Raw genomic sequence first — 144,179 nt, forward strand, 5'->3', positions numbered from 1 at the left:
AAAAAGTTTGGTAACTAGCTATTGCCCTAGCATTCCCAACTCTGGCTGCCCTCATCTCTTCTAGCTGTTGTTCCTTTACTTCTCTGGTCTGGATCTGAGCAGTCCTGGGCTCCAGTTGACAACCCTGCTGGTCCCCTAGAGGGCAATGCCTGGTCTTCTTGGGTTTGCTAGCCTGCTGTCACACAGACAATTGCTGTGAACATGTGGAAATTGCAGCCTCTACAGAGTACCAAAGTGGTTGTTACATAACGTTAAGAACCACTTTTCCTAAATTCCTTTGTTGTTTTCTCTCATTTGGAAGTTTAGGTGAATGTAATTGAGGCATTGGGCTGAAAGGGGACTCCAGAGTCAGGCGTGGTTCAGATCAAGGCTCCGTCTCCACTGTTGTTCCAGTGTCTTCATGGGTAAAATGAAGACGATGATAATAATACCCACCTCATCAGATTGGTGGGAGAGTTGAATGAGATACTCCTTCAATGTCCCAATGTCTAAATAGCCCACATGGAGAACTCTTGATTTTTCTCTCTCAAACCTGCTCTTCTGACAGTTCTTCCCATTTCAGGTCATGGGACCACAAGTCACATTTGCTTAGGCCCCAATCCAAAAGTCATTTTTTATTTTCCCTCAAGAATGAATCTACTACTTGATTCTTTTCTTTCAGGAATATAGGCCCCACTGGATAATGTAGCACATGCCAGTAATCCCAGCTACTCAGGAGACTGAGGCAGGAAAATCCTGGGTTGAAGGCCAGCCTGGGAAATTCAGGGAGACACTGTTTCCAAAAAAAAAAAAAAGGAGGGGGGCTAAGGCTAAGGAGGCACCTCACTGAAAGATCATGCTGGTTTATCCTTACTATCAAATAAACAAATAGAATGTAGTTTCCCAGTATATTCTAAATATATGTTAAATCCAGCCACTTTGTATTAGCTCCATTGCCATCACCCTAGTTTATCAATCTCAGGATTCCTTTACAGTCTTGGAAACCATTGCAGACTTCAGAAACCTTTGTTTATATGGGTTATACTAATATTTACATTAATATTAGAAATTAGAGCAGAGACAAATTTAAAGTACTTGTTTATTCACTAAAGTAATATCTATAGCAGGTTAACATATCATATATCTCTTGAAAAGTGGCCATAGTTTTTGGGGTTTTTTTTTTTTTTTACTATTTGTTTTTTAGTTATAGGTGGACCCAATATCTTTATTTTTTATTTTATGTGGTGCTGAGGATCAAACCCAGTGCCTCACACATGCTAGGCAAGCACTCTACCTCTGAGTCACAACTCCAGTTCAGCCATAGTTTTTAAAAAGTTAAAATAGTGGTATTGAAAAAAAAACAAACAAAATAGCGCTGGGGGTGGTGGCACATGCCTGTAACCCCAGAAGCTCCAGAGACTGAGACAGGAGGATTGCAAGTTTGAGGCCAGCCTTGGCAAATTAATGAGTCCCAAAGCAATTTAGTAGACCCTGACTCAAAATAAAAAACAAAAAGGGTTGAGGGAGGCTGGGTTGTGACTTTGAGGTAGAGCGCTTGCCTAGTGCTTTCGAGGCCCTGGGTTTGATCCTCAGCACCACATAAAAAATAAATAAATAAATAAATAAATAAATAAATAAAGATATAAAAAGAAGCTTAATTTTTTTTTTTTTTAAAAAGAGGGGGGGTTGACAGGTTCAGTGGCTCAACAACTGTGGATTCAATCCCCAGTACCAAAATAAAATAAAATGGTGGCACTGATTTACTATTTTTTTTCCTAATCTCTTTAGTGACAATTTAATTAAAAAGTTGGATTTCATATATCTATTTCTACATTCATAATCTGTCACAACATCACATGTCATGTAGCCACTAGAAAATTCTACTGTATATTAATGAAAGAATAAAAAACGCAAATAATATCTCAGTGTTATTATGAAAACAGTTTTGACCTTGCAGACCCACTTGTGTGTCTCAAGAATCCCCAGAGCACAATTTTAAACATATTTTTTAAACATTTATTTTTTAGTTGTAGGTGTGCACAATAGCTTATTTATTCTTATGTGGTGCTGAGGATTGAACCCAGTGCCTCACACATGCTAGGCAAGCGCTCTACCTCTGAGCCATAACCCCAGCCCCTAAACATATTTTTAATTGAGATATAATTCACGTATTTTAACCTTTCTAAAATATACAGTTTAGTGGGTTTTAGCATATTCATAAAGTTGTGCAACAACCATCATTGTCTAATTCTAGAACGTTTTCATCACTCCATTAGTTACTACCCATTCCCTCTCCCACCATCTACTAATCTACTTTCTATTTCCACACATTTGACTATTCAGGCCAATTTATATAAATTAAATCATACAATATGTGTTCTTTTCTGTCTGGGTTCTTTTACTTAATATTTTCAAAGTTCATCTATGCCATAGCATGTATTTCTTTTTATAGACAAATAATATTCCTTTATATGAGTACAAATATATACCACCTTTCATTTGTGTGTTCATCAATTGCTGGACTTTTAGGTTGTTTTTACTTTGGGGCTGTTATCAGAAATGTTGCTGTGTAGAATGGGATATAAGTTTTGTAAGAACATGTTTTCAGTTCTCTTGGGTACATATCTAGGAGTAGAAATGCTGGGTCATGTGGCAAGTCCACGTTTACATTTTTGAGGAACCACCAAACTGGGGAGACCACGTTTTGAGAACCACTTCCCTGATCTGAACCATTTACTTTCTACCTAGACTATTGCAAGAGTTCCCTAAACAGTTTCCCTGATCCCACCCTGGAACTCCTACTGTTTTTGTTCCAAACAGCCTCTAGAACCATTTTCTGAGAGCTCACATCAGAGTCGATCCCTCCCCTACAATGGTTTCCCAATAAAACCAAAGTCCACCCTGGGACAAGCATGATCTAGTCGCTGCCTGCTCTTTGACCACATCTCCTCACCTCTCTCCTTGCTACTTACTGTGTTCTAGCCCTTGGCCTTCTGCTTTTCAAACATGCCAAGCTCCTCCCACCTCAGGGCCTCTTAATTGGTCCCTTCTGTCTGAAAAGTGCTCCCCTCTGATCTTTACACAGTAGCTTTCTCTATTCATGCATATTCAAAATAACCTCCTTAGACAGGTCCTCCTTGACCTCACCATCTAAAACAGCCATTCCCACCAATTACTCTTTCTCTGGCTATATTGACTCATAGACTCAAATGCTTACTTATTTAATTGTTAATTTCCAGTGCTATGTCCAGTTCCTAGAATTGGCACACAGTAGGATTCAAAAAATACTTGAAATGAATGTATTGGTAGAAAGCAAAGGAACCTGGCATGGTGGTGCATGCCCATAACCCCAGCTTCTCAAGAGACTGAGGTGGGAGAGCCACAAGTTCAAGGCCAACGTGGAAAACTCAGTGAGACCCTCTTTCAAGATGGAAAAAAAAAAAAAAAAAAAAAGATTGGAAATGTAGCTCAGTGGTATAGGGCTTGCCTTGCATGTGCAAGGTTCTGGGTTCATCTCCAGTATTGCAAATAAAATAAAGAATATAATAAAAGGTGAAAATGCCTGGTATTCCAGCTATCTATTGTTATATAATGATCCCAGAACTCAGTGGCTTGAAACAACCATTTATTTTAGTAAATTTTTTTCCCTTTTTTTTTTTTTTTTTTTTGTGTTGCTGGAGATTGAACCTAGGGCCTTATACATGTAAGGGAAGCACTCTACCAACTGAGCTATATCCCCAGCCCTTACTTTAGTGTAGTTTAGCTGGGTGATTTTTCTGTTGGTCTTGCCTGAAATCACTTGTGCAATCACCTGTCAGATTAGCTCAGCTTGGCCTCCTCACCCCCTCTTTTTTTATGTGGGGGGTTCTGGGGATTGAACCCAGTGGTGCTTTACCACTGAGCTATATTCCCCCACCCATTTTATTTTTTATTTTGAGACAAGGTCTCACTAAGTTACTTAGGGCCTAGAACTTGCAGTCTTGGCTGCCTCAGCCTCTCCAGTCGCTGGGATTATAGGTGTGCACCACTGTGCCTAGCCTCTCCATCCTTCACCTGACCTCTGCATGTAGTCTCAACAGCATGGTTTTCAATTTCTCACAGAACAACTCAGGACTCCCTAGAGCGAAAGTTAGGAGTTACCAGCCCTTTCAAGACTTAGGCCTGGAACTGGCTCAACATCACTTTTGCCATATTCTACTGGTTAATGAAATTGCAGGGCCAGCCAAATTTCAAGAGATTTGAATACCAGGAGTGTTTCATGGGGTTAAGGAGATAACCAAGCACACCATGCAGAGGCTTAGTATATTTTTTCCTCTAGTTATTATGACTGCCTGACAGCTGGGAAGGGAAGAAATTCACCCAATGGCTCAGCTGTATTGCAAATTACAGCATCTTTATTTTTTTTTTCTTTTTTTTTTTTTTTTAAGAGAGTGACAGAGAGAGAGAGAGAGAGAGAATTTTTTAATATTTATTTTTCAGTTTTTGGCGGACACAACATCTTTGTTTGTATGTGGTTCTGAGGATCGAACCCAGGCCGCACACATGCCAGGCGAGCGCGCTACCGCTTGAGCCACATTCCCAGCCCCAGCATCTTTCTTAATATGGAGTTATACAAACTGAAGCAAGAGGAAACCTGTGTTATTTCGAATATGGGAGTCTTTGCTACAACTGCATCAAAAAGCATATACCTAGATATAAAACTATTTTATTACATACAGATTCTTGGTAGCTATTTGTCATAGTGAAAATCAATGATCTTAACTAGGCAGCATGGTACCATAGGTGAGAATAAGACTCAAGCCTGACTACCTGGGTTTGGGTCCTGACTGGGATGCTTCCTAGTAGAGGCTCTTGCACAGCTTTCTTAGCCACTTAGTGCTCTTGTCTCCTCATCTATAAAATGAGAGTGAGAAGAATAGAAGCTACACTGTGGGTTATTAAGAATTAAATAGTAAATTCCACAAAGTGTAGAATTATGTCACATAGTGACGACTCGTCAAGCATTTATTAAATAAAATGTCAATTTCAGGTTTAAAAAATACTAAATGTTTGTTCTAAGAATTTTGGCAATTGCTTTTGTCTGTGAGTAGAGACCCCCCTCATCTTAAACTTTCCCAAAGGTATTAAACTAAATTAAAATAAATTATCAATACATAATCTAAACCTTGCCCTTATTCAGGATTTTTCCAATTATTAACTATATAAAAACAATAAGTAGTCATGCCAATGCATTAGATATGCTTTTTTTCTTTTTCCTTCTTTCTTTTTTTTTTTTTTCCTGGAGATTGAGCCCAAGGATGCTTTATCACTGACTTACATCCCTAGCACTCTTTTATTTTTTATTTTGAGACAGAATCTTGCTAAGTTGCTAAGATGGACCTCAAATTTGTGATCCTCCTGCCTTAGCCTCCAGAGCTGCTGGGATTATAGGCATGCACCATCATGCCCAGCTAGATGTACTTTTTAAAATTTGGTTTTGCAATTCTTGTGATTGTTATTATTTATTTATTTATTTTAGAGACAAGGTCGGATTCTGTTGCCCAGGCTGGCCTGGAACTCCTCAGTGTGCAGAGTAGCCGGATCTAAAGGTATGTGTCACTACACCGGAAATTCGCAATTATTTAGTCAAATTTTCTTAAGACTTTGGCTTTCACGTACTTTGACCTTCTGCAATGACTCTTCAAAAGAGCCCTTTAAAAAATGCAATAATGACTGGCAAATTAAGGTAATATTGAAAAGCAATGTCCGTTCAAAGGGTGAGTTTGTGATAAGTTGAAGGTCACCCACAGCTGTGAACGTCAACCCCAGGAAGGCTGGGTGCATTCAGAGTCTCTAGAAATTACACAAGCAGTTTGGTTATGTTTGACTATTCTAAACTCCACAATTCTTCCACCTATAAAACATTGAGTCCCAAGACAAACAGGAGATTGTAAAGAGGGGATCAGAGCTAATCTAGTTCTTGTCTGAGTATTCTAGAATAAATTCCCATGCCAAATTGCCACCGACAAATTTTCAAACTTTGAATTGGTTCTTTACAATAAAGATTAAAATATCACCTTGTGTTGTGCATCACAGTAAGTTTTCAGAGCATTTTTTTAATCTCATATCACAGTCTTAGGAACATAGCAAGACTAATATGGTAATTATTGCTTCCATGACAATCAGCATTCCAAGGATGAGAGGTCAAAACAGCAGATTAATTATAAATAGAAATATCTGGCCGCGCCTGCCTACCCCTCCTTCCCCTCCCAGATCCACAGAGCTGGAGCTGCTGCCATAGTCACAGTTGCAGGCACTATGACATCTGGGGTGATGATGAAGTCATCAAAATTTTTTAAATCTTTTACATGAGAAGAGAGCAAAAAAAAAAGAAAGAAAGAAAAAAGAAAGAAAGAAAGCAGTTCTCTTCTGCTTAAGTGATGACAAAAGACAAATAATTGTAGAAGAAGCAAAGCATATCTTGGTAGGTGACATTGGTGATACTTAGAGGACCCTTACACATCTTTTGTGAAATTGCTACCTCTGAATGAGTGCTGATATGCTTTGTCCTAAGAAAGAAGACCTAGTATTTATATTCTGGGCTCCTGAAAGTGCACCCTTAAAAAGCAAGGTGATTTATGCTAGCTCTAAAGATGTCATTAAAAAGAAATTTACAGGTATTATACTCTAGTGGCAAGTAAATGGCTTGGATGGTATTAAGGACCCGTCAACACTGGGAGAGAAACTGGGAGGCAAAGTAGTGGTTTCACTTGAAGGAAAATCGTTATAAAATGACCATCAAGTGCCGTCTGGATCTTAAGGAGGTTTCATTTCTCCAGCTCAGTCCACCAGAATAGCATTAGGTGTTTTTTGTTTTTGTTTTTTCCCTTTTCACTGGGCCCTTCCAACACAGTGAATAAAGGTGATATCATTCATTTAAGTAGCCTGTAAGTGACTGCCATTAGACTCTTTAATACAGTTACTTTTATGTAGAGCCCAAGGAATGCCTTCCTGTCTTATTTTAGCCAAAACATCTGGTTATATGCCTCCCTTGCAGCAAGCACCACAATGAATGTGATTGTCAATGTGAATAGTCTAGAATACTGCAAAGGGTAAGCATATTGAATGCCTTGAACGTAATACCCATTGGTCAGATGGTGAACTTTTTTCAGTATTATTTATAGTTGCACTTGATTGAAGTTTTGTGAGGCACTGGAGCATTTATGTACCTCACTTGCTATGGTAAGCCTTCTTTTGTGACATGGCAGCACGAATATAACACTATGCATTAAAAGCACTTTTTAAAAATAAGCTTAATCTCCCAAAAGAAATGTCAGTTAAGTTTCATTAACTGTGTTATCAATTTGTCCTATTACCTCAGTGTTAATTCCTATTACCTGCATATCTTTTTTTTAATTATTTTTATTTTTTGTAATTGTAGATGGACAGAATGCCTTTATTTTATTTATTTTTATGTGGTGTTAAGGATCGAATCCAGTGCCTCACATATGCTAGGCAAATGCTCTGCCACTGAGCTACAGCCCCAGCTGCCTGAATATCTTTTTTAAAAGAAATAGCTGTTATTAATGCCTTTTTGTTTTTCATTGACTGTACAGTACTGAATAAGTGTGGGAGTTTTATGTTTACCATGTGAGTCTTGCAACATGAAAGACATTTTTAATAGCAGTCATGATGGCGATTTCTGTATAAAAGAGCCTTAAGTAGAACATTGTTTTGAGATCAAACTCCCCACTCTCACAAAAATGGCCATGTTGCAATAAAAATTGTGGCATGTTTATAAAAGAAAAGAAAAGAAATACCTGTGGATCTTCTGACCTGGAAGTTGGTCTAAATCTGAATGAATTATAGGGAACTGTGGACCTTCTTTGCCTTCCCTGAACTTTATTAGTACATGTATCTGCCAAGTACAGAACACTGACAGTTAAGATTTTAATTCTCTTCTTTTCTTCTAATTTTCATTTTTGTGTGTGTGTGAAGCTATAACAATAAAGAGAGAAAATGTAAGGCATGCACATATTAGCACCTCAATGCAATTATCTTCATTTCTACTTATTTTCTTCCAGACTTTGTCCAGATGCATACATGCTTTTATATAATTATCATCATAGTGCACATGCTTCTTTATTTTACTTTTTCTCTTTTTACAGCAATGTTTCTTCACATTAAATTTTAAAAATTATTATGGCTTCATGTTGCTGTCAGTTAGTAACAGATTTTTTTTTTTTTTTTCTTTTTGGTACTGAGAATTGAACCAAAGGTTTCATATATACTAAGTCAGCAATCTACCACTGTTACATCCCCAGCTCACATTGCTGTTAATTGTTAAGTGATGATTCACTTAGACTTTTATCTATTAGTAGACATGTAGGTAGTTTCTTTCTTTGCTACAAAAGCTGAGATGAATATCTCTGCTCTGATACATTTCTTGGCATTATTTTCATAAGACAAATTTCTTAGAAAATTATATAGGTTGTGGCACATTTGTGTGTTCTAAAGAGGGCCACAACAATATTTCTGGATGCCACTGCTTTTCTGTAATATGACCTTGTCACTCCCCTTTGAACTTGGACGGGCTCCATGACTGATTTTTACCAATAGATTATGGTGACAGTGACATTGTACCTGGTCTGGTATATTCCTCAACTGGCTTGTTAACATCTACTTCCTACTTCAAAAAAGTAAAATTATGCTGTGAGAAGCCTACCATGTGAGTAGGCCCTTGGGGCTGTGATGCTGGGTGGAGAGAAAGAAAAGCCAGGAAACTTGGGACAAAAGACATGTGAGGAAAGATTCCACCTTGAAAGTGTATGTCCCAGACCTTTCTGCCCCACATAAAGCAGGGTGGATGGACTTTCTAGAGGAACCATTCCCAAATTTCTTACCTATACAAACACATTCAAAAAAAAAAAAAAATGGTTGTATTAAGCCATTACGTTTTTTGGTACTTAATTAGTAATAGATCTTCAAAACTTTGGTCAAAAGATAAATTTTCTTTTCCCACACGCTGGCAAAATGTTTATACAGGATTCAACCAGTTTATACAATTTACAGCGTCCTTAAAGAGTTTCTGCTTTTGGAGATTCAAGCCTTAAAAGAATCTATGCTCTGTACAATTTCTGAGTTCATTTGTTTACTTATTTATTTATTGGTACTGGGTATTGAAACCTAGGCCCTTTCCCACTGAGCTACATTCCCAGCCCTTTTTATTTATTTTTTATCTTAAGGCAGGGTCTCACTAAGTTACTTAGGGCCTCACTAATTTGCAGAGGATAGCCTAGAACCTGCAGTCCTCCTGCCTTGGCCTCCTGAGTCACTGGGATTACAGGTGTATGCCACCATGCCCAGCTAAATGTGTTCATCTATAGTGGAGCAATAATAGCATCCAAAATTTTTTGAAGGGATTCTAATTTTGCCTCTTTTCTTAGAGGATAACTCCTTGGTTTGGAAATCCTCCAATGATTTTCTTCTTTTTGCCATCTTTACTGTCATTCCTTCTTGTTCCCTCCACATGAGCTCTACTCATCTTGAACAAAATCATACTTAACATTTATTGATTTCAAGTTTAAACATGTGAAACCTGTAGGATCTCATGTGAAACTGACATTCTGTATTGTAAGCTTCTTTATTTTAAAATTTTCTTTTTTTTCCCCCCACTGGAAAGGAAAGTTGATGCTTGATGTTAAACATTAAAAGTATAAAAGTTGCTTTGCTACAATAATACTACATGTGTACACACAAAAAGTTTAAATTGATGCTCTTTGAATGCACTTGAAGAAAGGAACTGTGAAGGGCTGAAGTGCGTGTGTGTGTATTTAACTGTGTGGTACAATAAAAATTAATGTTTGATTCATTTGTTCATTCAAAAACCCCTTTGAGTACCTCTTATATGTTAAGCATATTGTTTCTCTCAGATAGGACTCTAAGTATGCAATGGTAGAAAAGGAACTCAAATTGGATTAAGGAGAATAGAAATTTATTGCTTCATGGAATTGAGAACTTGTTTTAGGAGAGGCCTGATTCAGGCCTCAAATAATGTGAAAGAGACACAAATTTCTCTGTTTCTTGGTTGACTATGCCATCCTGGGTCTGCTGGTTCCATTCTCAGGTCCTCAGTAGTTGGTTGAAGTAGCAGCTCCAGCCTCCCAGCTTCCTGATGTTCAAGTTCAATGAGAGGGAGAGAGTCTTCCAGGGAGCTGCAACACAAGACTGGGATTCATGGATGGACCATCCTGGATCTAGTGCCCAAATCTAAATCAGTCACAGTGGTCAGAGGAATAAAAATGTATTGATTGACTTTGGCTTGGTCAGATGCCTGCTCTCCTAGACTTAGATGGCTTTAGCTATAGTACATAACTGCAAATGGAGAAGTTGACCCAGAACAAAATAGGAGTTCTCTGTCCAAGGTGTACAGTAACACACCCCGTAACATTTTAGTCAAGGATGGACAGCTTATATGACAAAGGTCCCCTGACAGTGTATTGCTACACTATTGATAGTGTATCTTAGTTTGTGTGAGTACACTCTACAATGATGTTCTCTAAACCATGAAACCAACAGGCACATTTTCTTTTTTTTTCCAGAATGGGTCTCCATTGTTAAGTGACACAGAACTGTAGTTATCAATTCTCTGCAGTTGTTGAGCTGGCAATAACATTTCAGCTATCTTATTCCTACTCCTATTTATGAATTCTCTGCAGATCTTAATGTGTTAAGAGTGATAGTTCAACCAGGCATGGTGTCACACATTTGTAATCCCAGTGACTTGGGAAGCTGAGGCAAGACGAATCAAGTTCCAGGCCAGTCTGGACAACTTAGTGAGAACCTATCTAAAAATAAAACTAAAAGGGCTGGCTGTGGATGTAGCTCAGTAGTAGAGTGCTTGCTTAACATATGGGAGGCCCTGGGTTCAATCCCTAGTCCTGGGGGGGCGGGGGAGGGAGAGTAGCAAGCAGCTCATAATCTTGACTAAAGATTATGCCCATACCCATTCCCCTAATTAATCAATGCCTCCCTTTTAAGAGTCTTATGTTCACAGTTCACATTGCTTCAGTGTTTTTTTAGTGCACTGGATGCAAGAATATTTCTGAGTGTTTTACAGCTTCTTCTTTGGGGTGCCACAGAATACTCTTTTTTATTTGGAGAAACTGCCTCTAGGGGAAGGAGGAAGAACAACAGATGAAAAGTTACCTCTTTTCTTGCACCTCTAGGATAAAAACATAATTAGAACCTTCCAATTTGTAAAGAAAAAGAGCTAGATTTAGATTTCCAAATGTGGAGTCACAAGCATTTCACAGAATGGGGGAGTTGGATTTGAAAACTCACTGAAGTTCCTTCTAATTCTTATAGGATTCCATGATTCACATCCTTCCTTTCAGAACAGCAGTTTTTGTTTTGTTTTTGATAAGGGGAGAGGGCACTGGTTCCTGAAGTCCCAGGGAGGAGGGGGAGAGAGGAGTCTCTTTAGGAAAGAGGAAATGGTAGGAAGAGGAAGGGCAAGTGGGAACTGCCAGACAAATTTCACCCAGTTCCCAGTTTTAGTCGCCAAGCAGCTGTTCCTCATTCCCCACTTGGATTTTGAGCATTTTCATAAATCCTCAGATTTAGTTCAAATCATCAGCTTGTACTTGACAGCTTTATTCCCTTGGCTTTTGCAAGGGGAAGTAAATCAGAACCTGACTGCTCAGAATCTGGCAGGAACATTTACTAAAGATGTTGACAGAGGAATAGGGCAGACTTAAGAACTCCACAGTCAGTGGTCATCTCTCTCTACTCTATGTCCAGGCTAGCTTCCAGGAAATATAGCAAGTTGTAGGAAAGAGGAGGTTGCCCAGATTTATTGCAAAATGAGTTAGCAGCCCTGGATCTCAGTTATTGCAGCACAGAAGGCTATGAAGGGGTTGGGGATGTAGCTAAGCAGTATAGAGCTCACCTAGCATGTGCAAGGCCCTGGGTTTCATCTCCAGCATCAAAATAAATAAATAAATAAATAAAGAGAGAGGGAAGAATGAGAGAGGAGATGCTACGATGCTGCTCTGGGTACAAATTGGTATAGAACGCCTTGCAATTGCAGGGAGGTGTTTGGATTCTGACAAAAGGCAAAGTAAGCAGCACAGGAAAACATTCAGATGTCCATAGGAAGCCAAGAGAATCCTGCAGCAGAAATCTGTTTGTGAGCAGCATTTCAATGCTGAGCTAAAGGCAAGGACTCGCCCGAGCATGGAGAAAGAGCTGAAGGCCCTCAGAGACTGCAGAATCAACATCACATGGGTTGAAATAAAATGCGGTTGCAGCATTTACATAGGTATTGCCTCATTTTATTTCTCATTGATCCACTTGTGTGTCAGAGAGAAATGCCAAGAGCCATGGAACCAAGGAGGCTCATTCCAAATGGATCAGTTTGCCAAGGGAATCATAAAATGAGCTGTTTTCTGGAGCCTCCTCTTCTATACAGCCCTGACCCTCTTCATCCAGGAGTCTCAGGTCATGCTGAAGCCTATACTTTATCCTTTATCTGAAATATAACCATATGAGAAATAGGAAAGATATAATTTGCAACTTGATTATATTGAATTTTACCTGAGCCCTGTGATCCTGAAAAACAGTTTATGAAATCCTCCTACCCTTCCTATCCTGGAAATGGCGCACTGCAAAGATCCATGCTTCTCACATGACTTAGTTAAGACTCACCAAAGCCCCTCTTGTTTACTTCTGGCAAGGATAAGACACAGGTCTTCAACTTATCTTTCTTTGCCTTGTAAATGATTAGCTCAACTGCTTATCCCAGCTGATCAATTGGAACAAAACACTTTTTAGACAAACTTTGGTTAAATTCTTTCCTTCTAACAGGCCCCTGAACTTTGCCCACCCTCAGCCTGAGCCAGCATGTGGCCCCTTGAGAGCAGGCTGGCCTCAGATCTGCTATCCCATCCATTACTCTTTCATCCACTTCCCTTATCAGGGTCATCCTAGACTTGTTTACTCTTCTTTATCACAGAAAAAAAAAAAACCTCTTGCCTAACCCCTACCCCCCAGGATGCATGTAGACAAGCATTCTCTGGTTGCAATGGCTCCTCTCCCCTATTATAACCCTTACTCGCCTTGCAATAATCTTTTTGAATAAAAATCTCTCCTTACTAAGAAGTGGAAAAACAATCATCAATATACCTTTTTCCTTCTTTTCCTTTCCTTTTTCTTCCTTCCTTCTTTCTTTTTTCCCCTTTGTTCAATACCCATGGATTGAATCCAAGGCTTTATGTCTGCTAGGTAAGCACTCTTACCAGTGAGCTGTATCCTCAGTCCTTTTTATTTTGAGTTAGGGTCTTGCTAAGTTGCCCAGGCTGATCTTTTCAATTTTCAGTGGACACAACATCTTTATTTTATTTTATGTGGTGCTGAGGATCGAACCCAGTGCCCTGCGCATGCCATAGGAGCTCGTTACCCTTTGGGCCACATCCTCAGGCTGATCTTGAACTTGTGATCCTCCTGCCTCAGCTCCTGAGAAGCTGGATTGCAGGTGCATATGAACATGCCCGGATCAATCACTCATTTATTTATTTATTTGGCAGTTTTGAGGATTAAACTCAGGGGCACTCTATCAGAGAACTACATCCCCAGAGTTTTTTATTTTTTATTTTGAGACAGGAGGATTGCAAGTTTGAGGCCAGCCTCAGCATTTTAGTGAGACCCTCAGCAATTTAGTAAGACCCTATCTCAAAATGAAAAATAAAAAGGGGTGGGGATGTAGCTCAGTGGGCAAACTGCCCTTGGGTTCAATCCCTTAGTACCAAATAAAAACAAGAAGAAAATTTAAAATTTATAAAAAAGAGTAAATGTTAAAAGTCTGCATATTCTCAAACCCTCCACCCCAAATCTCAACCATTTCCCTATAATAATCACTATTCTCAGTACTGCATGCTTCTTTCCAGATAATTTCTTTGCTTTCATATTTATACATACATACCTACTAAATAAGTAGATAATAATAAGAAACTTCTCTTCCATATTGATGTGTTTTAGATACTTTGATATTTAATCCTCATAATAATCTCTGATGTTGGTGCCATTATTTATCCATTTATGGATCAGGAGCCCGATTTACAGAGGCAGTAACTCAATTGCTCATGCTGTACCACTCATGAACAATGAAGCCAGATATTGTGCTCGGGCTACTTAGTGTCCCACATTCTCAACCACTGCACTGTGCTACTTCCTGATGGCAATTTCAGCATCACCCCGGGTGCTTTTTGGTTTACTTGCCACAGAGCTGGCTGCACCATATGCTTATGCCATGTAGGTATAACCATGGTGGCCCACGGGGCTGAAACCATGGTTACTGGGCAACTTTGTGCAGCGGAACTTGGGCTGCAACAAGGCTTCCCAGTGGTAATAAGGGAAACAGGAACACAGGAAAAATAATGCTAGCGTGAAGCTACAAATACAGTCCCTCTTTGCCTTTCTGTGTTGTTAAAAACGGATGGGTTTCTCAATGGAACGTCAAGATTCATTTAACTGTCTTAGTTTTCCAGTTGGGTGAAATTAAATTCGGGGGTATTTTATCAGCCACGTTCTTACCACATTACCAACCCACACAGGGTTCTTCAAATACCATTCCGGTGTGTCAATAGGATAAGTGTGGATTTGTCCTTGGATCTCGTTTTGCTCCCAGCCTCGGTTTCATCTATGTAATGATGACAAACCTGGCCCTGTTCCTACAGAGAATTGTGAGGCTTATATTAGAGAACATGTTAGCAAAAGCACTTCACGCCCTGGAAAACCCCAAGTCACCTCTCTGACTCATGATCCATGTGCTCCTCTCCTGGCTGTGAAGATGGGTCAATGAAGAAACAATAAAGGAAGGAACAATTTACTGAAAGTGCTCAAACAAGATTTGATCATTTTAAAGGTCATTCGAACAACGTGGGATCTACCTCTATAACCTCTTGTTATGAATCTCTAGCTGAAATATCATAATTATAGAACCCTATTCCTTTTCACTAAAATGAGTGATTCTCTCCCTAGTGAATTTGGAACAACAGAATAAAAACTGGATTAAGTGCCTGGCACATAGTCGTCATTCAATTATCTGTTCAAAGAACAAAAGGGAAGCATCCATCCCTGTCCTCCTCTGTTAAATGTTCAGAATTATTTAAATTTATGACACTTACCACATGCATCAATTTTTCTGGTCTTCAGATGGAAAAAAATAATAACGTCTGCTGACTTTTTGGTCTCTCAGAGTGTCTTGAGATTGAGATAACATACAAAATATTTTTTTTCTCATTTATAGATGTAAGACAATACTTTTACATATGTATTTCCTGAGAAGGCTTACAGAGGTAATGTGCATTATCAACACCTGTGTGTCACCTGGGCATGGATAGCAATGGGACCTGGCTGTCCTCAGGCCTATGAGGTAAGCAGGTAAGCAGGGGCAGGCAAGGCCGACCATCAAATCAGGGAAAAGGTGCAAGAAGAATAAGAAGGGAAACCTAGAGATCCTGACAGGGAAGCAACTTTTGGGAGAGCTTGAAAAATAAATAGGAAGTAGGATAAAAGGTAAAGAACACTTCAAAGGGCAGCCAAGGGTGGAAAGAGTATGGCAGGTAAGAGGGTGGCTATCAAAGCCAGCAAGCCAGCAAGCCAGTGTAGGCCTGCCTTAGTGCGTCCATGCTAGAATTCCTGTCCAGCTTTTTTCTAGAAGGGTTTGCTGTGGAGACTAAAACAGGCATCACACTCCTGGAAACTCACAGGACAGAAGTACCTAGGATAGAAACAGTCCAATCCAATCAGACAATATGGACTACCTTTTACAAATGAGCAGTATATCAGGAAAGAACAAATTCAGGAAGAAAAATATTAAATCAGCAATATTCACATGAAATTCTGTACAATGCTCTAAACCTTACCAGCAGATCTGAATGTCACATTGTATTATTACTACCTATTAATGTGCACTGATGTCTTTCAGCGTTGATATATTCATTATAGGTTAAATTTCTTTATATGTAAATTTAATAGTTTCAAATGTTAAACAAATCTGTTTCAGATATTAATAATGAATAAGATTAGGAAGAATTTGCAGCATTTTTAAGAGCTTACGGTTCTGAAATTCCTAAGAATTTTGGGAATTTCTGAATCACAAAGATTGATATCAGCCAGGTGTGGTGGTTCATGCCCATGACTCCAGCCACTCTGAAGGCTGAGGCAGGAGAATACTGAGTTCCAGGCCAGCCAGCACAACATAGGGAAACCCCTTCTCAAATAACAAAACAAAACAATGATTGGCATCTGCTAAGAATTTGGAAACATTGCCCTAGTGAGATGCTCTTTGTTGTATATGGGAAGATGTTATGGTTTGAATATGAGATGTCCCCCACAAAGCTCCTTGTTAATGCAGGACTATTCAGAGGCAAACCGATTAGATTAGGAGAGCTCTAACCTAATCAGTCCATCCTGGTTTGAATGGACTGATTGAATGGTAACTGTGAACAGGTGAGGTGTGGCTGGAGGATGTGGGTCACTGGAGCATGCCCTAGATGGGTTGTTCTTCTCTATGGCCCCTTCCCATCTTGCTCTCTCGGCTTCTTGAATGTGCTATGAGCTGACAGCTTTCCTGTGCTGGGCCCTTCCCTATGATGTGCTGCCTCACCTTGGGCCCAGGGATATGGAGTCAGCCACCTATGGACTAAGACCTCTGAAACTATGAGCCCCAAATAGACTTTCCTCCTCTGAGTTATTCTTGTCAGGTATTTTGGTCACAGTGACAAAAACTCTGCCTAACATAGAAATTGGTACAGACAAGAGAGGTTGTTTCTGTGACTACCCAGGCCACCTGGTTCAGAAGTCTTTGGAAATGGTCTGCAGAGGAGTTTGAAAAAGTTTAGAGATACAGATTGTCACGAGTGGGCTATGTGTGGATTGTATTGCATATAGTAGCTTCTTGAGGAGATAGGACTGGCTCAGCCAACTCCCTGTCCAGGACTGAACACATGATGCAGCTGTGCCTCTGTCTCTAGCTCTGCCTAAGATCCCATACAGCACCTGAGATGGGTGTGACCCGCCAGGATGTGAATCAGTCTGCTGACCATGAGACAACAAGGCTCCACTCTCGAAACCTTATCCCCCTCTGATGTCTCCGCTATAATATAAAGGAAACATGGGTTCACAGTCTCTTTTTCCAGCGCTCTTTCCATAGCGGAAGCTGACCCTTAAGGTCGCAGAGCCATCCCTCCCTTGATTTGAAAACTACTGTGTCACGTGGTTTTTTGCCACTTTCTTAGCTTAATGTTGTATCCAGCTCTTTTAAACCCAGTTGATCTCGTCTGTGTGGGTCGTTGGTGGGAGCGGATTAGAAAACTTTAGAATGTTTAATGTGTGAGTCTGGTGGGAGTTGAGAAGGCCAGAATGTTGAGAGGAATGTGGACTGTGCTCTTGAGGTTTCAGAAGGAAATGAGGACTCTATTAGGAATTTTACCAGAGGCTACCTGTGTTACATTCTGGCAAGGAATTTGGCTATATTTGTCAATGTCCTGAGATTTTGTGTGAGGATGAATTTAAAGGTGATAGACTAATTAATCTTGTAGAAGAAATTTCAAGGCAGCACAATATTCAGGAGGTTGCATGGATAGCTGGCAGCTTTTAGCCAGGTTTACTGTGAGAGTTAACAACAGAAAGCAGAACTAAAGGATTTCAAAAACTTGCATTTCAACCAGAAAAATGCTTATAAAGCTGGGGCCAAGGAAGTTGTGGTTGTTAAAGAGATTATAACTCCTAAAGAGATGCTAAGTACTTTTCACAGAGATAATAAAAAAGATGCTTTAGGGGCACCTCAGGAATTTATAAGATCACACCCCCTACAGGCTCCAGGGTATAGAAAGGAAAATTCCTTTGGGAAGAGATCATCAGGGCACCCTGCTCACACGTGAGAACTAGGAAGTTGTTTCACCATTCTGAGCCAGGGGACCCAGGTATTGTGTGAACTGATTCCAGACTTTGATATCATCCATATGGTGCTGGTTCTGCAGGAATGCAGGATGCTGGAGTTAGGGTGTCACAAAGGTTTCCACCAAGATTTCAAAGGAAGGCCTGGGAGGCCAGGTAAAGTGTAGCAGGATGAGAGTGCCTGCAGGCTGCCCCTAAGAGGGCCATGCAAGAAGTTGTGAAGGTGAAACTGAATCTGGAATGGAGACCCCTGGAATTAAAAGATGCCAGTAATGTGGACTGTCTGCAGAGAAAAGCTGCTAGTTGCAGAGAGAGCCAAGCTAAAAGACAGCCTATGTGCACTACAACTGTCAAGGCCAAAGGATTGAGGCTTCCCAAGCCCTTTGCAAATAACATATTGCCACCATAGGTCATACATGCTGCACATTGAGTTAAAGGCAGAGTTCTCGGACCTGTTTACCCAGCTGCATTTGGTCTTGTTTTGGTCCCATATCATCATTTTATACACTTATTCCTCCATTTTGGAATGGCACACTTTACTCTGTCCCACTGTATATTGGACAGATGTAACTTGTTTTGATTTTTACAGGGGCTCACAACCAAAAATTTGCCTTGAGTCTCAGATGTAACTTTGGATTTGGACTTTTAGGTAATGGCTAAAACTGTAGACTATGGGATTCTTGGAGATGAAATAAACACATTTTGCATTGTGAGATGGACATGAGCTTTTGGGGGCCAGGGACAGAAATGTATGATTTGGATATGATGTATCCCCCAAAAGCTCCTGTTAATGCAGGAATCTTCAGAGGTAAAATGATTAGATTATCAGAACTGTAACCTAATCAGTCCATCCTACTTTGAATGGACTGACTGAATGGTAACTGCAGGCAGGTGGGGATGTGGCTAGAAGAGGTAGGTCACTGGAGCATGCACTAGAAGGGTTGATCTTCTCTGTCTCCCCTTCCCACCCCCAACCTCCCACTCTCTTTGCTTCCTGACTATGCCATGAACTGAGCAGCTTTCCTCTGCTGGGCCCTTCCCCTATGATGTGCTGCCTCATCTTGAGCCTAGAGCTATGGAGTTGGCTATTCATGGACTAAAACCTCTGAAACCAGGAGCCCCATATAAACTTTTCCTCCTCTCAGTTGTTCTTGTTGGATATTTTGGTCACTATGATGAAAAAGCCGCCTAACTCAGAAGATTAAGTTTTTCTAAAAGTACAGGGAGAGAGAGTAGGGTCAGTGTTTTTCTATCTATGGAGAGTGGTGTATAATTAGAATATTCTTCCAAATCAAGGAACATTCTAGGAAAGCTTATATATATATATATTTTTTTTTTTTGAGAGACAGCGAGAGAGAGAGAGAGAGAGAGAGAGAGAGAGAGAGAGAATTTTTAAATATTTATTGTTTAGTTTTCCGTGGACACAACATCTTTATTGTATTTTTATGTGGTGCTGAGGATCGAACCCAGCACCCCGAGCATGCCAGGCGAGCACGTTACCACTTGAGCCACATCCCCAGCCCAAGCTTATATAGATTAAAATGCTTATGTAGATTAAATATTTTTGATAATGTCACTAGGATATGAAAGTTATATTTTGTCTCTCCCAGTTAGTAGGAAATTTATAGAATCCAAAAACGTGAAATTGAAATGGGAAGGTGAAACTGATATTTACAGAAAGATCCTTTGTTTAGGAAAAAAAATGATTGTGGCAGAAACAATTCTGTGTATTCAGAAAACTTATTTCATTTTCCAGGACAGAGGAAGACTATCATTTCCCAATATTCCCTTTGCATAAAACGTCTCTCACAATCTTTTAGGGTATCTTTCTCCATCTGCATGGTTGGAAGTGAAGGTTCTATGAGGGCTAATCTGCATTGTCAGCTTGATTGGATTAGAGATGCTTGGGAGTCAGAGATTCTCTGGGTGTGTCAATGAGGGTATTTCCAGAGATGATTGGCACGTGGGACAGCAAACTGAGGGGAGACCTAAGCTGAATGTGAATGGCACCACCCAACAGGCTGGATGGAACAAAAGGCAGAAGGAGGAGGAAGTCCAGGTGGATGCATGCTAGATTCTTTTTGAGCAGGTAAATAGAATGCTGCTGCCATAGTCCACGGATATCAGATTGAGTGATTTTTCAGGGAGCTTCCAGGCCTTTAGTCTTGGACTGGTACTGCATCATTGGTCCCTCTTGTTCTGGGGCTCCAGGTTCTTGGACTGAGCAGTTGCTGATTCCTCTGGTTCTCAAGTCTGCCAACAGCCATTGTGGGACCCTCCAGCCTCTGATCATGTAAACCATCCTAATCAATCCCCATTTATAACCATACATGTGAGTATCCTATTGATTCTGTTCCTTTAGAGAACCCTGACTAACACATGTTCCAAGATGGAAGACTCACAGCATGGAAGAAGACTTGATTCCTAAATTTGCTGCTTAGAGAAGAACTGCTCCGTTGAACCCTCTGACATCAACATGAATGAAAACAAGCCTTGCCAGGTGTGGTGGCAATTCCTGTAATTCCAGAGATTCGGGAAGCTGAGGCAGGAGGATCACAAGTTCGAGGCCAGCCTCAACAACCTAGCAAGGCTAAGCATCTTAGACCCAGTCTTTAAATAAAAACAGTTTATTTATTATCCCAGCACAGCCTATCCTATTCTCATACCATGCCAAGTTCCAAGATCTTCCTTAGCCTTCACAGGAGTTGAAAATCATACCAATGGGGGAAAATAACCACGTAGGACATACATAAAGGGGTGGTGACTACAAAACAAGGACTGTTCATACTGTAGCATATAGGGGACCCTAGAGGAAATGTATCTCCTACACCTGGAAGTAATGTGCTCACTGAGAAATCAACCAGTAAAGCCCTCAAATAACCTCAGTGACCCAAGAGCTTTCCATCACACCATTGCCTCCATCATTAGTCCTGTGCCCTATTTGTTCATTGTGATTGAACAAATGGCAGTGTATTATTCTGCACACAATAATTTCTTGGGAGTGTATCAGTGACAGGTATACTGTGACTGACCAAAGCTGGACAAGGACCAGACCCTGGAATGTGAAGTTTTCACCACCTTTCTGGTCCCAGGAAGAATTTTTTTTTTCTTGGTACGAGGGATTGAACTCAGTGGCACTCAACCACTCAGCCAATACTCAGCCCTATTTTGTATTTTATTTAGAGACAGGGTCTCACTGAGTTGCTTAGTCCCTCGCTTTTACTGAGGCTGGCTTGGAACTCGAGATTCTCCTATTTCAGCCTCCCAAGCTGCTGGGATTATAGGCATGTGCCTGGCTTCCCAGGAAGATCTTTAGCAGCAACAGCTAGGTTTCCCAGCCTAAATTTCTTTGTAAACCAAGGTGTCCTTCCAATGGTTTAAAATAATTTAGACCATTAAAAAAAATCATATTGTCAGCAAGAAAACATGTTGAAAAAGAAAAACAAACTGCTCAGGAGCCTTTGTGCAAAAGAGGAGGGCTCTGCAGCCATGATGTGGTAACACACTGTTTTCATGGGCGGTAGAATCCTGGAAACTGAATGGAGCTGGTGAGTCGCCATTTTGACTGAGAATTTGGTCTAGTCTAGAATCTGATCCCCACCTTGACATAAATAGCACTTACACAGAGGAATGAAAGTGCCATGGTTTATCTAATTTAAGACAAAAATCTAAGGTCAGATTCTCACTTAGATTTGATGTTTCAGACTTCAAGTAGATAAAATCATCTACTGTAGCAGATAAAAGCATCTGGGGCCATGTCAGGACTAGAATATTTCTGCAAGCTCTTGAGAGAGTGAAGTTGAGAGTCAATTAACCCCAAGACTACATTTAAAAACATTTACACACGGTATGTTAGGGATGCAGAAAAAAAAAAAATTACATTCCAACTCTCAGCAGTCTTTAGGTTACAAATACTAATTTATAAATGTCCCAGCTGAATGAACACATTAAATAGCAGGTTGTTTTTCCAACTGAAATTGTCCTCCATTCACAGGTCCATAGCCAACTGGTTATGGGCAGACGGTGCCCCCTTGTGGACATCAGGGAAGTCGCCGGGCCCAGGTTGCTTCCTTGCTTTTTAAGAGACATCTCTTTATTCTTGTACATATGTACAGCATTTCTGAAAACCAAAAGTGAAAAATTGAATTCATATACTACATGCAATTAATATTTTATGAGAGTTTCAATTCTTATAAAATGAAATAGTCAAATTTATTTCACAATCTTCAAATATATTCAGTATTTTTAATGGTTGACACGTGTTCTCTGATTTTCCACTATTCCTCTTCAGTTGATGAATGAGGATTAGACTAAGACTTAGGATATATCTCTTTGAGGGTCATCTCTGCCCTAATTGTATTCCTTTTTTTTTTTTTTTTTTTTAAGAGAGAGGGAGAGAGAATTTTTTTTTTAATATTTATTTTTTAGTTTTCGGCAGACACAATATCTTTGTACGTGGTGCTGAGGATCGAACCCAGGCCGCACGCATGACAAGCGAGCGCGCTACCACTTGAGCCACATCCCCAGCCCCCTGACTGTATTCATTTTATGTGGTCTACATATTATCTTTATTTTACAATGTTTTCTTTTATTTAAATAGTTTAATTTGCAGAGCTGGGGATTGATCCCAGGGCCTGAAACATGATAGACAAGTCCTTTACCACTAGGCTACAACTCCAGCCGATTTCACTTTTTAATTAAAATAAATGAAAATAAAAATAAAGTGTTAATTCACAAGCAGTGTCAAACAAAGATAGCATTCTGTATGGTTGACTGGCAGGAACAAGAATTCAACTTCTCCATTTGCTGAGTACCAATGCTTATCACGTGTAGGTTTGAAAGGTGTAATGACTGGAAGTTTGAAAGTTCAGGCATGGTTGGAATATTTCATATTTCCTTTTGAAGACTCCATATTCTGCCCCAGCTCCCCATTTTTTGGGGGGGTGCTGAGTATGGAACCTAGGGTGTCATTCACGCTGGGCATGTGCTCTACCATTGAGCTGCACTCCTAAGTCTCTAGACCCTATATCTTAAAGTTAATGCCATTCCAGACAGATATAAATATATATAACATGTATTATTTAATATTAGATGTAAGATATGTAATATATATTATATGGTATAATATATAAGTATATATTTTTTTAAACTGGGGATTGAAACCAGGAGTGCTCTACCACTGAGCTACATCCCTCGACTTTTTAAAAATTATTATGTTTTATTTTGAGACAAGGTCTTGCTAAATTGCTGAGACTGGTTTTGAACTTGCAATTCTCCTGCCTTTACCTCTCAAGTATCTGAGATCACAGGTTTGTGCCACAATATCTGATAAACACACACACACACACACACACACACACACACACATATCCTATTCTATATATCTCTCTATTTTCCTTTTGTCCTCTTCTGTCTGTCTTTTAATTTCATATACAGATGCAAGATCACTTCTAATAATGACTGAAAGGGTGATAGAAGTCCCTGAATGAAAGAAGATTTTCAAAAAGAACTAGATTATCAACCTCCAAAAGCTTTCAAGGACCTAGATGTTTCTTTTCATCTTCTCATATTTTCACATCCTTCTTCATCCATTTAAAATGCATCCTGTTTTTTTCTTCAAGTGCCAACTTTCAAGATAAATAAGAAGCTACTGGTTATATACTTTTAAAAATCATTGTTACATTATTTTTCTGTTCTTACAATAGAATGGTCTCAAATTTGTTTTTGAAAACTGCAAGCATGCAAGTCTCAGTGATAACGGGATTAAGAGAGCCTTTTGTTCAGTGACTGGGAGATAAGTGTCATTTATGACAATGTTTCTGTGTAACCATGTACTCCAACTCCTGAAGTAACCAACAGAGGAGGACTTCCTGAGCTAAGCTCATGAAAAGTAGCTGATTTGACCCATGCAGGGAGGTAATATTTGTTGATAGTTTGGATAATAATTACTACTGATATTTACTGAATGTTTTCTATATTCCAGATCCTTCTTTTAGAGTTTGATGTGCATTGACTCATTTACTCATCACCACAATCCTATGAAGTAGGGACCTCACTTAATTTTATGGACAAGAGCATGAGCCCTAAGAGATTGTCACCCTGCTAAGTTCACAGAGCTATGAAATAGTAGTACAGTTTGACTTTAGAGCCACTGTGCTCTACGGTTTTACAGAATTTATTTTGTAGCTTAAGACATATTTGGAAACTACTGAGATTCATATTAAAATTCCTTGAAGGTAAGCATTAAGTCTAACTTGTTTTGGGTTTTCCCATGTGTATACCCTAAGAAGATTCTCAAGACAGTTGTTGACAGTTGAGCTATTTGGGGATACTAGTCTTTGATTATTATATATCATAGACAAAGCTAATATGTCAAGCTTTAATATGTCTCTAAGGGAAATGCTTTAGCAAATGTGAAACCTGTCAGAGTCATAAATGTTGATTTAATCAAGAGAAAGAGCAAGTGGCTCAGAGCACTAGCACAGCAGTTGCCCCATTATCTACATACAGGCTGACTGAGAGGGGAAAAGTCCCGGTAGCCTGCAGCAATACCTGGCCAGGTGAAAAGCCCCTCTTAGCCAAGACACTTTCTCCATTGTGGTCCCACTCACTCACCAATAGCTTCTGCATATCTGCTCTGAACTTGCCAATCACTGAAAAATATTATGCCATGCTGTGAACTTGTTGAAAGAGCCTGTCAGGACTCTTCAGAGAAACTGAACCAATTGGATGTATGTATGCATATATGCATATGTATATATATAAAATGTGTGATATATACTTACATGTATTTTGAGATTACATAAACATATACATGTATGTGATATATATATACATATCACATACATACACGTACATGCATATTGAGATTATAAGGAATTAGATCACATGATGATTATAAAATCTAGCAAGTCCCAAGATTTTTAGGGTGTGTCAGCAGGCAGGAGACTCAGTAACACCCAGGGTACATTCCAGCCTGCCTTCAGGTAGAACTAATGTTTTAGTTTGAGACTGAAGGCAGAAAAAAGTTGATGTCTCAAATCAAAGGGTGGTAGGCAGGAGGAATTCTCTGTTACTTTTTTTTTTTAAATTTTAAAAAATTGTTCTAATTAGTTATACATGACAGTAGAATATATTTTGACACATCATACATAAAGGGAGTATAACTTTTCATTCTTCTGGTTGTACATGATGTAGAATCACACCAGTTGTGTAGTCATATATGCACATAGGGTAATAATGTCCTTCCTACTATCATACCCTCTCCCCTTCCTTCACTCCTCTCTGCCTAGTACAAAGTACCTCTATTCTTCCCTATCTGCCTCACTGCCCCCTCGCTCCCCCATTGTGAATTAACATCCACATATCAGAGAAAACATTTGGCCTTTGTATTTTGGGGATTGACTTATTTCACTTAACGTGATATGCTTCAGTTATGGGCAAATACCATAATTTCATTCTTCCTTAAGCCTGAGTAATACTCCATTGTGTATATATACATTTTCTTTATCCATTCATCTGTTGAAAGGCACCTAGCTTGGTTCCATAGTTTAGCTATTGTGAGTTGAGCTGCTATAAACATTGATGTGGCTCCATCACTGTAATATGCTGATTTTAAGTTCTTTGGGTATAAAACAAGGAGTGGAATAGCTGGATCAAATGGTGGAGAATCAGCTTTTTTCTTTTATTCAGGCCTTCAACTGATTGGATGAGGCGTTCCCCCATGAGGGAGTATAATCTGCTTGACTGGGTTTACTGATTCAAATGTTAATCTCATTCAGAAACAACTAGTGTTTGATCAAATATCTGGGAACCCCATGGCCTAGTCAAGTTGACACACAAAATTAACAGTTTTTTTTTTTTTTTTTAATTGGAACAATTGGTACCAAAATAGACCTGTAGACTAATGGTACAGAGTGGAAGACACAGAGACAATTCTACATAAATACAGTTATCTTGAATGGATAAAGAAACTGTAGTATATATACACAATGGAATATTACTCAGCATTAAAAAGAGAATAAAATTATGGCATTTGCAGGTAAATGGATGTAAATAAATATCATGCTAAGTGAAGTAAGCCAATCCTAAAAAACTAAAGGCTTAATATTTTCCCTGATAAGTGGATGCTGATCCATAATGGGAGGAGGGAAGAATGGGAGGAGTGGAGGAACTTTAGATAGGGCAAAGGGGAGGGAGGGGGGCGGGAGGGGACATGGGGGTAGGAAAGATAGTGGAATGAGATAGACATCATTACCCTAGGTATATGTATGAAGATCCAAATGGTGTGATTCTACTTTGTGTACAACCAGAGAAGTGAAAAATTGTGCTCCATTTGCATACTATGAATTGAAATGCATTTATTTATTTGTTCTAACAAATTAGAACAAATAAATAAATTTTAAAAATAAATAAATAGAGTTATCTCATACTAGACAAAGGCTCCAAAAACATACATTGGAGAAAAGATAGCCTCTTCAGCAAATGGTGCTGGGAAAACTGGAAATTCATATGTAGCAAGATGAAATTAAACCTCTCTCACTGTGCACAAAAATCAACTCAAAGTGGATTACAGACTTAGGCACAGACTTTGCACCTAATAGAAGAAAAAGTAGGCCCAAATCTCCACCATGTCGGCTTAGGACCTGACTTCCTTAACCAGACTCCTAAATCATAAGAAGTAAAATCAAGAATCAATAAATGAGATGGATTCAAACTAAAAAGCTTATTCTCAGCAAAGGAAACAATCAATAACATGAAGAGGGAGCCTACAGAATGGGAGAAAATCATTACCACATGCACCTTAGAGTACTAATCTCCAGGTTATATAAATAATTCAAAAAACACCAAAAAAAAAAAAAAAAAAAAAAACCCACCAAAACAGCAACAACAACAACAACAACAACAACAAAAACTCACAAATAACCCAATCAATAAATGAGCTAAGGAACTGAACAGACACTTCACAGAAGAAGAAATATAATCAATCAACAAACATAATGAAAAAATGTTCACCACTTCTAGCAATTATAGAAATGCAAATCAAAACTATTTAAGATTTCATTTCACTCCAGTCAGAATGGCAATTATCAAGAATACAAGCAACAATAAGTGTTAGTGAGGATGTCGGGGGGAAGGTACACTCATACATTGCTGGTAGAACTATAAATTGGTGCAACCACTATGGAAAACAGTATGGAGGTTCCTCAGAAAACTTGGAATGGAACCGCCATTTGAGCCAGCTATCCCACTTCTCAGTTTATAACCAAAGGACTTAAAATCAGCATACTACTGGGATACAGCTACATCAATGTTTACAGCAGCTCAATTCACAATAGCTAAACTATGGAACCAACCTAGATGCCTTTCAACAGATGAATGGTTAAAGAAAATGTAGTATATATACACAATGGAATGTTACTCAGTCTTAAGGAAGAATGAGATTATGGCATTTGCTGGTAACTAGAGAGTATCATGTTAAGTGAAATAAGCCAAACCCCCAAAACCAAAGGCTGAATATTTTCTCTGATAAATGGATGCTGATCCAATAATGGGGAGGGGACCACAATGAAGGGACTTTGGATTGTGCAGAGGGAATGAGAAGAGGAGAGAAGCTGTGGGGATGGGCAGGATGGTGGAATAAAATGGATATTATTACCCTATAAACATGTATGATTACCTAACAGCGTGACTCTGCACCATGTTCAGCCGAGGAAGGGGAAGTTGTGGTCCATTTGTGTACAATGTGTCAAGATGCGTTCTACTGTCATATATATAAATAATTAGAACAAATTTAAAAAACAAAAAAATTTTAAAAAAATGGAACAAAGTGCTTGGGGTTTCTGGAACTCTTTGGAATCATCTGCTGAAGGATAAGGTGGTAGACTCTCCTGGCTACTGTCTTCAATATAGGGGGTTCAGCTTCTTCCCCAGCATTGCTACTTATGTCCAAGTCTTTATTTGTTGAAGCTAAAAATGCCTAAGTGGTTGTTGAAGCACAGCAGTTTTGGTAAAACTTGGAATGGAACCACCATTTGAACCAGCTATCCCAGGGATTGCTGATAAAGAGTGAAAGGGACATAACACAGAAGGAAGTGACCTGGAAGTGAATCCAAGTTCTGCCATTTCCAGGCCCGTGTGAATTTAGGCCAGTTACTTAACCTGTATAGCCTTAGTTCTATCTACTCTATTAAAACTAGGAATAAGAATTTCTGCCTCACAAGGTCATTATGAAAATTAGGGAGAAGTGACAAGAGCCTGCCATAGAGTTGTACCCAGTAAATATTATTTTACTTTCCCCTGAATTCCCTTCCCATACTTTTACCACAGAAAATAATAAGAAAGTAGAAGTAGGTTGGAGTCCTGGAGGGGAAAATAAACTAGGCAAACCCTGTACCACAGAGCTACACCTGTAGCTCCTATGTTTTTTGTTTAATTTTTTTTGTAGTTGTAGATAGAATGCCTTTGTTTATTTATATGTGGTGCTAAGGATTGAACCCAGTGCCTCACACAAGCGCTCTGCCACTGACCTACAGCCCCAGCCCACAGCTCTTATGTTTTTATACAGATAAAATTTTTGCTACTGCAAATATAAGCAACACTTGGTATCATTGCAATAGTAGCAATATTTTCCTCTGATTTTTTTTTTTTTTTTTTTTTTTTTTTAGCTCCTGAAGAACATCATGAGCTGAGTGAATTGGGATAGTCTTTGTGATATGCTCCCCAGTCCCTTCTCTCAGAAACTGACATGACTTAATAGGAAGAAACTAGAGATCATAAGATGTCAGAGAGAAAATTCATGTTTGGTGAGAGTTAGCGTAAATGACACTGAAGGTTCTTCTCTATTAGCTTGTGATTCCAGAGAAAAGTTAAGAGGACATAACATTTCCTCCCACTCTGAACAAGGTTGTGGGCAGATTAAACTAAACTCTTTGTATAAAGGAGACAGCACATGTCCCGGAGGTGATGCAAGGTTGTTGGTATATCATCTCTATTAACAGTGGCTAATTATAGACTTGGACATCTGAGCCTATCTGAAGGAGACATACATTTTCTCTTTTCTTTTGTTGCTTTCTTTTGATACTGGGGATTGAACCCTGGGGAGGATAACTGAGCTATCTTTCCATATTTAATAATATATATAATTATAAAACAGAGTAGTTTGAACTTGGTTATAAGAAAGCTTTTCTTTCACCTTCCCGACACTCCTTACTTTGTGCACTTTATTTTTAGAGGCCATGAATTTGTTGATAGCTACTGAAAGGCTGTTTTCATTTACTTTCTCCTCTGATCACACACCTGCCATGACTCCTGATTAAAATTCCTAATGGAATCCAAGTTTCTAAGCCTGGCATTCAAGGCCATCCACCAGCTGGTCTCACACTGTCTCATTTCATCTCCCACTACCTGGCCCTCATCCATGTCCATCTCTAGCCAAGCTGGGCTCTTTATTTTCTCCACAATGAACTTGTAAATTTTTACCTTTGACTCTGTGCTTGAAACATCTTTCAAAAGAGAAAAATAAGATGGGCAAGACCAGGAATGAATGGTGGTGGGGTTAATTCATACAGCATGATCAGACAGTCTCCCTAAGGTGATGACCTGTGAGCAGATGAGAAGGAAGCAGGAAGAGTTTTTTGAAGAAGAGTCAGAGATATCTGGGGGAGAGCAAGAACCATGCAAAAGCTCCCTTCACTGGTAGGAGGAACAACCAGAAGTCAGGGTGGTTCAATCCTCATAAGAACAGGAGGGTGTTGAGAATGACATCAGAGAAGTGGCTAGGGCCATTACAGGAACTCAAGGCCATCTAACGACTTTGGCTTTTCTGAGAAGAAAATATGTAGAACTGGGCATGCCTGTGACTCCAGTGACTTGGATGGTTCAATCCTCAGCACAGCATATAAAAAAATAAACAAATGGTATAAAAGATCCATTGATAACTTAAAAAAAAAAAAGTTGAAAGAAAAGGGGAAAGTAGTGGGAAGTGAAGGTAAAGAGGCCTTGATGCAGGAAAGGTCTGTGGTTTGCTATTGGAGAGTTTTGAGTGGAGCATTGATTTGACCTGATTTCCTCTGAAAGAAATCACTCTGGCTTTTTTTCTTTTTTGGCATGGGGGACAGAACACTCAGGGGTACTAGACCACTGAGCCACATCCTCAGCCCTATTTTGTATTTTATTTAGAGACAGGGTCTCACTGAGTTGCTTAGTGTCTTATAGTTGCTGAGGCTGGCTTTGAACTTGCAATCCTCCTGTCTCAACCTCTCAAGATGCTAGGATTACAGGCATGCACTACTGCGTCCGGCCACTCTGGCTTTTTTGTTGAGAGTAGATTACAGGGGGCAAAGTGGAGCTGGGAGGCTATTAGGAGACTATTGCAGTAATTCAGGCCAGAGAGGCGGTGGCTTGAACTAGAGAGAAATGGTCTGATTCTGGAAATGTATTGAAAATGAAGTCCAAGGAATTTACTTGTGAAATGTGTGTGTGTGTGTGTGTGTGTGTGTGTGTGTGTGTGTAAGAGAGAATGAAAATGAGAGGGAGATAATGTTTTATGGATGATATGGAATTGTTCCTACACTTTAGGATTTATCTATTTATTATTAGGGATAAGTAGTTCTGCTATGTCTTACGACTAAACAAATGTGTCAGTATGCAGTGACATTTTTGGTGAAAATCTTTGTTCTTTAGACATAACTAAGTATGATTCCCAGTTTCTTTTCCTTATTTTTTTAAAACTTTTTAGCTCAGATACACTTGGCTGACCTGAAACCAGGTCGTCACTAGGTGGCACCAGAGCCTTAGTTCAAGATTTGCAGGCTTTGCAGGTTATTTCTTTTCTTTCTTTCTTTCTTTCTTTCTTTCTTTTTTTTTTTTTTTTAAGAGAGAGTGAGAGACAGAGAGAGAGAGAGAGAATTTTTTAATATTTATTTTTTAGTTTTCGGCGGGCACAATATCTTTGTTTGTATGTGGTGCTGAGGATCAAACCCGGGACAGAACAGAGATGATGCCGGTGGGAGGGAGCGTGTTTTGCCCCTTTATAGATCTCTGATTTCTTTTCCTCCTCCCCATCTCCTCTCCCTAACTTGTGGAGGTGCCCAAAAGGCAGGAAAAGAGCTGCCCAGGGGGGACTCATTAGGAATTCCCTGTGTTGGGAGGAGCAACTGCCCCAGAGGTGTTAGCAACAGGATGGGGGTGGGGGGTGCTCTGGAGGTGTTACTGAAGCCAGAATTTGATAGGCAGTCAGTGTAGATAGGTAAATCAAGTCAGGTCTGATTCACGGAGGCCAATTTTGAGTGAGTCTGGGAATTTGGAGACTGTCTCCTGAGGGATTGAAATATTAATTCCTTCAGAGCCCTTCCTCCACCCTTATCAAGAACCTGCCCCTGCTCCAACCAGTTGCCAAGATAACCTGTCCCAGGAATTTCCCCTCCCTACAGGGAGCTATAAGATTGTTATGTGTCCTTGTCTGCTCCATCCTGCCCTTCCTTCTTCAGCCCACCTGTTTCCACCTTTTGGCCATCCCAGCATTCCTGGGTCTAGTCACGTATGCAGGAAGGAGAAAGATAAGGGGAAAAGGCAGGAGAACAAAGGAAGTCTAGGACTTATAAAAAGGGCAGAACGTATCCCTTCTAGGGATATCAGGATACCAGCTATGGCCCCTTTCTCCTCACGAGGGAGAAGGGGGCCATAGCTGGTATGTTACCCCTTTTTAAATAAACCCTGCTTTATATGCTTGCCTTGGAGTGCTTCTCTGATGTTCAAACTTCAACATGTGGGGAAGCAGGATAACCCGTGGTACCATTAGCATCCCATTTTCTTTTCTTTGATAATTATCCCCCATCTTTCCTACCAGATCATTCATTATCTACTGCTGACTACCTATACTTTACCCTTATCTCACAGGGAGTGTGAGGAAGTGAAAAGTTATTATGGCTGAGAAAACAAAGGTTTAACATCAAAAGGTCCCCAAACCCCACTTTCTTTTGTGGTACTGAGGCTTGTGGTACCAAGGAGCATTCTGCCTCTAAGCTGTGTGTCCAGCCTTTTTAATTTTAATTTTTTTAAAATAATTTTTTAGTCATCGATGGACCTTTATTTGTAATGCCAGATTCGTGGGAACCCAATAGACTTTCAGAAGCTGAATCTGTTGCAATTGTTACTGCTGTTGATGGGTGACGAGTCCTTGCTTCCCCAATGTTGAAGAATAACACCAAAGAAGCACGGCGAGGCAAGGCGAGGCAAGGTTAGAGTAGAAATTAGAAGTTTATTAAAGGACAGCAGAAAAGACTTCTCTCGGAGGAAGAAGGGGACCCAAGAGGTGGAATCCGTGGAAGGGCTGTTGTCTCCCCTTTTTATAGTTCTTTCAGTGATGGAATGTAGGTGGGAAGGCCCTAGGGGTGGGACACAGGTGGGCCAAAGAAGTAGTCTGTAGGAAGGACTTCATTAACACTTTTTTGGGATGGACTTTGGCCTAGGGCCTTTTCAGGACTTCATTAACATTCTATGAGTTGTCCTGTGTTTCCTGGAATCATTCTCAGCATGGCCTCCATTTTAGATTTCACTCCGTATTAGACCCGATTTACCTAACTACAATGACTACCTAACTTTAAATCTGGCTTCACAATCACACAAGAGTCTTTATTGCAAGCGCGAGCCTGGACTCACAATTGATGCAGCGGTCTCAGGGAGTGAGTACCAGTCCTTTGTTCAGTGAGATTTTACAGGTTTTTGGGGATACTCTATGTGTCACAACATCACACAGCAAATCATTTTGCACCACGGGAAAATCAAACAACAACTCTTAACATTGATTAGCACATTCACTGGTGGGAACAAGTTGGGTAAGGGTGATTGGTTAGTACAAGAGGGGATTTGTTTGAACTGATTGGTTTAATCCTTGAGAGGTGAACGTGCTAAACTACATGGTTCCCTAACATGTTATCAACCACTGAGACTACTGGGGGGTTCATTTGGCATCCCTGTCTCATGCTGATTGATGGTTGCTAGGGGGTTGCTATGGGTCCTCACCTAGCCTAACTGAGTCAGGGACACTGGCACTGCAGATCTCTCCTGTTATTTACAGACAAACAACTCAGCAGGGTGGCTATTTGCCTAGGAGTGCTCTGAGGGTTTTTTTCCAAGGACAAGGGTCAAGCCCTCAACCTCTGGACAGGCCTTGAGGTAGAAGTTGGGTTTTCAAAAATGTAGTCAACATCAGTTTCTCATATTTACTTATTTGTATGTAGTGCTGAGAATGGAACCCAGGACCTCACATGTACCAGGCAAGTGCTCTGCCACTGAGCCACAACCCCAGCCCCATTGAGGTTGATGTTTTCTTTTGTGTGGTGCTAGGACTTGAATCCAGGGCCCTGTGAATTTGAGGCAAGCACTCTACCAATTGAGCTATATCCCCAGCCCTTAATTTTCACTTTGAGATAGGGTCTCAGTGAGTTGTTGAAGCTGACCTTGACCAGTGATCTTCTTGCCTCAGCAATCTCCTTCCCCCCAATAGCTGGGATCACAGGCATGTGCCAACTGCCTAGCTATTAGTAGCTTATTTTTAAAAAAGCACTGATAAGTTCATTAGTGCATGTCATAAAAACATCATATGGGCTATCATAGAGAAAATCTAAGAATACTCTGGAGTGCCCAGTGACTGCCTATAGGAGGAATAAATAGGCCACTCACCTAAGAGAAAATGATAAGGAAGCATCTGGGGCTGTTAATTGGAATGATAATGTGTCATTCTCCTGTAGATTTCTAGAGATTCTAGTTAACATAGAAAGCTGGAAACCCATTAAACTGAGGGCCTCAGCAGAATACCCAAGCGACAAATTGATTTTAAATGGGAACTGCAGACTAAGATGCAGAAATATGGTTTGCCTCCTTCTTGGTTTTAGACAATTATGCACCCCCACCTTGCTGTTTCCTCACCCCCCACGCTCCCCACAAAAGAGCAAGTTTTAATTTTTGTGAGATAGTTAATTTTGGAGTACTGAGTTTGATGGAGGTTTATCTGAGTCTAGTTGGAAGGTACACAGATTCAGAACTTGAGCGATGCAGACTACAACTGATTTAGATTGACCATTTATGAAAAATTATTACAACAGGGAGGACATAAATTGTGATTTAATCGCAGTTGAATGTTAAGTATCGTAATGTTATGGGGAGACCGCTCAGAAAACACACTAAGTCAGAATTTGAAACAAATCAAAGAATTTTATTTTGCCAATTTTACCTGGCCAGGTGAAGCCAGATTTAAAGATAGGTAGTTAGTGTAGTTAGGTAAATTGGGTCTAATATCGAGTTAGATAAAAGAAAATGGAGACCATTATGGAGAATGGAGTCCCAGAAACCAGAACAGCACTTGGGGAAATTGAAATGTTAATGTCCCCAAGGCCAGGAGCCCATCCTAAGGAAATGTTAATGAAGCAGCTCCCAGCAAACAGAGAGGTGCTAATCAAAAACCACCCCAGGCCCTTCCTGCCCAGATTACCCCTCCAGCCCACCTATCTCCCACCTTTTGGCCTTACAACCAGCATTGGATCACTGCAAGATAAAAGGAAACAAAGGGCAGAAATGTGGGAAGACTAAAAGAAGACCTTAGCTATAAAAAAGGGAAGACCTCGCCCTTCCACAGATTCCGCCTTTCAGGTCCCCTTCTTCCTCGGGCAGAAGTCTTTTCTGCTGTCCTTTAATAAAGCTTCTACTTTCCACTCTAGCTTGCCTTGGTGTGCTTCAGCATTTGTGGAAGCACGACTCCTCACCGAAAAACAGCGGTAACACAAGGACTGTGTCTGTCAGAGTAGAGGTTCTCTGAAAGAACAGCCCCAGAGTTGTTTCTTTATTTAGGAAAGAAAATAGGGAAGAAAACTATACCCTGGGGACTTTCCTATGGAATTTTGTAAGATTTTGCAAATTGCAAGCAAGCAGAATACAGGGGCTGGAAGTGCAGTTAGCAAAGCAAAAACAGAAAACCATATCCTTATTTATGGGGTTTACACGCTCATTTATATGGGTCTTACACAAAAACACTTTGAAAATAACATCTTGAGAACAGCCTATGTATCAAGTTTCACCGGGAACCTAGAAGATGGAGTCACTATGGCTACACTTACTATGTTTGTTTATAGTTATTTCTTATACTTAACTACTGTTCTAGTAACCTATATCCATCTCTACTTATCTGTAGCTATATTAGACCTATGAGATTACACTTACCACCTCACATTATCTTTATCTTAGCAATTTAAATCCTATATCTTAGAGTGATTATATTGTTACTTTTTTTTTTTAAACTTGTAACTGGCATATTGGAGTACCTTATCATTACTAATTTTATACAATTATCTTATAATCCTTTTATTCTTACTAATTAATATTTCATTAACCCATTATTTCTAATCTATAATTTATAACCTATAACCTGTATTGATTAAATTCAGACTATAACAAGGGGCTTGCAAGTGTCTGTTTTAATCACTACTGTATGTCCAGTGCCTAGAAGTGTGACTTGCACATAGGAGGAGCTGCGTACATTGTTTCAGAACGAATTTTTTAAAAATCAGATTTTGAGGGCTGGGGATGTGGCTCAAGCGGTAGCGGCTCACATGGCATGCGTGAAGCCCAGGTTGGATCCTCAGCACCACATACAAATAAAGATGTTGTGTCCGCCGAAAACTAAAAAATATTAAACTTATTAAAAAATTATTTTAAAAAATCAGATTTTGACAAACATTGCACACAGTCCATTTCCTAAGTGAGGGAAAGGAAGGTCGCCCTCTGGTTTCTCACTTGCTGCCCCTTTAAGACTTAAAGTGGAGGAAAAACGAAAGCGCTGCTGGGAAGGAGGGCGGGGCCGCGTGGTCCCGCCGCCTCCCGGAAGCTCCGCGACCCGGTCGTCTGCCGCTCTCGCGGGCGCGCCTCAGCGTGGGACCTCGGCCCGGCCCGCGGTTGTACTGAGCGTGAAGAGTCGCGGGGACAGATGATAATCGTGCGGTGTGCTTTCCTTCCGACCGGGGCGTTAGCAAAGCCAGAGGAGGAGACCAGGAGGACCGCGCCTGCTCCTTTAAGATCGACTCCTGGCCTCCCCTGGGGGACAATATTGTGGTCACAAAGCACCTGTTCTAGTCCCGTCATCTTTCCTAACATTTAACGTATGTATCTGGAGGTCACCAAACAAGCGCTTCATAACCGAGTCTTCATTGGTGCCAGGGTGGGAGGGGGAAGCGTTGGTCTTGATGACATGGAGTCCAAATAAAAAAATAACCTCATGTTTGCCCTTTTTATTTTAAAACCTTATAAGTGTAAGGTTGAAGGGATAACCCTGTACTGCTAAGCATAAGTAGTCTATTGGAGGTCAGGACATTAGGGATCCCTTGGATCCCCAGGCATAAATGTGGGATAACTAACACCATCCGAAGTCTTTGGCCTGCCCTGTTTTTTTGATATTTGAATGAATTGCCAGTTTTTTAGTGGGAGTTTATGCATAAATATCTGGATTATTTTGAGAAATTGGAAGATGTAGCAACTTGTTCCTGGCAGCAGTCTCTAGTTTGCCGCAGCCCTTCTGATATCCTACAAACATCGTTCATCAGTCACTTATCATGTCTAGACACTTGGAGGCATTCGAGGTTTTTGACACCCTAGTCTAAATATTGGGTGGACACAAGACTTTGTAAAACATTTATGCCCTCCGCAGTCCTGTAGTCCCAGTGAGTTGAGAGACTGAGGCAGGAGGATCACAAATTCAAGGCCAGCCTAGGAAACTTAGTAACACCCTGCCTCAAAATAAGTTTAAACTAGAAAGGGCTGGAGATGTAGTTCAGTGGTAGAGTTCCCATGGGTTCAATCTCCGCTACCAAAGGGAGGGAAAAAAAGTATGTGTGTGTGTGGCAGGGGATGTAGCTCAGAGGTAGTACCACAATCCCCTGCACAAACAAAATACCAGATTCTAAACAACTTCGGTGTCTGATTTCTGTTTAAGATGATATTCCTCATTCCTACTTATCAAGGTATTTTTCTGTAGGAAAAAATCTGCAGTCAAGCTTAGTAACATCAAATCTTCAGAGATTTACAGAACAAGATTTGTGAGTTGATGTCTCTTTAGTAAAATTTAATTTATAAGGTGTTTTTTTCCCAAGGGGGAAAATCTGAATCTTGATTGCATTATTTTATAATATGACAACTGTTTTTTTTTTTTTTTTTTGGTACTGGGGATGGAACTCGGGGGCACTTGACCACTGAACCACATCCTTAGCCCCGTTTTGTATTTTATGTAGAGACAGGGTCTTACTGACTTGCCTAGTACCTCACTTTTGCTGAGGTTGGCTTTGAACTTGAAATCCTCCTGCCTCAGCTTCCCCAAGTCACTGGGATTACAGTCATGTGCCATGATGCCTGGCAGACAACTGTTTTTTTGTTTTGTTTTTGAGCTAGGGTCTAATTATGTTATCCAAGGTGGCCTTGAACTTCTGGGCTGAAGGAATCTTCCTGTCTCAGACTCTCCAGTAGCTGGGTCTACAGGTTTGTGTCCTTACACTTGCTGGTATGATAATCTTTAAGTCCAAAGTTTCCAATTTTTCAATTGTTTCAGTAGTTCAATTAAATTTATACAGGCCTATTAAAATAGGTTAGAAATCATAATCTAGAGTTTATATATGTTCATATTATAATTGTATTATATAATTAAATAATAATATTATGTATTACATACTATAAGTTTTTATACCTGTGAAATTTTATAATTATATAATTAATAATAATATTACATATTACATACTATAAATTTTTATACCTGGGTCACAGGTTAATGAAATGATATAGTCAATATAATTTGTGCACCTCTGCACATAGTATAATTTGTTTACCCCCACAACTCTTGGCTAGACTTCAAAAGGGCAAAACCTATGTTTGTCTTGTTAATTGCTCTGTCCCACCAGTAGAATTATAAGCTTCCTGAAGACAGGGGGCTTTGTCTGTTTTGGACTGATTTTGTTCAGTTGCCAAGCATGCCTGCTTAAAGATAAGTGTGTTGTTAAGTGTATGAAAGAACTTTAAAGATCTACCTTATTTTATGTAACAGGCATTTTTTTTTTTTTTTTTGGAGCATTCTTCCCAAATGAAATGCTTGTGTATTTATTGTTCTAAATTATTAAAACATTTCATAGTGAAAAGGCAACAGAGAATTGGATTTTTCTAAGTTGATGCACCAAAGCTTTCCTCTGACATGAACTTACTTACACTTGTGAATTGTCAGATAAAGAACTTACACTGAAATATTTTATTTTGTAATAGGATCTGGAAATGTTGGCTAGCATTAGAATTTTCAGTATTATTTTTGCTTTTAGAGATGCAGAGATTCCAGTTGTGATCAAGTTGGGAGACAGCCTCTTGTTCTTTTCCCATGAGGAACAGCCTTTATGAACAGCAACACTGAAAGAACTGTTTTGGAAAACGACTCATGGCTTGGAGCCTAGGTTGGAAAGTTCCCAGGTACCACTGGGGTCTCCTTCTGAAGACTATAAGAGGCAGTGGTTTTCTCCTGTTACCCTGGGGTTACTGTCCCTGGAGAAGAACAGGAAGCTTTTGGGACCATGGAATGAAAGCTTTCCTGGAGGAGAACACTGAAATCACCAGCAGTGGCAGCCTCACCCCTGAAATCCAGTTGCGGCTTTTGACCCCTAGATGCAAGTTCTGGTGGGAAAGAGCTGACCTGTGGCCCCACAGTGATCCTTACTGGGCAATCTACTGGCCAGGAGGCCAAGCCTTGTCTAGGTATTGCCCTGTGGAAATGGGCTTTTTTTTTTTTAATATTGGGGATTGAACTCAGGGGCCCTCTACCACTGAGCTATATTCCAAGCTCTTTTTATTTTGAGACACAGTATTGCTAAATTGCTGAGGCTGGCCTTGAACTTGCTATCTTCCTGCTTCAGTCTCCGGAAATAGATGGAGTTACCTTGCCTGAGTAGTGGGCCACCCTGCCTGGCTGTGCCCAGCTTTGAAAAGGGTTTCTTTAAGTCTGTCACAGTTCCTTTCTTCTTTCAGTTCCCTCTAACTCTTCATTTTTTTTTTTTTTTAATCCTCTCGCAAAAAGATGAAAACCCAAAAGACAGGCCTGCTTAAGTCCCAAGCTGTCCATGATTTGGGGTGCTATTACCCTGCCTCTTGTAGTAGTTGCCTATTCTCCCATAGAACAAGAGGTGTGACTGGCTGCTCAAGGATTCCTTCTTTTTTATTGGCTCATTGACATCTCAGGGGAACTTTAGAATTGAATATGCATTTTTAAGTCCCACCTTCCAACTCTTTGTACTACAAAGGTCTCAGGGCATTGTTGCCCATAGCCACACTATGCTTTTTTTTTTTTTTTTTTTTAATTAAAAAGTAGCTGCTGGAACAAAGGCAAGAGCTTAGTTGGCATGTCAATCTAATCTTGTTCTAGCATTGGTAATGATTTCATCTGGTTATGCCTTGAGGTGAGAGAAATATGAAACAAAAGGATAAGGACTTTGTTTTACAGGAATGGTATTGGCCTATATAATCCACGTTATACATAGTTGTATTTTTTTGCTTTTTTGGGGTGTTATGGATTGAACCAGGAGCACTTAACCACTGAGCCACATCCCCAACCCTTTTTACTTTTTATTTTGAGACAGTGTCTCACTAAATTTCTTAGGGCCTTGCTAAATTGCTGAGACTGGCTTTGAATTTATGATCCTCCTGCCTCAGCCTCCTGAGTCACTGGGATTACAGGCATGTGCCACCATGCATAGCTGTAATAGTTTTAAATGCAAACTATACAAATGAAAACAGAAGTTTTAGGAGAGGGTATTATGGGTGCTCTAACACTGAAATACATTTTCCCCTTTTTATTTTATTTTTAAATTTTGAGACAGGGTTTTGTTAAGGCTGGCATTGGACTTCTGAAAGTCCTGTCTTAGATTAGCTTCCTGTCTAGAGTAGCTGGGATTATGGAAGTGTACCACCACACCCAGCTAAACATAGAAGTTGGTGGGGGGTGGTGTCCAAGGACTAGAAAGCTTTTTTGGTGGTGCAAAACAATTCCAACTTTCTGATTGTTATATTGCCCAAACTTCAAGCTTTATTTAGTTACATCATTTTGTTTATTTATTTATGGTACTGGGTATTGAACCCATTAGTGCTTTACCACTGAGCTTCACCCCCAGTCCTTTTTATTTTGAGACAGGGTCTCGCTAAGTTGCTTAGGGCCTTGCTAAATTGCTGAGTCTAGCCTCAAACTTTCAGTCTTCCTGCTTTACCCTCCTGAGTCAATGGGATTACAGTCATGCACCACCACACCCAGCTAGCTACATCATATTTTTTAAATGCTTTTTTTTTTTTTCCCCAGGGTATTGGGGATTGAGCCTAGGAGTGCTTTACCCACTGAATTACATCCCCAACCCTTTTTATTTTGAGACAGTCTCACTAAATCCTGAGGTTGGCCTCAAACTTGCAATCTTCCTGCTTCAGTCTCCTGAATCACTACAATTAAACATGTGCCTGACTGAACTTGTAAACTTTATTTATTTATTTATTTTGGTGCTGGGGACTGAACTCAGGGGCACTTGAACACTGAGCCACATCCCCAGCCCTATTTTGTATTTTATTTAGAGACAGGATCTCACTGAGTTGTTTAGTGCCCCACTGTTGCTGAGGCTGGCCCTGAACTTGCAATTCTCTTTGTCTCAATCTCTTGAGCCCCTGGGATTATAGGTGTATGCCACTGAAGTCCAGCTGAATTTGTAAACTTAAAAAATAAAAAATAGTTACTAACACTAAAAATACGGGAGGTTTATATAAAGTTTTACTTTGTTTTGAAAAATAGGAATACCTATCACACTAGGACTCAGTGCAGCAACAATTAGCTGGTAGCGCCTTTCTCGTTAGGCATGAACACCTCTCCTTTGCAACAAGTCCCCACTGTTTCTTGTTATTCCAATCCTTGTATCATCTGTGGGTTGACATTATTTCAGTGTTTCCTCATACATCTTTACTTCTGGTAACTACTTATCCCAGCCCAAATTCCTTGGTTGAACTGGACTTTGTGCCTTACCAAAGAGGTCACAGAACAGTTCAAATAGCACATAAAATCTCTCTATGGTGCCCAACAAAAGTAGACAGTGAATATTGGATCTAATTAGTTCTGACGATAGCAGTATTTTGTCAGTCTTAATTTCTGGTGCTTGGTAGTTCCTGGATCATAGTAAGACAACCTAATGTTTTTTTGTTTTTAAATTGACTTGAAGAGCATGGTTAGTTTGTTGTGTGGAACTACTCTTCACCTGAATAGAACTACTCTTCACCTTGCCACCTCTGCCCAGTTCTATAGATCAACTGTTTGTCTCAGTCTAGTCAATCAACTTGCAAGTTTGTACCAAGTTCTCCTAAGTTCTGCTGTTTCTTTGCCCAGACAAACCCAAAGACATTTTTATATTATGATCTCTCCTAACATTTTCCCATTTCTTTAAGACATATGTTCTTCTTTTTATTTAAGGTATCTTTTGGATAATCCTGATGTTGTCAGAGGAAAATCTGTATTAGATATTGGAAGTGGATGTGGAGCTACAGCTATTGCTGCTAAGAAGAGTGGAGCATCTAGAATCTTGGCCAATGACATAGACCCAAGTAAGGATTTCATACTTAAACATATCTCAAGCTCATCTTTTTTATTTTCTTCCAGAATAAATATGTACAGATGCTTCAACATATCTTACTGTCATTTGTATTTTATAATCTGATATTGTGAGCTTATGGTTGGTGGGACATTGGGAGTCCTCTGAGGCCAGAATTGGCAATACGTTTTTTCCTAAGAGTATTTGTATTTGTGTCATCAGATATTCCCAAGGGAAACCAACTGGGAATGCTTATGCTGGTTTCTGGGCTAGGAATTTCCTAAATATCTAAGTAGTGTTATTTGGTCAAAACCCAAGTGAGGATAAGCATGTTTCTTTGGAGGAGATTTTTATTCCATTAGGGCCCAAGTTGAAACAGGTAAATTTTAATTTTATCTGATTTTCTTCTTGTCTACACTTATAACTTGCTGCCTTTACTCAAGTCTAGGGCTTTTTTCCCTGTCTACAGTAAAACTAAAAACAACCAAAAAAAAAAAAAAAAAAAAAAAAAAAAAAAAAAAAAAAGATAGCCTAGTTATTAAAATCAGCAAATGTTCCTCAAATACAAATATTTCCAGGTGTTCTGTATTGTTTGTTTTGCTTTCAGGATATCTAGTTATATATTTGGAAATTGCAGCAGATAACTTATATTGGCATAAATTTTAGGCTTCTTTACCTAAAAAAAACCAACTTTCCATGAAAAGGAAAAAATACTGTTAGAATATTTTAAAAGTTATTGAATCAATAGGAAACTAAGATAGCCTATTGGCATATGCTAACATACCAGTTCATTATGTGCTTTTGTAAAGTTGCAGGACTGGCTATTACACTAAATTGTGAATTGAACCAACTGGATCCTATTCCCATTTTAACCAAAAACATTTTGAATTTGGAACAAGATAAGTGGGAACTTGTTGTACTTGGAGATATGTTTTATGATGAAGATCTTGCAGATAGTCTTCATCAGTGGTTGAAGAACTGCTTTTGGACCTACGGAACTCGAGTACTGATTGGTGACCCTGGGCGGCCCCAGTTCAGTGGACACAGCATTCAGCATCAATTGCACAAAATAGTAGAATATTCACTTCCAGAGGCTACCAGGAAGGAAAACAATGGACTAACAACAAGCACAGTGTGGGATTTTCGGCCTTGAGTTATCAAAGTGCTTTCAAATATGAATGTTGTTCTGTTTGGATTTAATCCTGAACGTTTTTGTCTACAGAAGATAATTCTCTATTTTAAAGAATGTAGTTCCCATTAAATGGAAAATTTTGTTTATAAAACATGAAGGTTTAAAATGTTGTCAGTCTTTAATTCTTCATTTCTATGCATGCCAATTACAGAAATCTCTATCTGCAATTTTTCATCTAGTTTTTTGGAATATGATTATAGAAAGCAATACCCATTAGTGGTGGTGTGCAGTCCAAATGGTGGAGAAGAATTAGCTACTGTAGCAGAACCTGTTTCTATAGATGAGTAAGAATATTTATTTAATTGGTACTGGGGATTGAATCCAGGGGTGCTTTACCACTGATATATATGTCTCCACGCCACCCACCCACCCACCTGCTGCCCTTTTTTTGTTGAAACAGGGTTTCACTGAGTTGCTAAGGATGAATACAAACATGTAATCCTATGATTTTCTGAATCACTGGGGTGCACCAAGCAAGAATACTGTATTTAAAGTCCAGCATAGTTGCCTATGCTGTAACCCCAGTGACTGGGAGGCTGAGGCAAGAGGATGGTAAGTTTCAGGTCAGCCTATGAAACATGTGAGACTTTGTCTCAAAAATATAAAATAAAAAGAGCTGGGGGATATAGCTCAGTGCTAAGAGTGTGGCTGGGTTCAATCTCCAGTACTGGGGGGAAAATGGTACATTAAAAAAAAATTATCCAGCTGTGAATGTTGGCACATTCCTGTAATCTCAGTGACTTCTGAGTCTGGGGCAAGTGAATCACAAGTTCTAGACCAGCCTGGGCAACCTAATGAGACCCAGTCTCAAATAAAAAGGACTGGGAATGTAGCTCAATGGTAAAATACCCCTGGGTTCAGTCTTCAGTACCCACCACCAAAATTATAAACCTCCAACTTAAAATAATTTTTAAATTAGTAAATTCTATTAATACATAACAGTGGGAATCATTTTGACATATTCATAAATACATATAACATAGTTTGTCCCATTTAACCCCCTTTTGATTCAGCTTTGGTTAATTAGAAATTACAAACTACAGTGACATTGGATATTTGGCAAGAATTAATTTTACTGTTGTATTCTTTGAAAATTAAAGATGCTAACCTGGTTATTGTCCTTTTCAGCAAAATGAGAAAATTATACTTTAGAGCACTGCTGGAATTCAATTTGATTAAGCAAAGAGTAGAATTAAGTTTAAACATCTACAAACCCTTTATCGATTATCCTCTCAATGATTTATGAGGGGGCCACAAGATTTTTGAGGTATTTAAATGTTACTTAAAATATTTTTTAGTGTCCCAAGTACATATCAGTGAGCCCTGAAATGACTTAATAGTTTAAGAAACAGATTTTTCTTAAGACTATTCACATTTAAAGTGATTATTGATATATACAGATTAATATCTACCAAATTTGTAAATAAATATTTCCTATTTCTTTTTTTTTCTTTGTCTTCCATTATTTTTCTTCTGCCTTCTCTGGTTTTAATTGAGCATTTTTATAATTCTATTTTTTTCTCTTCCTTTAGGATATTAATTATACTCATGAATTTTTTTTTTTTTAGTGGTTGCCCCAGAGTTTGAAGTTTACATTTACAACTAATCCAAATCCACTTACAAGTAAACTGTACTATTATTTCATGGGTAGCACAATTACTTAAACAGAGTATTCCCAGTCCCTCTCTCCTGTCCCTTATACCATTGCTGTCATTCATTTGTCCATAAGCTATAGTTTTATTATTATTATTATTACCTGTTACTATTTTAAACTATGCTCTCTTAGAGCAGCTAAGAAGAAAAAAATATTCTGATTTCATTCACTTCTCTAATGCTCTTCCTTTCTTTATGTAGAGCTACATTTCTGGCCTATATCATTTTCTTTCTTTCTGAAGAACATACTTTCACATTTCTTGCAAGGCAGGGAACAAATTACCCCAATTTTTCTTTGCCTAAGACAGTCTTTATTTCTCCGTCACTTTTGAAGGATAATTTCCTTGCATATAGAATTTTAAGTTGATGTGTTTTTCTTTCCACATTTCAGGTACAGATGTTCCTTAAAATGGTGCTATGTACTGATAAGATCATCATAAATTGAAAATACTGCAAGTCAAAACTGCATTTAGGGGCTGGGACCATAGCTCACTGGCAGAGCTCTCATATATGCGAGGCACTGGGTTTGATCCTCAGCACCACATAAAAATAAAAATCAAAAATAAAAATAAAGGCATCCTGTCCATCTACAACTACAAAAAAACCACCACATTTTTAAAAAAATGTATTTGGGCTGGGCGCGGCCTAAAATCCCAGCAGCTCAGGAGGCTGAGACAAGAGGATCACAAGTTCAAAACCAACCTCAGAAAAAAGCAAAGTGCTAAGCAACTCAGTGAGACCCTATCTCTAAATAAAATACAAAATATGGCTGGGGATGGGGCTTAGTGATTGAGTATTACCCCCCCCCCCCCCAGTTCAATCCCTGGTACTCAATTAAAAAAAAAAAATGCATTTAGGGGCTGGGATTGTGGCTCAGAGGTAGAGCACCTGCTTACTATGTGTGACACTGGGTTAACTTCTCAGCACTGCATTTAAATAAGATAAAGGTCTATTAACAACTAAATATAGACATGTGTTATTTATATATATATTTATATATGTGTTTACATATAAATAGTACACACACACACACATTTATTTTTTTAAATGCATTTAATACACCTAATCTGTTACAGTCTGGATGTCGATGTCTCTCTCTCTTTCTCTCTCTCTCTCTTTCAGAATTGAACCCAGGGGTGTTTTACCAATGAGCTACTTCCCCAGTCCTTTTTTATTTTGTAAGAGGATTTCACTAAGTTGCTGAGGCTGGCCTTGAATTTGTAATCCTTCTGCCTCAGCCTCCCAAATTGCTGGAAATACAGATATGCACAACAATACCAGGCAAATCCCTCTTTCTTTAAGTTGATTTTCTCAGGTAATTTGTTAACAATAGAAAGCCGAGTTAACATATCTACTGACCATCATAGGCTAGCAACACAAGATGCTTTAGATTATCAGTTGTTTACCCTTGTGTTTAGGTGACTGATGGGAAGCTATGGCTTGGTGCCATTCCAGCATCTTGAGAGAGTATTATACTGTCCATCACTAGCCTGGGAAAATAAAAATTCAAATTTGCAGTATGTTTCTACTGAATACATATCAACTTTGTACCGACATAAATTTGAAAAAAGTTAAGTCAGAGATTGTCTGTATTTTACTCAGTTCTCTCCTTTGCATGATTTCTGAAGAGAAGTCTAATAATATGATTTTTTTTTTCCCTCCAGTACTGGGAACTGAGCCCAGGGGAACATTACCACTGAGCTATTATTTTTTCTGGTGTTCTCATATTTGTATTACATCTTTTGTAATTGTCCATGGTTCTTGGATGCTGTTTTTGTTTCATTTGCTTTTCTCTCTGCTTTTTAGTTAGGGAAGGGTTTTTTTTGGCATATCTTCAAGTTCTGTGAGGTTGGTGTTGGCCATATCTATTCTACTGGATTCTTCAATTCTGTTTGTATAGGGTTTTTTATTTCTAACCTTTCCTTTTTGTCTTTACTAGAGTTCCTATCTCTGCTTACATCACTCATCTGTTCTTACATGTTGTCTTTTTTTTCTTTTTTCTTGGTAGTACTGGGGATTGAACCCAGAGCCTCCTGCATGCTAGGCAAACACTTTACCCCTGAGCTACATCCCCAGCCCTTGTCTTTTTTTTCCATCAGAGCCCCTAACATATTCATGGTTATTTAAAATTTTGAGTCTGATAATTCCAAAATCTCTGTCATGTCTGTATCTGGTTCTGATGGCTTGCTTTGTCTCTGTAGACTCCAGTTTTTCTTTTCTCATGCCTTGTAATTTTTTGTTACCAGCTGAACAAGTTGTGTTGGGTAAAAGAAACAGGTAAACTAAGGCAGTATGAGGTTTTATGATTATCTGGTAGTCAAACTAGCATTTAAAATGAAATTAGATTCTCCTCTTCTGTTGGTGGGTGGGATCTGCTTAAGCTGGAGGCTGCTGTAGCTGAGAAAGGCCATTTAGTGTTATCAGCTAATCACAACAGGGGATGCCTGCTGGCATCAGTTCTGAGGGTACAGCTGACAAAGCTGGATTCTTCTCCACTACAACTGAGTGGTGTGTTGCAGCTCTTAATGGCAGGCTATGCCCACCAGTGTCACAGCAGACCCCAGAAGTTCACCACCAATTTATTCTTTCCGGATTCTTGTCTCACAAATTCAAAGAAAGAAACCCATAGAGGGAAAACTGAATGTAAAGGAGCAGGATTTATTCAAGTGGAAAGAAAAGAGACAGAGCTCTTGCAGGGTAAGATAGGGGTTGCTGCTTGAGTGTGCTGTCTAGGGGTTTACGTAGCTCATGGGTCAACACTATTGGTTCAAATTTATGCTAATCAGGTCTTGATCATCAGAGATATTGTTCAGTCCTTAAGTAACTTTCCGAAATTTCTATTTGGGTCTGCCACCATTTCCATTTCCCATCCCCATGGGGACTGGCAAGGCCCCCACACAGGGTGATAGTTTGCAGGTCCTGGCTTGCTGTGCCTCAGGCCTACACTGGCATGGTGGGCTCCATGCTTGCCACCCATGTTCCAGTCTGCCAGAGCCTTTGCTTTTCCCTGAAGAAAGGCTTGGATTCTGTAGTTACTATGTGTTAAGAGGCTAAAATTCTCTCTAGTGTCCTTGTTTTTGTCTACTTTGGGGTTTCCCTAGGGATTCCTCCCCGCCCCCCCCCCATGCTGGGGACTGAACCCAGGCCTCACACATCAGGCAAACACTCTACCACGAAGCCACATGCCCAACCTCAAGATTCCTTCTTGGGATCCGAGGCTTGCAATAAGGTGTGATATAAGGAGGTGGGTAATACCTTACACCTCTCCTACTGATAAGGTTGGTGATAAGGTGTGGAAGAAAGGGATGTGTTCTGTAGTTCTGTGTTTAGGTCTCAGTCTTTGAGTCACCCTGTGTACCTATGACCTTCTCAGCTTTTCTTTTTCCCCCATTCTCTTGGTGAGAAGTTTAGATGGACTAAGTTGGGTATTTCCCTTCTCTCATGTGGAAGGGTTGAGGGGGCTGGATTGGGCACTTGATTTTCTCCAGGTCAGTTGGACTGGTAAAAATTCCCTTGAGTTCTGGCTTTGGTAAAGGAGAATAGAATAGTTGGGCATTTTTCTTTTTCTTTTCCTTTTTTTTTTTTTTTCCATACTGGGGATTGAACCAGGGGCACTCTACCCTGAGCTGCATCCTCAGCCCTTATTAAAAATTTTAAATTTTGAGACAAGGTCTTGCTAAGTTGCCAAGGTTGGTCTTAAAAGTGCAATTCTCAGGCTGGGGATGTGGCTCAAGCTGTAGCGCACTCACCTGACATGCGTGCGGCCCGGGTTCGATCCTCAGCACCACATACAAACAAAGATGTTGTGTCCGTCGAAAACTAAAAAATAAATATTAAAATTCTCTCTCTCTCTCTAAAAAAAAAAAAAAGTGCAATTCTCCTGCTATAGCCTCCTGAGTCACTGGGATTATAAGCGTGCAATATTGCACCCAGCTTAAGTTTTAAAATTCTAAAACAATATTAATGTTAAATATATGAAATATATTCTACACAGCAGAGTCCATAATATAACCCCTAGAAAATTTTGTTATATTCAATGTGATCCTTATTACGTTTTGCTTTTTTTGTTTTCAAAAGGAATTGAATTTGAACAGTAAAATACATGTTAAACATTGTAGAATATTCTCTAGAATCATTTCTAAAACAATTATGTAAAACCTTTATAAAATTATTTCTTCTATATGTTTCCAACTTTAATTAATTATTGAAAACTCAAATACCACCAGCCAGGTGCAATGGCACATGCCTGTAATCCTGGTGGCTTGGAGGCTGAGTCAAGAGGATCATGAGTTCAAAGCTAGACTCAGAAACTTAGCAAGACCCTGTTTCTAAATAAAATATAAAAGGGCTGGGATGTGGCTCAGTGGTTAAGCGCCCCTGGGTTCAATCCTCAGTATCAAAAGAAAAAAAAATGCTATCAAACACAGAAAACTCTAGACAATTAAACTATGACATTTCATCGGCTATAAGATGCATTATAGTGTAAGCTCTGATGGAATAAGATGTGAAGAAATGAATCCATGTAATAACTACAATTTACCTCTGTTTAAAAAAAAAAAAGAAATACGTAAGTTCTGTGAAAAATTACTAAATCTAATCTTCAGCTTTGCTTTTGGCAAATGATCATTTAAATACTTGAGGAAAGTAAGAGTCAGAGCTAAGAAAGTAATTTTAGAAATATCTTTATTTAGAATTCTCCTAAAGTTTATATCAGTAAATTTCTCTTATAACAGCTCAAATACCTACTAGGAGAAGGAAGTCTTGAGGTAAAACAGACCACTTACACTTTGTTATTAAAGAAACAAAACCCAGCCCCCCCACCCATACAGAGTTCATGCTAGAATACCATTTCATAAACAATGACTCATCCAATGAATAGCAATATTAGAATGTTTAAGTCCAGTTAACTTCAAAGCACAAACATGTATACTTAGATTTAGCTGATTCTTAGAGTTATAGCTTAAATAAGACGACGGCAACAATAAATTGTTAAATTAAGTGGAAAGCAAATATCTACAGACCATTTCCTGGGAAAGTAGTTTTGATGAGCTTTCATAGCTTACATAAGCTTCAATAAGCATCAATACACAGTCCACATTACTTGCTTTAGTTTGTTTGGGCCTACTAATTGATCCAAGACTTCTCGTGAAAGATCTATAAAAGAAAATAATAATAGTGTATTAATTCACATAGTCAAAGATATTTAATGTTTCCTCGTGTATAAATTGAGGATGATGATAATTATTGTACCTCTTAGGATTAGTTAAAAGATTTATTTAAATAAGATGATATATGAAGCATAGTATACAACTGAATTAATGGTAGCCCTATTATTAGGACTGGGGATGTGGCTCAGTGTTTAAGTGCTTCTGGGTTTAATCCTTGTACCAAAAAAAAAAAAAAAAAAAGACAAAAACAAAAAATGATGTAAACCTTTGTTCTCCCAATGATAATAACTTCCGATTTCTATACACTCTCTGGTTCTTTTCTTTTTTGGTGGTGATATTAGGGATAGAATCTACCACTAAGCCACAACCCCAATCACCACCACCACCACCCTTTTTTTTTTTTCCATTTTGAGATGTGGTCTCACTAAATTGCCAAGGCTAGCCTCAAACTTGCAATCCTCCTGCCTTAGCTTCCCCAATAGCTGGGATTATATGCATGTGCCACTACACCTGGACACTCTAGTTCTCTTGCTTGCAATAAACTTTTTTTTTTTTTTTTTGCTTAATTTTGTTTTCTTAAAATATGTGTTGGGCCCACTTTTTAAATTTCTATTGGCCTATAAAATTTACAAGTCTAGGAGCCCCTAAATTAGACAATTTTATAACTGAGTTAAAAATATGTTGTATTTACAATATAGATTGTATTTACAGATTAAGTTTGCTATAACTTTTTAAATAATAAAATGTTATCACTCGTTTTTAAGTCAGATTTTTAAAAATCTAAAACTGACTGCAAAAAGAGATAGATGCCAGGGGCTGGGGATATAGCTCAGTTGGTAGAGTGCTTGCCTTGCCTGCACAAGGCCCTGGGTTCAATCCCCAGCACCAAAAAAAAAAAAAAAAAAAAAGAGAGAAACCATATCAAAATCACCGCTTCGTGAAATCCATCTAAATGTCTAGTGATATCAATTGGTTAAAATAATAATAATGCATTCATGTAATAGTTGTCCACTAAAAACCATGCTTTGTAATGGCATTATACAGATATGGAAAATGTTCATCTATAGGTCAACTTTTCACATTCTGGTAAATGTTCCCTCCTCTAACCTTTGGGCATGTTTTAGCTTCCAAGGTGACTTAACATACCTGCTGGCTTTCTTTAATCCTGTTCACTTCTTTGTAAATACTCCCTTCATTAAACCCTGTTCAGTCACACTACTTTAATGCTTTATCTATTTCATGCTAAGACTTTGAAGAAGCTTAAATACAGATTAATGGTATGATTACCCTTTTATACTCTTGTTAATAAAACTAAGATAAAATTACAGAGAAAACAACAAATGCCTGTGTCTTAAAAGTATTACAGTGATATGTACACTTCATCTAATAATAGGGCTACCATTAATTATTGACTTATTCAATTGTATACTATGCTTCATATATCATCTTATTTAATCTTTTAACTAATCCTAAGAGATATAATAATTATCATCATCCTCAATTTAGACATGAGGAAACATTACTATGTGAATTTAAGCTATAACTCATGATCCCATGGCAGAATACATGACAGAAATTCAGACTCTGGATGGTAAAAGTGAAATGATTCCTTATTATGCTACTGATGTTTAATGTCACCTATTTTTTTCCCTTTCCTAGTAACAAGATGCTTCACACCAAAGGCTCAGGAAATTTCTTTTGAAGAAAGAATTATAAATTGAAGATCAGGTGACTTAGGTTTTACTTCTAGTTCTATCAGCTTTTTCTTTTTTTCCTTTGGTTTTAGAGATTGAGCTTAGGGGCATTTTACCACAGAGTTAACATTCCTGTTCCCAGGCCTTTTTTATTTTGAGACAGGGTCTGGCTAAATTGCTGAGGGTCTTGCTAAGTTGTCAGTCTGAGAAATTAGTGAGACTGTGTTTCAAAAAATAAAAAGGAATGGAGGTGTAGCTCAGTGGTGGAACACTTGCTAGGCCCTAGATTCAATCCAGGTAATTAGGGTGGGGGACTATCCTTTAAGCAAGGTAATTGGGGTAGGGGATTGTCCTTTAAAAGAAACTGAAGCAAAGTGCAATGGTAGGTAATCCCAATAATTTGGGAGGCTGAGGCAGGAAGATGGCAATTTCTAGGCCAGCCTTAGCAACTTAGGGAGACTTTTAACAACAGAGCAAAATCCTGATTCAAAAAAAAAAAAAAAAAACATGCTGGACATGGTAGTGAATGCCTGTAATCCCAGACACTCAGGAGGCTGAGTCAGGAAGATCACAAGTTCAAAGCCAGCTTAAGCAATTTAGCAAGACCCTGTCTCAAAATAAAATTTTTTTTAAAGGGCTGGGGATGTGGCTCAATGGTTAAGTGCCCCTGGGTTTAATCCCCAGTATCAAAGATAGATAGATAGATAGGATAGATAGATATAAATAACTGAGGATGTAGCTCAGAGGTAGAGTGACCCTGAATTCAACCCTAGTGCCCCCTCCCCCCAAAAAGGAAACTGAAGCAAGCCATTTCTGTCTTAAAATACTTTTTGGCATTTTGGGCTAAATCTTGATGTATGAATTATCCAGTAATCTTAAGAACTTGACTGTAATCAGGCTAAAACAAATCCTCAACTATGAGCAGAGCACATCCCAGTGACTCAGGAGGCTGAGGCAGGAAGATTGTAAGTGAAAGCCAGCTTCAGCAATTTAGTGAGGCCTTAAGCAACTCAGTGAAACTCTGTCTTAAAAAAAAAAAAAAAAAAAAAAAAAATTTAAAGGGCTGGGTTGAAACCCCCAAGACCACAAAGGAAATTCAAAAATATTAAAAAATAAGTTGAATATATAATTTATTTTCCCTCAGTGATGGCAACAAAAATATATAATGCTAGCAGATTCAGGAATACTGACAGCAAAGAGGGAAAGGGTAATTTAGAAACATTCACTTTTTTTTTTAGTTTTTGGTGGACACAACATCTTTGTATGTGGTGCTGAGGATCGAACCCGGGCCGCATGCACGCCAGGTGAGCACGCTACCGCCTGAGCCACATCCGCAGCCCTCAATTTTCTTTTTTAAAAAATTTGTTTCATTAAAGAACCTTTATTAAGCTGGTCACAGTGGTGCACGCCTGTAATCCCAGTGGCTCAGAAGGCTGACAGGTGAACTGTAAATTCAAGATCAGCCTTAGAAACTTAGCAAAGGCCCTAAGCAACTTAGACCCTGACTCAAAATAAAATATAAAAAGAGTTGAAGATGTAGTTCAGTGGTGCCTCTGAGTTCAGTCCCCAGTACCCGCCCCCCCAAGCAAACAAACAAAATTAATAAAAGCCATTGTATATGAACTTTTGCATTACTATCAGATCTCCCAATTTTATGATTAAACATCTCCAGAAGCCAAGTGATTTATTCTAAGTTTTGGACAGATGGCAGAAGACTGGGGATCACTACTCATTTCACTTATATTATTAAAAACTTTGTCACACTGGGAAAGTAACATTCTAATACCTTACTTTCCTATTCTGTGATATTAAGGATCAAAAAACTAAGATATAATAATATATAATGAAGGAGTTGGCTAGGTCAATCAAAAAAGTGCTAAAAACTGGGAAATGCTGGAGTAAACAAGGTTAAACAAGTTTTTTAACTATAGTTTTTCTTGGAGACTTTGATAAATTAAGATTCATTAAACTTTGCAATTTTTTTGGATACATAACCTTTTTTTTTTTTTTTTGTCATATGCTACACCTGTGAATATCTTGTAAGAATGCCATATCATGCATGTAACTATAGTGAATCTGAGGAATATCAAAGCACTTTAAGGAAAAAATATGACCACAAGGTGGCAGAAGGACACTATGATCTTTATTTGGGCAACACTTTGACAGGTTTGCATTCAGAAAGTCCCTTTTGGGTAAAATTCCATTGTGTATAAATGCCACATTTTTTAATCCATTCATCTACTGAAGGTCATCTAGGTTGGTTCCACAGTTTAGCTATTGTGAATTGTGCTGCTATAAACATTGACGTGGCTGTGTCCCTATAGTATGCTGTTTTTAAGTCCTTTGGGTATAGACTGAGTCAAATGGTGGTTCCATTCCCAGTTTTCCAAGGAATCTTCACTGCTTTCCATATTGGCTGCACCAATTTGCAGTCCCACCAGCAATGAATGAGTGTGCCTTTTTCCCCACATCCTTGCCAACACTTACTGTTATTTGAATTCACAACAGCTGCCATTCTGATAGGAGTGGGATGAAATCTTAGAGTAGTTTTGATTTGTATTTCTCTAACTGCTGGAGATGATGAAAATTTTTTCATATATTTATTGACTGACTGTATATTCTCTGAGGCTGATTCATAGTGGGGCAGGCAGGGGGAGCATGGGAGGAATAGATAAACGGATAGGGGAGAGGAGTGGGAGCGGGCAGTGAGTTAGAAATGATGGTGGAATGTGATGGATATCATTATCCAAAGTACATGAATGAAGACACAAATTGGTCTGAATATACTTTGTATACAACTAGAGATATGAAAAATTGTGTTCTATAGGTATAATATTAATTGTAATGCATTCTGCATTATATATATATATTTATATGTATATATATAATATATACACACACATGCACATACACACACACACACACACACACACATATCTCCCTTTTGGGAATTCACTACTCAGAAAGAATAAGGTAAGGGAATTCCTGAAGGATTGGAGAGAGGATTTATATGGTATGTTGTTCATCAACAGGGAGTGTCTAGTTTAGATCATTAAAAACAGGAGCAGTGGCTTGGGGTCTTTTGTAACCCCGGGTTTTATCTTTCCTGTGTATTGTAGATATTAGGTGTACTTTGCAGGGTCTGCAAAGCAGGCAGATTGTAAATGTCTAAATATATGTTTATTTAGCTATTTTTAAAACAACTGGATATGTTAAAAAATCAAAAAGTTATATATTGGTGCCTTTTTTGTTTGTTTTTAATTTTGTGATTCTGGCAATTTATCCAAGGACCTTATATGTGAGAGGCAAGTGCTCTACCACTGAGCTACATCTCCAGCCCTTTTTATTTTCATTTTGAGACAGGATCTCACTAAGTTGCCCATGCTGGCCTTGAACTTGAGATTCTATTGCCTCAGTCTTCCTAGATGCTGGGATTAGAGGTATGTAACATCACATGCAGCTTTCTATGAGGTTTTTTGATAATGATTTTAAACAGTCTACCTAAGAATAAGTTTCTGGTTGATTGTATACATTTTTTCTGACTTGACATCTATTAAAAGTAGAAGGAAAAATACCAGTTATTTTCAAATAGTAACCAGAAAGATTATCAAGGTAAAATTAGGAATGATTAATTTTACAACATGTATAGCCAAGCTATACAAGACAAATATAAAAAAAGATTAAAACAGAACTATTTCACCAAATGTTACCGGACTAAAGGTACCACGTATTCTTTCATTACACAATGAAATACATGTATACAACCTACACATGATTTCCAAATGTATGGCTGAAAATAGATTTTTGAATCCATGGTGCCTCATCCATTTAAAAATAGTGTTTGCCCAGTACAGTGGTGCACACCTGTAATCCCAGTGGCTAGGGAGGCTAAGGCAGAAGGATCACAAGTTCAAAGCACTCTAAGCAATTTAGCAAGGCCCTAAGTAACTTAGTAAAAATAAAATAAAAAAGGCTGGGGTTGTGGCTCAGTGATTAAGCACCCCTGGGTTCAATCCCTGATATAGAACAACAGCAACAAAAACCCAAACCAAAACAAAAACCCCAGAGTGTTAAAGTGAGAGCTGGGTGCAGTGATGCACGCTTGTAATTCCAATTACTTGGGAGGCTGAAGCAAGAGAATTGCAAGTTCAAGGCTAGCTTGGGCAACTTAATAAGATCCTGTCTCAAATTTTTAAAAGGGCTGAGGAACATAGCTCAGTAGTAGAGTACCCCTAGATTCAATCTCAATCCCCACCCCCACCACACACAGACACACACACACACACACACACACACACGTATTAAAGTGGAAGGGATGAAGAGTTCTAAACTGAGGAAACGTTTCTTTGAAGACAGATGTGAATGGAGTATTAGTATTGAGGGTGCTTTCTCTTCCCTGCAAGCCTAGTGAATAGAATTCTAAGGAGATCAGTTGGAGAGTGTGATTTGTCCTTGAAGCTGGAGAGACATATTAGACTAATATCAGAGCCATAAAAAGAAAAAAAAAAAGGGCAGAAAGTTAAGGTGATAGTCCAGGTAGCTAAACAGGACTGAGGTTGGAAAATATCTGCATTCCTTTTGTCTAAAGCATGTGTTTCCTACAGACAGATATGGGCAGGCAAGGAGTTGCCTTATATTTTGCCTTTGAAAACAACTTAGATGGCTAGGCAACCTCAAAAGAAAGATACTGAAGGTATATTGCCAGGTGCTTGGAGGCAGAAGAAAACACTAGCTCCTGGTCAGAACAGACACATTTGCTTAAATCAAGAGAACTACAAATAGGAGATACCTATAATAATGAGGGGAGTGGTAGAAAGTAGGATCTGATGAACTTCAAAAGTGCCTATAGATCAGGTTCAATTCTCCCACACAGCCTGGGGTGCTGACCTGAGATCATAGCAGTAATAGAAGACTTTGATTACTTTACCTCCCCGCTCCTGCCCATCCCAGTCCCATCTTGACTGACATTGATGGGGCCAGAACTATGGCTGGGGTAAGGCAGAGGAGGAAAGGGAGAATTATGAGATGGAAAAATCAAGAAACTAATGATGTCCCCTTTCCTCCTATAGCCTTTATACCTACAGCAAACCTGAGCTGGGAAGCAAGAAGGTATAACTTGAAATTATTTGGAATTCAATACATTAGTATTAAAACCTAAGACTTTTAAATTATTGAAAAAGAAGGTTTTAGTGATATAAAATGACAAGGTATTAACTATAAAACATGAGGCTGGGATATAGCTCAGTTGATAGAGTGCTTATTGAACCCACAAGGCCCTGGGTTCAATCCCCAACACACACACACACACACACACACACACACACACACACCAAAAAAAACTATAAAAAAACCTATAAAACAGTGATAAGAAAACACAGTGGTGGGGGGTACTGGGGTTGTGACTCAGTGGTAGAGAGCTTGCCTAGCATGTGTGAGGTACTGGGTTTGATTCTCAGCACCATATAAAACAAACAAACAAACAAATAAAGGTATTGAGTCCATCTAAAACTAAAAAATTATTAAAAAGAAAACACAATGACAGGCTAGGGCTATAACTCAGTTAATATAGTGCCTTCCTTGCATGCACAAGGCCCTGGGTTTGATCCCCAGCACCACCAAAAAAAAAAAAAACAAAAAAACAAAACAACAACAACAAAAAACAACTCACTGGCACTGGTTTGTGATTTCATCTGGCAATAAGGAAAAACTGGCCCCTTAAGAGCAAGTGTGTGATTAAAATAACACAAGAAAAGTAAGAGTCAATTTAGAAGTACTCCTTGCTTGTTTAGTGTATTGGTTAAGGATATACATAGCTCAATGGGTAGAATTGTAAATTTATAGTTGGTGTGCTACAAGAATCCATTGTTAAAACTGACATTTCACATACTGTGGTCTCATCTATTAAAAAATAGCCTACCTGGAGGTGGGGGGGCATGGGAGGATTATATGAACTTTAGATATGGCAAAGGGGTGGAAGGGGAAGGGAAGGGACATGGGGGTTGGAAAGACGGGGTAATGAAATGGACACCATTACCCTAAGTACATGTATGAAGACATGAATGGTGTGACTCTACTTTGTATACAACCAGAGATATGAAAAATTGTGCTCTATATATGTAATATGAATTATAATGCATTCCTGCTGTCTTATATACCAAATTAAAATTTTAAAAAATAGTCTACCTATTAGAATACAATTTTCTGGCGTTTTTAATGACCAGAGACCCTGTTTGCCTTCTCAAAATCCCTACGACAGTGTAACGTACCCAGCCTCAGTTCTAGGAGTTTTTCTGGTTGTAATCATTTCCTTAAAGTAATTCTGAATTTTTAATAAGTTGAAATACTCCACATAACACAAAATTCAAAAGGTAAAAAGGGTATACCTATTTCTTACCTATTGAGGACTTCTTCCTATTCTTTCCTACCTATTACTCTCCTCTAGAGATAATCATTATTATTATCATCATCATCATCATTAGCAGCTACCAGGGATTGAAGCCGGGGAGGGCAGGGCTTAACCCCTGAGCCACATCCCCAGCCCTGTTTTATATTTTATTCTAGAGATAGGTCTCACTGAGTTGCTTAAGGCCTTGCAAAGTTGCTCAGGCTAACTTTTAACTCTCATCCTCCTGCCTTAGCCTCCTGAGCCACTGGGATTACAGGTGTGCGCCACCAAGCTCAGCAAGATAACTATTACTACCAGTTTCTTACAGTTCCTTTTGGCTCTTGAAAAATGAGGCTATAGTCTTCATTAAGACAGGCTGTTCAGGGCTGGGGTTGTGGCTCAGCGATAGAGCACTTGCCTAGCAGGTGCGGGGCCCTGGGTTTGATCCTCAGCACCACAAATAAATAAATAAATAAAGATATTGTGTCCAACTACAACTAAAAAACAAAACAAAACAAAACAAAACAACAACAAAAAAAACTGGCTATTCAGCCGGGCTCTGCAGCTTGGAAGGCTGAGGCACAAAAATTACAAGTTTGAGGCCAGCCTTAGCAACTTAATGAGACTCTGTTTCAAAGTAAAAACGATAAATAAAATGGGCTGGGGATGTTCCTCAGTGGTAAAGCACCCCTGGATTAAAAATACATAAATAAAAGACTAGCTGTCCAAACACTAGAAAACATGATCAAAGTTATCAAAGAAATTTCCAGGATAGTAACTTGACCTAGGGGAAAAACTATTTCCACTATAATTAGAGAAATGAGCTGGAAGGACTAGATATAATTACTAATTCACATGGAGATCCAGGTTATGTTAAGGTATGAGACCCACTAGGGGGGAAAATGTGAAAGGGTTGAGGTACCATAAATTCTGCGGTAGGGTGAAATTGAGTCTCATGGCTCCTATGTAGGTCAAATGAGCTATGGCTGCTTTATTCTTCAGTGAGGAGCCACATTAGCTTGAGTCAAAATTATACTGAATATCAGTGTCTACAACCTGATGAAATAACACTTAACAGGTCATTCAGCATATGTCACAAATGTAATAATTTAAAATTGAAATTTTTATTGTCTCCATAAAGCATCATGTTTAGTATCATGACCACAACAATTGTTGCTGTCATCATCCTTATATAGTTAATGTTTACTGAATACTTACCAAACCATCACTACCACCACCACCACCACCATTATAATTATGACTAACATTTATTGAGTTCTTTCAATGTGTGAGGTATCACATAAAGAGTTATCAGGTAGAGCCAGGCATGGTGGTCTATACCTGTAATCCCAGCTACTCAGGAAGCTTAGATGGGAGAATTGCAAGTTTGAAGCCAGCCTTGGCAACTCTGTCTCAAAATTAAAAAAAAAAAAAAAAAAAAAAAAAAAATTAAAGGGATAGGGATGTAGGTCAGTGGTAGAGTGCCCCTGGCCTCAATTCCTAATACTGGGGGGAAAAAAAATTGGTTTTAGTAAGTAACCCTCTGAAGAAGATACTGTTATCTGCCCATTTAATAGATAAGAAAAACTGTATTAAGATGAGAAAAATGGATTAAGTAATTTCCTCAACGTCACACAGTTAATAAAAGACAAATCCAGGATTTAAACATAAGCAGTCTATCAGACTAACCTGTTATTAGGGGGCATCCATGGAAGAGTAATATTTGTATCTGAGGACAGTAAGTAAGGACAGCTTTTACAGCTTCATCAGTCAGATTTACACAACCTGCCATATGAATCTCCTATTTAAAAAAAGAAAAGAAAGTCAAAAGAAAAAGTAGATCCATAATATAATACACACACACACACACACACACACACACACACAAATAACAATATAAGAAAAGTCTGGGAAATACTCTTATGCAAAAAGAAACAAATATCTACTTGAAAAAAAAACTATATAGAAAGGACCATATAAGTCTTAAATAGTTTGGAAAGTAAAGCAGCATTAAAAGTTAAATGCTCCACCATTTTATAAAGCAATTTGGCAATATCGATTACAACTGAAGATGTGTATACTCCTCAGAACACAGCAATTCCAATTATAAATGTCCAATACAGAGAAACTGTTCTACATGTGCACAAGGAAATAATTAAACATGCCCACTACAAAAAAAATATTTACAATAGTAAAGACGTGGAGAATTGGTTTAAAATATACTTTATTAATAAAATAGAATATGATAAAATATTTTAAATTAAGAAGATGCAGTGGTGCACAGTTGTAATCACAGCTACTAGGGAGGCTTAGGCAGGAGGATTGTAAGTTTGAGAACATAGTGAGCAACTTAGTGGAACCCTGTCTCAAAAAGGGGATGTGGCTCAGCAGTACAGTGCTTGCCTAGGATGCATGAAGCCCTGGGTTCAATCCCCAGCACTGAAAAACAAAAAACAAAAAAGAGTGAAGGAGGGGATGAAAAAAGGTCTATGAAATACCTAATTAAAAAGGCTTGATCTTCTGCTTAGAAAATAATTTCTGAGCAGGGCATGGTAGTAAACACCTGTAATACCAGTGACTTTTGAGGCTGAAATAGGAGGATTGCAAGTTTGAGGCAAGCCTCCACAACTTAGCAAGACCCCTATCTTAAGATAAGAAATAAAAGGGGTTGGGGATGTACCTCAGTGGTAGAGTAACCCTAGGTTCAATCCCTAGTGCTACAAAAAAATAAAAACAAAAATTAATAAAATATGGGGATAATGTAAAATTCAGTTGCCATCATCTCTAGAGATATTTAAAAATTACCTCTAATTTCTTGGCACATAATCCACTCACAAGTGCAACCACACCATTGTCAGATACCTAAGCAAAGGGAAAAAGACACAGCCCATAAATGGTGTGAAGGAAGTAAAATTTTCTAAAATTTATTAATCATTTAGAGAGTTTATTTTCCATTTAGCAAATATGTCTTTTAGACATACATCTCTCACCTTTGTTGCTTAAAATAATTAAGAGTACACCAATTTACAATTCTTCAACCAACAAAAGCACAAAGTGGTCAATAATTTCAATAATAACCAAAAGAATTATGTTCTTCTGATTAGTTATGGAAATACATTGGGCCTGAGTAGCCCTCAAAAAGACCCTTATCATAATCAAACTTCTCCAGCCACCTCCCACCATAATTAAGTTTTTGTCAGCAAGATTTTTAGAGTGTCAACAGAATTTCACAGAATTTCTTCAGGGACCTTAATGGGATTTAAAGCTTCCTATTTCTTGTAAATGCTAGGTTTGTAGAAAAAAAGTGTGTGATAGACTCTGTCTCAAGAGAGCTCACTGTATAAAAGTTACTATTTCTGTTTTCTGTGGTAAAAACTTGTGAAACTCTGTCTAGCCTAAGAATATGGGACAAACAGTAACTGTTATGTACCTGCCCACTGTCATGTAATCACTCCACTGAGTATAAATCTAAAAGAATTTTCACACCCAGGGTCCAGAGATTTTTAGGCATTAACCCCTCTGGACCACTGCAGCTTAAATAAACCTGCTTCCTAAAAACTTCTCGGGTGTCTAGCCTCATCTGTCCTACATTAGGCCAACACAGAGTCTATATGTTTCAAGTCCATATTTCACTTACCTGAGTAGCTGAAAAGTCAATACTTTGCAAAAATGGGCAGTTTTTTCCTAATGCGTGTAAGGACACATCAGTAATACTTAAGCATCCACCTAGATCGATAATCTTGAGCAGGCGGCAATTGAGTGCAAGAGCAAGGACTCCTTCATCAGTGAGATTGCAGCACCTTTTTAAAATAGCTTCATGGAGATATGAACAAGATGAAGCCACAGCTTTTATCCCTGGGGGACAACATAATATCAATGAACTATATATGTGTGTATGTATTGTGAAATTAAACATTCCCAAAGAAACAACTGTGATAGAATTTCTTCAGGCAAGCAGCAGATGGACAAATTCTTCCCACTAGGAGATATCAACACAGGCAGGCTTATGGGCGCCTATATAAGGTAAGACACCAAAGGCTTATTTTATAAGGGTTATTTTTGTCCTTTAGAAAGCAAGCCATTACTCCTGACTTTTGCATCTGACTTACCATTCTCATGTTTAGGTATATCTTCCAGAATGTATAGACTTAACTGACCATCTATAGCTTGACAAAGTAGACTGACCTTGACTTCCTCAATCTCCTAAGATGTGGTAAGACCATCTCATACCAGTGGTCAAAATTTCCCTGCTTTTTACTTTAACATGCCTACGTAATGTCCCCACCAATGTATTTGCTGAGTGTTGTGATTTATAGTTACCTTTGTTCTCTGTATAAAAGTTGTTATAGCTCCTTTAATTTGGAACACTTTTTCAGGGCAATTTGAATCAGTACTCCTGGCCTAGGTCACTTACATTTGTCTTAGAATAAACAATTTTCTTATTTCCTTCAAAGATGAATCATTATTTTGCATCAATAATATATATGTGCATGTGTATGTGTTGTATATGTATATGAATGTTTGGTTAAATACTAATTAGTGCCTAAAAAGCCTGCAGTGAGGACTTCAAAAAGATGTGATAATGAAGGAAATGTAGAGGGGAAGCTGGCCACTTCCCTTATCTCCAATCATTAGGTGAGAATCTAAGCAAAGTGACCTTGTTGTAATGGAAAGGAATGTACTCATAAAACATCTAAGGACTTCACCTGACATGCAACCTAACCTATATATATATTCCTCCTGCTTGTAAGTGTAGGGTGACCCTCATTGTATCTTGGCCCACTGCTGCCTAGGAGGGTGTAATAAAATGTCCAAAATCTTGCTGTTGAGTTCTCCAACTTTTTTTCTTTGGGGACCGTAAACAGTATGCTGGGGCTTCTGCAGTCCTAGAGCTGAACAATGAAAAATGTGACTGATTTTCATTTTAGCCACCACCAATTGTATGTTAGCCATTTTCAAAGTAGTTCACCTGTTACTGGATTTAAAAGTGCTGGCTGCCTGTCCTATCATAGGTCAGTTAAGTTGAGAGACACGGTATTGAGGCAAGAGGGTGACTTAATTAAAAAATAGGAAAAGCTGGCTCAAGGAGAAAGGTGACTTGTCACAAACAAAGCCCTTTTTAGGGTGGATGGGAAGGAGACAGGTGTGCTCAAGGACACAAAGGGCTTTTATAGGAAGGGAGAAGGAGGAGCAGAGTAGGAAGACTATGAACTGGTGAGGTTTTTGACAACCACAGTGTATGTCTCCTTTCTTTTCCTGATCGGAACATCTCACAGGACTTTGACCTCCTATAGTTCCTGTAATTTTTTTTCTTTTCTCTCTCTTTCTTTCTTTCTTTTTTTTTTTTTAAGAGACTTCTGTAAGTTAAACCTCAAAGCTATTTACAGATATAAAAATTAAGGAAGAGCATGGGGCATTACAATGGGCCATCAGATGTTCTGAGTTTTGTGAATCTAAAGAAAGACTTAAGCCAATGCAGTGGTAGTTTACGTCTGTGATCCCAGCTATTGGGAAGCTGAGGCAGGAGGATGGCAAGTTTGAGGCCAGCCTGGTCAATTTAGTGAGACTCTAATCCCCAGTACCACCAAAATTAGAAAAAATTTGAAAAATAAAAACAAACAAAAAACAATGAAACACTTAGCAGCTAAAGATTTTTGTTTTAAGAAAAGGATTATGGAAGATGGAAGGGCAAAAGAGAGGGGGAACAAAGGACATATTTATTTTTCCAGTGATGTTATCTATCATTATTCAAAGCCCTTTTGAGATGTTTCAGGAATTCTCTAGGCTATAGTATATTATTCAGAATATATCTGCAATTAATGACAAGGCTTTTTTGTTCAGAAGTAGATTTACTTTTAGGAAGTAGCCAATAATCACTCAGAACCAAATTTGATGGTTAAATAGTAAATCATTGGGCTGGGGATGTGGCTCAAGCGGTAGCGCGCTCGACTGGCATGCGTGCGGCCCGGGTTCGATCCTCAGCACCACATACAAACAAAGATGTTGTGTCCGCCGAGAACTAAAAAATAAATATTAAAAAAAAAATAGTAAATTATTTCTCTTTTGGTTAAAGCAAAAATTTCAAAATAGTAAAGTTAAATAAAAATTTAAATTTTCCCAAAGTTTTAAGTAATTGTTTTCTTGCTTATCCTTAGGAAATATAGCTATGTTACTGAAGGCAGGGTCCTTGTCCCCAGTGCCAATCCAGTAATGAGGACATGGTTTTGAGAAAAAACAAAGTTTTATTGCTTTGCTAGAAAAGGAGAAATGTTTCTTAAAGCTTGGTCCTTGTCCCTGATGCCAATCCAATAACAAGGACCTGGTTTTGAGAAAAAGGAAAAAGAAAGTTTATTGCTTTGCTAGCAAAGGAGAAACAGGGGACTCCTGTCCCAGAGGCTATGATTCTTCCATCAGCAGGAATAGGGAGCTTTTAAAGAGGTAATTCAAACATTATATTCCATGTGTTATCTGTCTTTTTGGGAACGGTTATTTCTGAGATCTTCTGATATTGTCCCCAAGTCTGGATTATTTCATTCCTCAAGGACAGATAAATATGCCTAAAATGGGGAAGAAAGGTAAACTTATTTCCCCTGAAATTAGGGAAGGGGAGAGATTAGAGAGGGACAGGGCAAAAGGAGGAGAAGAAACAAGTCCATTTAAAAAATAAGTTGCAGGAGCAGAGCATCAAGCATAAAGTAGATCACTGTTACAGCTAGACCTATATATTCTCTCTTGCCTCACCTTAACTTGGATTACTTTCTTTCTTTCTTTTTTCTTTTTGTAGTACAGGGGAATTGAACTTAGGGCACTCTACCACTGAGTTACATTTCCAGTTCTTATTTTTTGAAACAGGTTCTCAGAAAGTTGCTGAGTCTGGCCTTTCAACTCTCCTGCCTCAGCCTCGTGAGTTGCTGGGATTACAGGGTGTGTACCACCATGCTTAGCTAAATTTGGATTTCTGTTCTATCACTATGCTCCTTCTTTGTCAGCTGGGACCAATCTTATGTTTCACTGAAGGTCAAAAAAAGAGAATTCCTTAAATCAATTAAATAGATGTAAATGTATGCTGGATACTCATACATAATGCTATACCACATAAATAAAAGGAATATTCTTCAGATCCTGGGACCTTCAGTCACCACAAACACTGTAGAACTGTGACTAGATACCTTTATGGGCAACACACACACACACAAAAGGGAAGATGGTAAATTCATGAATATGTAATTTTTATTGTTTTCATATTTTTTTTTTTAGTACTGGGGACCTAAACCAGGGGTGCTTTACCACTGAGCTACATCCTCCATTCCTTTTTTATTTTGAGATTGGCTCTCATTAAATTGCTGAGGGTCTTGCTAAATTGCTGAGGCTGGCCTCCAACTTTTAATCCTCCTGTCTCAGCCTTTTAAATTGCTGGGATTACAAGCCTGCTACATCATACCAGGCTTGTTTTCCATATCTTAAGAAAGAATGATTATTTATTTATCTGCTTCCAGAAGGGAAGTTGTGGTATAAGAAGAAATATAATTGGTCTTTGTCTCTAGTTCCCACACAGAGTCCCTAAAACCCTTGAAATTTCTTGAGTGTCTGTTGTTATTCATAATGAGATATTTTGATTATATTTGGTTTAATGCTAATGTGGTAACAATGTGGGGCCTCTAGATAGTCTCAGGATGGGGACTGCCTCCAGAAAGACCAAGTGATTAAAACAAGAGCTTGCCAATCCAACCACTGACCTTTGGGAAAGGGGGTGGGGCAGGTAAACTCTATAACAACTCTTAACCACTTGGGAAGCTGAGGCAGGAGGATTTTGAATTCAAAGTCAGCCTCAGCAACTTAGTGAGGCCCTAGGCAACTCAGTGAGACCCTGTCTATAAGTAAAATATAAAAAAGGGCTGGGGATGTGGCTTGGTGGTTAAGCATCCCTGGGTTCAAACCCCAGTACAAGAAAAAAAAGATGCTTAGGGCCTTGCTAAATTGCTGAGGCTGGCCTCCATCACATTAGGCATCACATAAGCTTCATAAAAGATACAGATGAGCACCACATGCAGAGAAGGATGGGGGAAGGGTCATAGTGCTCCCACCCGTCCCAGGGGTGCCACCCTCCAGGGACTGTTGTAAGTTTGGATATCCAGGAGTTCCCTGGGTTTAGTCTACCCGTTTATTCAGTGATAATAAGCATACCTTCTGATGTTATAGAAACTCTTTCTCCTTCTGAGGAATTTATATTTAATTTTTTCAGTTTTTTGCATTTACACAAGTGTAGGAGGGCAGCATCTGAGATATCACAGCTCCGTAGATCTAGAGCTTGGACATCAGGATGTAAAATCTGCAACAAATACATGATGTTGAGAAATGAACTTTTCTATAAATATAAACATTTATTCCATAGTCAGGGTTTTGATGATCTTAGCAGACAAGTGGTTAATGGAAAATACAGCAAAGAATGAAGAAATATATCCATGTGGAGACAGATATGTAAAGCAGGAAAAAAAAACAGGTCAGCTTCCAGTTAGAGGTACAGACTCAATGCCTCCAAAGTCCTAATCAGGATGCAAGCACTGTTGAGATTGTCACAGGAGAGTGGGAGCTGAAGCTTTAAATATTCGTTTTTGTGTTCTCACAAAAGAAAATCCAAAGACACTGAAAGTCAAGCAAGAGAACTTTATTATAAGTGAAAATAAAGTAGATGAGAAGTGAGAGTAGGGTGAAAATAGAGTAAGGCTCAGGCAGAGAGCACACTCATGGAGAGAGAGGGCTGGCTTTGAGCAAAGGATCACAAAGGAAACAGTGCTGTTTTCAAATTTATTACTGTTAGATGTTTGCTTTGAAAACTGGGGACTGCCTTTTGTATTCTTTGCCAGTCAGGTGTTCAAATTCTCCTTCACATCAGGTGGGTGGTGAAGTTTTTGACCCTAGTTGGTCCTCTCCAAAACAGTTAATAGTGGCCATCCTACTCAGAGGGGCTTCATCTACAAGCACATCCTATGTTAATGTGGGCATTGAGGTCAATGGTTGGTCAGAATTTGCCTTAGTGCACCTGCACTATTTGCACTATTAAAGAAACCTCTCGGGGCTGGGGATGTGGCTCAAGTGGTAGCACGCTCACCTGGCATGCGTGTGGCCCGGGGTTCGATCATAAAAAAAAAAAACAAACAACACTCTCTCTCTCTCTCTCTTAAAATAAATAAAGAAAGAAACCTCTCTTCTGAGATATGGTGGTGGAGTTTTTGACCCTAATCGGTCCTCTATGGAACTATCATGGCCATTCTAATCAGGGGGGCTTCATCTATAATTCAATCCTATGTTAATAGGGCCAGTGATGGGGTCAAAGGCTACCTTACTGAGCCTGCACTACTAAAGAAATCTTCCTTACCATACACGGACACCTATAGCCTTAACTCCTGATTTCACACCAACCTCAGTGGACCCTGTCAAGAGTCCATTAATCCTTTTCTTTTGATGTATTTCTTCAATTAGCTCCTTTTGCTTACATTTATTTTCTACAAATCACCTGACACCATTTGCTTTCTCATTCACTTTGAAAGTAGTTTAAAGACTCTAAAAGTAATATGAAGAAACACTTCTGACCTTGCCATGCATTTCACTGCTCATTACTAGCTACTACCCAACAGAGATGACTGGTACATTGTAAAGACCCCTGGATCTGGAGAGGCAAAACCACTGTTACTGAGTGATTCTTTCTTCTGGAAGCTCCCAACAGTCATTAATAACTCTCCCTATGTTGAGTCTTTGCTAGCGTGTATATCTTGAGAGAATAAAAAATGAGTTACTGGACTGGGGACATAGCTCAGTTGGTAGAGTGCTTGCCTTATGCATGGGGGTGGGTGGGACCCATGTCCTTAGTCCTGTACAAGAAGGACTGTTAATGACTTCGAAATTTTACAGAAAGAGGAATGAAGGCAATGGTGGTGGTGATGGTAGTGGTGTTTCCATATAGTTGGAAGAACTGCACACCTGCTAAAGCAGGTGATCTTGACTGGTTATGGTCTATCCACAATTATCTCAGGATTGGTCAGGTGGGGACTTTCCCCTAAGAAAGCTGCTACTGCCTGGAGGATAGCTTCCACTCATTACATAATGTTTATCAGATCTGATTTCACATTTGCCCAAAGCCTGTGATCAGAAGGAAGTAAACTCTGATGATGGTATTCTACCAGACAACTAGTGCTGTGACTATATTGTTCCTGGAATTTAAGGTGCCTGAGTGAAAGAGACAGATGAAAAATGGAAGCATGCCTTTAATCTTGCCTTTAGCCACCCATTGGACATTTGCAGACAAAAATGAATACGATTACAGAAACATTTAGGAAATATTCCAAAAAGATTAAAACAAAGATGTGTGTAACTTTGCAACAGATGTCATAGCTCACTTTTGGAATAATTCTACAATAGAACACTTGTAAGCATGAGAATTAGAGAAAGAACACCAACAACAATCAATGTTTGCTTTTCTCACTCATCCCCTTTGCTCCTTTATGTTTAGATACATTTAGGTTTAAATAAATGTTAAAGATTGTCATAAAATAAAAATTTATGTCTCTGAAGTGTAATATGAAGAAATAGAAATGAAGATAGTGAAGAAGTGAAGAAAACAATTCATTTTCTATAGTATCATAATAGTCACATGTAACATTTTATCCATCAACAGAATCATCAACAATAGGAAAGTGGGAATATTATTCTTCCTCCATAGAGCCAACCGGACTGCCACTGTTCATTTTCAAATGCAGGCTAATAAAAAGAAAACAAAGGTACCTCAGGTTAATGTAGAAGAAACAGTGACACACTGAAGCACAATGACAATATAGTCACAGCACTAGTCATGTGGTGGAATACCATCATCAAAGTTTACTTCCTTCTGATCATAGGCTTTGGGCAAATATGAAATCAGAGCAATTAGCAGTTCTCTGTAGACAGTGGTAATGGTGATGGTGATGGTGGTGATGGCTGCAAACCAAATCTTTAAAAGTAAGAAGTATAGAAACTATTAACTAGTATTTTCAGTTTTTGAAACACAAAGAACAAAAATGCAAAAGATAACACAGGAGTAATATCAAGGGGAATAATTTACTATGCTAACAAGCTTAAAAAATGAGGTGCTAAAGGTGAAGTCCTAATTTAGAAGCTATATTGCAGTGTATGGTGCCCGGGGCTCTCTGACTTAGTGCTCATCACTCCAATCCCTCTCCAGGTCTCCTTCATTAGCTCAACAGGGCTGATACAGCCTGAGAGCTCCTTTACTCTTGTCACTGTCAGGGGTTAAGTGCTCATAAGTCAAAATAAAACATTTGGAGAACACTATATTTCAAAAGAAAAACCATACCAATTTCTGATTCCTAGTTCAGTAACAAAGGAATTAGAGTAGATATTAATACTCATAATAATATTCTAAAAGAAACAAAGGAAAGAATATTGTAAGATAAAACAAGAACAAGAAATCATAAAATGTAAACTACAAATAGTAGGTATGAAAAATAAAATGGTTAGAAAAAAGAACAGCTTAGATGAGATAAACAGACAAGCTGAGGAACAAATCAGCAAGTTAGAAGGAAGTGCCAAGGATGAATAGAAAACATAAAAGTTAAAGAGACCTGGGAGATTATAGAAATGCTAACATATGGATACTAACAGTCTCAGAAAAGTAAAATTAGAAATGAAGAGGTGAAAACACTTGAAGAAATAATAGAAAAAATTCTTGGCATAAAGACAGAAGATATATTGATTTTTCTTTTGGAAAAATACAAAATTTTTTATTTCTTTTCTTACATGAGGATGTGTTGTGTGTATGTGTGTGCATTTTGCTCTTTTTAGAAGGAAATTTTTATATTTTTAGCTTTTGTACACCATTTTTACTTTAATGGATCTTATTGGCATATCATAATTTTTGAATATCAACATCATGCCCAATCAAAAAAAAGAAAAAAAAAAAAAAAACAAACCAAACTTATTTTTCCTTTTTTCCCCTTTAACTTTCTCATACTGGAGATAGAACCCAAGGCCTTCAACATGCTAGGGAAGCATTCCACCACCAAGCTATATTTCCAGCCCACCCTCATTTTTAAATTTTAAGATAGGTCATTCTCTAAATTGCTGAGCCTGGCCTTGAATTTGTGATTCTCCTACCTCAGCCTCCAGAGTAGCTGGGATTATAGGCATATATCACCAAGGTCAGCCATTATTTTTTTTAATATCAAGAAATGTGTTAATTTCCTATGCCATCTATTCCTGTTTTTGCTATTTTAACACATATAAGTTAGCTCATATATTGAAAAGGTGAGTTGGGTCGTTTGTGATCAAGTGTTGAAAATACATTCTTTATTCTAAACAGTTGTTAAGAACAATCATAGAGCCAGGTACAGTGTAGTACACCTGTAATCCCAGTTACTCAGGAGGCTAAAGCAGGAGGATCAAAGTTCCAAGCCAGCAACTTAGTGAGGCCCTAAACAACTTAGCAAGAACTTGTCTCAAAATTTAAAAAAATAAAAAGGGTGGGAATGTCACCCTGGGTCAATCCCTAGTACCAGTAAATAAATAAATAAATAAATAAAAAATCACATATATAACTTGAAAAGTCTTATTTTTTATTTTTATTTAATTTTTTTGTAGTTATAGATGGATAGCATGTTTTGTTTTTATTTTTATGTGGTGCTAAGGATCAAACCCAGTGCCTCACACATGCTAGGCAAGTGCTCTGCCACAGAACTACAGCCTCAGACTAAAAGTTTTATTTTATTTAGTACTGGGGATTGAACTCAGAAGTACTTTATTACTGAACTATATTCCTTGTTCTTTTTATTTTTTGAGACAGGTTCTCATTAAATTTCTGAGGGCCTCATTAATTTGCTGAGGTTGGCCTTGAACTTGGAATCCTCCTTGCCTGAGCCTCCCAAGTCACTGGGAATATAGGTGTGCACCACTGCTCCTGGCTTCCACCACCTTTAATAGCACTGTCTGAGAAGCTCACCTAGGTTTATTTGCTAGGGATGTCAAAACAAATTACCACTCAGTGGGTGGCTTAAAACAAAAGAACTTTATTTTCTTGTAGTAGTGGATGCTAGACATCTGAAAACAAGGTATCAGCATAGTAGAGCTGAGAACTCTGAGGGAGAGGCTGTTCATGCCTCTCTCATAGCTTCTGGTAAGGCCCAGCAATCCTTGCCACTCTTGACTTTCAGGTGCAACACTCCAATTCTGTCTCCATCTTCTTATGGTGTTCACACAGTGACTCTGTAGTCATCTTCTTATAAGGATGCTAGTCATATTGGATTTGGGGCCCACTTGTACTTCAGTATAATCTCATCATAACTAATTACATCTGCAAAGAACCTATTTCAAAATAAGTTCATGTTCTGATATATTGGATGTTACTTCAACTTTTGTATGTGTGTGTGTGTGGGGTGTGTGTGTGTGTGTGTGTGTGTGTGTGTGTGTGTGTCTGAGTGTAGGGTGCTATTCAACCCATAATACCACCCAACAGTCATCTGAATATCCAGGAAAATGTAGCATTATTCCATCTCCCATTTACTATTAATTGAAGCAAAGATTCTAATTATTTTATAAATCTGTAAAGTAAGATGATAACTTTTAGAAAATTTATAAATACAAATATTTTTCTTAGAGAAATAGAGAAAGCTCACTAAGATTTCTGTTCAGTTGGGTGTGATGGCACATGCCTCTAATCCCAGCAACAAGTAAGGCACAGGCAGGTGGATCACAATTTGAGGCCAGCCTCAGAAATTTAGGGAGACCTTGTCTCAAGATAAAAAGGACTGGGTAAGGTTCCTGGGTTAAATCCCCAGTTCCAAAAAGGAAAGGAAAAAAAATATTTCTGTTCAGGCAGGTATGGTGGTGCAGGCCTCTAATCCCAGGCAAAAGGCATAGATAGGAGGATCACAAGTTAAAGGCCAGCCTCAGAAATTTAGGGAGACCTTGTCTTAAAATAAGAGAAAAAAAGAACTGGGGTAAAGTGAACCTATGTTCAATAACCAGTACCACCATCAAAAAAAAAAAAAAAAAAGTTTCTGTTCAGTAGAAAAGACAGCCTTAGTGGTTAATTTTATTTTTCTATAAGACATTTTCCTTTCTTTCAATGTTTTTAATTTTTAATATTGTTTTTAAAGTGTGCTGGAGATCAAACCTGGGTCTTGCACATGCTAGTCAAGTACTCCATCATTGAGCTATACCCAGCGCCAACTCCTTCTAATTTTATATCTAATATAGTAATTGACTTCAGCTTCTTTGAGTCTTGTTTGTTTATGCATAGAGAAGTGGATACGTTTCTTGAATACTCTTGAATTAAGTTTGCATTTCTACTAGTTCTTTTACTTATGAGGTATTTAAAATGTTGTTGGCACATGTTTACTATTTGTGTAACAATCATATTTTTAACTTTTTTTTTTTTTTTTGGCACCAGAGATTGAACCCAGAGGTGCTTTACCACTGAGCCACATCCCCAGCCCTTTTTCTTTTTTATTTTGAGACAGGATCTTGCTAAATTGCTTAGGGCCTTGTTAAATTGCTGAGGCAAGCTTTAAACTTTTGATCCTCCTGCCTCAGCCTCCTGAGCTGCTGGAATTACATACAGATCTGTTTCACCTCACCCAGCTATTTTAAATATTTTTGAATTATATTTAACACATGGAAAAGAACAGAGCAAAAGGATAATTTTATATAATCTTTCAGAAAGTTAATTATTTATTGAATGTAAAAAAATATGAACCTTCTTTTTCAACAAAAGAAAACAACCAACCTTTACCACTTCTACTGACCTAGTGGTGCTCTCAGTTTTAAGTTCATATGATTCTCCACCCAACACATTTTCAACTCTGAAATGCTGTAATCCTCATAAAACCACTACAAGTGGTTACTTTTACCTTCCATTTTACAGTTCAGAGAACCAAGGGTCCATATAAGAAAAAGTGGCAAAGCTGGAATATTAATTCAGGTTGGAGGTCCTTGCTATACTCACTTATAAAAAAGTCAATGAAAAAGGCACATATGTCCAGAAGATAAGCTGGGTTTTAGGGTAAAGGAGCCAATAGAAATTAGCAGGAAAAAGTGAGGTATCCAGAAAAATGGGACTAGTTCAGGAAAGTGATTTTTTTTCTTTTTTTGGTGATACTAGGGATTGAATCTAAAGCTTCATACATGGTAGGTGAGAACACTATCGCTGAGCCAAATCCTCAGCCCTAGAAAAGTGATTTTTAATTGCTGATAATTATCTATGAGTAGATTACAAAATCAATTTAGTAGGTTGTGATAAATATTTTTAAAAATGAAACAAGATAAAGATAGAATAAAATAAAACAGAAAATACCAAAGCATACTACTCACCATCTTGTTTACATAAGTGTGATTTGTGAACTGGAGTTATGATGAAACATGTATTTCTTATTCCAAGTCTTGATTACAAGTTTTAAACTTTTTAAAATCATAGATATACAGAGTAATAGCACCATGAAGATAAGGGAAGTAACTGAAAGAATAGTGAAGAACATATGGGCATTTTTATTATCTGGAGGGAAAAAAAATCCCAATGCTTTATTATTATTATTCATTTATAGTGGGGATGTAAATCTAGGGATGCTTTACCACTGAGCTGAATCCCCAGCCTTTTTATTTTTTTGGTACTGAGGTTTGAACCTAGAGATGCTTTACTGCTGAGTTAAATCTCTAATCCTTTTTACTTTTTTGAGACAGAGTCCTGCTAAATTGTCCATGCTGGCCTTGAACTTGCAATTTTCCTGCTTTAGCCTCCCAAGTAGCTGGGATTGCAGGTGTGTGTGCCATGTGCCCAGTACTCCCCAATACTGGAAATATTTATTATATTGTAAAATTTTTACTAATCCTACTATATACCATTCTATTCATACTATATACTAATCCTACTATATATCATTGCTCCAAGACTCTAAAACCATATTTTAACAGTAAAATAGAATTGCTTTACAGTTGTGAATACTCTTACCTCACTTATATTTGAATCTGTTATCTGCCCCTGCAAGCTCATTATGTTAATCAGTCTATCTTTTATGCTGGGAGGCAAAGGCTTAAGGTCTGTGATATATCTGGAAATATTCTCGATGAAGCACCAAAGGCATCTGAAATACAAATACAAAATAATAAATTACACTATGCCTGTACTGGTTCCCACATTTGTCAGTATTTCTGTTAGTACTTAGCTCTTTCATAAAACAGTGTATACTTCTGGCAGGGAGGGAAGGTATTGGGGATTGAATCCAGGCGCACTTTACCACTGAGCTACACCCCAGTCTTTTTTTTCCCTTTGTTGAGACAGGGTCTTGCTAAATTGCTGAAGCTGGTCTTAAACTTGAGATCCTTCTACCTCAGCGTCCTGAGCAGCTGGATAACAGGTGTGCACTGCCATGCTTGGCTAGTTATTCTCTTCCTAATGAACATTACTATTGTTTCTAGGATATGTTATCATATATCGTTAGAGTGTTTTCCAAAAAGTCTATAAAATTTCTTTCTTTTCCCCAGTACTAGGGAGGAACCCAGGGAAAGTGTGCTACTATTGACCACAAGCTACATCTCTAACCTTTTTAATTTTGAGATAGGGTCTTGCTAAATTGCCCAGGCTTGCCTCTAACTTGTGATCCTCCTGCCTCAGCCTCTTGAGTAGATGGGATCACAAGCATATGTCACTGTACCAAGCTCTCTAGTGAGTTTTATTTCAGTTATTATACTGTGTGTGTATGTTGCTGGGGATTGAACCCAGGGCCTTGTGCATGCAAGCCAAGCACTCTACCAATTCAGCTATATATATATTAATACTGGGGATTGAACTCAGGGGCACTCAACCACTGAGCCACATCCCCAGCCCTATTTTGTATTTTTTTTAGAGACAGAGTTTCATTGAGTTGCTTAGCACCTTGTGGTTGCTGAGGCTGATTTTGAACTCCTGTTCTTCCTGTTTCAGCCTTCTTGAGCCACTGGGATTGCAGGCATGCACCACTGTGCCCAGCCAGAATGTACAGTTGGTTCTTAAAAAAATTTCTCTTTATTGATTTGATCTATTTGATAAGACTTTGTTATCATACCTTGTTTTGCTTCTTTCTTTTCTTTCTAAAGCCTGAAGTAAAAGTCACATAATACTCAATTATTGTAAACCATAATATTCAGTGGCATCTATTCATTCATAATGTTGTCCAACTACCATCTCTATCTAGTTCCAAAACATTTTTATCAACCTAAAAGAAAACTCTTACCTAGTAAAGATGCAACCACATTTCTCTGTTTTCCAAGTACCTGACAACCACCTATTTGATTTTTGTCAAAAGCTTCTAGTTAGCCTAACAGGAATTTTTTTTTTTTTTTAGTGTAATGTTTTTGAGATTCATCCATATTATAATCCATATTATATCCATCCATTATATCAATATTCCACTTTTTTCATGACTGAATAATATCCCATTTTATGAATATACCACATATTGTTTATTGATTCATTATTTTCTACCTTTTGGCTATGTAATATGTTATGAATATTCACAAAAAAGTATCTGAATACCCAAATTCTGCTGGGAATACCTAAGAGTATAATTGTGGTAATTCTATATTTACCTTTTGGAGACACTACTAAGTTGTTTCCCCCTTTACTTCCTTTATCATGATTCTTTTGTTGTTGGGACTGGGGATTAATCCCAGGTGCACTTTACAACTAAACTATATCCCCAGTCCTTTTCATGTTTATTTTGAGACAGGGCTTTGCTAAATTGCTAAGGTTCCCACAGAGTTGCTGAGGCTAGTCTTTTTTTTTTTTTTTTTAAAGAGAGAGTGAGAGAGGAAGAGAGAGAGAGAGAAAGAATTTTTTTAATATTTATTTTTTAGTTATCGGCGGACACAACATCTTTGTTTGTACGTGGTGCTGAGAATCGAACCAGGGCCGCACGCATGCCAGGCGAGCGCGCTACCACTTGAGCCACATCCCCAGCCCAGCTGAGGCTAGTCTTGAACTTGCCATCCTCCTACCTCAGCCTCCTGAGTTGCTGGGATTACAGGCTTGTACCACCATACCCAACTATATATGTATATTTTTTAATTTCCTATGGTACTGAGGGTGGAACTCAGGGGCACTCTAGAGCTATATCACCAACCCTTTTTACTTTTTGAGTTGGGGTCTTGCTAAGTTGCCCAGGATGGCCTCAAACTTATGCTCCTCCTGCCTCAGCCTCCTGAGTCTCTGGTATAACAGGTATGTGCTACCACATCCAGCTGGATCCTTTTGTTCTTTGAGCATATTTATAAAACCTTCTTTGAAGTAGCAAACAATTCTGAGAAATGAGATATTGTTTTCCCCCAAGAGAAAAGGCAAGTTTACTCACTGCTTGTTATAAAATAGGGTATTCACCAACCAAGTTCAGTTTTTCTCTCCTGTAATGCGCCTCCAACATGTGCAGACACCCATCTGAGCCCTTGGTGTCATCACCCATGCAAGATTTGATGTAAAAGGATGACTAAAACAAACATGCTAATACTCCTGGTGCTTGCTGTTCTTGAGTAAAAATTTTTGTTGTCTAACCTAGGAATCTTATTTCTTCTGCTAGCCTCCACGAAACAAAGTTACACCCTAATCTATTTATTGTGTAATATAAAATCAAATCCCAGATCTGACAGTCTGGCAGTGAAAAAATGGATGCTGATAGAATCATGACTTTATTGAAGAGGAAAGGCAAGGATCTTGTGGGACAGCTTGGGGATTTGAGAAAATGCCTTGGATCTGGTGTCAAATGCTGTCACTTAGAGTTAGGTAAAGGCAGAAGGAGAAAGGGTGCTCTATTGTTTTACTTGTTAATAAAACAAGCTGCCTTAATGTTGTGTTGGCTATTGTTCACTCTCCTCCATACAGAAGGAAAAAGGGATGCTGTTAGAATTGGGTAGCAAACCATGTGGCTCCAGTTTAAAGGTAATATGAGCATGGGTTTTAAAGAAATTAAATTCTAATGCTGAAATAAATGATGTCATAAGTGACGACCTAGTATTTGAACCAAAAACATTAGCAATTCATGTGACTGAGCCACAGGTGGAAGTGTCTCAAAACAAAAAGTGAAAGCAAAGCTTCACCTAATAGTGCAAAGCCAGCTGCTTAAGTACCTGGCTTTTGCCACAGCTCTATGTGACTGGTGAGGAACGCCAGGATGCTGGGTGTAGGGTGGTCAAAATTACTAAGATTGTGGGGTAAAATGCAGCAGTGTTTGCTAGGGCAGTGAGAAAAGGACATCTGGGCCCTTATGCTTGCTGAGAGTTATCCTGAGGAGGAAGCAATGTTCTTACTCAGGCAACAACCCTGTGGTAGGGACTAGGGAAAGAAAAGTATCCTTATTACCCTCGCCATCCTCTGCAAGCTAGCCTTTCCCACCACTGCATTTCCCACACTCCCAGTTGGGTAAGGGTAGTCTTCTCTTGGCTTTAATTTATTACTTGTGTACACATTAATCTTCTTGGTTTCTGATCCCTTAGCAGAAAATGGCACCCAAATTCAACTGATAGTGTCTGGGTAATGTTCTCAGTGGGGAAAAGAAGCTAAAGTGGCTTTGTGGGTAGCATTTTTTGGCCCTATCAGTGTATTACCAAAAGCTCATCCTTGTCCTGCATGCCATCACTGAAGTCTGAATTACATTGTTTTTGTTCCTATGGTGGGTGTGTGCTCAAGGACAGCTACCTCTGCCTAGGATGGGGAAGAAAAATAGTCTTGTTTTCCCTGAGGCTGGGAGGAGGAGAAAGAAAAGAGAAAAAAACATGTCCATTCAAATAAGCCTCAGTGGCAGAGCAGCAAGGCCTATATTCAAAGCATGAAGTGGTCCACTGTTACAAATATCCTATTATGGTTTTCACTGATGCCCGTGTAACTGGTGTTCATATGTTTTACTTTCCTGGTCCATCAATGTCAGAGTGGCTTCTCCTGTTCCAGGACTGCCACCTGTAAAGAAATTAAGTACCAGATAGTTTACCCTCCAAGTTATCTTCCAGTCTTCTCCTAAGAAATTCAGGAAAAAGGGGAAATCACAGCTTTAATGACTTAAGCAGTAGAAGCATTCAGACAGGCCCTTTTCAAATATAAGATTACTACCTGTACTAGGGATTGAAACCAGGGGCACTCTATCTTTGAGCCACATCCCCCACCCTTTTATATTCCATTTTGAGAGACTCACTCAGTTTCCCAGGTTGGCCTTGAACTTGTGATCCTCCTGTTTCAGCATCCTGAGTTACTGGAATTACAGGTATGTGCCACCATGCTGAGATATACTCACCATGCTGAGATAGACTTTTTACTTATTTTTTAAATCAATATATTTTTCGATGTGGATGGACTTTTATTTTTTCATTTATTTATATGTGGTGCTGAGAATTGAACCCATTGCCTCACACATGGTAGGCGAGCGATCTACCACTGAGCTACAACCCCAGCCCCATACTCTTTATTTTTTAAGATGGTTATTAACCAGCTTATAAGCTTCTGTTGTAACTGAATGCCTGTACATGAAAGCTATGGCTATTTAGTCTGATATCAGTATCTTGGGTAGATCAACTAGGACTCTGCACATAATAAGGGGAGAACCAAACAGGTATTAAATGGCATATTCAAGAAAGCAATTGACCTGACCTTTGTGGAATCCTATTTTAATATAAAACAGTGACAACTTTGGGGCTGCTCTGATACTCTTATCACCTGAAGCAAAGTTACTAGCTCACTGGGGCTCTTGACTCAAAGAGTTTCCTATGTATGTCTGGACCTAGTATACTGGTGGTCTGGCTCCATTGAAAGTGGAAGGTATTTACTAGGTATCAATCAGTAGCTGTCCAGCCTGAATGACGGCTTTGGAACAGACTGTAGTATGGGCTAGTTGAGGTATATAGTAAACTGTTACTCTTGTCTTAGACCAGGGTAATGACCTCTAGACCAAATCTGGCCCATTCCCTGCTTTCATAAACGAAATTTTCTTGGGACACAGTCATGACCATTCATTTATACAGTGACAAGCTATTTTCACACTATAATGGCAAAGCTGAGTGGCCTCCATAACTGAAAATATTTACTATTCTATTTGGGCCTTTACAAACAAAGTTTGCCAATATCTGCCTTAGATAAAGACAATATTCCCAAAGTCAACAGATTATATTTTTTTCTGATTCTTGAACTGTTGCCAGTAATCTAATCACCTTGTCTGTCACTTAGAAGAAGAGACTGTCAGATTAAAGATAACTCTCTTTAGGACTGTGAATTATGGAAACAAATAGCAGCAGACAGACAGGTATACATAACTGATGTAGCCACCAAGTACCCTCCTTCCCCGCAAGAGCTTCTTGTCAGCAAGATTTTACAAAAAGTGTCAACAGGATTTCATAGGGTTTCTGCAGAGAGCTCACTGTGGTTTGAAGCCTCCTCTTTGTTGTAAAATCAGGTTTCTCTTTTTTGTAAAAGCTAGTTTACAATCAAGTTTGTTGCTGTGCTAGATGCTGTCTCTGTTTTTTTGGTTAAAAACTTGTGAAACCTATGTCTAGTGTAAAATATGGGACAAAGAGTAACAGTTATGTGCCCACCCACTGTCATGTAACCATAAATTTGAAAGAATTTCCAGACCCTGGATCTACAGATTTTTAGGCATTAGTCCCTCTGGGCCACTGTAGCTTAAATAAGCCTGCTTCCTGAAAATTCCTTCAGTGTATAGTCTCATCTGTCCTACATCATAATAATTCATACTTTAATGGAAGGACTAGAATTGAACTGCTAATTAAACATACATCATTTCTACCACTGTTCCAGGATCCATCCTCATACTGAACAAAGCATATATCTACTACCATGGCCTGGGAATGAAGTAAAGATTACATGTATCTGGTACCAGTGCTACCACTGCATGCCAGTCTTGTGCCTCCCTTCAAAAGTCAGTGTGTTTGTCTCATAGTGAAACAGGCCAGGTTGCATAAGGTATCAGTCCCTCATGCTCCTGACAATCTAACTATATCAAGCTTTTAATACCCCCTCCATACACTTTGAGGCTATCACTGATGCTTTACTATTGTTGGCATTTTTTCAGGTTATGGCTTCACTGTTCAGTTTTATCAGTCAACTCCATCTACCCTGGCCACAACATAAAATGAATTATGTTTTTGGTTTTCCAGACCACTTGCAGTTTGACAGTGGTATGCCTTTTATTGCAAAGGTCTAATGGACTAATAGTCAAGGTAGTCAATGGATATGTCACACTTTTATCATCCCCAAGGTTGCTGGCTCTTACAAGAGGTAAAAGGGACTTTAAAATATATATATTTTTAAAGTTGTAGATGGACACAACACCTTTATTTATCTTTATGTGGTGCTGAGGATTGAACCCATGCTAGGTGAGCGCTCTACCACTGAGCCACAACCCCAGTCCCATAAAATGGAATTTAAAGTAATGTTATGGTCTGAGTCTAATTAATATAGATTATAGGTATAAAATATTGATAAATAGAGTAAGAACTATAATATGAATAATGTTAAACTGTAAGCATAATAGCAGGATAATCATGTAACTGTAAGACATAGAATTTAAGTTGTTAGAAATAAGAACAGTGTAAGGTAAAAAGTATAAGCCTATAAGTTAATATAAGTTACAGATAAGTATAGGTTAATGGAATTATAGTTAAATACAAGGTATAGCTATAGGCAAGTATAAGTAAATATAGCCATAATGACTGCATTTTTATGACTCCCGTGTGAAACTGTCATAAGTTGTTTTTAAGATGTTTAAAAATTGTTTTTCTGTACTTAAACCCAGGATGTGGTTGTCTGTTTCTGTTCTGCTAACTGCTTTCTCAGCCCCTGTATCCTGCATGCTTGCAACTTGCTGATTCCATAGGATGTGGTTTTCTTCCTTAAATACTCTGGCCACAGACAGTTTGGAGCTGTTTCCCCATAGGGTCACTTGGATCAGTCTCTGGCCAATATAAAGACTCTCAAATTTGCTTTAAATTCAGACTTACAGTGTTTTCTGAGAGGTCGTCCCATAACAGTAAGCCAGCTAAGCATTCTTCACAGAACTAGCAAAAACAATCCTAAAAATTCATATGGAAGAACAAAATACCCTGAATAGTCAAAGTAATCCTGGGCCAAAAGAGCAATACTGGAGGTATCACAATGCCCAAATTAAAATTATACAACAGAGCCATAGTAACAAAAACAGCATGGTACTGGCATAAAAACAGACCAATGAAACAGAATAAAAGACACAGAGACAACCCCACACAAATACAACCATCTGATTCTTGACAAGAATATCAAAACATACATTGGACAATGGTGTTGGAGAAAACTTGATATCTACTGAAGAATGAAACCAGATTCCTAGCTCTCACTCTGCCCAAAAGTCAACTCAAAATAGATCAAAGACCTAGGTATAAGACCAGAAACTCTGCAAATGCTAGAAGAAAATATATCAAAAATCCTCCAACATAGAGGTGCTACAAAAATTGTGGCAGTGGAAAGAGATAACCAACACTGGAGATGTAGAACAGCAAGGTTTATTCAGCACTGGGCTAAGCAAAGTTTTCTCCAAAGGCTGAGCACAGTTCTTCATTCTCAGTATCTTTTATTCAGCACAGACAAGACTTCAGGGTTTTAAGACTTTCCTGTTCAAGCAGCCCAGATTCCTTCTCCCTTTCTCAGGTGACTCAGATTCCTACTACAGCTGCTGACTGTTCCTACTACAGCAAGATTACATAAGTAGAAATCAGCAAGCTGCCACTGTTAATAGAGATAAAAAGGAAAAGGAGCCGGGCACAGTGATGCATGCCTGTAACCCCAGCAGCTCAGGAGGATGAGGCAAGAGGACAATGAGTTCAAAGCCAGCCTCAGCAACTTAGTGAGGCCCTAAACACTCAGTGAAACCCTGTCTCTAAATAAACTACAAAAACAGGAGGGGATGTGGCTCAGTGGTTAAGTGCCCCCTGAATTCAATCCATAGTACCTTCTGCCCCAATATACAAATAACAATAAATGCTGGTGAGGATGCATGGGGAAAAGGAATCCTTATATATTGTTGGGGAGGATATAAATTAGCACAGCAACTATGGAACTCAGTATGGAGGTTCCTCAAAAAAACCAAGAATTGAACTACCAAATGATTTATCTATACCACTCCTTGTTATTTATCCAAAAGAATTAAAGTCAGCATATTACAGTAATAAATGTCTACCCATGTTTATAGCAGCACAATTCACAATAGCTGAACTGTGAACCAGCCTAGGGATCTGTCAATGAATGGATAAAAAAAATATGATATATATACATAATGGAGTTGTATTTAGCCATAAAGAAGAAATGAAATTGTGTCATTTACAGGAAAATGGATGAAACTTGAGAGCCTATGTTAAACAAAATAAGCCAAACTCAGAAAGAGTCATAAGTTTTCTCTCATGTGGAAGCTAGAGAGGAAAAAGGAAAAGAAAGGTGGATGTAGGAGATCTCATGAAAATCAAAGGGAAGCCGGGTGTGGTGGCTCATGCCTGTGATCCCAGTGGCTCAGGAGGCTGAGGCAGGAGGATTGAGACTTCAAAGTCAGCCTCAGCAACTTAATGAGACCCTAAGTAACTTAGTAGGACCCTGTCTCTAAATAAAATATAAAAAAGGGCTGGGGGGCGTGGCTCAGTGGTTAAGTGCTCCAGGGTTCAATCCTTGGTACCTGTCCCCACCCCCCAAAAAAGAGAAAAGAAGGGATATCTAGGGAAGAGAGGAAGGGAGATAAAAGAGAAATGATGAGGAACAATGTTGACTAAATTATGTTGCTATATCATATGCATGTATGAAAATGTAATAACAAATCCCATCATTATGTATAATTATAATGCACCAATAAAAATAAACTAAAGGTGGCAAATGCCTGTAATCCCAGTGGCTTGGGAGGCTGTAGCAGGAGGATAGTGAGTTCAAAGCCAGACTCAGCAACTCATTGAGGCCCCAAACAATCAGTGAACCTTGTTTCTAAATAAAATATAAAAAAGTGCTGGGGATGTAACTTGGTGGTTAAGTGCCCCTGCGTTCAATTCCTGGTACCAAAAACAAAACAATAACAACAACAAGAACCCCAAAACCAAAAATCCCAAAGGGTTCTCCAAGGCAGCACTAGTCAAAGTGCTAGTCAACGAGGGCTGGGGATATAGCTCAGTGGTTGAGTTCTTGTCAAGCACATGTAATGCATGCAGTCCAATTCCCAGTACCATGCCCCCCCACCCCCCCAAAAAAAGTGCTAGTCAGTGAGGAGACCAGGAGCATATGCAAAGATATAAACCAAACAAATCAAACATTGTTTCCTTTATGGAGATAGTGCTATCAATTGCATTAAATAGTGTGCTTAGTGAGAGAGTCTACCGCTTTGTCAAGATCCTTACTTTGTCACAAACCAGACACAGATTGCAGACCAGCTGCCAGTCTCAGTCTATAGTTTGTCTTGAAAAGGTTACAAATTATGGCTCTAGGGGCAAATATGATTCCTTACATGGAGGATAATATCCTAGTATGACAATGAAGGTCATGTGGTCATCTTTCTGATTTACTTCCAAGTTTTAGATAATTATTCTTGACTTCTGTTATTTTATTTTCTCTTTTCACTAAGTACTATGCTTTTAAATTCCATCCACATGAATATGCACATCTACTCTACTTTTTTATGGCTGCATAATTCTCCATGGTGCTCTCCTAGTTATAGACATTTCAGCTCTAAACCACCAGAAATAATTATGCAAAGAATTACTTTGTACATGTCTCCAAGTATGGGCTCTCCTTATCTTTTCCCAAGACTTAACAAGTTTCCTAAGTGTCTCCATATTCTCAATTCTACCCAATAAATCTCTAAGTGCAGTTCCCAAACCTTTGATAGTCCCCCATAGCTACAGAATTAAATGCTCTTATTTAATCCTGGGATTCTACTCCTAATTATCTTGCTTTGTTTCACACTCTGCTATTCATAATCTGTACTCTGGTCAAACTGGAATACCTCTTTCTGGTCTTCTCACATCTGATTATTCCATTCTCCCTTGGATGCATTTCTTTGAATTTGCAACTGTCAGATGCTTGCCAATCTTCAAATATAATCCCCTTTATACAAAGCTTTCTCCAAATCTTTTTCTTTTTATTATTAGTTGTTCAAAACATTACAAAGCTCTTGACATATCATATTTTATACATTTGATTCAAGCATATTATGAACTCCCATTTTTTCCCGGTATACATATTGCAGATTCACATCGGTTACACATCCACTTTTTTACATACTGCCATACTAGGCTTTCTCCAAATCTTATATTTTATTTTCCTGATCAGAAATTTCAAAACATTTTGTTAATACGTCTTTTTTGGTATTGTTCTACCTTTATTATAGTTATTTATATGCCTGTGTCAAAATATTAGACCTCCTCTATTTGGGTTATTTTCCACAATCTTCAGCACAGTGCTTCATTTGCCACACATGCTGTTTAAATACACACTTAACTGAATTCTGGGCAACTCCCAAAATTAAGGAATTGTGGATACAAGGAAACAAAAAACAGTGATTGTAGTTGCTGGAGTTCAGAGGCTCATTTGTATAGAACCCTTAGAAATGCATAGGAAATAGGAATTAAGCTGAACTTTAGAAGAAAGGTCAGGATTTAGTAACATATCCCTGATTACACAGCTTTCTATAGTAGGCAGGAAATAATAACTAACATAAATGAACATTTAACTATGTGCCAAGCACTGTTGTATAGGCTTTACCTATATTGGCTTTTAATCTTCATATCAGTTCAAAAGAATATAATAACAATGAGTGTTATCCATTTACAGATGAGAAAACTGAAATCCAGACAGGTTATATATCATTTGTTCATGATTATAAAACAAGTAAATGTTAGATGTATGAATAAAACTGAGGTAGTCTGTCTTCAAAGCTTGTACTTTTTGTGTGTGTGGGGTGAGGTGGGGGACTAAACCCAGGGGTGCTCTACCACTAAGTTACACCCCTATCCTTTTAAACAATTTTTTTCATGGCTGTCCAGGATGGCCTTGCAGTTGGAATCCTCCTGCCTTTGATTAGGAAGTCCCTGGGATTACAGGAAAAGCTTACTCTCTTTTCTTTTTTGCACTACTGGGGCTTGAACTCAGGGGCTCTCTGCCACTAAGCTACATACCTAGTCCTTTTTTCTTTATTTTTATTTTGAGATACTGGCTTACTAATTTGCTGAGGCTGGCCTGGAACTTTGGATTCTCCTGCCTCAGCCTCCCAGAGTGCTAGGTTTACAGGCCTGTACTTCCATCCTGGTTCAAAGTTTGCACTCTACATTACCCTAAGCTGACTTTGTTGATGGAAATTAAACCCCAATTTTATTAGACTCTCTACAAGTGTAAGGCTAGACAAGGGAAAACCATCTAATTTCTCTTTCATGAAAAGTGGCATGATTGAGGGCCAAGAGTTTCTGGAATATAATGTAAAATGTCAAATCCTATAGTTTTTACACCACCAGTGAACTGCCACATCATTTACAACTATGTGAATGGGATCCTGCTGGGCATGGGGGCACTCAACTGTAATCCCAGCAACTCAGGAGGCCGAGACTGGAGGATCCAAAGTTCCAGGCCAGCCTCAGCAATTTAGCAAGAACCTAAGCAATTTAAGGAGACCCTATCTCAAAATAAAAACTAAAAAAGGCTGGGAATGTGGCTCAATGGTTGAGTGCACCTTGGTTAAGTCTCCAGTACCTTCCCCCCCAAAAATTCTAATTAGAATAATTTATACCCCTTGTGTGTAAAATATCAAAATACACTCTACTGTTATGTATATCTAAAAAGAAGAAAGTTAAAAATGCAAAAGAAAAACACCCATTGTTTTAGAAGGCCTTCAGTACATTAAAGAGACTGTCCTCCTTGGCATTTAGCTAATTTTTACATGGCCATAATAATGGAGTAAAAGCTCATGGAGACACAATTGCCATGGTAACTGCAACTTCCAGCACAATTTCCGGTGTAAAATAATAACAATGACTAACAATGGTGTTTACTATTTGCAAGGCATCCTTCCAAAGGCTTTACATGCGCTAATTTTATTCCTCAGCAGGACTTCTTAAGGTAGGTACTATTATTAGTACTAATTTTGTACATTAAGAGCTCGGACACAGGAAAAGGTTCAGAATTGGCACACGGCAGGTGAGGGGCAGGGCCGGGAGCTGAACCTAGAAATCCCTATCAAGGACCCCTCTTTTAAGTTGCTTTCTACCTACTGCCTGCAGGAGTCAACTGCAGTCTGTTCCGGTAACCGGTGGGGCTGTGCAGAGAGAGGGCTCGTCAGTGTTTTGTTCTATCGAGGCTTCCGTTCGGGTTGGAGGCCGGCCTCTGCCAGGAACCACCAGGGCGCGGAGCGGTCCCGTAAAGGGGAGCCGGGACCCTCATCCGGGAGCGCCCAGGCAGAGGACCGAATGGCAAGCCCGCCCAGCAGGCCACTCTGCTCAACTGTCCTCAGGACACAAACCAGCCACCCGGGAACAGAAACGAGCGGGGCCTCCTCGGAGGTCCGGATAGGGAAAGGGGCGGGAGGGAGAGCGGCGTAGGGCCCGGCCGGTTGGAGGAGGTGCCCGCGCGGCGCGAAGGGGAGGCGGGACGGGGCGGACTCACAGATCCAGGAGCTGACTGACCGACCCCATGTGAGGCATCGCAGCGGTCCTCAGAAGCCTCTTCCGCGGCCCCTGGACCTCTAGAACCCGGCCGGGGGCGGTCCGACAACTCCTCCGCCCCGCGGCGCGTAGGCCCTGGTGACGTCACACGGTTCCGGTGTTCGGGGCGTGGCCACGCCCGGAACTTCGAGGGCAAGAATAGAGCGCGCTCGGAGCCGAGCTCGCATAGGGGTCGGAGAGCTAGCAGGTGGAGAATCCCTAAGCTTGGAGCACCGCGACGGGAGGCGTAGTTCTTCCACCCGTGGGGGGCGAGGTGGATCGCTCAGCCCCGTTTGTCTGGAGGTCCAGACTTACGGCTTCCGGACTTTCAGCCTTCTGCTCAACCCAGCCGCGAGGTCGCGAGTCAAGAAGTCTCCCCTGACAAAGCGAGTGCTAAAGGATGCGTTGGATGCTGGGCCCTGCCGGTGGTGATGCACTGGGGGACATCCCCACTCCCTTGGATACTGACTCCACTGCCTTCAAACGGAGCATTTTAGAAGATCCGAGAGTGACTTTACTGAGCAAGTCACATGAAACACGCACCGAGCTATGTGCCTTCCGTGCTTTTGTTTCAACAAGCCATACTCATTATTAATTCCTGGGAGATCTGAATTGTTTAGTTCTATTTTGCAGATGAGGACCCGCCATCAACAAACTCAATAAAAATTTCATCGTGGAAGACGACATGACTGCAAATCAGGAATTATTTAAAAAGGCGGAGCATCTTTCTCTAGGTGGAATTCTTTCTGCGTTTCTTTTCTAGAGCACTGTGGAGAGGGGGCAAAATTGTGATGTATGCAGTGGAGGGAGAGAAATGAAGAATGTCCATGCGCTTCTTCCCCTTTTAATGCTTTTTTCACTCAATACAATTTCACTCTATAGGTTCTTAACCAAGAAAAAGACAATCCTTAATGCTAGGCATTGCAATAGACATAATCAATTCACAGCAAACAATTCTAGATTAATTCTAAGCACCGCAAACACACTTAATCCTGACAGACATTCCCTCTGCGAGCTAAATTCAACTGTCAGACCAAAAGTCTCAAGCCTTATGCTTTACTTCCAGCAGATGCATACCCACTCAGACCACGGTGATCAGGTCCAGAATCAAAGCAGGTTTCTCCTGGTGTGGAGTGGACAACTGGTTGAGGAGAGGGTCGTAGGGAGAAGTTATGGCTCTCACCAAAGGAAGAGGATCAGGAAAACATGACAAGTGATGGGATGTCAGGTCCTTATCAGGCTCTCCAGCTTGAGTGTGTCCTTGGTTTCTGGTTGAATTCCTGTTCCTTACCTCTATTTTTTACACTAAATTTGGGGGCTTTTGACCCCTCCCCCTTTCAGTCCTTATCAGCTACCACTGGATTTTTTCATGACATCCTTTACATCAGAAACATCTGGTCTGATAGTCTCCACCCTGTTCTTCTCGCCTTTCCCTCTTATCAGGGGAGGACAGCATGTCAGAGGCTTCACTCTGTTTATCAGGGTGAGGGGAAGTAACTTGTCTGAGGCCATACTGGAGGGCTCTTTAGGTGTGCCTGATAAGACTGGAGTTTTTAAAATGGAGTTGCTTAGGCTCAGGCCTAAGGCCATCCTCACAAGTACTTACTAGTTTTTATTGCTTTTTCATTCTTAATTTGATTAATTAGATTAATTTGTTGGTGTTAGGTTTGAATGTGAGATGTCCCCCAAAAGCTCATGTGTGAAACAATGCAAGAAGGTTTGGAGGAGAAATGATTGGGCTAGCCTGAATCTAATCAGTGAATTAATCCCTGATAGGATTAACTCAGTGGTAAATGAAGGCAGATGGGGTGTGGCTGGAGGAAATGATTGGGGGTATATTTGTATCTGGCAAGTGGAGACTATCTCTGCTGAGACAGAGCTGCTGTCTCAGCCCACCATATGAGCTGCTTCCCTCTGCCACACTCTTCCTCCTTGATGTTCTGTCTCACCTTGAGTCCCAAGCTCACATGGAACCTGCTTCTATGAACTAAGACCTCTGAAACTGTGAGCCCTCAAATAAACTTTTCCTTCTGTACAATTGTGCTGGTTGGGTCCTTAAGTCACAGCAGCAAAAAAGTGGACTAAAACAGTTGCTTTTATGTCAAACACCCCTTTGATAGCTCCTTCAATTTTGAGATCTTGACTTTTCAGGATGCTTCTTATTCAGTCAACTTGCATTCATTAAGCCCTGCATGACGGCCAGGAAGGACTCGTGTTCAAGTAACCCTCAGAACAGGGTTGTGCTGGACGATGAGGATTCATGGGTGCACACCTGCTCCAGACAAGTAAAAGGACAGTGTAACTCAAGTGCTAGGATAGGGTTAGTTCTGTGGGTGAACCAGTGGTGTGTAGTGTATATAGGTATAGGTGGGAGGATGGTCTGTATATGGTTTCGGATGGCTACATTGGACAGTGACAAGAGATGAGTGAAGGATGAGGTTTGTAACGCTTTTGCTATAAAGGGCCAAATGGTAATATTTTAGGTTTTGTGGGCCCAATGCTTAGTCACCACACCTCAATTTATAACTCAACAGCATCCATAGAGAGTCCTAATGGGAAGGTCTGTGTTCCAAAAAACTTTATTACAGACACTGAAATTTGAATTTCACATACAGTAGTGCCCCTCGTCTATGGAGGCTATGTTCCAAGACCTTTACGGGATGTGGATAGTACCAAACCCTATATATACTATTTTTCCCCCTATATATACATACCTATGGCAAAGTTTAATGAAAAATTAGGCACAATAAGAGATTAACAACCAGCTGGCAATGGTGGCCCTCTCCTATAATCTCTGACTCAGGAAGCTGAGGCAGAAGCATCACTAATTCAAGACCAGCCTAGACAACTTATTGAGACCCTGTCTCAAAACCTAATAAATAAATACATAAATAACAACAGTAACTAATAAAAAGCTATAACATACTCTAATAAAAGTTATGTGAACATGGTCTCTTGTACAAAATATTGTACAGTACTCACCTGTGTGTGTGTGTGTGTGTGTGTGTGTGTGTGTGAAGATGTGAAGTGATACAGAGCTTACATGTTGAGATGAAGTGAGGTGACAGGTGCTGACACAGTGTTGGACCACTGCTGGCTGACCTTTCCCTTGGTGTATAGGAAGCCATTCTGAGTAGGAAGATGAAATATTGTACAGTTGCATTTTGTCCTACCTGGCACAGGAACCATCCCTTGGTCCAACAAACCTGCCTGTTAATCGCTTAGAATCTGGTTATCAGACCGGCTGTCACAGTATTGAAGTACTCGTGTTCAAGTAACCCTCAGAACAGTGTACAGTTTGACTTATGAATTGTTTATTTCTGGGATTTCCATCTAATATTTTGGGACCATGGTTGACCATGGATAACTGAATCATGGATTCAAGAATTTGCAGGCTTATACCAACCAACAAATCATGATATTCCTTCAGCCACAAGTATTTATTCAAAAATTGGCTCATGGGTCTAGGACTCATTTGAAGCCAATACAAAGCAAGAAAAAGTTTGCTGGAGATTTCTGGGAAAGAAACTTCTAAACTTGTGACAATGCTTTGTAAAGTAATACCCTCTTTTCTTAGCCCTGTCGTGTTGAATGAAATTTAAAACACTAGGTGGCAGTAGTGGAAGACCAAGGTAGAGTATGAGAATTACAACAGAACAGCCAGAATCCTGATTGAACCATGCCCGAATACCGCTCTTTTCTCTCTACTTGTTACACATTTCAGCAAATTCTCTCTGTTGTTGCTAAAATCTATGGAGTTGATTTTTCTGTTTCTTGCTGCCCCAAACATTCTATTACAACATTCATACCAGGAGTCATCAGCATATAGGTAAAAACTAAAGGTATGGGAATGGATGAGCTCACTTAACAGATATAAGTGAGAACAACCACAACAGAAAGTTTTTGGAGAGATATGTTGGGAACACATTTATTGGCTGGAAATTGACACTAAAGACTAGCCCAAAACCAGGAAGTGTGGTGTTACAGAACATAAACAAGTGATTAAAATGGTCACATACAACTGAGAGGTTAAGTGGGGTAAACCTTGAAAGTGATTTAACAATAGGAAAGTTACTAAGGGTTTATAAGGTGGTAGTGGAGGATGCAAACTGATCTTAATGAGAAGAATGAAGGAAAGTGAGGAAATTAACACAGAAGTAGTCCAGTTCTCACATTAAATACTTACAGGAATGAATTGATACCTCCATTTAGATGCATACTGAGAAGAAAAATATTGCTTGAGGATGTAACTGTACTTGAAAGAAGGTAAAATGCAAACATTCAGAACCATTATTTATGGAGCTTCTCAGTGTCAAGCATGGTAAATATTTACATGAGCTCATGTAATCATCAAACAGGTCTGAGGTACAGTACTACTCTATAGATGAAGGTCAGAGCTTACACAAAAGGGCCTGTCAGGGTCCCAAGATTATGCTCTTTCTACTCCCTCTGGGTGTCCAGAAGAAAGGTTTAGGGTATATCTAGGATCAGCAGTATAACTGGGGGAGCCCCTTTTTAGAGATTCATGGTGATAGTAGAGCATTAAACCAAGGGCAAGTAAGGCTCCTGTGGCTGACTGCATGTGTCCCAGTGTTATGGTTTAAATGTGAGGTGTTCCCCAAAAGCTCATGTGTGAGACAATGCAAGAAGGTTTGAAGGAGAAATGATTGGGTTATAAGAGCCTTAAACCAATTAAGTGAATTAATCACCTGATAGGGTTAATCTAATGGTAACTAAAGGCAGGTGGGGTGTGGCTGGAGGAGGCGGGGCAGTGGGGTCAGCTTTAGGATATCTGTTTTGTATCTGAAGAGTGGAGTCTCTGCTCTTTGACCATCATATGAGCTGCTTCCCTCTGCCATACTCTTCCACTATGTTTTTCTCCTCACCTCAAGCCCCAAGGAATGGAGGCTGCTGTCCATGGACTGAAACCTCTGAAATCATGAGCCTTCAAATAAACTTTTCCTCCTCCTCAGTTGTGCTGGTTGAGTCTTTTAGTCACAAAAGGCTGACTAAAACACCCACCGATAAACCCAGCCTAATTCCCTCTTAAGATCAGGAGCCATCTTGTCATAAGTTTAAAAGATTCATTTCTGTTTTCTGTAAAATATTAAGATTTCTATTTAGCCTGGCCGTATTTTGATGTTTCAGACTTACTTGGAATGCCTGCCTGTGCCTTGAACTCACCCATGCCTGGCTTTCCCTGGCCAGATAACAACCCTCTCTGAAACTCTAATGGTGCCTCATAAGTTCTGATGTTGGGATCAAAATTTACTCCCTAAGTGCTGAACCATTTAGACCATTAACCTACTACCTGCCTTAGTGTTATGCTTGTCAAAATTCTGTTATCTGTAAGTTCTCAAGACTTTCTGTGCTAGAAAGCTGCGCTCCTAGAGAGCTGGAGTGCTGTCTGCTATTCCCACAGGTTTTGGGAGAGACAGTCCCGGAATTACAAGCTTGTTTTTATTTGATTTAAATTGGAGTTGGTGGTTATTTCTTTGTGTCATGGTTTAACACCACTCGTGAAAGCAACCATAGTTGCAACCAATGTCAGAACTTCCCAAGAAAATCAGTGCCAACCACTGATTCAGGAACTTTTTTTTTTTTTTTGGAGTGGGATAAAAAAAAAAAAAAAAAAAAACTCACCTCAGAGACAAATATGAATACAGGGAAACATTTTTACTAGTAGTTCAAGAAAATCAGACTTATAGTAGTAGTGGCTCATTAAAACGAAATGAGGAGTTTATAGCTCAGCTATGTCAGCTAACAATGTAAATGGGATAAGAGGGACGCCATGTTCAGACAAAGGGAAAGGAGGAGAAGTGCTTAAAGCAGCGGAGTGAGATTGGACCCAGCCTCCTCCATTCCTCTGGCCTCGGTGGAGCCTGCCCAGCGGGGCAGTGGGGATTGGGATGGGGGGGAGTGACTGGGCGGTGCCAGAGCAGGAGACTTGCCCTTTCCAGCCACAGAAGCATTGTGACATTACTTCTCCTATCAGCTTAGCAGCCCCCAAGAAGACTGACTACATTCTTACACAGAAACTAATTGAGACTCTGAAACCCTTTTGAGTTTTTGAAAAGGAAGAGGAGCTGCAGCATGGACTTTAATTTTAGAAAAATTAAATAACTTGGTGAAAGAGTGGATAGGAGAAATCAGTGAAGGCAAGAATCTTCCACAATCTGTAATTGAAAATGCTGGAGGAAAATTTTTTAGATTTGAATCTACGTTACAGATTAGGAATGCATACAAAAGGTGTGGATATTGAGGCATTGTGTGTTGCACCAAGACATGTTGATCGAAGTGACTTTTTCATTTTGTTCTATAAATTGAAATTATAAGAAAAAGTTAAAGATTTAAGAGCTGTTGAAGAGGCGTTTGTATTAGTTATCACACTCTGGGATAGAGGTTGATATTTTGTTATTGCAGAAGATTTGGACCTATACAAGATGACAATCTGCTTAAAAATTTAGATATACGATGCGTAAGAAGTCTTAATGGTTGCAGAGTAAGAGATGAAATTTTACACCTAGTACCAAACATTGACAACTTCACGTTAAATCTGAGAGCTCTGTGGGCCAAATGCCACAACATCTATTCCAATATATTCGGTTTCCTTGGTGGCGGTGTTCGTGCTAAGTAGCAAGAACTCGCCAGCTTTATCCAAATGCAATAGCATCAACTCTTGTACTGTCCTGGGAAGACCACTCAGAAAACACACCAAGTCTGAATTTGAAATAATTTGAAGGATTTTTATTTTACCTATTTTGCCAATTATACCTGGTCAGGGGCTGAGTCTAACAGAGTCCAAGTGGGCTCTCTGAAAGACTTCACCCTCCTCTGAGGGAAATCTGCTATTTAAGGAGGAAAACCACATCCTTTAAAATTTTTCAGTTAGCAAGCAAGCAAGTTACAGAAGCAAAAAAGCTGTTAGCAGAACAACCTAATGAACTGCATCTTGGGTTCGAGCAGGTGCTAGACAACTGTTGGTTGGGGGACTTCAAAGTTATATGGGTTACCAAGTCTTGGGTTACCAAGACTTCCATATTCTGGGTTGAGTACATTTTGTGGAATACAAAGTACAGAAAACAATATATATATTTTTTAATTTAGCAGAAAACAGCTTTCATTTTGTTTTCTCAGAAATGAGTCCTACAACTGTCTCTTCACAGGAGCAATAACTGAAAAACTAAGGTGGAGTCTAGAATAGCTGACACCGGGTCCCTATGACCTACCTGTTTGCTCCTATAGCCATAGTGACTCCATTCTTGCTGATCAGGTAGTTTTACCATAACAATTGCTTTATACAACCAGTATTAGTAACTTATTGATTATATTGATCAGTTCGCACCACAACGGTACATACATTTTTCTTGATATTTTCTAAATGGCATGTGTTTAGATTGTTATGGACTGATTTGAAAATTAGCTCAGACTTACCCCATTTTGTTCAGACACCTCACTCACCCTGTGTGAAACTGGCCCCTTTCCACATGAGCCCACTGGCATTGAAGGATAACACCTCCACCCCCACCTACTTGCTTGCACCCTGACCACAATATCCTTGCTCTATGGAACTAATGCAAATTTTTCTCTGAAAATGTAATTTCTGAGAGTGTGATTTTTTTTCATAGCCTGGTACTTTTCCACTTGTATGAAATGTATATTGTAAATATGATTATTTCTCCTGCCTCTCACTTCTTTGTGGTTGTAAGACTTATAAGCTTGGTCTTACCCCCAATCAAGGTTGAGGGTTGCAGAACTGCTTGGTCTCTGTGCTCTTGACCCCAGCTGGCAATAAAGCCTTTGTCTTCACTTCAAACAGACCCGGAGTTTTATTTGGGAATTTGGAAATAGTGCCTTAACAAGATTATATTGAAATAAAATTGATTGTAGACACTGGAGTTTAGTCTTATTTCTATTACAGTTCTACAGCTGGTTTCAGATTCAAATTCTAGTTTGTGAAATAGCCATTTAGGTAGCCTTGGAGATCACAATGAATATTATGGCAAATTAAACTTCATTTCTTTTCCTAGCTTTACCAGGATAGTAAGTCAGATTCTATTTATACTTAATTTGCATAATCCTACCTTCCTAATAAACTGAATTTCAGCTGTAGCTTTTGCTAGAATCTACTTTATTAATAGGTTGACGTGTATGTTACTTTTGGATAAAACTTATATACACCACTTCTTTCACTTTTTAAATAGTTTTAAATCCATGTGCCATTAATTTTTTTTTTTAGCTTTCAACTGTTCATTTATCTTTAATAAAATATTAAAGACATCAATTTTATAAAAAACTTTTAAAAAATAATGTTACATATATTGTACAAATTAACATTATATATTAATGAATAAGTGCTTGGAAAAAAGCAATTTCTGGACCCAGTCATTAATAATGGGAGATAATATTTTTTAAGTTCCTCATTTTAAGATGTTCACATTTGTCAACCATGGTTTCATTTAAGAAAAGGAAGTTATTGCCATTTCAGAATAGTTGCTTTGGTCCCAGAGGTGAGGGTTGTCAATTTTAATCAGATTTCCTTCAGAGATTTAAAACTTCCCAGTTTCTTCCAACTCATATCCATCCTACATCTGCAAAAGACATTATTGTTTTCTAGTAATTTTATAAAAATCAGAGTTTGAGGAGCCAATTTAAAATTTAGAACCATGCCTCACTTTCTAATACACATTATGCTATATTGGGATTTGATAGCACATTTTAATTACATGTAATAAGGTATGATAAGATTAAAGACTGTCAGAATGTCTTTTAAGACTAAACATATATAAATGTTTTCAAGAAGCTAACTTTAATATTAAGGAAGGGTGCAGATGTTTTCCATTTTTAAATATCTTCCATAAGGACTGATGTGCTAATTTTTCTAAATATTGTGTTCTGGAAACACTGTGTTCACACCACAGACTTTTATTGCACTTATTCATGTTACAACTTTTAAGTCATGAGATGGAGAAAATTTTTTATAATTATTTTATTTTTATAATTATTCATTGTCTATATTCAGAAGTAGCGTTTTTTCCCATTTTTCTTTGGATGGAACTAGTATGAAGACAGAATTTTTGTCTTTTAAGAGGGTTTATCCTGTTCAAGGTTTAGATGAAAGCATCAAATATCTTGGTGGTGGTTTTTTATTTACATGGTGCTTTATCTGTTCTTTTTGGAGAGAAACTATATGACTTCAATTTGAAAAAGCTACCAAATGGTTTAATTTTATAGTTACAGAATTATTTCAATTAGTCTTACCATCAACGAAAAGAGATGAAATGTTGTATATACCAAAATGGATGAAGAAGGATCACATTCACAAATGCTGTATGTTTAAGAAAGTACCTTTAGATGGTAATATCCAATAGTCTTATCAAGGGCTACAATCTTTTTAAACAGGAAATGGCCAAATCCAGTGCTATTGAGGCAGCCTGAAGAATACAGTCTTAATTTGTATGTGTGGGACTCAAGAGTTACTGTATTATTTTTTTCCTCTACAAGTTCACACTGTACAATTACAGGTAAGTCACCTGCATAAACTTCAGAGAGACCTCCCCGCATTTTATGTATGAATGGTTATGTTCATGTTACACTTTCTTCTAGATAATCTCATCTATAATTGTCCTCTGTTGTGAGAAGCATAATGATGTACCCTGTGAACTACATTTAATTGTACATAGTTTTTAATACAAATTTCACTAACAATTTATTCTATATAGAACTACCTTGTAAGCAAAGTTTTGTGTGTATCTGTGCTTAATAAATAATACAAGGATAATAACAATCCATTTTTTTCATTTGACCTAAATATTTAGTTAAAATGAGGTTACTGTAGGAAAGCTATTGCTTAATGTTTACATGTGGTAGAGAACTTCTAAGCATTGTCACTCTAATTATGAAAATGTAATTGAAAAAACTGTTTTAGATATTTCAGATTATAAAAACATGTGTGGGCTGAAGAAAGCTTTCATTTTGTTTGGGAAATTATGACATTATTGCTTACACATTTTGAATGTTGATAACATGAACTTTATAAGAAATTTAGGATGAATACAACTCTAGATTTATGAAATTTTATTTTTCTGAATTAATTTGCTATCTTACTATTATATCAAAAATTTGTTTTTAATAAGTTCTGTTGAATTACATGAAGCTGTGTATTTTCAAATTTTTCAAACTTCAAGGAATTTAATTTTGGAGGACAGAAATTTACAGTTTCCTTTGTGGAAATATGCCACTTACCATTATGTAGAATAGCAGTTATTAAATCATTTCAATATCTTTTAAAATGATATGAACAAGAACATTGTAGTTTCACTGTGTTAACAAGCCTTAAACTTATAATTTAAGGGTATATTAAAAACTTGTTTCCAGGACTGGGGTTGTGGCTCAGAGGTAGAGCACTTGCCTAGCATGCGTGAGGCACTGGGTTCGATCCTCAGCACCACATAAGAATAAAATAAAGATATTGTGTCCACCTGTAACTCAAAAATAAATAAAAGAAAAAAACTTGTTTCTGTCTTGTTTAAAATTAGTTTTGTACAGAACTTAGAGTATGACATTTCATGAAAGTGTAATTGTGTGCATAGCCCCATTTCTGTTGTTGAATAAAGAAAAACTAAGTATAAAATCAACCAATCAATCGGATAAGAACAAGTTGTTGTCGGGCACAGTGGCTCATGCCTGTAATCCCAATGGCTTGGGAGGCTGAGGCAGGAGGATCACAAGTTCAAAGCCAGCCTCAGCAAAAGCGAGGTGTTAAGCAACTCAGTGAGACCCTGTCTCTAAATAAAATACAAAATAGGACTGGGGATGTGGCTCAGTGATCTAGTGCCCCTGAGTTCAATCCTTGGTACAAAAAAAAAAAAAAAAAAAAAAATAGAAAAACAAACAAGATCTTCCTGTCTTTTGGTAAGTAAGAAAAACAGGATGTTCCTGTTTTCGTGGCTTATCTCTGGAGGCAAAAGTTTTAGGATTTCCTGTTAGTCAAGGCCCTTAGCAGGTTCCTATTATTCATGGTTTATCTTGGAATGCAAGATTATTAGAAATGGAAGTCCTTCCGGGTGTGTGGTAAGTGATTTGTGGCTCCTTTTTGCTTGCTGAGCCTGCTTTACTGTAGTTTCCTCTAGCTCAGAACCTGCTCCATTTTCTACTATTCATGTCATTAGAGCTTGTTGCTCTGGGTAAGTTATTTAAGAATAATGAGATTACTTTTGTTACATCATGTTATTAACTCATAGTATAATATATACGAACATGTAAAATAAATAATAATTGCAAACATATAAATGATTAAGTATGTCTCCTATAAATGTACTTGTGCATCCACACAAACAGAATGGAGACAAGCCAGATGAATATCCTAACATGTACAGGCTATTTCCAAATACAAGAAAATACACATGCTCTTTTTACTTAGTTTCTTTTAATATCTCATGTGATATCATACTCCAAATTAAAAACAATAGTGGCCATGCTTGTGGATTCTTTTTTTTGAGGGGGAGCATGTTGGGGCAGGGTACCAGGAATCGAATCACTGAGTCACATACCCAGTCCTATTTTGTATTTTATTTAGAGACAGGGTCTCACTGAGTTGCTTAGTGCCTCATTTTCGCTGAGGCTGGCTTTGAACTTGCGATCCTCCTGCCTCAGCTTAACAGTGTTAAAATTTTCTATTGGCTTAAAATGCTTGATTAAATTCATTTCTAGGCTATAGACCTGAATCTTACATTTTTAGGAGTTTGAGGCATAAAATGTATGACTAAGGATCCAAGCAGGAAAACGATGGGCAAATGCCCATCGGCATAAGCAGGGAGATATTAATAAAGGGACTGGTATAGATATAGGCAGGGTTTAGGGCTGTACCTCAGTGATAAAGCATTTGAAGAGCACGTGGGATGCCCTGGGTTTGAATCCCAGCACTGGGGAGGGGGAATAGGGTTAGAAGAGTAAGGGTGGTTTAGTACCCTAAGGCCAGCAAGTACAGGAAACCCTTACTTTTCCTAATTCTGAGAAGGCAAAGAGAGAGAACAGTTACCGAACCTTGAGAGAGCAGCCACAGGTGTAACCACGTAATGGGAGTTGTGGCCTTTGGATTAGTGAAGGTACCTAGTTAGCCTATGAAAACTCAACAGAGAATGAGCTGGAAGAATACTCTAACCCCATTCTCCATTCCCCTTTCTATCTCTTGTGGATGCTTCTCATTGCTTCAGCCCCCCTAGAAGTTGAGATTGATGGATCCCAGTTTGTTCAGTCCATAAAGATCAGCTTCTCAATGTCCAGAGTAGACTGGAGCCAGGGAATGGAAAATATTCAACTCATAACAAATCTCTGACTTTTTTTCTCTTTAGTGCTGGGGGTTGAACCCTGGCCTGTGCACATGCTAAGCATGTGCTCTACCACCAAGCTACACCTCCAGCCCCCAGATCACTGATTTTTTTTTTTTTTTAAAGAGAGAGTGAGAGAGGGAGAGAGAGAGAGAGAATTTTTAATATTTATTTTTTTTAGTTATCGGCGGACACAACATCTTTGTTTGTATGTGGTGTTGAGGATCGAACCTAGGCCGCACGCATGCTAGGCGAGTGCGCTACCGCTTGAGCCACATCCCCAGCCCCACTGATTTTTTAATAGTAATTAAATATCAGAAACATTTTGAAAATTAGAAAGAATGGCTTAGTATAAGCCAAAATAAAATTATTTTAAATTCTTAACAGTGAAATGGTGACAATTTTGGTCTTTCATTAGGATGCTGAGAGCTTAAGTCATCTTTTCTAGTTAGCTTCACTTTTTAGTTCTGTTTTTTTAAAGTTATATAATCTCCACTCATAGTAATTTGCAATGGAATCAAATGCCCAATATTTCTATCATATAGTCAGACTCTAAAACCCCATTAATTACATTCATTCAAAAAAATGAATGTAATTAATGTGCCTACTATGTGCCAGATAGGATCTATGAAGAAACAAATATGTTCTCTAGAAACTTACATTCTATTGCGTGAGAGAAGCACACAAACCAAATAGTATATGGACATAGGACTATCAAGAATGAGGAGATTGCCAAGTACAGAGGCACATGCCCATAATCCCAGTGGCTCAGGAGGCTGAGGTAAGAGAATTAAAGTTCAAAGCCAGCTTCAGCAACCTAGCCAGGCCCTACGCAATTTAGTGAGATTCTGTCTTGCAATAAAAAATAAAATGGGCTGAGGGATGTGGCTCAGTGATTAAACTTCCCTGCTTTAAATCCCTGGTACCAAAAAAAAAAAAAAAATTGGGCTGCAATGTGAAGATGGAGGGGGCTGTGGTAGCATCCTCACTAGCAATGCCCCTCTTCAGCCCCTCCTAGACTCTTTTTTTTTTTTTTTTTTTTTTTTTGGTACTAGGTATTGAACCCAGAGGTGCTTTACAACTGAATCACATTTCCAGCCCTTCGCAATTTTAAATTTTGAAACAGGGTGTTGCCAAGGTGCTGAGGCTGGTTTGGAACTTGCAATCCTCCTGCCTCAGCTTCCTGAGTCTCTGGGATCCCTCTGAGAATCTTTATCCTGCTTATGAGGTGAAAGGTTCTTTCCAGGGATAAAGAAGGATGGATGGTGGTGATAAGCAGCCAGACCTTGGTGCCTGGGCTCTGGTGCCTTCAATCCTATATTGCTGTCATAGCAGTGATAACACTTGGAATGCTGTAATCCCAGCTACTGGAGGATTGCAAACTCAAGCCAGCCTGGATAATTCAGCCACACCTTATCTCAAAATAAACAGGGCTGGAGATGTAGTTCCATGATAGAGCACCCCTGGGTTCAAAGCTCAGTGCTAGAGAGGGGGAGAAGTTTCTTCAACATCCTAGTGGGAAAGCCAAAAGACAATTGGGGGCTGAGGATGTAGCTCAGGGGTAGAGTACTTGCATAGCATGTGTGAGGCTCTGAATTCAATCCCCAGTAACTGGGGGTGGAGGTGGTGATAGGAGGGCTATTGGTATAAGAGTATAGGCAAAAAGAATCAGAGACCCACCTCTAGAGTCTCTTCAATACTTAGAAGGGTAGAGAAAGAGGTATGTTCTGAAACAGAATCCCTCTGAAATTAAGGACACTTTCTCAATCTGAGAATTAAAACTTGAAATTGTTTTAAATGCTAAATTTCTTCAGGCTAAGAATAGAAGCTACCTTTCCCCCTGCCCCGCAAGGCTGGGCACAACTGGTATGTTCTCTAATGCTGCCTAGCTAAAGGGACACATGCATTTCCTGCATTTTGTCCCATTCTGCCCTCTCCTACCAAAGCTTTCCTTACCACCCTTGAGTTTTCTGAAGATGGGAATTTGAAACAAAAAGTTTCCTTTCAAAGCTGACTTTGTATAAAACCTTTTCTGAGTATTTGTGGAGCACAACGAGTGGCAGACAGACTAGCCTCCTGCCTTCGTGTATAAGGGTTCTAGCAGGGAGGCTGAGAAGGAGCAGCCAGAGAGGAAGGAGGGAAGTGGAGTATAGGTTCAGGAAGGTTTATACAAGAAAGTGTTTTCTAAAAAAAGGCTGGTCGAATGCTACTAAGAGATTAATAGGATTTGGGCAAAGAACTAATCATTAGTAGTAGCAAGGTGAAGATGGTTTGCAACTTTGCTAGGAGATGATTTGTAAGAGAAGCAGGTGAAAGTCTGATTGAATTAGAAGACCAGGGTCGTCTTCACACTGTATACTGCTAAGTTGCTAAGTTGAACATGCGGTAGCCACTGTTCACCTTATACACATTTTTTCCCCTAGTTTCCTTCAAATAAGGTTGTAAGCATGTTATTGACCACACACTCATCTTTATGAATAGAAGGATGCACATATTGGTGTTAAAATGCACCCTTCATCGTATGTTTAATTGGTTGGTATACTACCGATATTGAATCCTGCATAGTTCCTCTTTCACAATGAATTCTGTTGATGTTACACAATGCCAAACAAGTCACCTGATAATGTAATTTTACCAGCAGCTTGTTTTGCTTTCTGAACATCTTTCTGATAATTTCACCACTATATTCTTTACAAATCTTTTGACAACAGAGAAGAACTACCTGTTTTTATAAATAAGGTATGTGACTGTGGGCCTCTATCTAACATTAATTTTATGTTAGAATGTTTTGTTCTAATAATGAAAATCATAATCAGTTTGCCAGAGGTCAAAGGTTTTTATTAGAAATCAAAATGAAAGAAATCTGGGGTGGGAGGTTGGGGGAGGGTATAATCCCAGTAACTTGGGGAGGCTGAGGCAGGAGGATCCCAGCACAAGACCAGAAGACCAGCCTGGGCAACTTAGTGAGACCCTGTCTAAAAAAAAAATAAAATAAAATAAAATGAAAGTCTTACTAACTTTATGCTCAAACTTGACAAGTTTCTTACAAGATAATACAATGTGAAAAAAAAATCATGGGCTTGCTAATTTTTATCTATCTACTTTCACACTTTTTATATTATTTTTCTTCTTTACTGGTTTGTACAAAACTGTCATTTGCCTATTTACTTATATAAAAACAGAGCTCCCCATAGGTGGAGGCTAGAAAGGGGAAATTAGAAGGAAAACCACTAGAATAGAGGAAGGGGATCAGGGAGAGGAAAAGAGGGGAGAGAAAGGGGAAATACTACGGGTGAATGAAATCAACCAGGTTATATTATATGCATGTATGGATAGGTAACAATGAAGTCTACTATTATGTATAATTATAATGCACCATCATAAAATAAAACAGGAGGTCTTGTTCACTTTTTATGTTTATGACATTCTGAACCTGAATAATCACATTACTATTTTCATATTTTCAAAAAAATTTTTTATTTGTAGATGGACACAATACCTTTATTTTATTTATTTATTTTTATGTGCTGCTAAGGACTAAGCCGAGTGGTTCATACATGCAAGGCAAGCGCTCTACTACTGAGCCACAACCCCAGCCCCACTATTTTCATATTCATGTTTTGCTTTAGTGAAACATTTTAAAAGTCTTTCTTAGCATTTTTTTAAAAACACTGAAAATAGAAAGCTGTATGATGATAACCACATGAAAGCAGGAGTAGGCGTTGTGAATGTAGTTCAAACCAAGATGAGTTGCACCTGGCAACTGAAAGTTAGTGAAGACACATTACCAAGTACCGTTTTTATTTTCGTTCTTTCTTTCTCTGCCCCTTTCTCTCTTTCTTTCTTTTTTTGCAGTATGGGGGACTGAAATCAGGGCCTCACAAATGTAGGCAACTGCTCTACCACTGAGTTACATTCCACGCAGTTTTCTAAGCACATGAGATGTCTTCAAAAATGAGATTTTTCACTAAGAACATAGCAGGATTTAATAGTGGAAAATGGAAACGTAGAGGTATCACTTTTCATTTTTGAGTTGAAATTCCCAAAAGTAACAAGCTAAATGAGAAAAAGAAACTATGATTCAAATTTCTAAATTAAAGAATAAATGAGGGGCACTAGGGTTGTAGCTCAGCGGAAGAGCGCTTGCCTAGCATGTGTGAGGCCCTGGGTTTGATCCTCAGCACCATATACAAATAAATAAAATAAAGATTAAAAAAAAAAAAGAAGAAGAAATGGAAGCTAGATGTGGTGGTGCATGCTTGTCATCCCAGAAACTTGGGGGACTGAGGTAGGAGGATGACAGGTCGGAGGCTGGCAATTTAGCAAGACGCTATCTCAACATAAAAAATACAGAGGACTGGAGGCGTAGCTCAGTGATAAAGTACCCTGGGTTCAAGTCTCAGTACAAAAAAAAAAAAAAAAAAAAGAATCAGTGGAAGGATGAAAATGAGGGGATTTTAAGTGTGCCCATTTTAGAAAGATTTGGGGTTGGATTTGGGTCAAGGTTAGTGTTATGCTGCATTTTTTTGTTTTTGTTTTTGTTACTGGGGATTGAAACAAGGGGCACTCTACCACTGAACTACATTCCCAGTCTTTTTTACTTTTTATTTTGAGACAAGGTCTTGCTAAGTTGCTGAGGCAGGTCTTGCTTGAACTTGTGATCCTCCTGCCTCAGCCTCCCAAGTAGCTGGGATTCCAGCATGTGCCACTACACCCAGAAAAATATACTTGAAGGTTAAAAACTTAAATTTTAGGGGCTGGGGATGTAGCTCAGTTGGTCGAGTGCTTGCCTTGGATGCATAAGGCCCTGGGTTCAATCCCCAGCACCACAAAACAAACAACCAACCAACAACAACAAAAATGAAAAAACTTAAAATTTGCCATAGAGCCTAAATCTTTTGTTTTCAGTTTCTAAATTTCAAAGACAAGAATGAGATTCTCAGCCTAGTTTTGAGACTTTCTCTGAACCATATGGTTCTAAGAAGCAAAGAAAGTACAGTAACGTATGTTACGGTGCAGACAAGTTGTATCACAGAAGTTTGCATCTGTGCCGGTAGGAAAGAAGAGAGATATCACATTGGGAACATCCCTGTATCAGCCCACTTTTTTACTAGCTGGGAAAAAGTGCAGTCCAAACAAACTCACTCACAAAATGCCAGGTCATAAGAAAAATTCCCACTGGCTTGTAAAGCAGTAGAGAGCCCCATGGCAAGAAGCTTTCTGGAGCGACAGAAAGCCAGGAAGAGAGTGTTGGCCTGAGGAAATAGTCCCACAGTAACACAATTGTAGAAATAAACCTCAGAGTGGCAAGCACATGGACAAACCTAGATTCTCCGAGCCAAAGCTTTATGGAGAGCTGGAATATTCCTGGTAATGACAGGAATCAAAACAAATCTTGTTTGGAGGAGAGCTCTCTAAATTTGGTCCTGAGGATTCCATAGATTATGATCAAACAACTCACAAACAATATTACCAAACACATAAAAAGGAAATCACCATGAGTGAAAGTAAGTAGAACAAGAACAACAGGCTTAGACTCCTCAAAGTTTTCAAATATAGACACACATTGCATAAGGATGTTTTGATCAAGGATGGACCACATGTAGAATAGCAGTCCCACAAATGGAAGTGAAATTTTCTGTTGTACCTAATAATACACATCTCACTATATATTCCCTATCATTAAGACATGCATGCATGTATTGAATTAAAACCATCCACATACAACACAAAGCAGATATTTATGAGATTTAAAGATATAAAGCACATAATTTTTATTTATTTTTATTTTATTTTTGGTACCAGGATTGAACCCAGGGGCCCTTAACTACAGGGCCACATCCGTAGGGTCTTCCTAAGTTGCTTAGGGCCTCCCTGAGTTGCTGAGGATGGCTTTGAATTTATGAACCTTCTGTCTCAGCCTCCTGAGCCAGTGGGATTACAGGCATGAGTCACTGTGCCCAGCTAAAGAATGCAATTTTAAAAGTGAGCATTCAACTAGAAACACTCAGGTATGAGCAAAAACATTTTGGAAACAATCCAAAAGGAACTAGAAATAAAAATATGTAATTGGGGAGTGGGGAAGAACTCAGTAGAAAGATTAACTAGTAAATTAGTAACTCATGTGAGAATTTGTTAACAAAATAGTATAGATGAAGAACAGGTCCAGAATTCAGTGAAAAGAAATGAGGAGATGGAAAGTATGAATTAAAAAGTAAGGTTAAATGACATGGAAGAATATAGTGGACTTAAACAACATAACTAATAAGATTGAGTTAACTGATATATGTCAAATTCTGTGATTCTGAAAAAAAAACAATTCAAGAGAGAAAATAGTAAAGGCAATTTTCTCTAATAGCAATGCAAATGTTTTGGATGTGGACAGAAATAGGAGACACCAGGGCTATTAGCAGAAAGTAGCATTAGTGCCAGCACTCGCCCAGTGGATTCTTATTGTTGTTGTTGTTTTTAAGAGAGAGAGAATTTTTTTAATATTTATTTATTTGCTATAGTTTTCAGCGGACACAACATCTTTGTTTTGTATGTGGTGCTGAGGATCGAACCCAGGCCGCACGCATGCCAGGTGAGCGCGCTACCGCTTGAGCCACATCCCCAGCCCTGCCCAATGGATTCTTACACAAAGGCTGAGCCTTTAGTGCAGGGGGTTGTAAACATATAGTTTGCTTTTACATACTAATTCTTTGTCTTTTATATAAGGTAATACACGTTGCTGGTTGGTCATTCTATTTCTAGAGTAGCAACAATGTTACAACTGAGTTGTGGAAGGAGGGCTTTGATACTGAGGGCACCATGTTATCTTTTTCTGTGTTCTGAGAAAACCTCTACCACAATGACAAAATAAAGAAACAGAAACTACTACCCACTTGTAAATAAAAATATCTCAGGTTAAATAGCTTTTGGATCTAAAAGAAAAATCCAATTGGAATTGCAGACTATTGAGAAAATAATGGCAACGAAAGCATTACATACCAGAACCTATGTGATACTGCTAAAGCAGTGTTCAGAGGAATCATTTAAAACGTTTTTATTACAAATTCTGAACAATAGAAGGAATTTTCTGAAATTCCCTTCAACATTTACTTTAAAGAATATTATGTCAAATTACAAATACACAACAAAAGTTATGTTCAGAAACAAGGCAAGGGGCTGGGGTTGTGGCTCAGTGGTAGAGCACTCGCCTAGCATGTATGAGGCACTGGGTTCCACCCTCAGCACCACATAAAAATAAATAAATAAAATAAAGGTATTGTGTCCAACTAAAACTAAAAGAAGAAAGAAAGAAAAAAGGCAAAAAAAAAAAAAAAAAAACCAACTTTCATAGTATGTCACAGTAGCAAGACTGTCACTGGGTTGGATTCAAGAAGGTCCCCAGAAGGGAAAAGGGGACCTCAACTCAACCTCAGCAGGTTCTTGACTTACTCCACAGAAAGTAATTTCAGGACACGGCAAGAGCACAAGCACAGATTTATTCAGGAAAGCAAACAATAGCACACAATGCCACTAAAGGGAAAGGGAGTGTGTTCTTCCTGTTGTTGCAATATTTGACACAGTTGGTTAAGTTCAAGACTCTCCTTTGTAATTTTAGTTCAGCTCCTTCCTCTTTCCACAGCCACCGGTTTCAGGCCTCTGTATATAAATGTGTTTGCTTGCCTACCTCTTCCCTTAGATGTTTCTCCCTGAGAGTGAGAGGTGCTTTGGGGTCTCGCGCTTCTTTATGATGACCATGAGAAGCACACAGGGGCGGCCTCAGCTTAATGAGTGTGATTCTTTTCATGTGGAGCACGGAGTGGGTCATGGTGTTCTGCTTCTTCTCATCATCTTTAGGTTGACATTATCTAGTTAAAAGACAGCACTGGGACTGTTCCCATGTCATGGGTTTCTAACAGTCTCTCTCTAGGCTTCTTTTAATTAGTCTAAAAACACATTCTGTAAACTAACAAGGTATATAGGCACTAATTAACTGGAATTACAGTACTTTAAGATTTATTGGATGGGTTAAGAATTTAGCCCTGGAGGAAATGAGGCCTTAGGAGGGAAGTGAGGGAGTTCATAAAATTTTTAGATTTAAAGCTACAGTTCTTTTCTTTCCTGCTTGTCTCCTTTCCAACTGTCTTTACCTCATGTTGACCTAAATACGTTTAGAGTAGCTAGGGATTGTATTGTACGATTTCAAAAACTACTATATGTGTAAAACAATTATACTGCGGGAAGCCATCCATGAAATACATGAGGATCTTCTCTGACATGGAAGTCAGGCAATGGGAACTTTCCGTGGCTCTCCCACGGCAATAGATCACCAAATGCACATGACCTTTCCCTCCGCTCTGCTAGGAAGGTTCCTCATAGTAGCTCCAGAGATGGGCATAACCTGTTAGGAACTGAATAGCCCACCCTTAACCTATTTTGGAGAAGGCCTTTGATGTTTCCCAATATAAATAAAGCAGGCGCAGGTTCCATTTTGTCAGAAGCTCTATCCTCTGATCAGCTTGCCCATCCTGCCCTCCCCACCTTTGAAACTACTTTCTGTGTTCTGTGTTTTTTTCACTGTTTTATTTCTCTTAGCTTTTATTTCTCAGCCAACCCATTCCCTGGCCCTCACGGGATGTGGGCAGGAATATACTATTTAATAAGCAAAAGTCACTAGCCTCAAAACTATAGTCCAACAATTAATGGAGCTCTAGGAATCAAAGTGTCCTTCCAACTCTTCTGATATCGAAGCAAAAGCCTAAGTTTGAACTTTACACAAACAAAACTTACTTAAGGGAGACTATTGCAGTGGGGAGAGACACTAACTTAAGCTAGAAACATCTAAGGGAAGAGGTAGGCAAGCAAAACATTTATATACAGAGGCCTGAAACTGGTGGCTGTGGAAAGAGGAAGGGGCTGAACTAAAATTACAAAGGAGAGTCTTGAACTTAACCAACTGTGTCAAATATTGCAACAACAGGAAGAACAAGGCAGCTTATTTCAGTTTGTGGTTAGGCATGTGGGGCAGGCATGGTTTGGGTCTGAGATAGAGCAAGCAAGGGCAGGGAGTTTGTTTAATATCCAGAGCCTAGCCACCCTTGTTAGAGCAGACTGAAGTTGCGCCAAGTTTGACCACCTCGGTCATTGGCTATCAGTGCCTGCTTAGGTGCTTTTGATTTTTAAGCAGATCTATTTGCATATATTCTAGGATATGTGTGACATAAACAGATCTTAGAATCTGGTGCTATAAATATTCCAAAATAGGTTTTATCCACAGATGAACAAATCATAGAGGAGCTAGAAAATTTTATGATAGCTCATATGAATCAAAACTTACAGAATAAGCATCTAAATAATGTTAAAGATCAGAAAAATAAAACTAAGAAAATAGAGATAGATAGTAAAAAGATAAAAACAGAAATGACATAATTAGAAAACAACAAAATGGTAGCATTGAACAAATAATCTGGTTACATAAAAAAAAAAAAAAAAGATAGACTTTTAACTAAATTAAAGGAGTCTTTAATTTAGGTGGGTACTGTGTGTGGATCAAGCCCAGGGGTTTTTAACTACTGAGCCACATCCCCAACTGTTTCATTTCTTTTTGAGATAATGTCTTGCTGAATTGTTAGGGCCACACTAAGTTGTTGAAAAAAGTAAGAATATACTTGAAGCAATAATTCAGAAATTCTAATAAATAGATTTTGTTTTGTTTGTAGTACTGGGGATTGAACACAGGGACTTGCACATGCTTGGCAAACATTCTACCACAGAGCTGTATTTCCAGCCCTTTTTAAAATTACATTTTTTGAGGCAGGGTGTTATGGTTTTGATCTGGAACAACCCCCAAAAAACTCATGTGTTAAATGACGCAGCAATGGTCAGAGGTGAGATGATATGAAAGCTGTAATCTAATCAATGGATTAATCCATTTGGTAGACTAATAGTTTGAATGGAGTACTAGGTGGTAATTGTAGGCAGGTGGAGTGTGGCTGAAGGAAGTAGCTCACTGGGGCACAGACTTGGGGAGTCTTATCTGTTCCTGGCCCCTTCCTATCTCTCCCTCTCCTCTTTTTTTCTTCTTCTTCCTTTCCCCCTTCTTCCTCTTCCTCTTTCTCATTCTCCTCTTCTTCTTCCTCCTCTTCTTCCTCTTCCTCTTTCTCCTCTTCCTCCTTTCTTATCTTCCCAGCTGACATGAACATAGTAGTTTTCTCACAAAATTATACCCCTCCATTATGATGTTATGTCTTGGAGCTGACAGATAATGAATGGAGTCCTCTGAAACTGTGAGCCCAAGGAAATTTCCTCTTCTAAATTGTTCTCGTTACATATTTTGGTCATAGTGAGCAAAGTTGAATAATACCCAGGGTCTTGCAAAGTTGCCCAGGCTGGCTTCAAACTTGCCATCCTAATGCCTCAGCCTCCTGAGTAGCTGAGATTGTGGGTATGTGCTACCACACCTGACTAATAGGTTCTTTTTAAAGAAAGTGTAATTTATCTGAACTGCTTTTAAAAGAAATAGAAAATCTAAATCAACCATTTACCATAAAAGAAAGTATGAAGAGTTATTCCACGAAAAAGTTGTTTCACAGGTGTTTATACAGAAACTTTAAGGAACAGATGATTCCAAAGCTATTAAAGCTTTTCTAGCACATAGAGAAAGAAAAACAAATGCCTGTCTAAATTCTTTCTATGAAGAAACCATATATATATATATATATATATATATATATATATATATATATACACACACACATACATATACACCATATATGTATACAATATGAATATATATATATATATATATATATATATATATATATATATATATATATATATATATATATATATCTCCCTCCAGTACTGGGGATTGAACCCAGGGGTGCTTTACTGTGGAGAGCAAATGAGCCATGGTCATTGGCTGAGCCCATGGTGCCAACAAAAGTCAAGCCTGGGAACATTCCTTATCGAAAGGAAAGGATGTGTGAACAGTCTTGACACTCAGCTCTAATGCTAACTGTTATCAAATGTTCAAGTACAATGGGTTTTCTGGGTACAGCAGGATGGCCCCAAGATATTCCTAACATTGTAACTTTTTAGTGCATAAACTAGCCTCTTGAGATATCACAGGCCTTGAGCAATTTGCAAAGCTTCTGTAGTTAAACTTCCTGATTATGAGACCCTATACAATAAATATATAGAGCTAGTTCTGGGACATTGTTCTTCCATCAGAGGACAATGTCCCACCTGGCCCCAGCTTTGCTTAAAAATAACTCTGTATTTTTCTCAAACTTCTACCTCTCCTTGTGATCTTTTGTTGTTGCTCTGCTGGTCACAGCACTTTACTACTGAGCTAGCCCTTTTTATTTGGGGACAGGATCTGACTGAGTTGCCCAGGCTAGTCCCAAACTTGTGATCCTCCGGACTTGGCCTCCTGAGAGTTTGGGATTACAGGCGTGCACCACACTCAGCCTCACTTATAAATATAGATGAAATAATGCTAAATAAAATGTTAAGAAAAATAATCCTGTAAAACTATAAAAATAATAACAAAATGGAGTTTATTTCAGGAATAAAAAGACTATTAAATATTAGGCCATCTATTTTATGAATAGATCTAAGGATTATAAATTCTATAGATTGAAAAATAATTTGATAAAAACTTTTAACATCTGATTTTGGATCATGGGATATATAGCTCAGTTGTAGAGAGCACTTGCCTAGCTGCACAAGACCCTGTGTTCAATCCCCAGCATCAAAAAATAATTTAACTTTGAATCAAAAAAATCTATAAGATAATAAGAACAGAAGAAACTTCCTAAACACAAATATATTTTAACCTTAAGTTTATACACTGTAGGAAAATTTTAGAAATACTTCCATTAACAAAAGTTTTTAAAAATTAATGACTGCTATAATCACTAATTTTTTCCTTATCTACTACAATTATTTTTATATTCTGAGAAAAATTAGAAATTAAAAATTGTTGGAAACAAGCCAAAGATGTCTGCTTTGCAAAAAAATGGGGATAGGGGTTGGGGTTGTTGCTCAGTAGTAAAGTGCTTGACTATGCATGAGGCTCTAGGTTTGATCCTTCAGTACAACATAAATATAAAATAAAGATATTGTGTTAACCTAAAACTAAAAAGTAAACATTAAAAAAAATGGGGGCTGGTAATGTAGTTCAGTGGAACAGTACACTGGGCTCAATCCCCACTGCTGCATTAAAATAATAGTAACAATACTTTGGAACATATTAAATAAAAGAAGTAGATGACTCATACTGAAAAAATTCAAATGAAAACAATTTTAAAGAGTACTAATTGAAAAGACGTCTATATTCATACATTAGAATATCTAAGATTGTTAAAATTCAATATTTTCCTAATTAATGTACAGATTTAGTATAAGCCCTGTCAAAATTCCAGTTAGTCTTCCCCTCTCCCTTTGGCAGAAATGGAAAAACTGATCCTGAAGTTGGTATAGAATTGCAGGTGCCCCTGAATAGCCAAAGGGAATTTGAAAAAAGAAGTTCCAGTTCACAGGACTCACACTTTCCTGTTTCAAAACTTCCTTTCAGTCTTGTAATCAAGTCTGTAGTAATGGCATGAAGATAGAAATATAGTAGAAGGGAATGAATTGAGAGTCTAGAAATAAAATTACATGGTATGCCAATTGATGGTGTCAAGACAATTCAATCAGGCAAAGAATAATCTTTCAACAAGTGGTTTTGGCACAACTGGATATCTACATACAAAAGAATGAATTTGGAACCTGAGTACTGTCCATATTTTAAAAAAAATTTTAACTCAAAATGGATCAAGACCTAAACATAGAACTAAAATTCTAAAACTTTTATAAGAAAACATAGATGTAAATCTTTGTGACCTTGAATTAGGCAAAGGTTTCTTAAATATGATAAAGCATTAGCAACACAAAATAAATTGAACTTCAAACTTCAAAAACACTTTTGGGTTTTAAAGGACACTATCAGAAAGTACAAAGACAACCTACAGAATGGGATAACGCATTTAAACTCATATATCTGATAAGGACTTTGTATCTAGAATATATAGAGAACTCGTTTAACAACACAGCAATAAAAGAATCCTAATAAAAAATAGACAAAATATTTGAATAGGCATTTCTCCAAAGACTATACACAAATGATCAATAAGCATGTGAAAAAGATGCTTAATACCTCTAGTCATTAGGGTAGCCCAAATCAAAATGAGGTCTGCGTTGTAGTTCAACGGTAGGGTGCTTAGCATGCCCAAGGAGTGTAGTGGCTCCTGCCTACAGTCCCAGCTACTTAGGAGGCTAAAATAGGAGGATTACTTGAGCCCAGGAACTTGATAATGGCCTGGGCAACATAAAGAGACCTGGTTTCTCTCTCTCGGACACACACACACACACGCACACACGCACACACATACACGCACAGTAATAACATGTAGCCAGGTGTGGTGGTGCACAGTTGTAATCCCAGCAACTTGGGAGGCTGAGGCACTAGGATCAAAAATTCAAGGTCAACTTCAGCAACTTGAGCAAGGCTCTAAGCAAATTAGTGAGACTCTGTCTCAAAGCAAAAAACAAAAAGGGCTGGGGATATGTCTTAGTGGATTTTATCTCTGGTAAACCCTGCCTCCCCGCCATGAAGATAATAACATGTTGAGGCTGTGGAAAAACAGAAGCCTTCATACATTGCTGGTGGAAATACAAAACAGTATAACTGCTGCAGAAAATAAACACAAGAACAGATCTATAGATGTCTCAGACATTAAACCAAGAATTGCTAGGAACCAGGCACATGGTGCACATGGTAAAACCAGCTTCCAGGGAGGCTGAGGCAGGAGGATCTGAAGTTCAAGGCTGGCCTGGGCAATTTATCCAGACCCTGTCTCAAAAAATTTAAAAAGGACTGAGGATGTAGCTCAGTGGTAGAGCACATCTATGTTAAACAATAACAATAGCAGAACTCTAGAGTTGCTATGTGATGGCCAACCTATATTTCTTATAGAACTGAAAACATGATAACATAAACATCTGTACAAAAGTGTTCACAGCAGCATTATTTATGACAATCAAAAAATGGAAATGGGGCTGTGGCTGTGGCTCAGTGGTAGAGCACTTGACTAGCATGTGTGGAGCACTGGGTTCAATCCTCAGCACCACATAAAAATAAAATAAAGATATTGTGTCCGACTACCACTAAAAAAAAAAATATATATATATATATAATGGAAACAACTCAAATGTCATCAGCTGACAAGTGAGTAAACAAAATGTGGTAGATTCATAACATGGAGTATGATTTAATCATAAAAAAAGAGTACAATAGAGGGCTTATAGGAAGAGTTTGCTTTAGGAAATATTGTTACTGAAGAAGGAGTATGTGGAAAGGCGATCTTAGAAGCATGGCTTACAGAGGTTCATTTTCTGTTACTGGGATGTGTTAACTAAAGCAAGGTGTCACTGAGCTATTAAACAGGGTTAAAGCCAGCATTATTTGCTCCCAGGCAATAAAAATATCAGCCTTTTCCTAGGTTTGTGGGGATTTTTAAAAACTCCATAAAAGAGTTATGACTGCCCCCTCCCCACTTTGTGGTGCTAGGACTTGAATAGCTAGGTAAATAAGCTATATCCCCTGCTTGGGATCTTTTTGCTTGGCATCTATTTAAAAACTAGAGGGCTGGGGATATAGCTCAGTGGTAGAGTGATTGCCTCGTATGCCCAAGACCCTGGGTTCAATCCCCAGCAACTCTCCCTACCACCCAACAACAATAAAAAAAAAAAAAGGGAAGAAAGAAATTAAATAAAAAATAAAAACTAGAGGGCTCTTGCACTAAGAAGCAATTTTTACATGACCACTCATAATTTTGTTATGCTATATAAAGACTTTACATCACACTTAATATAATGTATTAGTTTTCTATTGCTGCTATAATAAATAATTATAAATTTAAAACACCACCCATTTATTGTTTTTGGTATTGGTAGACTAGAAGCCTGACACAGTCACTGGGCTAGGGTCAAGGGGTTGGAAGGGTTGCAATCCTTCTAGAGGCTCTAGAGAGGAATATGCGTCCTTTCTTTCTCTTTTTCTTATGAATTGAAAATGGGTTTGACTTTAATAATTTACTATTTAATTTTATGGCAAGCCTTTTAATGATGCTTAATGTTCGTTTCCCCCCTTTTTTGTTCATTAGAACTTTATAGTGATATATAGTGGTTGGACTCATGCCAGAAAACTCACACATGCATGAAATTTGATTACATTTCACGATCCCCCTTTTCCCTCTTGTCCTCCCTCCTGCCCCATTCTCCTTCCTCTACTCTGATAGACTTCCTTTGGCTCATCCATTTATTCATATTTGATTGGTTCTTTTTACTTATACACAAAGGTGAAATTCCCCATGGTATTTTATATATGTACATAACACAATGTTTTAAGAATTCATTCTGCATTGCCTCCCCTTTCCCTCCACTTTGCCTTAAGACTATGATCTGACCTCAGCAGAGCAGAGGAAGGAGAATGGGGGAGAGGATTGTCCTTCATAAGGAATTCCTTTATAAGTAACTTCTTTCTTTAAAAAGCCTTCTTTCAAGGGCTCAGCGGTAGAGCTCTTGCCTAGCATGTGCGAGGTCCTGGGTTCAATCCTCAACACCACATAAACATAAATAAATAAAATAAAAGTATTCTGTCAAACTACAACATATATATATATATATATATATATATATATATATATATATATATATATATTTTTTTTTTTTTTTTTGATGCCTTCTTTCAAAAAAGCGATATGTGAGAGTGCAAGGCCTTTTGAGTCTGGACTTTGGAGCTCAGATCACATCACTTCCTACACATTATATTGGCAAAACCAGGTCCCAAACTTTAGCTTAGACTCAAGGTTGGTAGGAGAATGCTTCATTTATTGCACCTGGCCTGTAGACCTTGGTCAACTCATTATTTATTTTCTCCCATACTTTCTTTGCTCTTGCTACTCAACTTGCCTCTTCCTTGTTCCCTGTGAAAAACTAGTATATTCATTCACCCTAGCCAAAAGCAAGTTTCTTCTGTGTGGACCTTGTTTTAATTCCTTTCTTTCCTATTTTTTTTTTTTTTTTTTTTTTGCTGGGGGAGGGGGTCAGTTGCTGAAGATTGACCACTGACACTGAGCCACATCCCCAATCCTTTTTTATATTTATATTTAGTGACAGCGTCTTGCTGAGTTGCTTAGGGTCTTGCAAAGTTGCTGAGCCTGGCTTTGAATTCACTATTCCCCTGCCTCAGCCTCTGTAGCCACTGGGATAACAGGCATGTGCCTCCATGTCCAGCTCTACTTTGCCTCATGCTTATTTTACACTACATATCTTCCCTTTATCTTTATAATGTACTATCTTGCCCTCTCCTTTCCTTTATTTTTATCTAGCTTCTACATATAAGTGAAAACATTTGACTTTTGAGTTTCTAAGTTTGGCTTATTTCACTTAGCATGATTTTCTCCATTTCCATTCATTTACCAGCAAATGCCATAATTTTGTTCTTGCTTATGGCTGAACAGAACTCCATTGTGTGCATATATCACTATTTCTTAACCAGTTCATCTATTGATGGGCATCTGGGTTGATTCTATAATTCAACTATTGTGAACTGTGCTACTATAAATATTGAGGTGGTGGAATTGCTGTAGTATACCGATTTTTGTTCTCTTGGGAAAATATCCAGGAGTGGGATAGCTAGGTCAATCGGTGGATCCATCCCTCCTTTTTGGAGGAAACTCCACGCTGCTTTCCCACTAGCAATGTACAAGTGTACTTTTGCCGCCACATCCTTGCCAGCATTTATTATTGTTTGTATTCTCTGTCATTGCCATTCTAAATGGAGTAAAATAGAAAGCTTGGGGGCTGGGGTTGTGGCTCAGTGGTAGAGTGATTGCCTAGCACACGTGAGGCACTGGGTTCAATCTTTAGCACCACATTAAAAAAAATAATAAAGGTAGTGTCCATCTACAACTTAAAAAAAAAAGTAGAAATCTTAGTGTAGTTTTGATTTGTATTTCCCTGACTGCTAGAAATGTTGAACATTTTTTTTCATATATTTGTTGGTCATTTGTATTTCTTCTTTTGAGAAATGTCTGTTTAATTTTTTTTTTTTTTTTGCCCATTTATTGATTGGGTTATTTGGTGTGTGTGTGTGTGTGTGTGTGTGTGTGTGTGTGTGTGTCTTAAGTTTTTTTAGTTCTTTATATATTCTGGATATTAACTCCCTATTGAAGTAGAAGGCAAATATTTTCTCCCATTCTGTAGGCTCTCTCTTCATGTTCTTAACTGTTTCCTTTGCTGTACACAAACTTTTTAGTTTGATGGCATCCCTCTTATTGATTCTTGGTTTTATTTCCTACACTTTACAGGTATTGTTAAGGAAGTCAGTACCAGCAACATGATGGAGTGTTGACCTTATATTTTTTTCTAGCAGTTTCAATGTTTCTGGTTTAATTCCTAGGTCTTTGATCCATTTTGATTTGAGTTTTGTACAGGGTGAGAGATAATGATCTAGTTTCCTTTTTTCTACATTTAGCTATCCAGTTTTCTCAGTGCCATTTGTTAAAATGGCTTTCTTTTCTCCAAAATATATTTTTGGCACCTTTTCCAAGTATCAGATGGCTGTAAGTATGTGGGTTTGTCTCTCTTTCTTCTATATTGTTCCATTGGTCTTCATGTCTATTTTGATGCTAATGCTGTTTTCCTTTGGGTGAGTGGTGTACAGGGATTGAACTCAGGGGCACATAACTACTGAGCCACATACCCAGCCCAATTTTGTATAATTTATTTAGAGACAGGGTCTCACTGAGTTGCTTAGCACCTCACCATTGCTGAGGCTGGCTTTGAACTCATGGTCCTCCTGCCTCAGCCTTCAGAGCAGCTGGGATTATAATTGTGCACCACTGCACCCAGCCCATGTCATTTTTGTTACTACAGTTCTATAGTATACTTTCAGCTCAGGTATTGTGATGTCTTCTGCTTTGTTTTTCTTTCTTAGTATTGCATTGGCTATTTAGTTTCTATACTTCCAAATGAATTTAAGAATTGTTTTTTCTAGTTCAGTAAAGAGTATCATTGCATTGAATCTGTATATTGCTTTTTGTAGTATGGCCTTTTTGACAATATTAATTCTGCCTATCCAAGAACGTGGGATGTCTTTCGATCTCTAAGGTGTTCTTCAATTTTTTCAGTGTTCTATAATTTTTTTATTCTAATTTGTTGTGTATGCCAGCAAAATGCATTACAATTCATATTACACATATAGAGCACAATTTTTCATATCTCTGTACGCAAAGTATATTCACACCATTCATGTCTTCATACATGTACTTAGGGTAATGATGTCCATCTCATTCCACCATCTTTCCTAGCCCCATGTCCTCTCTCTTTCCCTCCCTCCCTTTGCTCTATCTAGAGTTTGTCTAATCCATCCATGCTCCCCACAATGTTCTATACTTTTTATTAAAGAGCTTTTTGGTTAGATTAATTCCCAACTTTTTCTTTTCTTTCTTTCTTTCTTTCTTCCTTCCTTTCTTTTTTTTTAGGTTATTGTGATTAGGAGAGTTTTCCTGATTTCTTCCTTGGCTGAATCCCTGTCAGAATATTAGGAAAGCTATTGATTTATGGGGATTGATCGTATATCCTGCTACTTTGCTAAACTCATTTATAATCTCTAGCGGTCTTGTGGTAGAGCTTTTTGTCTTTTCTAGATATAAGATCATGTCATTAGCAAACAGAGATAGCTCCACTTCTTTTCCTATCTGAATCCCTTTGATTTCCTTCTCTTCCCTAATTGTTCTGGCTAATATTTCAAGGACTGTATTGAATAGGAGTGGTAAGAGTGAATAGTTTTGTTTTGTTCCTGACTTTCATGGAAATTTTTAGTTTTTCTCCATTCAGTGTGATGTTAACTTTGGGTTTGTCATAAATACTCTGTAAATGTCTGTTAGGTCCAGACATAAATAGCTTTTATGATTTTGAGATAAGTTCCTTCTATTTCTAGCTTCTCCACTATTTTCAACACGAATGGGTGCTGGATTTTATTGAGAGCCTTTTCTGCATCTGTTGAGATGATCATGTGATTCTGGTCCTTAATTGTTTAAGTGCTGAATTACATTTATTGATTTGTGTATGCTGAACCAAACTTGTACCCGTGGAATAAAACCCATTTGATTATGGTGTATCATCTTCTTGATGTGTTTCTGAATGTAGTTGGCTAATATTTTATTAAGGATTTTTGCACTTATGTTCATCAGGGATACTGCAGTTTTCTTTCCTTGAGACATCTTTGTATTGTTTTGGTATCAGGATTATCCCAGCTTCATGTATTTGGGAGTGTTCCCTCCAATTCAATTTTATGGAATAATTTGAGAATTTGTTAGTTCTTCTTTAACAGTTTGGTAGAACTCAGATGAGAATCTGTCTGATCCTGGGTTTTCCTTTTGTGGAAGGCTTTTAATTCCTGTTTCAGTTTTGTTACTTGATATTGGTCTGTTTAGGTTCTCTATATCTTCCTGATTCAATATGGGTAGGTCACATATGTCTAGAAATTTGTCAATGTCTTCCAGATTTTTCATTTTTTTTTTTTTGAGTATCAATTTTCAAAATAGGTTCTAATGATCCTCTGGATTTCAGAATGGTATATGGTGTTCTCTCCTTTTTCATCTCTAATTTTATTAATTTGGGTTCATCTTTCTTTTGGTTAGTTTGGCTAAGGGTTTATCAATCTTATTTATCTTTTTGAAGAACCAACTCTTCCTAGCATTGATTCTGAATTTTTTTTTAATTTTCAATTTTACTAATTTTGGCTCTGTTCTTAATTATTTTCTGTCTTCTACTGATTTTGGAATTATTTTGTTCCTCTTTTTCTAAGGCCTTCAGGTGGAGCATAAGCTTATTTATTTGGGATCTATTTTTTTTTTTTTTTAATGTAGGCACTCAGTGCTCTAAATTTTCCTCTTAGAACTGTTTTCATAAATTTCCCAGTATTATATAGATATATAGATATATAGACATACACACATACACATATACACATATTTTTATTTATTTATTTTTTAGTTCTCAGCGGACACAACATCTTTATTTTTTTATTTTTATGTGGTGCTGAGGATCGAACCCAGCGCCCCATGCATGCCAGGCAAGCGCGCTACCGCTTGAGCCACATCCCAGCCCCATACACATATATTTTAATGACAAGGTACTTTTAATTCTTTGGGTTGTACCCCACAGAAATAAAAAACACTGGGAAGGGGTAACCCCTCAACCCCAGGAGTGGCCCAGAGGGAGAAAGGCTACCTGAGGGTAAAGAAGCACAAAAGGGACCCCCTGCAGACTCAGAGCAAAGAAAATGCCATCAGTGCTGGGGTCTGTGAGCACTATAGAAGGAAACGTGAGCATGGTGGGACTGACTCCAGGCACACAAGCAAAGGGAAGAGGGTTGGACACAAAGCCACAAAGCTACTTGGGTTCCTTCTTCTTCTTTGCCTTTTTCTGTTTCTGCTGCTTGATCTCCAAGTTCCCCTGCTTGTAGGTGGCAGCCAAAAGCCCGTCATCTTGATGCTTTCTCTTAACTGAATCATTCTGCCTTTTCATCTTCTTGCAGGCAAGCTCATGCTGGTTACCATGGGTCATGGCAATGGCAGTGGCTTGGCCTGTCTCTGTTGCATTCCTTCATTCTGTCTGGTGTTCTGTCCCAGAGGTTTTGATATGTTGTATTTCTGTTTTCATTCATTTCTAAAAATTTCTTGATTTCTATTCTTATTTCTTCTTTGATCCAGTCTTCATTTAAGAAAATATTGTTCAACCTTTATGTATTTATGTGGGTTCTATTATTTTTCTTACTGTTGATTTATGGTTTCATTCCATTATGATCAGATAGGATGCATGGAATTATATCAGATTTTTTATTTGCTAAGATTTACTTTTGACCTAGAATATGGTATATTTTGGAAAAAGTTCCATGAACTCCTGAGGAGAAGGTAAATTCAGATGTTTGGGGGTCAAATACTCAGTAGATGTCTGTAAGGTCCATTTGATTTATAGTGTTATTTAGGTTGGAGATATCTTTTTTGATTTTATGTTTTGAGGACCTGTCTATTGATGATAAGGTATGTTTAAATTACCCAGTATTATTTTGCTGGGGTCTATCTGGATTTAACGTTGTATTTAATATATATATATATATATATATATATATATATATATATATATATATATATATTCACACACACACACACACACACACACACACAGTTGGGTGTGCTAACATTTGGTGTAAAATGTTTACTATTATTATATCTTCTTGTTGGATTGTTCCTTACATCCAGGATGTAGTGCCTTCTTTGTCTTTCTTTCTTTTTCTTTTTCTTTTTTTTTTCTGAAACTCAGGGGCACTTGACCATCCCCAGCCCCATTTTGTATTTTATTTAGAGACAGGGTCTCACTAAGTTGCTTAGTGCCTCATCATTGCTGAGGCTGGCTTTGAACTTGCAATTCTCCTGTCTCAGCCTAAGCCACTGGGATTACAGGTGTGAGCCACCATGCCTGGTCCCTTCTTTGTCTTTTCTGATTAATTTCCTTTGGGTGGGTACCTGGATTGAACTCAGGGACACTGACTACTGAGGAACATCCCAAGCCCTATTTTGTATTTTGTTTTTTAGAGACAAGTTCTCACTAAGTTGTTTAGTGCCTCGCTATTGCTGAGGCTGGATTTCAACTCCCAATCCTCCTGACTCAGTGTCCTGAGCTACTGGGATTACAGACCTGTGCCACTGTGCCCAGCTTTTTCTGATTAAATTTTATTTGAAATCAGCTTTGTCAGATATAAGAATAGCTACTCCTGCTTGTTTTCAGAGTCCATATGCATGGATTTTTTTTCCCCTCATCTTTTTACTGTCAGCCCATGAATGTCTTTGCTTAGGAGGCTTTTGAAAACAGCAAACAGTTGGTTTTGTTTTTTTGATTCATTATGCTAATGTTGTCTTTTAATTGGGGAGTTAAGACCATTAACTTTTAGTGTTTCTATGAATATGTGTTTGTGGTTTCCTGCAGTTTTGGTTTTTTGCTATATTTAATACTCTCTGACTTTCACTTAGTGGCTTACTCTTCTATTGATATTTCTACATTTGGGTTCTGGGATTTGTTTTTTAGTTCTTTTGTATGCAGTTTATCTTTGAGTATAGGCATAGTGGTCATGAATTCTTTTAATTTATTCTTATCATGAAAAGTTTTTATTTCACCCTTGAATTTGAAATTGAGCTTCACTAGATATAGTAATCTTGCCTACCAGTTGTTTTCTTTTAGAGCTTGAAATATCTTATTGCAGGCACTCCTTGATTTTAGGATCTGAATTGAGAAATCAGAAGTGAGCCTTGTTGGTTTGCCTCTAAATGTGACTTGATGTTTCTCTCTTGCAGCTTTTAGTATACTTTCCTTATTTTCTATGTTAGGTATTTTGATTATAATGTGTCTTGGAGAGTCCTGTAAGCATCCTGTATGTGGATGTCTGTCTCATTTCTGATATGGGAAAAGTCTTCTGTAACTATCTCATTGAAAATATTCTTAATGCCTTAGCTTGTATTTCTATGTTTTCTTCTATCCCAGTGATTGTAGGTTTGATATTTTGATGTTGTCCCAGTGTTCTTGTATATTCTGATCATGTTCTATAGTTTTTTCTGTTTATTGAATTCTGTGCACAAGTTCATATATCCTGTCTTCAATGCCTGAAGTTTTGCCTTTAAGGGCTAAAGTTCTATTTTCTATACAGTTTAATCTGTTAGTGATGCTGTCAAGTATATTTTTAATTTCATTGGTTGTGTTTTCCATATCTATGAGTTCTGATTTTTTTATTTTCACTTTTTCTATTTCTTTACTGGGATGGTCTTTCATCTTCTGAATTTGTTCTCTTAATTCCTTTGATCTTCCTTTTGTTCATTGAATATTTTAATAATCAGGTGTTGGGTTTTCTTTTTGTACCAGGGATTGAGCCCAGGAAAACTTAACCATTGAGCTATATCCTCAGCCATTTTTCATATTTAGAGACAGGTCTTGCTGAGTTGCTTAGGGTCTTGCTAAGTTGCTGAGTCTGGCTTTAAACTTGTTATCCTCCTGCCTCAGCCTCCTGAGCTTCTGGGGTTACAGGCATGAGCCACAGTGCCTGGCAATAATCAATGTTTTATAATGTTTCTCTGGGATTTAATCTACATCAATATCAGTAGGGTCCTTTATTGGGGGATTGTGATTTGGTAGCGGGGATTTATTTGCCTGTTTCTTCATGTTTTCAGAGGTCTTGGACTTGTGCATCAGTTGAAATGGATTCCCATTCCTCTTTAACCCAAGTCCATTTGTGTGCAATTATATTATTTATTCTGGGACTTCTCTGTTTTTGATATGAGTAGATGTCAAGGGGTAGGACCTGAGGCTCCTCTCTGATTGTTCCTGCTTGGATCCTTGTTATTGGTTTGAAGCTTTTGTCTCCTCACTTCTTTGAGTTAGAGTAAGGTCAGGGCTCATTTGGGATTAGATTTTGTGTGGAGTGAGATTCACTGTTGCTTGGTTGAGGTCTGAGTGATCTTGAGTGGCCCAATCTCTTTTTAGCCCCTATTAGAGGGAGGGGGGCCAAGTATGGCACTAATATTAGCAATAGATGTACAGCTTTAAGATAAGTGTCTGGTGTCTACTTTGACATCTATAACATTATTTGCCACTCATATTGGAATGGTGGAGTTAGCATTTAACAATAAAAAACTGTGAACTAGATCAGGCATTCAATAGCAGGTGTCTACTATCTTGTCCACCATAGTAATATTGAATGGGGTAGGAATTATAGAGTCCATATAATTTCTATTATTTAGTGGGAGTACAGTTTCATAAGTAAGAAAAAAATAAGGTAGGAAAGCAAGAGAAAATTAGAATTGTAATCAGAGGAGATGCAAGAGATAGGGAATAGGAGTCAGCTGCAAAGAAGAAGGACTAATAAGTTAACTGGAAGTAATATAAAAAGAGAGGAACAGGGAATAGGAAATCTTGGCTATTAACTGAGAAAGAGGATGAAGAGGGCAGATAGGAAGGCCAGGTATAACGAACCAACAAATGAAAGATTGAAACATCCAGAACCCTGTTCTAGAACCTAAGTCTAATCTAAGCTAAATAATAAACAAGTACAGGGCATAGTAATTAATGTATACATTATAGGAATCTGCACATTTAAATCTGTCCATGCAGTGAAAGCATACACATCCACACATGCACACTCACATACATAGAAAATTATTCAGAATGAAAAAAGAAGCAAAGAATAATACAATAAAATGATGTTTAAAAAATGTTAGTTTAAAAAGTGTAAAAAAATGGGCAGATGGAGAAAAAAAAAGAGAAAAAGGAAAAAGAAAAAGAATCTTAATGAGAGATAAAGGGTTTGTTTCCACTGTGGTGGTCAAAGCTGCTGGAAGGGATAGATTTTCAGTCTTGATTTTTGACTCTGTATGTTTGGTCTCTGTCCTTAGGGCTCTTTACCTAGCTGCCAGCTGGGTGTAGCAGCTCTCAGTTTCCAGTCTCCCAGTATTGGGCAGGATAGAGAGGGGAGTGCGGATGAAATGTGTAATCCAGATATCCACCATGAAGTGCGATATGCTTGCCTGGCTGCAATGAGCATCTTCACAATAGCTTGTAGCGGGTGCTAGCTATTGTGGGACCTTTCTTGCTTTGGACCCCCGGGCTGAATCATCCAGGTAAAATGTTCTTTGTGTCTGAATCCGGCCGGCATCCTCTTGGAATATTTTTGTTGTCTGTCAGTAACTTCCTTTATGAGTTCCCAGTTTCCCTTCTCTGTTAGGTCCTCGAGCTGTGCCAGATGCAGTGCCTGGGAATATTTTCCTCATCTGCCAGAATGCACTGCCTGGTGGGGGGGCTTCACATGGAGGGTTCACTGCCCCTAGAGGGTTTGCTACCCCCATGGAATCCTTTCACCCCAGTGGATTGCTTTGGATGTGTTTTTACCACCAACTCTGTGTCCATTGAAATCATCCTTCCTCTGTAAACCGCAGGTTTCTCCAGCTCAATTTTTCTTTTTCTTTCTTTCTTTTTGGTACCAGGAATTGAACCCAGGGGTGCGTAACCACTGAGCCACATCCCCAACCCTTTTTTATATTTTATTTAGAGACAGGGTATTGCTGAGTTGCTTAGGGCCTCACTAAGTTGCTGAGACTGGTTTTGAACTTGAAATCCTCCTGCCTCAGTCTCCTGAGCCTCTGGGATTACAGGTGTGTGCCCCCACACCTGGCTATGTCAATTTTTCTTTATTTTTTAAATTTTTCAGACTACAGCCACACTTCTCTTTTGTCTGCATGTTCTGCTCTGCTCTGCTGGTGGTGGGAGCTGGCGCATCTCTAAGGTATTATTTCTTATGCTCAACTTACCAACTCTCTGTAGTTCTATGAATTTTTTTAAAAAATTACCATTGAGTATTATATTTCAGTGAGGGCCCTTTAACTCACCTCGATGAGGAGAATTCTTTCTGTTTATAAGTCTGGTGCTGAGGAACTGCTAGGCTGTGCTTTCTTTCTCAACTCTGCCATACTCCCTCTTGTGCCCTTTCTTTTTCTGGCTTCTAGAATCAGCACTTTCCCAATCCTGCATCTGTTTTCATACCACTTTTTCTGACTCCTCCACTCTTTTCCCATCTTTAACTCATAAGAACCTTTGTGATGACATTGGGCACACCTGGATAAGCCAGGTCACCTTTCGTATCTAGAAGTTCTTAAATTAGTAATACTTGTAAAGTCCCATGTTATGTGTAATGTATTCAGTGATTCCAGGGATTAGGACATAGATATCTTTAGAGGATCAGTATTCAGTCTATCACAGAACAGGATTTGAAAAAAAAAAAAAAAAAAAAAAAAATATATATATATATATATATATATATATATATATATATATATATATATATATTAGGATAGTACTCGGCTGCTAAAACAAAAATAAAACCAGTAAGGATTCTCATTGTCTCATGTCCCAGGGGTCAGAATGGCAAATCCTAGGCTGATATGGTACTTCAACAATGCCATCAGAGAAGCAAACTCCTTCTATCTTGTCCTCCACTGTACTCTGAAATGATTGCTGAGCCTCAGACATCACACACGTGTTCCAGGCAGGAAGAAAGAAGTGGAAGAGGCAGTACCAGCGAGATTCAGTTTACATAACATTACCCAGAATTGAATCATGAGGACCACCCTTAGCTTCGAGGCAATGTGGGAAGGTGATTTTCTTTAGCTTTTCCTCTTTCTCTAAAAAAAGGGTAAGATGCCTGTATTGTGACACACACCTATAATCCCAGCTACTTGGAGGCTGGGGCAGGAGGATCACAAGGTCCAGTTCAGCCTCAGCGACTTAGCAAGACCCTGTCTCAAAATAAAAAGTATAAAGGGCTGGGGATGTAGTTTGGTGGTAAAGTACTCTGGGCCCAACCCTCAGTATGTATGTGGAAATAAATAAATTAATAAATAGGAAGGTAAATAGAAATAAGAGTAGTAAGGAGTGATAGTGATGTAGCCCCCAAAGGATCCCTTCTGTAATTAAGCTTCTCTTCTTGTCACCAAGAGTTTTACAAAGAATGTCAGCAGGATTTTTAAAGTCCCCCCCGCCCCCGCCCCAGAGAGCTCACTGTGGTTTGAAGTATCCTCTTTTTTTGAATGGCATGTTTGCCTGAAAATGGTGTATAACAGACATAGTCTCAAGAAAGCTTGCTTAGTGAGGCCCTAAGCAAATTAGGGAAGAGCCTTCCCCGGGAAGGTTTAGTTGTAAGAGATGTAATTGAACCTGGTACAAAAGTCTTCACAAGAGCCACAGTCAATGCATCTCTCAGTGGAGGAATCTGTAAGACTTTTAAACTCTTCAGCAAATAGTTGATTATAATAGTGTGGAACTCAAGAAAGAGAGCTAATTTAAGAATTAATTTTTTTGTAGTCATTAGCATGCAGAAGGTAGGTTAGGCCATTGATATAGAAGTCGTTATAAAGTGAGAACATTTAGAATGAGAAAAAAAGAGGTGAGGATTTAATGGTAGAAAGTACCAATATTTATAGAGATAAGGGAAGAAGATCAGCAGAGAATAAGAGCTAGGGAAGAATGGTGTTGCAGCAGCCAAGAGAAAAGGAAGTCAAGGCCAACAATGTCTGCAGGGATTTAGTAAGGCCTGAAAAATGTACTGGAATCATCAACCAAGAAGATATTGCAATGTCCTTGTGATCTGGGGATCATGTTTTCAATCAAAAAAGAAGACCAAATTGCTGTGGACAAAAAGAATAAATAGAAAAAGGGGGAAGTGGAATCATGTGAGGATTTCTATTTCAGGAGACTCTTTCTTGGAGATAGCACGGTCACTAGACAGAACCTGTGGAATAGAAAAGGGGTTGTTTGTTTTCTTTTTCCCCAATTTTGGTATTAAGTGAAGTTTGAAAGTATTGTTTCAGAATATCTAGAACCAAAATGGGGGAAGAGCTCGAATGAAGGAAGTAATCAATTCTTTAAGAGCAAGAGAGTAATTGAGGGAGCAAAGTTCCTGAAAAGGAAGGATCATAAAGGATACAAGTGTGAATTGTGGTAGCCAGCCTCCAAGATGGTTCCCACTGATTCTTGCATCTGGTTCCCATTCCTCCATTGTTATAATAGGGATGGTCTGAGTGACTGATTGACTATGGCAGAAGTGATGATGGATATTGTGGAACTTCCCCACCATCCCACCATCTGTTCCAGGGGAAACCACTTGCCATGTCATCACCACTTGTGAAGTAACACCTGTGTCAAGGAACTGAGGCTTCTTGCCAACTATCTTGTGCATGAGTTTGGAATAGGCCCTCCAGCTTGGTTAAGCCCCAGATGACTGAGACATTGGTTTACATTTTATCTGTAACCTTCATGAAAAACTCTGAGCTGAGTTGCTTCCAGATTCCCCATCATCTGAAATCTATATGTGAGACAAAACAGGTTGTTTTAAGTTTCCAAAGTAAAGATAAATAATACTAGAGGGATTGGCTTTGAGCAGAAGGGTGGGCTCTGCTTCCTCTGAGAAGCCACCACATAGGATCATTTACATAAAATCTTATTGCAGGTTCACCCTTTATTGTTTTGGCATGGTATCTTAAACTCTTTCAAACTCTAATTTATAACTGGACTTGAATCATTTTTATTGCTCATCCAAAAAAGTTTTAAAAATCAGAATCTCCTATTTTCGGTAACATCCCATTAAGTTTGCCATACTACCACTTTTCTTAACTGATATCTATTTAATCATTCATTTGAAAAAATATTTATTGAATGTGACTTTAATACAAGCTTTACAGAAGCCAAGTTGCTGTTAAAGTGATAGGTAGGGTGATCAATGAGCCATTCACTAGTATGTCCAAATTATGCAGCAATGAGGGTTCACTGCCCAAAGAAGTATGGGTGTCAGCATAAAAGCATGAACGAATACTCAAATAGTATTTGTCAGAGGTTACTAATCCTGGCAGGAAAAAAACAATGATGCACACAAAAACCCAGACATGCATGAAGAACAATCTGAGAATGTACAAAATCAAAACCATGTTCAAAGTAAAACTCAAGTTTGCATGACGAACAGTAGAGCGTTCGTTAAGACAAATGAATGCCCCTGATCACAGGACAATATGAAATTCCTGCAGCAAGTATGTGTAACTGCCCAAAGAGATAATATGAAAGAAGTATGAAGGGAAAAATAATTTTCAGGGTAGAACCCTATGTAACTCAAGCTGATTCTTAAAGTTCTGCTTCAGCTAATTCAAGAGAGTTGTGCACTCTTAATTTAACTACTTATGATGAGTGTAAGATTTGCACCTTCAAATATTTTCTGCTGGTGGGTGTGGACTTAATGCCCCAAACTTATAAACTTTTCAATCATTTCCTTTTTCTTAGACTTTTATACTCTTTTGAGGAAGGGCTTGTGTAAAAACCATGTGCAAAGTTTTAAATATATCTTAAAGAAATTAAAGTCATTAATCACCTCCTGTTCTGCTCTGTTATATTTTAGATTTCACTAGGTTGAAGTAAGCTAGACCACAGTGAGAGCCTGGAGTTTGACCAGGTCATGGGTCAGGGCACTAGTAGTAAGGACATTAATAGGCCCAGAGGTCAGTACAGGGAGAAGGTCTAATCTGATTGAGAAGACTGTTCTCATGCTTTCCAACTCTTAATCTGAAAGAAAAAGCACAGTACTTGGAAATGAAAGACCTTGATTTAAATTTTATTTATTTATTTTTTTATGTGGTGCCAAGGATCAAACCCAGCACCTCATGCATGCTAGGAAAGCGCTCCACCCCTGAGCTACAACCCCAGCCCTTGATTTGAATTTTTGCTGGGAGCCATCAGCCAAGTAGGTATGACAAATTCCTTGCCAGCTTACTCCCATGCTGTCTAGTGGAAGGACTTCTGAAAGGTGACCTTGCTCAAGGACCAGGGCAGGATCCGTGTTTAGGGTGTTCCCCCTTTAGAATAGGGCGGTTTAGCATAATAGGAGATTAGGGTGTTCCCCCTTTAGAATAGGGCAGTTTAGCATAATAGGAGATTAGGGTGTTCCCCCTTTAGAATAGGGCGTATCCTGCTGCTGAGTTCCTCTTGAGTTCTTAGGGTCAGACAGTATATTTTGGGAGACAGAAGCCCAGGAGGGTGGATTTGGGCAGAGGTGGATTTGGGCAGAGAACATGGATTCCCCCAGAACGTGTTTGTACACTGCTGGTGTGAGATCGGGAATAAAGAATTGCTGTTTGAATCTACAAGCTGTGTGGAGACTCGTGATTTGTGCCCAGCCAGAGACTGCGGCATTTGGTGGCTCATACGCGGAACGCCTGAAGCTTGGGGGTAAGTGAAATTGCTCGCCCCTGAGGGAAGGTGAGAGAATGGGTGACCATTTCAAAAAACAATGTGTTCTCCTTTTGATTTATTTTGTTTTTGTTTCAAGCTGCCTATCCCTAGAAATTTCTCAGGCAAACTGGAAAAAATGGTTGACTAAAGGCTTGAAGTTTGTCGACCCTGAGGAAGAGAAAATTGATACAACGATTTTTTATTCCGTTTTTGCTTCATTCAGTTTCGGTTTTGTTTTATGTTATCTTATTGGGTTGCGTTATCTTTATAGTAGATTAAAACAAACTGAAAAGATGTTAAGTAAATTGTTAGAGGTTCAGAACATGGAGAAAGACATCTTAGATCAAGCAAAAGAGAAGGTCTCTTGAGCTAGTCAGACAGAGGAAGAAAATTTAAAGGAAAAGGGGTTGTTAGGAAAAAGGCCACAACAGGAGGCTGTTACTAACTCCGTTTTATCACAAGAGGGTTTAATTCAACCAACAGCCCCACCGATAGAGACAGCTGAGTGGCCCTCAAACCCCGTAGTTGATAATTGGGATCCTGAGACAGGACCTCGAAGATTAGCATGCCCTGTACTTGAGCAGGCAGGAGGGCAGCGAATTCACCGTGCTTTAGATTTTAAAACAGTGAAGCAGTTAAAGGAGGCTGTAACAACCTATGGTCCCCAAGCTCCCTTCACAGTAAGCATGGTCGAGTCCATTACTAACTTGGACATGACACCAGCAGATTGGGCTAGCATGTGTAAATCTGTGCTAAATGGAGGACAATATTTGTTATGGAAGGTTGCCAATGAGGAATTTTGCGCAGAGACAGCTAGGCGAAATGCAGCAGCCGGTTACCCTCAAAGAAATCTAGAGATATTGCTAGGGAAATGACCTTATGAGGGTCAGCGGCAACAAATTGAATATGATCCTGCTATATATGCACAAATTGCTGCAGACGCAGTTAGGGCATGGAAGACTTTACAAGGACATGGAGATTTACAAGGTCAGCTATCTAAGGTAATACAGAGAGCTAATGAACCTTACGCTGACTTTGTAGATAGGCTAATTCAAACGGCTGCCAAAATTTTTGGGGATACGGAACAAGCAATGCCATTGATAAAACAACTGGCTTATGACCAAGCAAATCATTGCTGCAGAGAGGTTATTAGACCATGGAGACATGAAGATTTAAACACATATATTAAATTATGTAGAGATATTAATGAACAAGGGCAAGTCTTGGCAGCTGCAGTACAACAGGCTTTAGATGCCAGGCCAAAAACATGCTATGATTGTGAACAAACAGGACATTTTAAAAGGAGTTGCCCCATAGGAGGAGGGTTTAACAAAACTAGGTATCAAAGAAATAGAATACCAGGTATTTGCCCACGATGCCGTAGAGGGAGACATTGGGCTAATGAATGCCGTTCTCAAACCACCATAGAGGGTACTCCCTTATCAAAAAATGGACAAGGACCAGGTATTTACCCACGATATCGTGGAGAAAGGCATCAGGCTCCATTGCTAAAAAACGGACAGCCGGGCCCAATGCTCCGGGGCCCACAACCACAAATATACGGGGCAGTGGAGGAACCCAGCAACACCATCAGAGTAGTGCCCAGGACACATTGTCCATTAAATCCCTCATCAGACAAACCCGAGGGAGCGCAGGGTTGGACATCTGCGCCTCTGCCAGAGCAGTACTAACTCCAGAGATGGAAGTTCAAATTATTCCTTCAGGAATAAAAGGACCTCTTCCCCAAGGGACAGTAGGCTTATTATTGGGATGTAGTTCATCTACATTAAAAGGACTTATGATAAGTCCTGGGGTAATTGATCCCGATTATGTAGGTGAAATAAAAATTATAGCTAGTTCTCCAAGAGGTATATCAGTAATTTCACCTGGAGATAGAATAGCACAGTTGTTAATAATACCCAGCCTACATAATAAATTTCCTAGTCATAGTGTAAAAAGAGGTTCCAGGGGATTAGGCTCCACAGGTGTAGATTGGGCTATGCTGTCTTTAAATTTAGATTCTCTCCCAATGTTAAAACTAAATATTCAAGGACACGACTTTAATGGGCTACTGGACACAGGTGCAGACCTTAGCATCATATCTAGTCAGGAATGGCCAAAACATTGGCCATTACAACAAGCCACTCAAACGCTTCGAGGCCTAGGAGTGGCGACTAATCCCCATAGAAGTGCAATGATATTAGATTGGAAGGATCCTGAAGGATGTGAGGGAACTATACAGCCATATGTATTGGATCATCTTCCTATAAATTTATGGGGACGAGATGTCCTAGATCAATTAGGTTTGACGTTAACAAATAACATCAATTCTAATGTGCCCACTACTAGGGCTAGACAAGGTTTTAGGAAAGAAAAAAGATTAGGAAAACAAGGACAAGGTATAGCAGCACCAATTCAAATAGATCAAGGAACAGACAGACATGGGTTGGATTTTCAGAAAGGGCCACTGAGACAATCAAAATTACTTGGAAATCAGAAAGACCAGTGTGGGTTCCTCAGTGGCCCCTGACTAAAGAAAAGATACAAGTAGCCCATGATCTGGTCAAACAACAATTAGCGGAAGGACATAAACAACCTTCCATATCTCCCCATAATACTCCCATTTTTGTCATTAAAAAGAAATCTGGTAAATGGAGATTATTGCAAGATTTAAGAGTCATTAATAATGAAATGGTTATTATGGGACCTGCTCAATCAGGGATTCCTCAATTGTCTGCTTTGCCAAAAACCTGGCATGTTTTAGCCATAGATATTAAAGATTGTTTTTTTTCAATTCCAATTCATCCCGAGTATAGTCCACGTTTTGCATTTACTATCCCTGCATTAAATCATGAAGGTCCTGATCAGAGATATGAATGGAAAGTACTCCCTCAAGGGATGGCTAACAGTCCAACTATGTGTCAAATATATGTTAATAAAGCAATCCAGCCACTTAGAAATCAAAATCCTGAACTACAAATATTTCACTATATGGATGATGTATTATTGGCACATAAAGATAAAAACATATTGCTAGAACGTTATGCCACACTTACAAACTTATTAAAAATTATAATCTAGAGATAGCAATAGATAAAGTACAATTAAATTTTCCAATTAATTATTTAGGAGTTCTATTATCCTCAACCATGGTCCGTCCACCAAAAATTCAAATACGAGTAGATCAACTCAAGTCACTTAACGACTTTCAAAAGTTATTGGGAGACATAAATTGGATAAGGCCTTATCTAGGCATACCAACAGGAGAGTTGGGACCTTTATTTGATATTCTAAAAGGTCCATCAGATCCAAACTCACCTCGCATGTTAACTCCTAAAGCAAGAAAGGCATTGAAAATTATTGAAACATATATGGAAAATATACATTTGGATAGAATTGATATAAGTTTGCCTTTATTATTTATTGTACTACCAACAAAAAATATTCCTACAGGAGTATTTTGGCAAGAAGGTCCATTATTGTGGATACATTTATTTTATTCTCCTAACACTATTCTTACTAGGTATCCTGAGGCTGTAGGACAATTAATACTCAAAGGAATAAAAGCAGCGAAGGGAGTGTTTGGAATTTCTCCCAATAAAATTATTACTCCATATACTATGGATCAAATTGATGAGTTAGCTAATGAATTAAATACTTGGGCAATAATCATGTGTAAATCTAATGTTTCATTTGATAATCACTTACCATCTAATCCTTTGTTGTCTTTTTGGTCTAAGTATCCTGTAGTTTTTCCAAAAATGACAAGAAAAACCCCTATCATGAATGCTCCAAGTATATTCACTGATGGGTCAAATAATGGTACAGCAGCAGTAGTTACCGCTGATCAAACTTTTACATTTTTAGTACCCAAACAATCAGCTCAAAAGGTAGAGCTTAATGCAGTATTACAAGCCTTTTTAATGTTTAAAGATTCTGTATTTAATTTATTTTCTGATAGTCAGTATGTAGTTAATGCTATAGTATCTCTTGAAGATGCTGGTAGGATTTCCCCTTCTTCTACTGTTTTCTCTTTGTTTTCCACTATACAAAGTCTAATCTGGGACAGAAAAGATCCGTTCTTTATAGGACATATTAGAGCACATACAGGATTGCCTGGAGCCCTTAGTTTGGGCAATGATTTAGCAGATAAAACTACACATGACATACATATTTTCTCTACACTAGAAGAAGCTACGAATTTTCATAAAAAATTCCATGTTAATGCTAATACTTTACAAAAGTGTTTTAAAATAACTAAGGAACAAGCCAGACATATAATAAAACAATGTCAAAATTGTGTGACCTTTTTACCACAAGTTAATCTTGGAGTCAATCCTAGAGGACTGATACCTAACCATATTTGGCAGATGGACGTCACACACTTGCCAGAATTTGGAAAATTAAAATATTTACATGTTACAGTTGATACTTCTTCCGGATTTTTGATGGGCTCCCTTCATGCTGGAGAAAAAACTAAAGATGTTATAGCTCATTGCTTACAAAATTTTGCCACTGTGGGCATTCCTAAACAGTTAAAAACTGATAACGGTCCTGGCTATACCTCTACCTCTTTTAAACAATTTTGCTCATCATTTGGTATTACTCATATAACAGGAATTCCATACAATCCACAGGGACAAGGCATAGTTGAAAGAGCTCATCAAACTATTAAAACGTACTTATTAAAGCAAAAAGAGGGAATTGGAAAGGGGTATATATCCCCCAAAGATAAACTTAAGATAACGCTTTTTACTCTAAACTTTTTAAATTTGGATTCATCAGGACTTAGTGCTGCGGAAAGGCATATGTATCCAAAAAATGTGCATAAGCCTAAAGTTCTTTGGAAAGATATTCTAACAGGACAACGGAAAGGTCCTGACCCAGTAATTGTCTGGAGTCGGGGGTCTGTTTGCGTGTTTCCACAGGGAGAACAGCAGCCGATTTGGATTCCAGAAAGACTAACCAAAACGATTTCTACAGATCGAAAAGAAGATGATTTGACTCAAATCCATAACAGCTGATATCCAGAACTCCAGCTTGGCCATTCTTACATCTGCGACAGTGATTAACCAGGATGCTTTTTTCAATATCTATTTTATTATTGCATTTTTCCACATCATAAGGCTCTATTTTTATTTTTTGAGCTCATACAAGCCTAGGTTAATGTTTTTCTGATCAGTTTTATTTTTTTGACTGTGGAGTTTTTAAACATTGCAATGGAGATTTCACCTAGGTAAAGCTACAAGGCCTTTATTATTATCTTATGTGTTGTACGTTTGTTTGCACATTTGTGTTTTGTGTTATATGTCTGTGTGTGCGTATGTCCATATTTCATATATGAGGAGCGCTCATGAGAAAATGGATCCGAATTATTTTTTTTATTATTCACGTGATTTAAATGGCTTAATTTAAATTAGGTAATCAGCTGTTAAAGATTGTTTTTAAAGGTGGTTAACAGATCTGCTTGTTTACTAATTTAAATCAGGTAAACAGCTGTTAAGGATTGCTTTTTAAGGAGGTTAACAGATCTGTTTGTTTACTTTCACCTTTCCTTTTCATTATATTTAATAATACTTTTCAGGATAATGTCTTTTTAGCATCATTGCCAGAATTCCTATCTTCATCCCAATGAATATAACTCAACAAGTATGCTCAATCAAGGAGTCAACTTACTTTGGGAAGAAACGGACTTTGGGAGGAGACGGACAGATTGATAGATTCCTCCACTTTGAACTGCTTACAGAACTTGCCTAGACTATGTAACTATCGTTTGGTACAGCGAATTGTGGTAATGCTGGCATATCTTTGCTGATGGTGTCACCAGTGATCTTTTACTGATGGTGTCACCAATGATGCAATTTTTCCAAAGGAACTGTCAATTGGCTTGGTGTTGTGGCATTTTTGTATCCTCCTCCCTTCTGCTAGTGATGGTCTAAAATTTGGGGGCCAATGGCTATATGCTGGACCGGTAGTCAGTGACGGGTATGATCCAATTGCAGTGGTATCAACCTAAGACAGGAGGCTGACGCCTAAAGGTCAGTTGCCTAAAGGTCAGTTTTCCGATGACGGGTAAGAACCATATGTTGAATTGGACAACCTACCAGGCACGGTCCTTAAGCCACATTAACCTCACTCCCCCACTGGCACCAAGGCCAAATTTGGGGGCCAACAGAGGTGAGGCAAAGAACCTCACCCCCCCACTGGTGCATAGACCTATCCACAAGTATGGCTGTATGCTGGACCGGTAGTCAGTGACGGGTATGATCCAGTTGCAGTGGTATCAACCTAAGACAGGAGGCTGACGCCTAAAGGTCAGTTTTCCAATGACGGGTAAGAGCCATATGTTGAACTGGACAACCTACCAGGCACGGTCCTTAAGTCACATTACTTGTTGTTTAATTAATCAGAAGAGGGGAGATGCTGGGAGCCATCAGCCAAGTAGGTATGACAAATTCCTTGCCAGCTTACTCCCATGCTGTCTAGTGGAAGGACTTCTGAAAGGTGACCTTGCTCAAGGACCAGGGCAGGATCCGTGTTTAGGGTGTTCCCCCTTTAGAATAGGGCGGTTTAGCATAATAGGAGATTAGGGTGTTCCCCCTTTAGAATAGGGCAGTTTAGCATAATAGGAGATTAGGGTGTTCCCCCTTTAGAATAGGGCGTATCCTGCTGCTGAGTTCCTCTTGAGTTCTTAGGGTCAGACAGTATATTTTGGGAGACAGAAGCCCAGGAGGGTGGATTTGGGCAGAGGTGGATTTGGGCAGAGAACGTGGATTCCCCCAGAACGTGTTTGTAGACTGCCAGTGTGAGATCGGGAATAAAGAATTGCTGTTTGAATCTACAAGCTGTGTGGAGACTCATGATTTGTGCCCAGCCAGAGACTGCGGCAAATTTTGATGTCCCTATTTGGTAACTCTGATCCTGAATAAAATAATTTACCTCTGTGAGTCTCAATGTCTTCTGGGTAAAATGGAGCTTTAAAACCTGCTATAATCATGTAAAAATTTAAATTTTTTTAAAGGTCAAATAAGCCTCACTTCAAATACGTGTGAAGCCATTTAAAAAACAAACAAAAAAACTTCAAAGTACTATAAACATTATCTGTATTGTTGCTACTATTATTTTTCCTTCCTGCATTAGATTTTTGTTCTAGGCAAAAGTTCAGATAACTTTAAGGCATGAATACAACTTGGGAAGGGCCAATAACTAATTCTAAGATAACCCCAAACACCCAGCAAATGAGGAGACAGGCAGGAGTATCACAAGTTCAAGGTCAGCCTCAGCAACTTAGTGAGACCCTGTCTCCAGATACAAAAGAAAAAGACTAGGGTTGTAGCTCATGGGTGTAATGCCCCTGAGTTCCAACCCCAGTACCACAAAATAAATAACCCAAAACAAAAAACAACGCCCCAACTAAATCTTATCTTAAATGTTAGCATAATTGAAATTAGTTTAGAATCCGAAAATAAAGCCTAAAGCAAACAATGTTACTGGAAGATATTAAATCTTTATCTCCTTGAGACTGCAAGGACTTTGTATCCAAGCACCCAAGAACAGGACCAGTGTTCCCAACACCAAAAAGTCAAGTCTATTACATTTACTTTTGCAAATGGCTGCCATAAAAACAAAATAATAAGAGCTGGGAGCGGTCACATTCCTGTAATCCCAGTGGCTCCAGAGGCTGAGGCAGGAGGATCACGAGTTCAAAGCCAACCTCAGCAACAGAAAGGCACTTAGCAACTCAGTGAGACCCTGTCTCTAAATAAAATACAAAATAGGACTGGGGATGTGGCTCAGTGGTCAAATGTCCCTGAGTTCAATTTCCAGTAACAAAACAAAACAAAACAACAACAACAACAACAAACAAAACAAAATAAAACAAACAAACAAAAAAAAAACACCAAAATAATAAATATTGAATTCATGGACTATGTAAGGGGGAAGTACCTGGGGTCTGTAAACGTTTTGTTTATTAATATAGCACATTCATTTTAGAAAGTTTAGAATACAGAGCACAAATAACATAAATTTATTTTTAAAAAATGATCATAACACCTAATTACATTGTTCTTAGATAACTGCTGTTGACAGTTGTTGATAGTTTTTCCAATTTTCTTTCTCCCTCTCTTTCTTTCCAGTGCTAGGGAGCAAATGCAAGGCCTTATTGATGTTGGGTAAGTGCTCTACCACTAGCTATATACCCTAAGCCCCATACATATTTTCATTATGAGAAGTACCGTTGTAATGGGTGATGGTGCAATGGGTGACAAACCCAGGCCAGGATGTAAAATAAACTATAAGAACACTGTCAACAGAGTTAGTGCTTGGGAAAGGGAGAGTTCTCCTCCCCTTTCTTGTCAACCAATCTTTGGGGAACCTGATTAACACCACCCACCCTTACCTTTTGGGTGTAAATTACTTCTCCTAGGATCTAAGTTCTTCCCTTCGAAGTGTAAACACCCCTGTGGAGGCTCAGGCTGAAGGCTAGAGATTTATGGAAGGCCTTGCAAGAGGAGCCAGTCCTTCCCCTTATCATGCTCTGCTTCTGTAACTATGCACAACCGTTTATCAGGGAGATTAGAAAATTTATGACACTAGGGACTGGGGATATAGCTCAGTTGTTAGAGCACTTGCTTAGCATGCACAAGGCCCTGGATGGTTCAATCCTCAACACCACAAAACAAAACAAAACAAAAAAAAAAAATTATGAACCAGATAACCTATAAATGTTGTGAAAAACTGGTGATGGGTGCTCAGAATTTGGAGTCTGATCTCCTCTGGGCCTGCCGGGATAAAATAAAGTTGGAATTCTCCCACTCCCCAAGTGCCATTTGCCACTTCTTGACTGATTTCTGTAACACAGTAACATTACATAACATTTCAAATGTGGTTTTTACTATCATTTTCAAAAAAGATCTTTTAAAGAATCTGAATTTATCTCCAAAGTAAATATTTTTCACCCAGGTATTTTCCTAAGAACCCAAGTTCAAAACCTTGCATTACTCTAGTCTCCTCCCCAACAGTAGGAAGTCAAGTCTGAATTGATTTGAATTCTGAACCAGGACAAAATGTTATCACAGCATCCTATTACTTCCTTCCTCTCTACGCCTGTTCTCATGGCCCTGGACCAGGCCCTGTTTTCTCAGCCCTAGATTATTGAAGAACTTGTATGAATTGCCTCCTCTCTAGTTTCTCTTCTGTATAATCTGTTTAACTTCTTTAATGTTTTATTATCCTGCTCATGGAAAGAGAAAAAATATACATGTATGTATTTCTTTATTGACTGACTCTAAATTCTGTGGCAGAAATTCCAAACTAGAACTCCAAGGCAGAATATAGTCTGCAAATTTGCTTTGTTGCAATTCCACGGTTTTTTTTTTTTTTTTTTTTTTTTTTTTTAGTACTGGGGGTTGAACCCAAGGGTACTCAGCCACTAAACCACATTCCTAGTCCTTTTAAAATATTTTATTAGAGATAGGGTCTCACTGAGTTGCTAAGTGCTTCACTAAGTTGCTGAGACTGGCTTTGAACTCGGTGATCCTCCTGTCTCAGCCTCTGGAGCCACTGGGATTACAGGTGTGTGCTACTGCACCAGGCTCCACAGTGTTCTGAGCATTACTTTTTGATTAGCTGATCTGCTTCAGATGGGCATTCGCTTCATGGAATTTTGTTACCTGCCTGGCCTCTCTCTTTAAGCTATCAAGTGTAGCTGAGAAGCTTTTACATTTTTATAACTCCAGGGGGCACTGTATTTGCAACATCGCCTAGAGTTGTGCAGTGCAGAACCTGTGCAATAGGTACAGTTCTACCCAAAGACTCTGCTGAAGCCTGTAGAGGTTAGAGGGAACCCTGATGCTAAAGTATGTGAAACATTTGAAGTTTTATACTTTTATAGGAATGAGGAAGAAAGTTGACCCCAAATACCACAATGACTAATCAAGCACATGCCATCCCATGGCCTATAGAAGAAGGCTAACATTCCTAAAAGCTTTCCAATCTCAGATAAACCATGAAAAACAAGAACATTAAAAAAGCCTTGAATTCCAAGATAAGCCAAAAAGTTATTTTTTTTTTTTTTATAACACAAAGGACAGAAACATCTTGCTTTTCTTTTTATCAAAAACGACACACAAAAAATTATCTGGTTGGAGTTGTTGACCACACATAACAACTTATCTCTTTTGCAAATGCAAGTTAAAACTCTAGTCAGTTCTCAAAATTGTGTGTGAGTTTTGCGGAATATATTATAAAATTTCGTAAATCCTATTCTAAAACTCTTCAATGCAGACGCTACGTCCCCAAACATTCTCCTTTGCATAAATATTACACTCCTGACAAACTGACTTATTTCCCCACTAACATAAAACTTCACAATTCTGTGTTGAATTCCTACTTTCCTGGATCTTTTGGGTTTTTTCCCTCCATACGTCCATTCTTCGAGGCCCATTTCTTTTTCTTTCTTTTTTTTTTTTTTTAATGAGAGAGGGAGAGAGAGAGAATTTTATTATTTTTTATTCTTTAGTTTTTGGCGGACACAACATCTTTGTTTGTATGTGGTGCTGAGGATCAAACAGGGCTGCACGCATTCCAGGCGAGCGCGCTACCGCTTGAGCCACATCCCCAGCCCGCTTCGAGGCCCATTTCAATGCCACTTCTTTCCCAAAGCATTCTGGAGATAACTCAGTTTCTCTCCTTCTTTTCCTCTAACCTCTTTCTGCCCTTATAACCTACCTTATCAATTATTTGACACTATAAATTCTCTCTTTTATATATGTATTTTTCATAATTATCTTTCTTCTTATAAAAATAAAACTTGTTTAATATAAAATGCAGAAAATATAGAGGAGTAGAATAAAATATTAAATCACTTGTAGTAACAATAATGAGGAAGAAAAAAGTTACCTGAATATTTATAGACTCTTGGGATAAGGCCTAAGGCCTGAGGTCTGAGATTAAAAGATATAAATCTTGGTTGGTGGTGTGTGCCTATAATCCCAGCAACTTGTGAGGCTGAGGCAAGAGGATCACTCGTTCGAAGTCAGTCCGGACAGACGGGAAAGCGAGGAACCAGAGACGGATAAGCAAGAAATGAAAGATGGATATCAGGCAGAGATACACACAAGAGTTTATGTGTCAGAGTTGACAAATAATGGCCATCTGTCTATAGCAGAGAGAGGCAAAACAGGCTTGGGTTCTGGGACTTTTATGGGGCGGGTTCAGGAATCAGAGCTGGGCAGGTCCTAATGAGGGTGTTAGGGCTTGGGTTGGTATGAGGGAGTGGTGAGCCTTTCTCAGAAATGCCCTTGGGTAGGAAAGCAAAAATTTTACCTTAAAATGGTGGCTGCAACTTAAGATGGCCTTCCAGATGGTATGCAAGACCTCATATGGACAACTTAGAAAAGCCCTGACTCAAAATGGAAAAAAAAAAAATATATTAAAAAGGGCTGGGAATGTAGCTCAGTGACAGAATGCTCCTGGGTTAAATCCCCTGTACTGGGGAGGGGGCGGGAGAATGGGGGGAAGATTTAATAAATCTTAAATTGAGAAACAATAATCCAATTTTGGTAAAACTGTTACATTTCTATATTCATACAATAAAATGTGAGGAATCTTTTGTTTCTTTTTCTTTTTTTCTGTGCTGGGAATCAAACCAAGGGCTTTATACATGTGAGGTAAGCCTATTATCATTAAGCTCCATCTCAGCCCTGAACAACTGAGCCACATCCCCAGCATTTATTTTGAGACAGAGTCTTGCTAAATTGCTTTGAGCCTCACTAAATTACTACTGCTGGCTTTGAACTTGTGATTCTCCTGCCTCAGCCTCCTGAGCTGCTGGGATTACAGGCCTGTGCATTGCACTCAGCTGCTAGATGGGGTTTTAACTTTCAGAAATATGCAATGAAATTTGATGGACTTCAAAAGTGGCTGATTTCCTTATTGTTAGCATAGGGGAAAAAAAAAAAAAAAGACCAGTCTCTCCAGGCCTTGAAGAACAATAGCAGGACATGCCTGTAAAGTATTGTTCTGAGAGGGTAAAATTGTGTAGAATGCTGATATCATAGAAATCAACAGTATTGCTAGAGACATTGGTTCTAGACAGAATTTGACCATTTTCTGGCAAGAAAATAATGGAAATTTTGTGAATGTTGGAAATAAAACTAGTAAATGATAGATGAGTTAATTACTATGCTTTTAATTTTAGAGCAAAAGAAAAAACATTGGACTGGTCATTAATATTTTAATACTCTGAAGAAATCTACCTTATTTTCAAGAAGGCCAAAAGGGAAGATTCTTGCTCCTTTTCCCCAGGGAAAATATAGTAAAATCTCTGAGCAATGGATAACAAAAATCAGCTGGTATCCTCCAGTCCCTGTGCCTCAGGAGGTTGAGGTGGGAGGATTGGAAGTTCAGGGTCAGCCACAACAATTTAGGAGGCCCTAAGCAACTTAGTGAGTCCCTGTCTCAAAACAAAAAATAAAAAGGACTTAGGGTGTGGCTCGGTGGTTAATAAGTGCCCCTGGTCTCAAATCTCTGCTGAAAAAAAAAAAAAAAGTCCCAAACAAAAAAAAACCCTCCCATATATTATCCTCGTGCTCCCATCTGTTGAGTGGCTGGAATGCAGTTTTGGCGGCTCCCTTTCTTCACAATTTCTCTGTAGATTCTGCTTCACCAAGATGCCTTTTACAGTTGTTCTTAATTATAAACACATGGTATTTTCTTAAACTTACGTAAAATATAATCCACACCCTTAGCTACTACACTTAGGGACATAACTGGGGGAAGGAACTCAAAGAAATGATGATAGCTATGGTTGAACACTTACATCTCAATACATGCAATCCTCAGGGTCACCATCTAAACTATTATTATCGGGCTGGGGATGTGGCTCAAGCGGTAGCACGCTTGCCTGGCATGCGTGCAGCCCGGGTTTGATCTTCAGCACCATATACAAAACAAAGATGTTGTGTCCGCCAATAACTAAAAAATAAATATTAAAATTCTCTCTCTCTCTCTCTCTCCCTCTCTCACTCTCTCTTTTAAAAAAAAATAAATAAATAAACTATTATTATCTTCCCTTTCCAGATGAGATAAATGAGGTTTGGAGAAGTTAGTTGAGGTATTAAACCCTGGAGTCCTGAGAATTTTCCTCATGGAAAAATTTCCCATGCACATGGCTCCAGATATTCCTCCATCCTCTTTGTAAGATCAGGCACTGGTGACCAAAAGGAGGCAGATTAAAAGCTGCTGAATGAGACTTTATTGAGATTTGCTCCCAGGAGAGATCCTCCAGATCAACAGAGCAGGTACAGGGAATTGTGCTGGGCTCAGCTGGACTGGAATTTATATTGGGCTTAGGGCAGAAAGGGAGGGCTTGGGACAGGACAAGGAGGGCTTGGGAAAGGAAAGGGAGGTTTTTAGAGTCCCTTGTCTGTTGAGAGACACAGCTGAAGGGGCCCCAGCAAACTTCCAGCTGCCAGCTGATGATTGGCTCACAGCATCCCTAGCAAACTTCCAGCTGCCAGCTGATTGGCTCCTCTGCGGTGATGCTCATTGGGCTGTTTCCCTGCCCTTTCAGACCATGGAGCTGCTCATTGGGGGACTCTTTTGGCTCCGCCCACACAACCCAGCCAATCGGCTTCAAGATCAGGAAGAGTGGGGGGGTGGTGGAGAGATTTGTGGGAAGCCAGTGGTGGCAGTTGGGCTCTGAGGGAATTCCTGAAGAGCTTGTGTATGTTCTAAAAATAAAGTTCGTTTCTGCTTGACAAGTGGCTCAATTGTGCCCAGCCAGACTGTGGCACTTGTCCTACTGGGGTTGGTCAGTGGAGTTTGCTGAGATCCAGGATTGGTTAAGAGACCCTGCTGATTGACAGGCGGTTCTGTTGGTGCCTGATTGGTAGTTCTTTCACACACCGGTTGCTTGATGCTTTGTTCCTCAGCCACTTCAAACAGACCTAACACTCTTGTCCACAGGATCTTAGCCCCTAAATATTCCTCCCATCCAGTCTGTATATCCAAATTGCCCAATGGCTGCTGACTCACAACAAAAATTCCTCCCTCTTCCAAGACTCTTTGTGACAAAATGTTCCCCAAACTAGCTGACTTTAGGCTGACACTCCCTTCTCCACTCTGGCTAAAGTTCTTGTTCCTTCCTTCCCCAGATAGACTATTCCTTAGTTCCTTCTGGAATTTTCTCAGACCTCACATTTCACAATAAAATCTAGGCTAATGATGCTTTTGGTTAATTTTTCTTTTTTACATTAATTTCCTCAAAGCTACATAGCTAGGAAGTAGTAGAACTTGAATTTAGACTCTAATTTCTCAAGTGCTACATTATACTGGTATTTTTTTTTTTTTTTTTTTTTGTAGGTACTGGTATTGAATCCAGAGGCATTTTACCACTGAGCTACCTTCCCAGCACTATTTACTTTTTATTTTGACAGAAGGTCTCACTAAGTTGCTTAGAGCCTCACTGAATTGCTGAGGCTGGCCTCAAATGTGTGATCCTCCTACCTCAGACTTCCAAGTTGCAGGTATTACAGGCCTGTGCCACTGCATCCTGCTATAATGGTAATTTTCAACTATAAATGTTACTGGTTGAGTTGTTTATTTGCAACTTGAAATGTCTTTTGTCATCAAAGCCATTCTACTCTCTGAAGTTGTCATAACCACCCTGAATCTGCCATGTAGAGGAAAAAAACTAATTATCAAAGACTAGACTTGACTGTAGGAAAGAAGTATATTTTGGTGGAGTGATCACACAATGTATTATGCAACTAGAAGGCAGGAGAGTGAAAAGAAGCCATTAAAAACCACTAGTTCAGGGCTGGTGATATAGCTCAGCTGGTAAAGTGCTTCCCTTGCATGCACAAGGCCCTGGGTTCAATGCCCAGCACCACAATAAATAAATAAGCAAAGAAATAAATACTACTAAGACAATAGGCATAAGCTAGGGTTGTCTTCTTTATGGATGACCAGGTCAATTTTCCCACAGATTAAAAACACTTCCAAATTTCTATGTCTTTAATTTCCAAGGCTTGAACAAATATAATTATTGCTCATAATTCTATATAAATTATATGTGGGTTTTCTACCTCCTGTTATGATTAATTCATTCATACATTCAAAAAATATTTATTGCACACCCAATGTAGGAGAGCCATTGGTCTAGGCTGAGATGGCAAAACCAGACCTGGTTATAAAATGAAATTACAAGAACTTTATTTGAGAAACAAATGCCTGGAGAAAGAATCAGTTCTCCTCCCCTTTTGAGAACCTTTCTTCAGGAAACCTAACTAACCCGGGGCAACAACCTTTTGGATTGTAACTAATGGTCTCTAAGAGTCTGACTTCACCCTTTTGGAATGTAAACACCCCTGTGTGAGGCTTTCAAGGATAGAGATTTCTCTGATGCTTGTGGAAAGAGCCAGTTTCTCTTATCTCTGTATTTTTGCTTCTGTAAACACACTTTCTGCTGGAAACCCCCGGCAAGGCCTTCAGTCACCTACCAAAAATTTTATGACACTAAATAGCCCATAAGTGTTGTGAGAAACTGAGAAACTGATGTGACTCCATTTTGAAAAACCAGCCTCTACCT

At 38.7% G+C, this 144,179-nt stretch overlaps 2 protein-coding genes and 3 pseudogenes across 9 annotated transcripts; 3 read left to right on the forward strand and 2 right to left on the reverse strand.

The window, feature by feature from the left end:
* Positions 1 to 5,491: 5,491 nt before the first annotated feature.
* Etfbkmt (electron transfer flavoprotein subunit beta lysine methyltransferase) lies at positions 5,492 to 42,842 on the forward strand. Of its 6 annotated transcripts, none has more exons than XM_076852749.1 (5): positions 5,492 to 5,567; positions 15,266 to 15,391; positions 38,265 to 38,691; positions 41,429 to 41,559; positions 42,356 to 42,842. In XM_076852749.1, the coding sequence occupies exons 3-5, from the start codon at positions 38,378 to 38,380 to the stop codon at positions 42,697 to 42,699; spliced, it is 789 nt and encodes a 262-aa protein (XP_076708864.1). In that variant the 5' UTR covers positions 5,492 to 5,567; positions 15,266 to 15,391; positions 38,265 to 38,377; the 3' UTR covers positions 42,700 to 42,842. The 6 variants fall into 6 exon arrangements, with proteins under 6 accessions (XP_076708864.1, XP_076708862.1, XP_076708866.1 ...); XM_076852747.1 differs by lacking the exons at positions 5,492 to 5,567; positions 15,266 to 15,391 and adding exons at positions 35,783 to 36,071; positions 37,354 to 37,440; XM_076852748.1 differs by lacking the exons at positions 5,492 to 5,567; positions 15,266 to 15,391 and adding exons at positions 36,095 to 37,004; positions 37,354 to 37,440.
* LOC143398409 (cofilin-2 pseudogene) lies at positions 5,721 to 6,748 on the forward strand (annotated as a pseudogene).
* A 6,215-nt stretch (positions 42,843 to 49,057) lies between the features above and the next one.
* On the reverse strand, positions 49,058 to 86,428 carry Amn1 (antagonist of mitotic exit network 1 homolog). Of its 3 annotated transcripts, none has more exons than XM_076854265.1 (7): positions 86,305 to 86,428; positions 73,630 to 73,762; positions 65,823 to 65,967; positions 61,276 to 61,451; positions 60,444 to 60,500; positions 59,328 to 59,439; positions 49,058 to 49,545 (listed from the first exon to the last, which is right to left on the reverse strand). In XM_076854265.1, the coding sequence occupies exons 1-7, from the start codon at positions 86,340 to 86,342 to the stop codon at positions 49,472 to 49,474; spliced, it is 735 nt and encodes a 244-aa protein (XP_076710380.1). In that variant the 5' UTR covers positions 86,343 to 86,428; the 3' UTR covers positions 49,058 to 49,471. The 3 variants fall into 3 exon arrangements, with proteins under 3 accessions (XP_076710380.1, XP_076710379.1, XP_076710382.1); XM_076854264.1 differs by having other exon boundaries at positions 61,276 to 61,493; XM_076854267.1 differs by lacking the exon at positions 86,305 to 86,428 and adding an exon at positions 85,910 to 85,971 and having other exon boundaries at positions 61,276 to 61,493.
* A 5,823-nt stretch (positions 86,429 to 92,251) lies between these two features.
* Positions 92,252 to 98,090, forward strand: LOC143398410 (poly(A) polymerase alpha-like; annotated as a pseudogene).
* Positions 98,091 to 119,167: 21,077 nt separating this feature from the next.
* Positions 119,168 to 119,341, reverse strand: LOC143396789 (small EDRK-rich factor 2 pseudogene; annotated as a pseudogene).
* Positions 119,342 to 144,179: the final 24,838 nt, after the last annotated feature.

The sequence above is a fragment of the Callospermophilus lateralis genome, chromosome 4 (genome assembly GCF_048772815.1).
Source record: "Callospermophilus lateralis isolate mCalLat2 chromosome 4, mCalLat2.hap1, whole genome shotgun sequence".
NCBI lineage: Eukaryota > Metazoa > Chordata > Mammalia > Rodentia > Sciuridae > Callospermophilus > Callospermophilus lateralis.

What these genes read in the sequence shown, in the direction of transcription:
- Etfbkmt (XM_076852749.1), top strand. Translation starts at nt 38,378, where the DNA reads ATGGCTTGGAGCCTAGGTTGGAAAGTTCCCAGGTACCACTGGGGTCTC. An exon ending in GGAGGCCAAGCCTTGTCTAG is followed by an intron (nt 38,692 to 41,428) that starts GTATTGCCCTGT and finishes TTTTTATTTAAG; the next exon opens with GTATCTTTTGGATAATCCTG. An exon ending in GGCCAATGACATAGACCCAA is followed by an intron (nt 41,560 to 42,355) that starts GTAAGGATTTCA and finishes GCTTTTGTAAAG; the next exon opens with TTGCAGGACTGGCTATTACA.
- Amn1 (XM_076854264.1), bottom strand. Translation starts at nt 86,342, where the DNA reads ATGCCTCACATGGGGTCGGTCAGTCAGCTCCTGGATCT. An exon ending in AGTTTCTATAACATCAGAAG is followed by an intron (nt 61,494 to 65,822) that starts GTATGCTTATTA and finishes GTTGTCCCCCAG; the next exon opens with GGATAAAAGCTGTGGCTTCA. An exon ending in TATGTGCCAAGAAATTAGAG is followed by an intron (nt 59,440 to 60,443) that starts GTAATTTTTAAA and finishes TTTTTTAAATAG; the next exon opens with GAGATTCATATGGCAGGTTG.